At 37.9% G+C, this 136016-nt stretch overlaps 19 protein-coding genes, 3 non-coding genes and 6 pseudogenes across 34 annotated transcripts in view; 10 read left to right on the top strand and 18 right to left on the bottom strand.

Annotated features, from left to right (window-relative positions):
• The window catches only part of LOC103959596 (reticulon-like protein B12), a 1949-nt gene extending 8 nt beyond the window's left edge, over positions 1-1941 (top strand). The window contains exons 1-4 of the mRNA XM_009371944.3: positions 1-307; positions 627-807; positions 1129-1340; positions 1437-1941. The exon at positions 1-307 is cut by the window's left edge and continues 8 nt beyond it. Coding sequence (XP_009370219.1) covers positions 241-307; positions 627-807; positions 1129-1340; positions 1437-1606 — 630 coding nt within the window. The 5' untranslated portion in view covers positions 1-240 and the 3' untranslated portion in view covers positions 1607-1941. The remainder of the gene's footprint in view (positions 308-626; positions 808-1128; positions 1341-1436) is intronic.
• An 859-nt stretch (positions 1942-2800) lies between these two features.
• On the bottom strand, positions 2801-3999 carry LOC125472686 (annotated as a pseudogene).
• Positions 4000-4354: 355 nt separating this feature from the next.
• LOC103959599 (F-box/LRR-repeat protein At4g14103-like) lies at positions 4355-7653 on the bottom strand. Of its 3 annotated transcripts, none has more exons than XM_009371951.3 (4): positions 7502-7653; positions 6217-7269; positions 5669-5848; positions 4355-4885 (listed from the first exon to the last, which is right to left on the bottom strand). In XM_009371951.3, the coding sequence occupies exons 2-4, from the start codon at positions 7255-7257 to the stop codon at positions 4514-4516; spliced, it is 1593 nt and encodes a 530-aa protein (XP_009370226.2). In that variant the 5' UTR covers positions 7258-7269; positions 7502-7653; the 3' UTR covers positions 4355-4513. The 3 variants fall into 3 exon arrangements, with proteins under 3 accessions (XP_009370226.2, XP_048430357.1, XP_048430358.1); XM_048574400.1 differs by having other exon boundaries at positions 7463-7619; XM_048574401.1 differs by having other exon boundaries at positions 7419-7576.
• Positions 7654-10407: 2754 nt separating this feature from the next.
• On the bottom strand, positions 10408-14565 carry LOC103959598 (putative F-box protein At3g58860). Of its 3 annotated transcripts, XM_048572470.1 has the most exons (5): positions 13624-14565; positions 13433-13484; positions 12229-13349; positions 11858-12037; positions 10408-10979 (listed from the first exon to the last, which is right to left on the bottom strand). In XM_048572470.1, the coding sequence occupies exons 3-5, from the start codon at positions 13297-13299 to the stop codon at positions 10617-10619; spliced, it is 1614 nt and encodes a 537-aa protein (XP_048428427.1). In that variant the 5' UTR covers positions 13300-13349; positions 13433-13484; positions 13624-14565; the 3' UTR covers positions 10408-10616. The 3 variants fall into 3 exon arrangements, with proteins under 3 accessions (XP_048428427.1, XP_018505980.2, XP_048428431.1); XM_018650464.2 differs by lacking the exon at positions 13433-13484; XM_048572474.1 differs by lacking the exons at positions 13433-13484; positions 13624-14565 and having other exon boundaries at positions 12229-13426.
• A 974-nt stretch (positions 14566-15539) lies between these two features.
• Positions 15540-17573, bottom strand: LOC103959635. Its single transcript, XM_018650465.2, has 3 exons — positions 17281-17573; positions 16879-17058; positions 15540-16062 (listed from the first exon to the last, which is right to left on the bottom strand). The coding sequence occupies exons 1-3, from the start codon at positions 17533-17535 to the stop codon at positions 15811-15813; spliced, it is 687 nt and encodes a 228-aa protein (XP_018505981.2). The 5' UTR covers positions 17536-17573; the 3' UTR covers positions 15540-15810.
• Positions 17574-18466: 893 nt separating this feature from the next.
• On the bottom strand, positions 18467-20756 carry LOC125472677. 2 transcript variants are annotated; one of them, XM_048574392.1, is made up of 4 exons: positions 20620-20756; positions 20252-20530; positions 19812-19988; positions 18467-18892 (listed from the first exon to the last, which is right to left on the bottom strand). In XM_048574392.1, exons 2-4 carry the CDS (start codon positions 20510-20512, stop codon positions 18752-18754), a joined length of 579 nt encoding a protein of 192 aa, XP_048430349.1. In that variant the 5' UTR covers positions 20513-20530; positions 20620-20756; the 3' UTR covers positions 18467-18751. The 2 variants fall into 2 exon arrangements, with proteins under 2 accessions (XP_048430349.1, XP_048430343.1); XM_048574386.1 differs by having other exon boundaries at positions 20252-20756.
• A 73-nt stretch (positions 20757-20829) lies between these two features.
• On the bottom strand, positions 20830-24993 carry LOC103959597 (FBD-associated F-box protein At4g10400). Of its 3 annotated transcripts, none has more exons than XM_048574372.1 (5): positions 24669-24993; positions 23371-24482; positions 22928-23107; positions 22429-22494; positions 20830-21379 (listed from the first exon to the last, which is right to left on the bottom strand). In XM_048574372.1, exons 2-5 carry the CDS (start codon positions 24415-24417, stop codon positions 21035-21037), a joined length of 1638 nt encoding a protein of 545 aa, XP_048430329.1. In that variant the 5' UTR covers positions 24418-24482; positions 24669-24993; the 3' UTR covers positions 20830-21034. The 3 variants fall into 3 exon arrangements, with proteins under 3 accessions (XP_048430329.1, XP_009370222.2, XP_009370223.2); XM_009371947.3 differs by having other exon boundaries at positions 23371-24578; positions 24669-24992; XM_009371948.3 differs by having other exon boundaries at positions 23371-24575; positions 24669-24992.
• Positions 24994-26908: 1915 nt separating this feature from the next.
• LOC103959600 (E3 ubiquitin-protein ligase HAKAI homolog) lies at positions 26909-30118 on the bottom strand. 4 transcript variants are annotated; one of them, XM_048574351.1, is made up of 5 exons: positions 29962-30118; positions 29793-29886; positions 28744-29137; positions 28500-28558; positions 26909-28175 (listed from the first exon to the last, which is right to left on the bottom strand). In XM_048574351.1, the coding sequence occupies exons 3-5, from the start codon at positions 28993-28995 to the stop codon at positions 27068-27070; spliced, it is 1419 nt and encodes a 472-aa protein (XP_048430308.1). In that variant the 5' UTR covers positions 28996-29137; positions 29793-29886; positions 29962-30118; the 3' UTR covers positions 26909-27067. The 4 variants fall into 4 exon arrangements, with proteins under 4 accessions (XP_048430308.1, XP_009370228.3, XP_048430312.1 ...); XM_009371953.3 differs by having other exon boundaries at positions 28744-29107; XM_048574355.1 differs by having other exon boundaries at positions 29793-29847; positions 29962-30087.
• A 570-nt stretch (positions 30119-30688) lies between these two features.
• Positions 30689-34101, bottom strand: LOC103959601 (mitochondrial uncoupling protein 1). The gene is made up of 9 exons (XM_009371954.3): positions 33927-34101; positions 33249-33467; positions 33051-33132; positions 32632-32765; positions 32424-32522; positions 32237-32341; positions 31654-31728; positions 31175-31261; positions 30689-30952 (listed from the first exon to the last, which is right to left on the bottom strand). The coding sequence occupies exons 1-9, from the start codon at positions 34008-34010 to the stop codon at positions 30917-30919; spliced, it is 921 nt and encodes a 306-aa protein (XP_009370229.1). The 5' UTR covers positions 34011-34101; the 3' UTR covers positions 30689-30916.
• Positions 34102-44377: 10276 nt separating this feature from the next.
• On the bottom strand, positions 44378-44857 carry LOC103959636 (annotated as a pseudogene).
• A 922-nt stretch (positions 44858-45779) lies between these two features.
• Positions 45780-47921, bottom strand: LOC103959603 (probable sugar phosphate/phosphate translocator At3g11320). Its single transcript, XM_009371955.3, has 4 exons — positions 47456-47921; positions 46734-46837; positions 46416-46644; positions 45780-46169 (listed from the first exon to the last, which is right to left on the bottom strand). The coding sequence occupies exons 1-4, from the start codon at positions 47894-47896 to the stop codon at positions 46011-46013; spliced, it is 933 nt and encodes a 310-aa protein (XP_009370230.1). The 5' UTR covers positions 47897-47921; the 3' UTR covers positions 45780-46010.
• A 4915-nt stretch (positions 47922-52836) lies between these two features.
• LOC103959637 lies at positions 52837-56014 on the bottom strand (annotated as a pseudogene).
• A 1447-nt stretch (positions 56015-57461) lies between these two features.
• Positions 57462-58918, bottom strand: LOC103959608 (60S ribosomal protein L35a-1). The gene is made up of 5 exons (XM_009371961.3): positions 58764-58918; positions 58607-58642; positions 58271-58499; positions 58125-58167; positions 57462-57674 (listed from the first exon to the last, which is right to left on the bottom strand). Exons 1-4 carry the CDS (start codon positions 58793-58795, stop codon positions 58126-58128), a joined length of 339 nt encoding a protein of 112 aa, XP_009370236.1. The 5' UTR covers positions 58796-58918; the 3' UTR covers positions 57462-57674; position 58125.
• Positions 58919-60063: 1145 nt separating this feature from the next.
• Positions 60064-63567, top strand: LOC103959624 (protein SSUH2 homolog). Its single transcript, XM_048577291.1, has 8 exons — positions 60064-60288; positions 60382-60607; positions 60868-60937; positions 61180-61201; positions 61560-61889; positions 62114-62255; positions 62420-62545; positions 62904-63567. Exons 1-8 carry the CDS (start codon positions 60264-60266, stop codon positions 63286-63288), a joined length of 1326 nt encoding a protein of 441 aa, XP_048433248.1. The 5' UTR covers positions 60064-60263; the 3' UTR covers positions 63289-63567.
• A 7783-nt stretch (positions 63568-71350) lies between these two features.
• On the top strand, positions 71351-75055 carry LOC103959606 (O-fucosyltransferase 19-like). The gene is made up of 8 exons (XM_009371958.3): positions 71351-72407; positions 72676-72748; positions 72837-72907; positions 73036-73124; positions 73237-73369; positions 73461-73693; positions 73781-74257; positions 74367-75055. The coding sequence occupies exons 1-8, from the start codon at positions 71733-71735 to the stop codon at positions 74620-74622; spliced, it is 2007 nt and encodes a 668-aa protein (XP_009370233.1). The 5' UTR covers positions 71351-71732; the 3' UTR covers positions 74623-75055.
• Positions 75056-75432: 377 nt separating this feature from the next.
• On the bottom strand, positions 75433-77798 carry LOC103959638 (annotated as a pseudogene).
• A 64-nt stretch (positions 77799-77862) lies between these two features.
• Positions 77863-79037, top strand: LOC103959605 (protein transport protein yos1-like). Of its 2 annotated transcripts, XM_009371957.3 has the most exons (3): positions 77868-78005; positions 78337-78381; positions 78625-79037. In XM_009371957.3, exon 3 carries the CDS (start codon positions 78628-78630, stop codon positions 78859-78861), a length of 234 nt encoding a protein of 77 aa, XP_009370232.1. In that variant the 5' UTR covers positions 77868-78005; positions 78337-78381; positions 78625-78627; the 3' UTR covers positions 78862-79037. The 2 variants fall into 2 exon arrangements, with proteins under 2 accessions (XP_048430294.1, XP_009370232.1); XM_048574337.1 differs by lacking the exon at positions 78337-78381 and having other exon boundaries at positions 77863-78005.
• A 1104-nt stretch (positions 79038-80141) lies between these two features.
• On the bottom strand, positions 80142-81463 carry LOC103959627 (heme-binding-like protein At3g10130, chloroplastic). Of its 2 annotated transcripts, XR_007254579.1 has the most exons (2): positions 80536-81463; positions 80142-80242 (listed from the first exon to the last, which is right to left on the bottom strand). XR_007254579.1 is itself a non-coding variant. In XM_009371987.3 (1 exon), the coding sequence occupies exon 1, from the start codon at positions 81334-81336 to the stop codon at positions 80608-80610; it is 729 nt and encodes a 242-aa protein (XP_009370262.2). In that variant the 5' UTR covers positions 81337-81463; the 3' UTR covers positions 80525-80607. The 2 variants fall into 2 exon arrangements, 1 of the variants encoding a protein (XP_009370262.2); XM_009371987.3 differs by lacking the exon at positions 80142-80242 and having other exon boundaries at positions 80525-81463.
• Positions 81464-82853: 1390 nt separating this feature from the next.
• LOC125473947 lies at positions 82854-82942 on the top strand. The gene has a single exon (XR_007255686.1). It is a non-coding gene; the product is annotated as a small nucleolar RNA snoR26 (small nucleolar RNA).
• Positions 82943-82989: 47 nt separating this feature from the next.
• On the top strand, positions 82990-83086 carry LOC125473948. The gene has a single exon (XR_007255687.1). It is a non-coding gene; the product is annotated as a small nucleolar RNA snoR27 (small nucleolar RNA).
• Positions 83087-90248: 7162 nt separating this feature from the next.
• Positions 90249-92448, top strand: LOC103959609 (tubulin beta chain). Its single transcript, XM_009371962.3, has 3 exons — positions 90249-90683; positions 91176-91445; positions 91530-92448. The coding sequence occupies exons 1-3, from the start codon at positions 90290-90292 to the stop codon at positions 92207-92209; spliced, it is 1344 nt and encodes a 447-aa protein (XP_009370237.1). The 5' UTR covers positions 90249-90289; the 3' UTR covers positions 92210-92448.
• Positions 92449-93448: 1000 nt separating this feature from the next.
• Positions 93449-96348, bottom strand: LOC103959610 (L-type lectin-domain containing receptor kinase VIII.2-like). Its single transcript, XM_009371963.2, has 3 exons — positions 96293-96348; positions 96064-96181; positions 93449-94699 (listed from the first exon to the last, which is right to left on the bottom strand). The coding sequence occupies exons 1-3, from the start codon at positions 96346-96348 to the stop codon at positions 93689-93691; spliced, it is 1185 nt and encodes a 394-aa protein (XP_009370238.2). The 3' UTR covers positions 93449-93688.
• A 7-nt stretch (positions 96349-96355) lies between these two features.
• Positions 96356-102588, bottom strand: LOC103959619. Its single transcript, XM_009371975.3, has 6 exons — positions 102547-102588; positions 100500-100907; positions 100045-100220; positions 99188-99512; positions 98767-98904; positions 96356-96611 (listed from the first exon to the last, which is right to left on the bottom strand). The coding sequence occupies exons 1-5, from the start codon at positions 102586-102588 to the stop codon at positions 98797-98799; spliced, it is 1059 nt and encodes a 352-aa protein (XP_009370250.2). The 3' UTR covers positions 96356-96611; positions 98767-98796.
• Positions 102589-102651: 63 nt separating this feature from the next.
• Positions 102652-105261, top strand: LOC103959639 (annotated as a pseudogene).
• On the bottom strand, positions 105239-107502 carry LOC103959618 (fructose-1,6-bisphosphatase 1, chloroplastic-like). The gene is given in 5 exon segments (XM_009371974.3): positions 105239-105412; positions 105499-105651; positions 105653-106006; positions 106354-106578; positions 107047-107502. Coding segments are annotated over 5 exon segments (1245 nt in total). The 5' UTR covers positions 107488-107502; the 3' UTR covers positions 105239-105340.
• On the top strand, positions 106668-106740 carry TRNAE-CUC. Its single transcript has one exon. It is a non-coding gene; the product is annotated as a tRNA-Glu (tRNA).
• Positions 107503-117815: 10313 nt separating the features above from the next.
• LOC103959642 lies at positions 117816-119381 on the top strand. Its single transcript, XM_009371995.3, has 3 exons — positions 117816-118147; positions 118222-118548; positions 118692-119381. Exons 1-3 carry the CDS (start codon positions 118093-118095, stop codon positions 118850-118852), a joined length of 543 nt encoding a protein of 180 aa, XP_009370270.3. The 5' UTR covers positions 117816-118092; the 3' UTR covers positions 118853-119381.
• A 47-nt stretch (positions 119382-119428) lies between these two features.
• Positions 119429-122086, bottom strand: LOC103959615 (annotated as a pseudogene).
• Between the last annotated feature and the right edge of the window lie 13930 nt (positions 122087-136016).

Genomic DNA, 136016 nt, shown 5'->3' with positions numbered 1-136016 from the left:
GTAGAAAAAAGCAAGAAAAAGCCATGGGAAGACGCTTTTCAGCTGAAAGCCACGACTCTCTGTCTCTGACCACCACCGCACGCAACTTTTAACATCCGTCCGTATACACACACACACATATATAATATAATATATATACATGGAACCCATTATTTCTCTTTTACTAAGGACTCAAAGCCAACATCTTTATCTGTGTCTTGGAGATCCAAACAGGAATTCCAGGCTGTATTTTTTTGGAAAATGGGTTCATCCGATAGGTTGTTCAACAGGCACAGAACCCTTCACGAGATCCTTGGAGGAGGTCTTCGTAAGTCTGATTTGTTTATCATTCTACTTAAATTGTGATTAAAATTTTGATTAAAATTGTAATCCAGTATTTTGGAGCTCTCAAAGTTAAAAGTATAGACTTGATTAATGTAGTTCGATTTCACTTTGATATCCGGTGTTGTACTGTATGCAATTAAGATGCATTATGCATCGGGGTGCCGATTTTATCTCAAAAGGCCTCGGTGCAATTCAGGGAGAGATGAGAATGATCTCTCCCCGACACTGCATAGTTTGCATTTGATCCGCAATTCCTTACAAAGTTTTGATCTAGATGAGATCGGATCTTGTGGTTTTTATAGTTGCAGATGTGATTCTGTGGAGGCGGAAGAATGCGACTTTGGGGATACTATCAGTAACTCTATGTGTTTGGCTGGTGTTTGAGAAGTCTGGTTACACTCTGCTATCACTTGCATCAAGTGTTCTTCTCCTCCTCATGACAACTCTCTTTCTCTGGGCTAAATCCGCCGCCATTCTTAACCGGTACACGCAAAAATTTGTTGCTTCTTGATTTGAACCGAGCTTCTTTTCCTGAATTGTAACATTTATGTGGTTAAATCGGTTGATTATTCGTTCAGTTCATGTAAACTCATCGTTCTTCATCGAAAACAACTGAACCCTAAACAGGTTTCGTTGTAACTAAGAAAAACACGAAACATCCTGGTTTGTAGCATTTTTTTTTCCTCGAGATGTTTCGTGTTTTTCTGTTTTTATCCGAACACTGTCTTAGATTTCGGAATGGCTAGTGTATGTTTATGTGTCAACATTGCCACTCTCAATTCACGTTCCCTACTTTGTAAACAGACCAGCTCCTCCCCTGCCTGAATTGCATTTATCGGAAGAAATGGCAAACGAAATGGCATCTTTCATCCGCATTCGTTTAAACGCTTTGCTCTCGGGTTTCCAAAATATTTCCCTGGGAAAGGACTCAAGATTGTTCTTCAAAGTAGCTACATCCCTCTTGGTGATCTACTTTGTTGGCGGCTTGACTGATTTCCTTACTTTGAGCTACACCAGTAAGTTTAAAGCTTCATTTCCATTGGATTGAAGCCATCACCAGATTCAAATGTCGTAATTTCTGTCGGTTTATGTTTTTGTTTTCCGATGTGCAGGTCTTGTCATTGTTCTAACCATGCCGGCGCTCTACGAGAGGTGTGAGGATTATGTGGACAAATATGTCATGATGGGCTACAGGAAGTTGCTGCAGTTGTATATTAAGCTAGATTATGAGTATGCAAACAGATTTCAAAACGAGGATTTGGTGAAGAAGAAACTAGGTTGATTTCTCTTCTCTCCTTTCGGGTTAAGGTCACGAGAGTGCTAAGGCGAAGTGTCAAGTGCGATTGGTTTTTTTTTTTTTTTTCTTTTCGAAATTATATAATACCCCCCCTTATCTTTTCTTCCCCAAAGTTTTAATTTTTGTGCCTTGCAAGACAAGTTAGGTTTGAGTGAAGTTGTAAGGATATAGTATCTGAGAGAATTGCAGAAATGTCCAGTCAAAGAACCATGAGCTTTTGTAATCTTTTTTTTCTTTTTTTTTTTTTTTTTCTTTGAACGAACCATGAGCTTTTGTAATCTGATGCTGAGTTCTATACCAGGAGTTGAGTCTTACATGTATCCTGAGTTTCATTTCGACTCGTACAAAATATCTAGGACGTATATAAAAGGTCTCAGAACATATGAAAGATAATTCCTTTTAGATACTACAAAAACCTTTGTTTGTTCAAAAATCACGTCTTTGAATCTCAATCTCAGGTTGATATGTTGTTTGATGTCGGCAGTTTTTTGGAACATTTGGTTGGAGCGTAACAAAAGATTTTTTCAGGATTATTCTGGTGTGGGGGTAGCAGATCTATGGGGAAGAGTAAGATATTGGGCAGCCCTCTGGGCTTCAGTTTCGAATGATTTTAACAATTACTCTCTTTCTCACATACTGTAGGATATGTTAGCAGGCGTAAAGAGATTTTGGTTGAGGTTTTACTACTTGTAATTAGATCCTCTTGAGAGATTTTCTTGTTTTGTTCTTGGTGGATTTCTTATCCACTTCTGTGTAATTCCACTTTCTATTTTAATAAAATGTTATAGTTTCTTCTCAAAAAAAAAAAAAAATGTTGTCGATGAGCGAACGTTGAACAAGATCCGTGGCAGTGGAAACCTTCTTGCTTGTACTCACCATCCCCGCTACAACTTTTTCTTGATCATCCTTATCACGAAGAACAATGACCATTTTCTTCAAATTTTGAGCTTTCTCGAGGACGTATCTTGCAAACTCGATATCATTAGACCCATGGGCATTCTCTATGGTTACCTCCTCAAGCTGATGAATGAAAGCAAGGTTTTGTTGCAGTTTCCAGTATTCCATACCAAAGCCGGTTGACTGAAAATATACAAAAGGCAATTTGCTAGCAAATGATTGAAGAAATTAGCACAAGAAAACTGTGTCTGCTGAGTTTGTGTGCGAGAGAGGGAGGTCAATAGGCAATACAGACGTTCACGTATTGTTATGGGTTTGTATATGAACTGGCTAGGCATAGTGCTTATGTACAAAGTAGTAAGATAAGGCATTCCCCTAAGAAGCGAGACCATTCCATGGAACCTTCTTTGGACAGAGGCTGCAGGTTTTTCAAGAAAAAAGATCTTACTCAGAAGGAAGACAAGAACCTAGCTATATTTTCAAGTTTCTCACCAGATATACTAAGATGGACGGAATCACCATGACTGGAAACAGAGGAGGACTCCAAAGACGGACTTTCAATGGCGATACATTTCATAGCCTTAATATAATAAAGATGTAACTCTTTAATGCACTTGCAGCAACACGAGATCCATTGGAAAACCCTCTCGTTTTCTATGCAAACAGAACTCAACGACAAGTAACGAAGATTACTGGAAAAGGTTAGATAGAGACGGTGCTTCAAAAATCCCCCGATAGTCCACTGATAGAGAGCGCAAAGACTGAGAACGAAAGATGTAAGATGGAAATGAAGAGACAGTGTTTTTAAAATGAAGAGACAGTGTTTTTAAAATGAAGATGAAGCTCTTCAACATTACACCTTACTGCACTTTGAATCCACGTGTGTACTCGATAATCATCATCACAAAGCTTCTTCACTCTTTCTGTTGTAAAGAATTTCCAACTAACATGGAAGCGCTGCAACCTGTTATGACCACGATCAAGCAAGTATCTAGCAAAAGAACTCATCAGTCTCGCACGAAACTGGTTGGTTTTTGTTCGTGGCCTCCAGTCTGAACCAAAATCCACCACCCGAACTGATAGGTGAAATTGTCTGCATCTTTTGGACAGAGCACCCACTCGAGTGAGGTCTTTGAAATTGAGGAAGGAAAGAATATGATGAGCAACTTCATCCGGAAGAACACTAAGTCTGTCTATTCCACTTTCAGAACAAATTCCTTCACCTTGACAACTTGGAGGTGTCCGGAGCTTACGCCTGCGCGCCATGATAGCGACCGTTGAAGGCGGTGGTTGGAGTTGGAGTAGTCCTTCGTGATAAAATGCCATTCTTATTGATTTTTTTACTATCAACTTGGGCATTATATTCTTGATATGTGTTCAAGTAGTGATTTTTTTTTTTCAATTGAAAGGAATTGGTAGTCGTATGAAAAAAATGTTTGAGACGAGGAAGAATAGAGTATATAATAATATGTATTTGCTAATTCCATTAGCTTTGATTCTACCAGTTGCTATTGCTTTAGTGGAGAAAGCCATTTCCACCATGAATATTATAACAAGTCCATTGTGTAACCAAATGGAAAATCAATCGTTGAGTGATAGCATAGTGGTTTATATTGTGAAGTGATCAAAGAGCCAAAATTGCACGGCATTTCGTATAAAATCCCTCATAGATTTTTTTTTTTTTAAGTTTTTGAGATCGATTGATTTTTCTGTTTTTGGGTATATTTCAAGTTAAATTAATGCAAGTTGCCTTGCTAGACAGTTTGTGTGAAGCAGATTGCAAGGAGATGTTGCCAGAGAAAAATCCTGCCTATTAATGTAATGCAACATGAGAGCTGTAATCCAATCTTGAGTTTGATTTCAAAAACTGATTCTTAGTTGCATCTTGAGTTTAATTTCTACTCGTCCAAACTGTTAAGGACATACATATTGTTTTTTTATTTTAAAAATAAATAAACATTCTTCCTTTTCGATCCCAAACAAACCTCTTGTTTGCTAAAACATTGAACTCTGAGTCGCTATCGAAGATCTCAGAGTCACTATCCCAGATTTCAATATATCCGGTCCCCAGTATGAATCGCAGGATCCCCGACCACGAAATTTGTAAATCTGGTGTGGATCCTGCCGAATGAGAACCGAGGCAGTGGAAATCATCTTGCTCCTACTCACCATCCCAGCAACTTTCGATGGAGCGTCATCATCCCGATGAACAATGACCATTTTCTTCAAATTTTGAGCATGCTCGAGAATATATCTTGCAAACTCGATTTCATTAGATCCATAGGAATTCTCTATGCTTACCTCCTTAAGCTGATGAATGAAAGCTAGGTTTTGCCGTTCCCAGTATTCATTACCAAAGCGACTTGCCTGAAAACATAAAAACAAATGAATTTGTTGTGCCAAAAAGAAAAAGCAAATTATTTCAAAATTACCAAATAAAAACATAACCCCGTTACATCCGAATAAGGATGTACGGTAGCACACTGCCGAACCTCTATATTGATGATCAGTAGAAGTTACATTACACACTAAGTGCTGATTTGTCAAACATGTCGTCTGAAAATCACATAAATTAAACCTCAAACTCAAAAATTATATTCATATCTCATTTGAAGACCCACAAAACACAATTTGAGAATATATTTGATTTGTCTTAACTTATATCTTTACACTGTAGTGAAGTTAGTTAAGTTTCACTTAGGATTTTAGTTGGAGATAAGTGATGACTATGTTGAGTTTCTTGATATTGATAGCAGTTTCAGAGTTGTCTTCTTCAAACTAGCTTGTCTTCTGGCCAATAGCACTACGGTCTAACGATATTCTTCTCTAACTTGTAAGTGGGATGTCTCAAGTTTGACTTACTTGGACTACGAGTTCAATACCTAATTATTATGATTGCCTAATTGTGTGATTAACCCCAAATCCTCACTACATAAAAAAATAGGAACATACAAAGAAACTAGCTAACCCTTTTGCTGTAATTTGATCTAGGTTAAATTTAGAGTTTTCATTCTTGTAATAGCAGGATCTTCTTAAGAGATCGTTGGGTTTACATAAAGCTACCCTAATTATAAGAAAAAATTAGCACGAGAAAAATGTGTTTCGTGTGCATGCGAAGGAGATTAATAGGCAACATAGACTTTCACTTACTGTTCTCGGAATCAAGTTCTCACACCTAGTCTTTATGCACAAAATATTCAAATTAGGCATTCTCCGAAGAAGAGAGACCAATGCAGGTACAAGCTTGTTATTCAAACTCTCACAATGTATACTCAAGTTACAAATATTATCCAATATTAGTGTTGGTGTGGAGCCTTCCTTGTACAGAGCCTGCAAGTTTTTCCACAACAAAAATCTTACCTAGTGAGAAAGAACACAAAAATTATCACAATTTAGATTAATATAATCATTAATTTGTCAAAAAAATAATTTCAAATGCTTTGTAGGTTCCTTCATTGGACAGAAGATACACACACACACACACACACACATATATACATAGATGGAAGTAAAACAGATGTTGCAACATAAATAAGAACTCACATTTCCCCAGTAAGTCTCACATATATCACAACAAATATGCCATCACAATAAGAATGCAATCTCCATGATTGAAAAGCGAAAACTTACAAGTCACAAGATTATGTATAGTCTTTTTTTTATTTTACAAAAAGGTCAGAAGGATATGTGAACTTTACCTTAATGGTCTTCGCGTGTATAATAAGAACTTTTGCCGAGCATATACTGCAAAGAACCTCAACTAATTTGCCAAACTCATTTTTCTGAGGCTTTAAACAAATCTCAACTCTTTCCAAACTCTTTAATTTTCCCAGATCTTGGCTATTTCTTAAATTGCCGTCCCATTTCAGATTTTTAAGATTTGGAGCAAATATCTTCAATGATGTGCTGCTTTTTAAACTTGTTGGTACATAGCAACCACTCCATGCCATAACTATATTTTCAAGTTTCTCACCAGATATACCGAGATGGACGTCGCCATAATTGAAAAAAGAGAAGGATTCCAAAGACGAACTTTCAATGGAGATATTTTGTACGCCTTCGATAGAACTAAGAAGTAACTCCTTGAGGCATTTGCAGCAGCATGAGATCCATTTGAAAATACTCTCATCTACTATTTTAACATAACTCAATGATAAGTAACGCAGATTACTAGAAAAGTATAGAGACGGCGCTTCAACAACCGGTGACTTGATTATATCCATGGACACCGATAGAGAGCGCAAGGATTGAGAATGGAAGATGGAAGATGGCAACGAAAACGTACTGGTAACAGAGTGTACGAAAAAGAGATCAAGCTCTTCAACATTACACCTCACTGCAGTACGAATCCAGTTGAGTACCACTTGAGAAAGATCATCAGAAACTTTCTTCTCTTCTTCGCTTGTAGAGAATCTCAAGCCGATGCGGACTCGTTGCATCCTGTTATGTCCACGAAGATGCAAGAATCTATCAAAAGAAGTCACCAGCCTCGCTAGATCCACTTGTTTTACATCTTTCCACCAAACTGTACCAAAATCCACTACCGGAACTGAGAGATGAAATTGTCTGCATCTTTTGGACAGAGCACCCACTCGAGTGAGGTCTCTGAAATTAAGCAAGGAAAGAATATGATGAGCAACTTCGTCCGGAAGATCGCTAAATCTGTCTACTCCACTTTCAGAGGGAATTCCTTCAGCTTCACAACCTACAGATGCCGGGGGCGTATGATTGTGCCCCATGATAATCCTTTCCTGCAACCAACATATGCAACAATTTATCAAATACCTAATTAAGCTCCCACAGAGGCATTCTATCAAACACTTTCCCGGCACTACCGCTATCAACTAATTTCAGAAAGCCCGAAGCGAAATCAACATGCTTTTCGTAACGAAAAGCATACAATTAGAGAGAAATTCGAAATTGAAACCGAAGTTGAAATCGAACTTTTCAGAAAATCGGATGTTCTGCACACAAATCACTTACAGGTGGTATGGTAGTAGCTGAATCACTTCTTCTTCGGCTATGGAGTCGTCAATGAGCCGGGCCGTGGTTCTGTTTGCTTATGCCTATATATAAGCGTTGTTCCAAAATATTACACAATGTTTGGATGAATAAATTCAAGATTACAAAGAAGTTTAAAAACGACGGAAATTGAAATGACGAGATTTTATTTTCTAGAATTTGTAAATTTTATTGTTTGGTTAACCTAAAAGAACAATGAAATTGAATACGAAATTTGTTATTTTTAAACTCTCAATCATATAAATTAAGAAATGACACATATTTATATAGAATTTGAACTTGGGAATTGGAGGTCTCAAATTCCAAGTTTTTTTTGTCCCTCATCCAAACATAAATTCTAAATTTCTATATTTATGAATTCAAACAAGGAAATTGGTGCATATCAATTTATAAATTTTGACTTTTATCAAAATTCTAAGTTTATTTCCCTCATCCAAACATAATGTTAGTATATTCTGTATATTTAATTGTTTGGGTTTTTTCGTTAGTTTAGGATTTGAGTATAGCCCGTTGGTATTAGGATTTTGTATTTATTGACTATTAAAGATTTAATTATATATAAATAGCATGTTTTGTAATTCAATTTAGAATAAGTTCATCACATAGCCTTACAAGTTGTGTAGACTTTTTGGCGAATCTTTGTAGTATTGATTGTTTGTTTTCAAAATTATTTTTAGTTTTGTAATCAGTTTATTGTTAGTTCACTTGTTCGTTATGCGTAATTTGATTTTCAACTTAATGTTGATCCATATACATCATGTAAATTTTATTTGCTTGTTCGTTTGTTTCTTATGTGTACTCTGATTTTCAACTTTAATGTAATTAGACTCCGTGTGATTTTTACATGAATTCATTAGAAACCTTAGAAAAATATGCCTGATTTACCCAAATCCCTTTAAAATCCTTAAAATCCATTATAACCCTTCATTTTTAAAATAAAATCCTAATTGAACTTTAAAATCCGAAATGAATGCACTCTATTTTCTATCGAGTTTTATAAACTTTTTTAAAATCTTAATTGATTACATTTAGATTTGTAAATTCTTTCAAAATTATTTAAACTTCAATTATACTCCCTAAAAGAGTTTAAAAAAAGGCGATAAATAAGTCTAAAATTCTTTAAACTCCAATTATACTCCCTAAAAGACTCTACAAGAAGGATAAATAAGGTAAGAGTTTTGTAGAGAGGGGTAAAACCCTTTTTAAGATAGATGTATATTTACAAATCCAGGTGCATGCTATCAAGATTTTAAATAAATCTATGGAAGTTCATTGGAATTACCAACAAAGTCTTAAAATGTTGACTTAGATACAGCGAAATACAAGTAAATGAACAAAGTCTAAAGGTAGAGGCTCGGGATCTCAGATTGGAATTACCATTATATAGCCTTAAGGTTTTATTGACCCACTGGCTCAATTCATTCTACTGATGCAATTCGTTGAACCTCTTTACTGTCCCATTCACTCCTATAACTTTAATTGTTTGTTTGATAATTATTTTGTTCTTAATTTTTGGTTTTTATTACCAACAAGTACTACAACTTAGTGTCATTTCTCTTCACTTGTAACTGAAATTTCTCAAGTTCAACATATTATATTTGTTTTAAGTTTGATACCGAATTAGTGGTTGGCCAATTGTGTGGCACTTCCTAATTTCTTTTCCCTTTAAAATAGAATATATTTGTATATATCTAAACTACATATTAATGAAACTCTCTTTGTCAACCAAAAGAGGATGGAAAAACATATTTGTCTTCTATCACAACATAAAAGTTAAAGACAATAATGTAATTTCACAAAACATAATTTTGTTGTTCTTTGTTTAAGCCTCATCTATATGAGATTTTATTGTAACATCCCACATCGCCCAAGGGAGTGGATCCTCTAAGCCTTATATGGATATTCTCATCTCTACCTAGCATGAGGCCTTTTGGGAGCTCACTGGCTTCGGATTCCATCGGAACTCCGAAGTTAAGCGAGTTTGCGTGAGAGCAATCCCATGATCGGTGACTCACTGAGAAGTTCTCGTGTGAATTCCCAGAAATAAAACCGTGAGAGCGTGGTCAGGGCTCAAAGCGGACAACATCGTACTATGATAGACAATATGACAATTTGGTATTAGAGCCAATCCCTAGCCGGAAGTGTGAATTCCCAGAAATAAAACCGTGAGAGCGTGGTCAGGGCCCAAAGCGGACAATATCGTACTATGATAGACAATATGACAATTTGGTATTAGAGCCAATCCCTAGCCGAAAGTGTGCCGACGAGGACGTTGGGCCCCTAAGGGGGATGAATTGTAACATCCCACATTGCCCAGGGGAGTGGATCCTCTAAGCCTTATATGTATATTCCCATCTCTACCTAGCACGAGACCTTTTGGGGAGCTCACTGGCTTCGGATTCCATCGAAACTTCGAAGTTAAGCAAGTTCACGTGAGAGCAATCTCATGATAGGTGACCCACTACAAAGTTCTCGTGTGAGTTCCCAGGTTCAAAACCGTGAGGGTGTGGTCGGGGCCCAAAGCGGACAATATCGTACTATGGTAGAGTCGAGCCCGGGATGTGGTGGGAGCCCGGACCAGATGTGACATTTATCATCTCTAATCTAAAAATAAAAAAATTAAAAAAAAAACCTCGCTCTCTCTCCCCACTCTCACGGTCTCACACTTCTTCCTATCTCCTTCAATTTTAAAAAATAAAAGTAAAAAATTTCAAACACACTTTGTATGTGGGCATATACTAATAATACACACACACACACAATAGTTTTCATTTTTTTTTTTTTTTTTTTGTGAGATATAAAAAAATATGAGAGAAATGATGGAGAAGTGAATATGAGATGAATGATGAAAGAAGGAATAGGAGCTCTTGATTCCTTTTCGGATCCCAGATTATTAATTTTTGTGCCTTGCAAGACAATTAGGTTTGGGTTAAGCAAATTGCAAGGAAGATATTACACAAGAAATATTGCAGAAATGCCATGTCAAATAGGCTTAACTCAGTAAACAATGTTTTTTTTTTTTTTTTTTAAACATCAAACAATCTTCCCTTTAGATCCCAGAAATCCCTTTACTTGCTTAAGAATTTAACTCTGAATCTCTATCTGAGCTCTCCGAATCACTATCTGAGATATCAAAATCGCAATGTGAGATCCCAGGACCAATATAAGTGATAGTGTAGAAGTGCTTTGGGTTCTGCCGAATGAGAAGTGAAGCAGCGGATATCATCTTGCTCTTACTCATCATCCCAGACACTTTCGACGGAGCATTTTGATCACGATGAACAATGACCATTTTCTTCAAATTTTGAGCATGCTCGAGAATATACCTTGCAAACTCGATTTCATTAGACCCATAGGAGTTCTCTATGCTTACCTCCTTAAGCTGGTGAATGAAAGCAAGGTTTTGCAGCTTCCAGTACTCATTACCAAAGCGACTTGCCTAAAGACATAAAAACAAATTAATTCAAAACCACCAAATAAATACAAAGTAATTAAAAAACAAATGACTTTTGTGCGACTTTTCTTAACCCAAATATTCCATACTTCACCAACTTCATATGTTATTGACCCAACCCCACTAAATGGAAATGTAAAAAAATATAAATTACACCAACATATTACAAAACTAACACCATTATATGCCCGAAGGGTTTACGATTGCACATTGCTGAACATTTAGATGATGTTCGGTGACTGTTACATTACGCATACAGCTGGTTGTCAAACATGTTTCATGAAAAACAGATAAATTTGAAATCAAGCTCCAAAATTGTATTCAGATCTCATTTGAAGACCCACAAAACACAAAGTGATAGACTATGATTTGATTTGTTCTAACTTATTTTCCTTACAGTATAATGAATCTAGTGAGAGATTAATATAAGTATCATATAGGATTTTTAGTTCGAGATAAGTGATGACTATGTTGAGTTTCTGGATATAGCTGCGTCATAGTGGTAGTCTTATGGCAACTAGTACTATGGTTCTCTAGCTTGTAAGTGGAGTCTCTCAAAATCAACTTACTTGGAAAACGAGTTCGGCCACTAGTACTACGGTCAAGCAATACCCGCTGTTGACAATAAATCGCTACATAAAAAAATAGAACATAAAAAGAAACTAGCTAACCCTTTTGCTGTCATTTAATCTAGGTTAAATTATGAGTTTTCATTCTTTCAATAGGAAAGTTTTCTCAAGAAATTGTTTGGATTAAATAAAGTTGCCCTAAATTATAAGAAAATGATTCTACAAATTAGCACAAAAAAAATGTGTGTCGTGTGCGCGAAGGGAGATTAATAGGCAACATAGACTTTAACTTACTGTTCTAGGAGTCAATCTGTGACATCTAGTCTTTATGCAGAAAATGTTCAGATTAGGCATTCTCCTAAGAAGAGAGACCACAGCAGGAACAAGCTTGTTATTCAAGCTCTCACAATGTATGCTCAAGTTCCGAACGTTATCCAATATTAGTGTTCGCTTGGAACCTTCCTTGTACACAGCCTGCAAATGTTTCCACAAAAAATCTTAATTAGCGAGAAAGGGCACAAGAATTATCACAATCCAGATTATATATAATCACTAATTTGTCAAAAAATTAAAGTCAAAATGTTTTTCAGTTACTTCATATTGCGCATAAATAAGAACTTATACTGTTTTCAAGAAAAACATGCGGAGAATTGAGTGAACTTTACCTTAATGGTCTTGTCGTTTATAATAAGAACTTGTGCCGAGCATATACTGCAAAGAACCTCCAATACTTTGTCAAACTCATTTTTCAGAGGCTCCAATAAAATCTCAACTTCTTCCAAACTCTTTAAATTTCCCAGACTTTGGCAATTCCTCACTTCTCCTTTCCATTTCAAAGTTTTAAGATTTGGAGCAAAAATCTTCAATGATGTGTTGCTATTTGTGCTTTTTCTGCTCTCAAATACTTCGTAACCACCCCAGTACATATCTATATTTTCAAGTTTCTCACCAGATATATTGAGATGGCAGTCGTCATTGTCATCGTCATCGTCATCGTCATCATTGAAAAAAGAAAAGGATTCCAAAGACGAACTTTCAATGGAGATATTTTGTGTACCCTTGATAGAACTAAGACTTAATTCCTTGAGATATTTGCAGCAACATGAGATCCATTTGAAAATCCTCTCGTCTACTATTTTAACATCACTCAATGATAAGTAACGGAGATTACTAGAAAAGGATAGGGACGGTGCTTCAACGATCTCCAAAGTGCGTGTACCCGAGAACACCGATAGAGAGCGCAAAGATTGAGAATGGAAAATGAAAGATGGCAATGACAACATGCTAGTAACCCGGTATATGAAATAGAGATCAAGCTCTTCAACATTACACCTTACTGCATTATGAATCCACTTGAGTACTCGAGAATAGTCATCAGAAACTTTCTTCGCTGTTTCAGATTTATAGGAACTCAAGCCGATGCAGACTCGCTGCATCCTGTTATGACCACGATCAAGCAAGTATCTATCAAAAGAACTCATCAGCCCCGGTAAATCCACTTTTTTTACATCTGTCCACTGATTTGTACCAAAATCCACCACCGGAACTGATATGTGAAATTGTCTGCATCTTTTGGGCAGAGCACCCACTCGAGTGAGGTCTTTGAAATTGAGGAAGGAAAGAACATGATGAGCAACTTCCTCCGGAAGATTACTAAATCTGTCTATTCCACCTTCAGAGGAAGTCCCTTCAGCTTGACAAATTGTGGATGCCTGCAGGTTGCGCTTGCACCCCATCGCAGTGACTCCTCAAGGAGGTGGTCGGATCTACAAGAGATAATCCTTTCCTGCAACCAACATTTGCAACAACATATCAAAACCACACACCCAAGACAGTTTTGCAGCTAAACAGGGTGCCCTTGCCAAATACCTAATTAAATTCTCAATCTCACAGATGCATATTATCAAGCACTTTCCAGGCACTACCGCAATCACCAAGCGAAATCAACAAACAAACCCACCAGATTTTTCGAAAAGCAAAGTGTACAATTAGACAGAAATCCAAAATGAAATCAGAGTTTTCGAAAAACAAATCGCATATTCTGCAAAGGAATCGCTTACAGGTGGTAGTGGCTGAATCAATTCTTCTTGGGCAATCAGGTCTCGCAGGAAGAGTATATGGATGAGAGTAATACGTGAGATACAAGGCACTCCCTCCTGGACTTTAGGGTTAACAATCCTTCGTATTTTTATATACATTTTTACATGATTAGGTTTTTCTCCGGAGTCGTCAATCGGCCGAACCGGTTAACAATCATTCATCTTTTAAATAAAATCCTAGTTGAATTTTTAAAATCCGTAATAAATACACTCGAGTTTTTTATGGAGTTTTATAATTTTTTTTTAAATCCTAATTGAATACATTTAGATTTTTAAAATTCTTTTAAAATTCTTTAAACTCCAATTGTACTCCCTAAGCCAAAGAGTTTTGAAGAGAGGGGCAAAACCCTTTTTCAGAGAGAGCTGTATTCTATCCAAATTTTAAATAAAGCCATGGAAGTTCATCGATATTCAAACAAGATTTAAAGAATTTTATAAAATTCCACAAAAATCTGGATGTATTCAATTAGTATGTGATATCAAAAAAATTTAGAGGGTTAGACTTTAGGAAATCCGGTCTTTTCTCTTTTGTCCTAAACTTTTACCACCTCAGTTACACCTTCCTATGTGATATTTAAAAAAATTATATGTGATATTCAAAAAAATTATATGTGACATTTAAAAAAAAAAAAAAATAAGGGGTTAGACTTTAGGAAATAAGGTCTTTTCTCTTAAGATTTTGTCCTAAAGTTTTACCACCTCAGTTACACCTTCCTATGCGAACACACCAGCTCCTCCCTTGCCTAAATTGCAATTAACAGAACAATTCTGATGAGCAACTTCATCCGAAAGATCACTAAATCTGTCTATTCCACTTTCAGAACTTCCTTGAGCTTTACAACTTGCCGATGCCCGAAACTTACTGTTGCGAGTTACAACCCATGAAAGTGACCATTGAAGGCGTTGCGCGGAGATACTAGAGAGAATTGTTCTCAGCAACCGACTGTTACAACAACTTATCATAACTAGCTGACTACACACACACACACACACAAGAATGACATTGACAAATATTTCATAAAATTCTCATCAAACACTTACAGTGAGTGGTGGCTAAGTTGGGTTACTTCTTCGGCAAGCAATGGCTGAAGTTTTTGAAAGCTGTGACTCATTGGAGTAGATCTCTTCATACATATTACCATATATACACCCACACTAAATATAGCCACCCTCTAATAGCGGAGCATATTGAAAGCACAACATATACAATTGGAAGGATTCCGAGCATCTATATTTAGACTTTCTGCATCTATCCGTATTTCGGCAAGCTATTGTAAAAATCGTTACATTTAGTCTTTGTTAGGGAGAACTTTTTTTTTTTTTTAATTTTTTCTAAAAACTATAGTTAATTGTAGTTGACGCGTAAAGTTTTTAATCATTAGATTGATCTAATGGTTTAGATACAGCGAAATACATGTAAATGAACAAATTTAAATGTAGAGGCTCAGAATCTCAAATTGAAATTACCAACATATAGCATTAAGGTTTATTGACCCATTGACCAAATTCATCCTACTGGTTCAATTCGTCGATCTTGTTTTTTGGCCCATTAATTAAAATAACTTTACTTGTCTGTTTGATAATTAGTTTGTTCTTAATTTTTCGTTTCATTACGTACTAGTACTATAATTTAGTGGCATCCCTCTTCACTTGTAAGTAAGAATTCTCAACATCGACGTAATATTATATTTGTGTTGAGTTTAATAGCGAGTTAGTGGTTGGCCAATTGTGTGGCACAACCCAATTTTTTATATTTGAGATATATATAAAGAAGGAATGTGAGGAAAATGATGGATGAGAAGTATATGAGAGAAATGATGAAAGAAGGAACAAGAGCTCTTGATTTCTTTTAATCCCAAATTATAATTTGCGTGCCTTGCAAGACAATTTATTTGGGAGATGCAAATTGTAAAAAGATATTACAAAAGAAATATTGCAGAAATATCCTGTCAATGTAATGTACTATGACAAGAACATACATAATGTTTTTTTCTTTAAATATCAAACGTTCTTCCTTTTCTATCCCAAAAAACCCTTTGCTTGCTCAATAAGTTAATTGCCTATCTGAGATCTCCTAATCACAATATGAACTATCAAAATCGGTCTGTGAGATCACCGGACCATGATTAGAGATTGTGTAGGTGACGTCTAGGCCCGCCGAATGACAACAACAGCACTGGAAATCCTATTGCTCCTACTCACCATCCCAACAATTTTTGATGGAGCAGTTTGATCACGAAGAACAATAACCATTGTCCTCAAATTTCGAGCATGGTCAAGAATATACCTTGCAAACTCGAATTCATTAGACCCATAGGAATTCTCTATGCTTACCTCCTTAAGCTGGTTAATGAAATCAAGGTCTTGTAGTTTCCAGTATTCATTACCAAATCGACTTGCCTAAAAACATAAAAACAAATTAATTCAGAATTACCAAATAAATACATATACCTTGCCATTTTTTCACGATAATTTGTGTGTGCTGTTTACCCCAACTATTCCATAAATTCACCAACATTATCTGTTATTGACCCAACCCCCTCTAAAAGGAAATGTCAAAAAATGCAAGTCACACGCAATATTCCATAACTAATACCATTATACGCATTCAGTGCTGGTTTGTGAAACATGTTTAATGAAAAACAAATAAATTTGATATCAAGCTAGAAAATTATATTAATATCTCATTCGAAGAACCACAAAACTCAATTTGAGAGGCTGTTATTTGACTTGTTTTAACTTATTTTCTTACACTATAATGAATCTAGTGAGAGATTAATATAATCTTATTTTCTTATTTTCTTACACTATAATGACTATACTGAGTTTCTAGATATTTGATAGTAGTTTTATAGTTGTAGTCTTATGGCAACTAGCACTACGGTCTAGCAATTTCTTCTCTAACTTGTAAGTAAGATCTCTCAAATTTGACTTACTTGGAAGACAAGATCAACCTAGGTCTAGCAATACCCCACCCACTGACAATATATCACTACGTCAAAAATAATTATAAAGAAACTAGCTAACACTTTTACTGTCATTTAATCTAGTTTAAATTCGAGTTTTCATTCTTTTAATAGGATGGAATTCTTAAGAAATTTTTTGCTGTAATAAAGCCGCCCTAATTTAAAAGCAAATGATTCTACAAATTAGCACAAGAATAATGTGTCGTGTGCGTGAGACGGAGATGAATAAGCAACATAGACTTTCACTTACTTTTTCGGGAGCCAACTTCTCACAGCTAGTCTTTATGCACAAAACATTCAGATTAGGCATTCTCCTAAGAAGAGAGACCACTGCAGGAACAAGCTTGTTATTCAAACTCTCACAATGTATACTCAAGTTCCGAATTTTATCCCATATTCGTGTTGGCTTGGAGCCTTCCTGGTAGAGAGCCTGCAAGTTTTTCCATAAATTCAAATGCTTTTTAAGTTCCTTCATCGGACAGAACTTGCGTGTAAATAAGAACTCACATTTCCCAGTAAGTCTCACAAATATCACAAGTATGCCATCATAATAAGAATGCAATCTCCATGATAGAAAAGTGAAAACTCTCCAGTCATGAGATTATTTATACTGCTTTTACGAAAAACGTCTGGAGAATAGAATGAAGTTTACCGTAACGGTCTTCTCGTTCATAATAATAACTTCTAAAATTGCACCAAAATCCATTTCCGGAGCTGATAGATGAATTTGCCTGCATCTTTTGGACAGAGCACCCACTCGAGTGAAGTCTTTGAAATTGAGGAAGGAAAGAATATGATGGGCAACTTCCTCCGGAAGATCACTAAATCTGTCTATTCCACTTTCAGAGGAAGTTCCTTCAGCTTGACAACTTGTAGATGCCCGGAGCTTACGCTTGCGCCCGGCCATCGCAGTGACTCCTCAAGGCCGGATCTACTAGAGATAATCCTTTCCTGCAACCAACTAAACGGGATGTCCTTGCCAAATTCCTAATTAAAACATTTTCCGGGCACTACTACAATCAACTAAATTTCAGGAAACCCTAGAAATCAACAAGCCCAGATTTTTCAAAAATCAAAAGTGTAAAATAAGACAGAAATCCTACATTGAAATAAAAGTTAATGGAAAAATCGTATATTCTGCAAACGAATCACTTACAGGTGTTAGTGGCTGAATCAATTCTTCTTCGACGATGAAGTCTCGCAGGAAGACTAAATAGATGAGAGTAGTACGTGAGATACAAGGCACTCCCCCTCTAGTTTAGGGTTAGCCACCTCTCATGGGCTGGGCTTTTACAACCATGGCGGGCCAAGACAAAATGAGCACGAGGCAAAAATATTCAAATTTTGGTTTTGAAAAGTTATCAATTTGAAAAAAAAGAAGAAGAAATTTCATACAAAAACATTAGGTTTTAGCTTTTAAGATGGTTATTACTTTTGTATACATTGGTACGTAATTAGATTTGTTTTTATGAACTTTCAGCTTACGTTTTGACAACAAATATTAACGTTTTTAACCGTCTACCGACCATATCAGAAATTTATCTTCGATCATATAAAGCTTAGGGCACATTATTAAGCATGCATTTTGTTAGTTGCGCCTTCCTATGTGAACACACCATCTCTTCCCATGCCTGAATTGCAGTTATCAGAAGAAATGGTTCATGAAATTGCATTTTTGTTCGAAATCAAGTAAATTCTTTGATGTTGGTTTTCCCGAGATATTTGTGTGCGAGAACCCAAGATTGTTCTTCAAAGTAGCTGCATACCTCTTGGTGATCTAATCTGTTGATCGTTGGTGGCACGATGGATTAAGAACATCACCAGATTCAAATGCTGTATGAGAGAAATATCAAGGAAATATTACTAGAGAAATATCCTGTCAATTAATGTCATGCAACATGTGATGAGAGTTGCAATCTAATCTTGGTTCGATTTCAAATGCTACGTGAATCTCTATCTGAGACATCAAAATAGCTATGTGGGATCCCCGGACCAGAGAGTGTAGATGTAGTCTAGGTCCTGCCGAATGTGAACTGAAGCATTGGAAATCATCTTGCTCCTACTCATCATCCCAGCAACTTTTGATGGAGCATTTTCATCACGATGAACAATGATCATTTTCTTCAAATTTTGAGCACGCCAAGAATATACCTTTCAAACTCGATTTCATTACACCCATAGGAATTCTCTATGCTTACCTCCTTGAGTTGGTGAATGAAAGCAAGGTTTTGCAGTTTCCAGTATTCATTACCAAAGTGACTTGCCTGAAGACATAAAACAATTTAATTCAAAATCACCAAATAAATGCAAAATAATTAAAAACAAATGAACTTTTGTGCGACTCTGTTTAACCTAACTATTCCTTAAATTCATCAACTTTATATGTTATTGACCCAACCCCCTCTAAAAGGAAATGTAAAAATATGTAAGTTACACGCAATATATTCCAAAACTACCACCATTATACACCCAAAGGATTTACGGTAGCACACTGCCAAACCTTTATAATGATTTTCGCTAGATGTTAGGTTATGCATGTATTGCTAGTTTGTCAAACATGTTTTATGAAAAACAAATAAATTTGAAATCAAGCTCGAAAATTATATTCATATCTCATTTGAAGACCCACAAAACACAATTTGAGAGGCTATTATTTGATTTGTTTGAACTCATGTACTTACAACATAATGAATCTAGTGAGAGATTAATATAAGTTTCATATAGGATTTTTAGTTCGAGATAAGTCATGACTATGTTGAGTTTCTTGATATTTGAAAGCAATTTCATAGTTGTAATCTTATGTCAAATAACACTACAGTCTAGCAATATTCTTCTCTAACTTGTAAGTGGGGTTTCTCAAAACTGACTTACTTGGAAAACAAGTTCAATACCTAATTATTATGGCCGCTAGTACAATGGTCTAGGAATAGCCCACCCACTAACAATAAATCGCTACATAAAAAATAGAACATAAAAGGAAACTAGCTTAACCCTTTTGCCGTCATTTAATCTAGGTTAAATTTTGAGTTTTCATTCTTTTAATAGTGGGGTTTCTTAAGATATTGTTGGGTGTAAATAAAGCCAACCTAATTTATACGAAAAAGATTCTACAAATTAGCACAAGAAAAATGTGATTCGTGTGCGTGAGAGGGAGATTAATATGCAACATAGACTTTCACTTACCGTTCTGTAAGTCAACTTCCAACAGCGAGTCTTTATGCACAAAATATTCAGATTAGGCATTCTCCTAAGAAGAGAGACCAGTGCAAGAACAAACTTTTTATTCAAGCTCTCACATATACTCAAGTTCCGAATATTATCCAATATTAGTGTTGGCGTGGAGCCTTCCTTGTACAGAGCCTGCAAGTTTTTCCCAAAAAAAAAAAAAAAAAAATCTTAATTAGAGAGAGAGAGAGAGAGAGCACAAGAATTATCACAATCTAGAATAATATAATCACTAATTTGTCAAAAATTTACATTTCCTCAGTAAGTCTCACAAATATCACAAGAAGTATGCCATCACAATTAGAATGCAATCTCCATAATTGAAAAGTGAAAACTCAAGCCATTAGATTATTTATACCATTTTATGAAAAACGTCGGGAGAATAGAGTGAACTTTACCTTAATGGTCTTTCCGTTTATAATAAGAACTTTTGCCAAGCATATACCGCAAAGAACCTCCAATACTTTGTCAAACTCATTTTTGGGAGGCTCTAATAAAATCTCAACTTCTTCCAAACTATCTAAACGTCCCAGACTTTGGCTATTCCTCAATTTGCCTCTCCATTTCAAAGTTTTAAGATTTGGAGCAAAAATCTTCACTGATGTGTTGCTATTCGTGCTTTCTCTGCTCGCAAATACATTGTAACCACCCCAGTACATATGTATCGTTTCAAGTTTCTGAACCGATATAGTAAGATGGATGTCACCACGATTGAAAATATAAAAGGTAACTAAAGACGAACTTTCAATGGAGATATTTTGTATACCGTCTATAGAAATAAGACTAATTCCTGAAGGCATTTGCAGCAACATGAGATCCATTTGGAAATGCTCTCGTCTACTATTTTAACAGAACTCAATGATAAGTAACGGAGATTACTAGAAAAGGATAGACACGGCGCTTCAACAACCTCCGAAATGAATGTATTCAAGGACACCGAAAGAGAGCGCAAAGATTGAGAATGGAAGATGAAGGATGGCAACGACAACGTACTGGTACTAACACTCTGTGAGAAATAGAGATCAAGCTCTTCAACATTACACCTTGAATTTGATTTCTACTCATGCAAACTGTTAAAAGACGTACGAAATGTTTGTTTATTTACCCAAAAAAAAAAAAAAAAAAATCAATCCTTCTTCCTTCTAGATCCCGAGAATCTCTCTTATTTGCTATGTCACTGTCTAAGATCTCATAGTCACTATCCCAGATTTCAATATATCAGGTCCCGAATACGAAATGTAAGATCCCGGACCACAAATTCTGTAAATCCTGTGTGGATCCTGCTGGATGAAAATGGAAGCACTGGAAATCATCTTGCTCCTACTCACCATCCCAGCAACTTTTGATGGAGCATCATCGTCACGATGAACAATGACCATTTTCTTCAAATTTTGAGCACGCTCGAGAATATATCTTGCAAACTCGATTTCATTAGATCCATAGGAATTCTCTATGATTACCTCCTTAAGCTGATGAATGAAAGCAAGGTTTTGCAGTTTCCAGTATTCATTACCAAAGTGACTTGCCTGAAAACATAAAAGCAAATTAATTTGTTGTGCAAAAAAAAAAAAAAAAAAAAAAGAAGCAAATTATTCAAAATTACCAAATAGAAACACAACTTTCTAAATTCATCTTTTGACGACAATTTTTGGGTGCCTCTGTTTAACCCAACTATTCCATAAACTCGCCAAACTCAATATGTTGATCTAAACCCCTTCCAAAAAGGAACGTAAATATATTCCAAAACTAACCCCATTACACCCGAAGAAGGATGTACAGTACCACACTGCCAAACCTCTAGATCGATGAAGTACATGGTACATTCCACATTAAGTGCTGATTTGTCAAACATGTCTTATGAAAATCAAATAAATTTAACCTCAAACTCAAAAATTATATTCGTATCTTGTTTGAAGACCCACAAAATACAGTTTGAGAGTATGTTTAATTTGTCTTAACTTATTTATTTACACTATAATGAAGCTAGGGCAGAGATTATACAAGTTTCACTTAGGACTTAGGGATTTTTAGTTGGAGATAAGTGATGACTATGTTGAGTTTCTGAATATTGATAGCAGTTTCAGAGTTGTCTTTTTCAAACTAGCTTGTCTTATGGCCAATAGCACTACGGTCTAGCGATATTCTTCTCTAACTTGTAAGTGGGATGTCTCAAGTTTGACTTACTTGGATTGCGAGTTCAATACGTAATTATTATGATTTCCCAATTGTGTGACTTACCCCAAATCCTCACTGCATAAAAAGTAGAACATTAAAAGAAACTAGCTAACCCCTTTGCTGCTATGTACTCTAAGGTTACATTTTGACTTTTAATTCTTTTAATAGGAGGGTTTTCTTAAGAAATTGTTGGGTTTAAACTTTAAATAAAGTTTCCCTAAATTATAAGAAAATGATTCTACAAATTAGCACAAGAAAAATGTGTGTCGTGTGCGCAAGAGGGCGATTAATAGGCAACATAGACTTTCACTTACTGTTTACTGTTCCGGGAGCCAAATTCTCACAGAACATACATTGCAAACTCAATTTCATTAGACCCATAGGAATTCTCTATGCTTACCTCCTTAAGCTGATGAATGAAAACAAGGTTTTGCAATTTCCAGCATTCATTACTGGAGAGACTTGCCTAAAGACATGAAAAAAAATTAATTCAAAATCACCAAATAAACACAAAGTAATTCAAAAACAAATTAACTTTTCTGTGACTCTGACTAACCCAACTATTCCACAAATTCACCAAGTTTACATGTTATTGACCCAACCCATTCTAAAAGGAAATGTAAAAACATGTAAGTTGCACTAATATATTACAAAACTAACTATTATGCATAGTGAAAATATATCGCTACATAAAAAAATTAAAAGAAACTAGCTAACCCTTTTGCTGTCATTTAATCTGGGTTAAATTTTGAGTTTTCATTGTTTAATAGGAGGGTTTTCTTAAGAAATACATAAGGTCGCCCTAATTTATTAGCAAATGATTCTAAAAATTAGAACAAGAAAAATATGTGCCGTATGCGTGAGAGGGAGATCAATAGGCAACACAGGCTTTTACTTACTTTTTCAGGAGTCAAATTCTCACAGCTAGTCTTTATGCACAAAATATTCAGATTAGGCATTCTCCTAAGAAGAGAGACCATTGCAGGAACAAGCCTGTTATTCAAGTTCTCACAATGTATGCTCAAGTTTAAAATATTATCCAATATTAGTGTTGTCGTGGAACCTTCCTTGTACAGAGCCTGCAAGTTTTCAAGAAAAAAATCTTAATTACATAGAAAGAACACAAGAATTATCACAATCTTGATTAATATGATCATTAATTTGTCAAAAAATTAAAGTCTAATGCTGTTTAAGTTACTTCATCTCACAAATATCGCATCAATAACATCACAATAAGAATGCAATCTCCATGATTGAAAAGTGAAAACACTCTCAAGAGTCAATTCACAAAATTATTTATAGTGTTTTTACAAAAAAGGTCCAGAGAATAAGTGAACTTTACCTTAACGGTCTCCTCGTTTATGGTCATAACTTTTGCCGAACATATACTGCAAAGAACCTCCAATACTTTGTCAAACTCATTTTTCAGAGGCGCTAAGAAAATCTCAACTTCTTCCAAACTCTTTAAATTTCCCAGACTTTGGCTATTCCTCAATTCGCCTTTCCATTTCAAAGTTTTAAGATTTGGAGCAAAAATCTTCAATGATGTGTTGCTAATTGTGCTTTTTCTGCTCGTAGATGCATCGTAACCACCCCAGTCCATATCTATATATTCAAGTTTCTGACCCGATATAACAAGATGTATGTCACCACACTCGAAAACATATAAGTTAACCAAAGACGAACTTTCAATGGAGATATTTGGTATACCGTTGATAGAAATAAGACGTAATTCCTTAAGGCACTTGCAGCAGCATGAGATCCATTTGAAAACCCTGTCGTCTACTATTTTCACAGAACTCAATGATAAGTAATGGAGATTACTAGAAAAGGATAGAGACGGCGCTTCAACAATCTCCAAAATGCTTACACCTGAGGACACCGATAAAGAGCGCAAAGATTGAGAATGGAAGATGAAAGATGGCCACGAGAACGTACTACTAACACGGTGTGAGAAATAGAGATCAAGCTCTTCAACATTACACCTTACTGCATCACGAATCCACTTGAGTACTCGAGAATGGTCATCAGAAACTTTCTTCGTTGTTTCACTTTTACAGACACTCAAGCTGATGCAGACTCGCTGCATCCTGTTCTGACCACGATCGAGCAAGTACCGATCAAAAGAAGTCATCATCCTCGCTAAATCCACTTTTTTTATGCCTGTCCGCTCATCTGTACCAAAATTCACCACCGGAACCGAGAGACGAAATTGTCTGCATTGTTTGGATACAGCACCCACTCGAGTGAGGTCTTTGAAATTGAGGAAGGAAAGAATCCGATGAACAACTTCCTCCGGAAGATCACTAAATCTGTCCATTCCACTTTCAGAACAAGTTCCTTCAGATTCACAACTTGTGGGTGCCTGGAGCTTACGCTTGCGCGCCATCGTAGCGACTCCTCAAGGCGGTGGTCCGATCCAATAGAGAAAAATCGGATGCCCTTCCCAAACACCTAATCAAATTCTCACAGAGGCATATCATCAAACACTTTCCAGGCGCTAGGACAATCAACTAATTTCAGAAAACCCCGAGCGAAATCAACATGCTTCTGGCAACGAAAAGTGTAGAATTAGACAGAAATTCGAAGTTGAAATCCAAGCTTTCAGAAAATCGGATGTTCTGCAAACAGATCACTTACAGGTGGTATGGTAGCGGCTGAATCAATTCTTCTTCGGCAAAGGAGTCGTCAATGAGCCGGGCAGTGGTTCTCTTCGCTTACGCCTAGATATAGATTAGATTTAAGAAGTTGAACAAAAATAGAAGTTTGGTGTGTTATATAGTTTCTTTTTCTTTTTCTTTTTTTAAATTAATTGTTTGTGTTTTCTTGTTAGTTTAGAATTTGGACCTAGTCGGTTAAAATTAGGATTCCGTACTTGTTGCTTATTAGAGATTTCTATAATAGCATGTTTTGTAATTCAGTCTAGAATTAGTTGGTGGCGTAGTCTTACGAGTTATGTAGATTTTTTGGCGAATCTTGTACTATTGTTTCTTCGTTTTTAATAATATTTGTAGTTTTGTATTTGTTTATTTTATTTGCTTGGTCGTCATTATGCGTACTATGGTTTTGAACTTAATGTAGTTACATAGACTCTATGTGAATTTTATTCGTCGTTTGTTTGTTTGCTTGTTATGTGTACTCTGATTTTCAACTTAATATAGTTCCATAGACTCCATGTGAATTTTAGTTGAGTTCACTTGAAATCTTAGAAACGATGTCTAATTTCTCAAAATCCCTTTATTATTCCTTAAAATCCATTAAAATCCTTCATATTTTAAAACAAATTACACATAGAGTTTTATGAACTATTTTAAAATGAGGAATTAATATACTCGGATTTTTATAGAGTTTTATAAACCTTTTTAAAATAAAATCTTGAATGAATATATCTAGATTTGTAAATTCTTTTAAAATCTTTTAAACTCCTTATTGAATATACCCTCTAAAAGAGTCTACAAAAAGAGAGAGGGATAGATCATGAATGAGAGGGTGAATATACGCTTTTAATGTAGAACTATAAATAATATCGTTTGTTTCATAAAAATAAACAAAAAATAAAAAAAAACTTAAATTGGACAAAAAGATCCAAAGAAAGGGAGTCGTAGGAGTGTGAGAAAGAGATGACAGGAGATAAAGAGAAGGATGAGAGAGAATGAAGAGAGCGAACCATTGAAGACAGAGGAGGAGAAAAAAAAAAAAAAAATGAGATAGATAAGATTGGGAGCAAGTGAGAGGGGAGGAGAGAGAGAAAAAAAAGAAGAAATGAGTTTAAATTTAAAAACTCTAAAAACTCACTTTTGGTATTTTTAGATAATAGACTATTTTCTTAAGTTAGTCTTGAATTCAGTTCTTGAAAATAATTCTACCAACAAGTTTTTGAAAATAGTTCTACCAGCAAGTTTTCTTAACTTTGGTGTTTTTAGATAATAGGTGATTATGAGGAAAACATAATACATCTTGATTTTGTTGGAATTTTTTTTTAAAAACAGAAATCCAAATTGAAATCAGAGTTTTCGGAAAAACTGCATATTCAGCAAACGAATCACTTACAGGGGGTATTACTTGAGATACAAGGCACTCCCTCCTAATAATACATTTATACATAATTACGTTTTCTCCGTAGCTTGGAGTCACCAAACATGCCCTTAATTGTTCTGCACGCTTTTTTTTTTTTTTTTTTTTTTTTTTTTTTAAATACATCGATATTTTTACACTAGGAGAAGGAGGAGTTTGGTTAAGCAACACAATGGGCAACCTAATTTGGTATCGAATTCGTCATTCACGAGATTCGAACCTTCTAAGCGAAGAGGAATACCACCAGACCTCTCCCCTCTCCCTTCTGCACGTTACAATATTAGTTTTTAGCTTTTGAAATGGTTTATACATTTGTACATATTTAGATTTGTTTTTATGAAATGTTTTGCCAACATGTCTTGTTCGCAAGAAGCTTCGACAAGGCCAAAACTCACAGCATGTCTTGTTAGTTGCACATTCCTATGTGAACACACCATTTCCTCCCATGCCTAAATTGCAGTTACCAGAAGAAAGGGTAACACGAGGTTGTTACGTTGTCTTCGAATCATGTCGAATGAAAACTGTAACAGTGGAAAACATCTTGCTTGTACTCACCATCCCTGCTGCAGCTTTTCAGTGCTCATCGTCATCATTTCGGCAACTGGGATTCATTTGACAAATGATGGTTTCTCAGTTGCCGAAATGATGGCTTTCGCCAATTCCCTACATATAGCTGCCTCACTCTTTCATTTTCTCTAAGTCATTTATCTTATGGCCATTGCGAAAAGCCATCTTCATTAATTTCGACTGGTGCAAACTATTGAAAAAAAAAAAAAAAAACAAAATGTAAAGACCTGAGCCAGGGAAAAACAACACTCAGAGAGAACCTTGGACCAATAATGCCACCAAGAAACGAGTTCCAGGGAGGGAAAAAAGAGGAAAATTACAAATATTAATCTGTTCTAGACTTGGCCATCAACAGCCATCATGGGGTGGTCATGTTTCCGGATCTAGCCCTGTCCATCTCATCCTGTATCGCCTTGATAAAACTTACGTTTGAGTTGTGACATGTGAGGTGGGGGTGGAGGTGGCGGAGGAAGTGACATTGGCTGTGCTGCTAAAACACCCTTGCCGTCCCTGGGATCCATGATATTACCACCCTGCACTTGTTCCATTGCGGTGTTGCTCATTTGCGGAGAATTGAAGGGCATACCTCCAGGATTCCGTCCATATTCTCCTTGATAAAATGCAGCTTGTCCTTGAGGCTCTGCAGAGTTAGAGAAACTATCTGCATTTCCTTGACCCCCTGCTGCAGCTTCAAAAGGAGCACCAGCTTGTCCTGCATTCCAAGAGTGTGGATAACTAGCCGGAAAGTTCATTTTACCTACCGAACCAGGGGGGAAACCCAGTAATGACCCCTGTTCTGGTCCAACATCTGGGGCGGAATCCTGTCGTGCCATCTCCTCATAGGGAGCACCATAAACTTGCTGGGATCCATCAACTAGAAAGGGAAGGCCAAATGGAAGAGGCATCCGCACTTGATTGGAATTAACAGGAATTGCATAATTAGGGGGTGGAATGGAATGCATGGATGGATATTCAGAAAAGGGCGTCTCAGATAAAATTCCTTGCTGCTTATCGGAAAATTGGCCAGATTCCTGCATTGGGGCACCCATTGAATCATAGCTTTGTTGATGGAAGAGACTGAGGGGAGCAGGCCTGTCAAAGCCTGGGGGGCGACTGGGGTCTGGAGGGTTATTCTGGACTTGCCCAAAATCTGGGGCTGGGTTGGGCTGCATGACTGGCCTTGGAAGTGATTGTTCTCTAGTTTGTTGAAGCCGAGCTTTGTCCTCACGATCATAGAGCTGAGAATTTGAACCAGGAGAAACTAATGGCCTTGGTGGAGCTCGAGCTGTGGATTCAGATACTGTACATTGTTTGGAATTCTGAGATTCTGATTCATTTCCATCCATTTTGCCTGCATTTGGCTGAAGAAGGTAAGCATGGTTCTCATGGATATGAGATTCAAATTCACCCCTCTTCAGAAAAGATTTCAGACAGTGAGGGGCTGCACAAATGAAGATCCCCTCCATCATTTTGATTGTCTGAATCTTCTGGATGCGTTCGTCGCAACTGTGTAACATAAATCATGAAGTTAAATGTTCAAATGACTCATCAACTAATTCCAATACTTGGTGGTAATCAATGATTTATTGATGCAAATTTAGCCCTATAGTGCAATATCCCTCAATTTAAGTCCTTTAGGTGAGCACTCTTCTAAATAATAGAAGTCCACATGCAAAAGTCAAAATGCTCGTTGGGTGTTATGCCGAAATTCTACAACACTACAAGCCCAAGAAAATCCTTCCGCTCCTTCATTGGGCGAAAGAAAAGGAACAATTTTGTAGATAACAGATTGATGCACTAGTCCGAGCATGTAAAGTTAAGAAAGCTTACAGATAGCATATTGAGTAACTCCTAGCACAATCCAGACAAAAAGCATGCTCACAAGGGCTCTGCAAGAACACAGGCTAGTTAATATATATGAAGTTTATATCATGCAATTCAACACTTGACTTCTGGTATAAATTTCCAGAGTTTCCAAGGGCAAAATATATGAAGCTAAAATAACACCAAGACATGAAATTTAAAAGTAAAAGCAACTAACACATGTGGAAAAACAGGTTTACTCGGTCAATACCAGGCGTCCATAGATAGCAATTGGAAAATCACAGCTAACACAAAAGTGGACGCGTTCTCCAAGCTGGCGACGGGACTTGCGGCCTACATTCTTGACAAGAGTAGTGGTGGTTACTGCACCAATGCCCTTTGCCACAGGAAGATCAGCAAGTACAAGGTGGTCAGGGCATGCAACGGTCACAGTCTCTGCTGGCAAGTGTTTTGCCCCTGCAGCACCCTCTGTTGGTGTAAGACTCTTAAGCCGGATCAGCATCTTTCACCCTACTGTTACCCTCTTCCTTGGATGTATAAAGTTTGCGACTTACTATAGCACGCTAAAATTTCCAACTTCAGACTCCAATTACGAGACCAAGTATCTTCTCCTCCTGTAGATGAATTGAAAATAACAAGTCCTCCTGATGGGGTTATTCAAATGAGTGTATTACGCACTTACATATGGATGAAAAATGATGTATAACTAAGGATGCATTTGTCTGGAGTTGAAAAATAAAACTAGATTGACAAAAATTTGGTTTGATATTAGTGTTTTTGTTTCTCACTTCTATGACTCAAATTAAGGAAATTCTGGAAGATTGATAACAAATAGACACGAGAAGGCGCAAAGACTATAGTTTTATCCACAAATCTAGACAAGCGATACACGAATCTAAAGGTAAGCAGCCACAAGGTATTTCTAAGTTCCAAGAACCAAACACAGAAACCACACAGGCAGACTGTCACCCAAAAAAACGAAGGTTAACCCGAAAAAATTCTCGACTCCGATAAACTAACCTAAAAGGTTCAGGTGCCACAAAAATAATAACACCAACATGTTGAATGTTCACATGTTCTCTTCAGACTCTGTATCAAGCAGGAAATAAACTAAGCAGGTGAACCTAAAACTTGTAATTTACAGCATAAAATCTCTGTTTGGTTCCATGGAATCCAACCGAATGCAACTATTTGGGGTCATAGCTAACGAAGTTGGCATTGCAATCCAAATGTGCCCAATTAATACACAAATCTGAACCAAATTTCTTTGGACTGATCGTGGGGAGCAAATACACTAACCGGCAAGTCGTCCATTACGACGTCGTCGGCGATCGCAACCATCGAGCAGCCAAGTCTGAAAAGGGTAAATGATATTTAGTTACCGCCGCAAGCCCTAATAAAATCCGATAGAAATTGATTAGATGTCAAGATGTGTGGAAAATTAAGGAAAAGGGAAATTAAGGAGTACCTGAGCTAAATTGGGAGAAAATTGGCGGAAGAAGAAGAAGGAATTCTGAAATTTTGTTAAATGGCGCGTGGATTTCGGCCGAGATTTGGAACACGAAGAAGAAGGGAACTGGTTTACTGGGTTTTGGGTTGGTAACAGTTAATGGGCTGACCGACTTGAGGGCCGGTGTGGGCTTGTGGACTATTTGGAAAGAACAAAAAAAACAAAGTTCGTTGTTGGAGGACGTCTCACGTGGTTAGCTTGACTGAATTTGAGATCTCAGATGCAAAAGTAAATACTCTTATCTGAACTACAAAATTTTTAACGTAACAACAAACTATTGTTATGATATCGTGAATGCATTGTTGAATCATGAGAGAATTTAAAAATTAAATAAAACGTGGGACTGGAGTAGCTATGTCTTTCCAATCAAGTGATGAGAGAGACGTACTCATGATTAAACCTTGTTTGATTCCGATTTTAAACAGAAGCACACATATGGTAATCGATAATTAGAATCAAAACAAGGAATCAGATTTGAACACAAAGTATTCTTGTGTTTAATAAGAATCAAAACAAGGAGACGGATTCGAACACAAAGTATTCTTGTGTTTACAAAATATGGAGAATCAAAACAGAAATGGTTCCCAAACGGAATAAGAAATTCAATCTGTTATTTTGGAGGAATTGAAAAATAACATTAAGTATATTAAAACCAAAAGTCATGAGTACGACAAGAGAGATAAGATGGTCCAGAAAACAAATTATCATTATTTGTAAAACTTCATAGTTTCGAATGCATGTTTTCCTTGGGAGGAAGAGGAACCTTCTCCTCAGTTAGCAAAAAAAATGCCACTAAAAATGTTTAATCTAGGCCTTATTATTCTCTAAAACAACTATCAGTTGCTGCAGATGCTACAACCCCTAAAAAACCCCACATTGTCCTTGATCCTCGCGACCTCGATCCTCGTTAAGCTCACGATGACTCTATATTTCTCACAACCTTCTTAACCTGCCACGAGAATTAAAAGATGAGAAACTAATTCAGGATAGTTACTGAAGGACAATCAAGAAATCTAAAGATTAACTGGCTACAGGACTGTTTTCCAAATACATAGCTACGTTATCTATGCTGAAGCCCCCACAGCTATTGACACGGGAGTGGCAAGTGCATGCAAAGACCAAAAACACGAAATGGTGAAGAACAGGAAAGTGGAGGAGTTGCAAAATGTACCTGCTCAAGGGTTAGAAACATGATGACATTCCACGATCCTAGCCGTCCAAAATTTGGGATGAAGCCCTTGTAAAAGGCCAAGGGTCCCTGTAAAACATTGAACGCGGTTAATAACCAGTATCTTTTGATGAGTCTCTTCAATTAACTAAAGTTGGAAGTTAGTGTTGGGTTGTAGCAGTTAGCACCCTATTCAGTCTGCACGTAGATTACACAATGCAAATACACTAATGCTTAAATGCCTTTAGATACTTCACATCGCAACTACAGAAACCAACTGCATAATTTGTTTCAATCGGTTACTAGATTTCTGACTAGCTTTAGATTCTACATCTCACGATTCTCACCCACAAGCTAATTTGGATTACCTCTGAATGCAAATACACTTATACTTGATTTGCATAACTTCTTAACTTATTAAAGCAATTTTAAAGTGTAAATTAAGAATAGGCTAGAAGGTATTGGAAGAAATTAATTTGTACATCATTCTTCAGAGTTTTGAGGAAGCAATCCATCGTGTTTTTGTAAGCAGAATCTCCCATCATTCTTGACTTAACCTGAGAAAAGATGAACAATAAAAAATAAATTAAATATGAGGTTGTATGATGCAATGAGAATAAAAATGCAGCTCAATCAGTACATGAAAATAGGTAAACCATTTAGACAAAAAGAAAAGAGCGACCACTTATTGAGTCCATACGTGGCTAAAAAAGGACATAAATCAACAAGTCAATAATAAATGTGCTTGCATAACAGATACAAGACTAATTTACATCTTTAATTGATCAGAGCTTGAAAAAGAGTTTCATATCATATAAAAGTACAGGATGAGAACATGAAAAGAAATGGTAAGAACTAACTGTTTGCATTCTCCATAAGAACTAATAAATATGATGGATGCCTTCCGGCTAATACATATGTGCCACATGCTCTTATCCTGAGTTAATAAGTCATCAATTCACTTGCTGCCAGAACATGTAAGCAAACATAGTATGCACTAGATACCAGATATACTTAACTAGAGACCAATCAGATAGATTTCACATTTGAATGTAGATAAATTACCACATCAACTGGTGAGCCAATACAGACAGCAAAGAAACCAGCCCCCAGACCAGAAAGAAGGTGAGTGACAACATTATCTGAGAACCCTGGAAGTTTTAGAAGTGTCTGCATTGAAATGTATACACATTAAGATAAGTGTAAAGAGTGCTGCTCCAAAAGAACAAAATAAGACTGTTAGTGATCTTACCTCCTTCACTTGATCATAACTGGCTAGTTCGGCAGCATTAATAATAGAATTACGTGCAATGTTGGGTCCGATCCCAGTCCAGAGTGCCCCAACTCCCTCCTAATTTTGCAGATGTGACCCAAGTTTAAAAAGTCAGAAAGAAAAAATTATATATATATGAATGCCATCCCCTCCTTTTTATCTTAAATTTCCAGGATAGTTGTTCAACCTGTCTCACAATGGTGGAATACGCATTCAGTGATCCCGAATAACGCCTTGGTGCACCAGGTGGTAATTTTCCTTCAGCTTGAAGTCTAACTTTCACAAGATCAGTTGGATTTGCCACTGTGATTGCTAGAGCACCTATTTTTTTTATCAAAAAAGCAAGTTTGAAAAGTCAAATGTAAATCCAAAATTAACAAGGACCCACTTACATATCAAAAAAGCCAACATACAGGTCTTACTGCCTATCTTTCCATCTTAGAAAGAAAAAAGATTAAACCAACTATGGACTTCCAGCCAAACTATAATATGACACCACTAGGATACTACAGACAGTAATGCAGATACAGCGCACAAGACTACTTTTATTCCACAAAACCAGCAGAAACAAAAGGTAAATCGAAAAGCAACCACAACCATGCTTACCAGTTGTTAAGGCAGCAAGTATTTTCTTTGTTAAAGGAACATCACCAACAAAGTCACTGCCTCCGCAATAGAAGGACTTGATCTGTAAAGCATACAATTTATATGTATTAGACATCAGAAAGCACAGATATCACATACACTAAAAAGAAAATTTCACAATAAGTTTGCGTTTTCTGAAAAATAAGAATCGGGACGTACAGGATCATACAACCCAATTCTTAAACCTCCATATAGGCATTGACGATGCAATCCAGGTATAATTCCTTTCCAGAGTGCCGTCAGACCTTCTTCCCTGGCTATGGTAGCAACTGTGCCCAGCATACCCCTGTATTTAGGTAAGGCCACTCCATCACCTGCAACAGCTTTCTTCTGGAGTTGAAGCCTGACTTTAGCCGTGTCCAACGGAATAGTACAAATCTGCACCAAGTTAATCAAAAGAACGTCAAACTTAACAGAAACAAACAGTTGGAAGACATCATAATCAATTGTCTCCTCATACTCAATTGTGTGTATAAACAGGAAGGTCTGATCACAACAAACTAATTAAGATTCAAGTGCGGCACCGGGTCACCTAATTACACGAAAAACTAACCTAAAAATGTAAATTATCAACACATTATACAGCAAAACCAAAACAGCTACATATTTTTTCAAAATTTTAAGCGCAATTTCTGGGAACAACCAAAAACCCAGATAGCAGAATCATGAACTCAACATATCCGATACGCCAATATAAAATTCATCACAATTTAGGACATGAGTTTCATCTCTCATTTGACTATTGATATAAAAAAAACAGTCCACGGGAATCCGTATCGATTCAATTTCGCATAGAAAATAACGTGATCACTGATCAGAGTTCATTTGATTGATTACCTCAGCAAAACAGGCGGAGAAGGCGCTGCTTGCAAAAGTTCCGGCGAAAGAAATGTCGGATTTGGACTTGCTATCGGCCACCATGGCTGAGATGATTGAAACAAAAACGACGGCCGACAGAATCAGATGCGAGTAGGGTTTTAATAGAGGAATGGGAACCCAAATTGCCCAATTGGGTTTCGCTGGAATGCGATTCCCGGGAAAAGCGAATCCCCAATCGGAGGTTTTGCAATTGGGTTTTTGCCTCTACGAGTCACGAAGCGCTCTTCTGCTTCTCCATGTCATTGCTCACTGCTTTTATTAACGCTTTCGCCGCTTTTCCCACCTTTTCGCTTTTGGAATCTCTGCGGGTGCTTATTCGGGAATTTACTGCACTCGCGGTATTTTCACGAATTGGGTTTTGCCACGTGTTGTGATATGGGCATAAGGGTCATTTTGTAGTCGCAAGTTTGGAAGTTGGTGATGTGGGCTGCTTCTATTGGTGTAGAATTTGGTGGAGTAATTGAAGGCCTTACGGTTGTTATGGAAAGGAAACTTTCATGTAACTAGTGACATCATATGCGCAAATATATTAGATAGTTAGGATAATTTTTAACACGTGGAAAATATTCAATTGACCGGTGACGTTATTAGAAGGAAAATGTTATTAAAATACTTACTTTCACATTTCACACATTTTTATTAATTTTTTGTTATTGACCTTTTTAAATTTATTTGATCTGACGACTAAAAATTAAATGATATGTGTGATAATTAAAAATGGGCATGTGAATAACATTACCTTACTAAAATTATGCATTGGTCTTAAGAGAGAACCTCTTGCTAATTTTTTTTTTAACAAACGATATTATCTACATTAAGGGTGGGAGGAGTGGGCTAAGTAGCAATAATGTGATTTAAATTCGTCTTTATCTAATAAATAAATATTTGATAATGATAGGGAGACCAAAATTATAAATCAAATTTTGTAAACCAAATGATGTGAACGTTGATGATTGACTTATTACTTAAGTGTTAATTAACGTGTTTATTTTCTATTAGTAACACATCATTTGATTTAAAATTTTGGTCTTCCTAACATTATTCAATATTTATTTATTAGCCTGAGTTTTGGGGGTGATTAATTAAGGCAAATACAGAGAAGTTTTATGGTTGGCTATCTGAATCAGTGAACCAGATAAGGATTTTGAAGGGTATTTTTCTAATCATGGTGGACTAATTAAAACATGATCAATTAAAGTAATAGTAATGAGATTGACACATATGGTTGTTGAGTAAACAATTCTTGTGGCATGGCCTGGTTATGATTTGCTGGTGTTTAAATACAAATATTATTTTAGTGTTTAAATGCAACATTAAGGATGGTTAATGACAATTATTTTGAAATTGTTAAATAAAAAAAAATCATCTTTTTAGACTAGTTTTTATAAATCACATAATACAATGACTGATACTTGAAATCCAAGTAGTGGTTTCTCAAACATGACTCCTGCCGAATTGATAACTTTAAGAAAAAGTGAATTGAAAGGCATAAGATAAGAATATAAATGGAGTCCAAATGGACCACTTCTGTGAGGGGCAGTGGCCAATTGGACCAATTTGAATAGGTCAGGTCAGGTGGGTTGATGAAAGTTTTCGGGTACACTCGGAGAAGACAAAAAAGTGATGTTAAATGTTAATGTAGGGCGTGTAGATGGAGTATGGAGAACAATTCGTATAAAACGAGTTTATCATTACGTGCCCTTTTTTATTTAATAATATCTTGTTGTGTGAAGAAAAATTTACACAGTAATGTATTACAAGATAGGAGCCACTACATAATGACAACTCATTTTATGTAAATCTTTCTGGTGTAGGTGAGGATATTCTACGGTGCACACTATGATATTTTACCCGTTAGATCATTGTTTAAAAATACAAAAATTAAGATCCAACCATTGTAACGGTTAAGATATCTGGAGCATTTCATTTTCCGCGTTACTTTAAAATCTTTTGTGTAGGTGATTATTAGGGTTGGATGCAAGTAAGGAATCAATATTTTTTTTTTGTCAAACGATAGATTTGTTAGGTTAAATGTTAGATTAGGAAGTCGACATGATTCTAACTCATGTGTGATGAAATGACAACACTCCTCTCCACCACTGTGGTAGAGAGTCACTTGCAAGGACTCAATTAATATGTTAAAAGGGTTTGGGCATAATTGGTATTACATTTTAGAAGATTTATATCCTAATAAGCGCTTTTATTAGAAATATTATTATTAGAAGCACAATAAAGTTTGTTAAAATTGAAAGGTGCTTTTTCATAAAGTACTTGTATCAGTCAAAAGCATTCTAAGTTTGTTTATTCTAAACGCAATCAAAAGCGTTTCTTAGCTATTGAAAGCAATTTTGGCTTTTCAAATGAAATATCAAACATGACCTTAAGGCACTTAGGAAAAAGGAGAGAGCTAAACTCGTTGTCTACGAGCATTTGGGTCTGTCCACCAATGAGGTAAGTGGACCATATATTGGATCAACAAATGATAAGACTCACAAACGGGTGCATAAACGATTGTCACTTAGCATAACTATGAAATAAAATAGATGAACAATTAAATATTTCAAAAGGTGAAATTTTGGCTTCTTAAGATTGAGGAGGGAGTTCCTCTCAAGATATTTTGTTATTGATCTAGATAGTTTCGTGCTTGTGATTAGAATCGTTCAATTATAAATTAATTTGTAAAGATAATCTATGGAAAAAAAATCATAAAATAAGATTGTTTAGTCAATCAACTGTAGCAAATAAATAGACAGTTTGTAATGCTTTTATTGTACCGAACTATTTATTCTTATCTAGTTCATGACTAAACGATCTCATCTCATTTTTTATTAATTTTTTGTAAAGATGATCTTCTAAAGTGATTTACAATATGAACGGTTTCGATCATAAACAAGAGGTTCCATAAACCAACAACAAGACATATTAAAGGGAGTAGGATTCTCTTCCTTCTAAATCTCTCTCCCCTCCAGTCTCTTCTTATTTGAACGATTATGTTTAAGTCATGTTAACATCTTGTGTTGACTTCTTTATAGAAATAGAAAGACAAAAAAGAAAATTTGAGAGGATGAGAAGTAGGGGAAGAGAATTTAAAGAGAAGAAAATGTTACTCTGTATTAAAAAAAAAAACTCCTCCTCATTTATCGGGTGAGAAGCTAAGTTAAATTCCAATCCAAAATAGGTAGTTGCATGATGAAAATGATGAGTATTTATCAAATATAGCCAAAAATTAACCCTTAATTTCAAAAATGTCACTTTTTATAAAATCTTTAAAATATATCTAAAATTTCACCTAAATAAACACAAATACCCTCAAATTTAACAATCAAATAAATTAAAGGTTTTTTTTTAGCCAAAATGATTCGTGACATTGATATAACTCCTTAATTTGGTTCTTAACAATTAATGCTAATCAATAGTAGTGTTCTTGAATTTGTCTATCGTGAATCATTTTAGTCTTTCTTTGAATTTGTCCATCGTGATCATTTTAGTTTTTTTGTGAAAAATCTGTCAATTGCTCTATTAGTGTGATGATGTGGAGCCACGTGAGTCTCACAAATACAATCATATAATGACATGTGGATTAACTTTAAAAACTATTTTTATATTTGAAACTAAAAATGATATTAGTAAGAAAAAAGGCGTTGAAGGCATGATTGAAATTCTTCTGCTCCCACTTACAGTAACCGTGGCGGCGCTCAATGTTGGTGATGATGGGGTCGAAGTGGAAAGGGTTGTGGTGGTGGAGTGTAGAAGTGAAGGTGAAGTTGGACCGGAGCTTGGGGCGACAGTAGCTAAAAAGCTTTTAATTTATTTAATTGTTAAATTTGAGGACATTTGTGTCTATTTAAGTGAAATTTTGAAAATATTTGATTTTTTTTATTTTATAAAAAATGACATTTTTGAAATTAAAAGTTAATTTTTGGTTATATTTGATAAATACTCGAAATTGATTCTCTCCGGATCCAATTTGTGGGGATTCTAGGGATCCTTACATCCTAGTCGTTCATCGTATATCGTGCAATAAATTTTCGTCAAACATTATTTGTGCTTAATTTTAAATAAAAAAAAATCAAATAATTTCTAACCTCATTATATACGATGAATGACTAAAATGTAATGATTCATACGAACTCCACAAAATGGATCCGAATGAAATCCAATTCCTTTGCATGCATCACAGCGTAACTGTTTGTTTGTGTTAAATCTTTTCATTCATCGGTGGAATCGTGCCAACATGAAATGAATGGACGTTTGCTTTTGTCATGTGTATGGGTTTGCAAATTCGACAACAAACTCCTTTCACTGCCTTCCTTGCTTTCTCCTGTCTGTTGTTTGCCTCTTCGTAGCCTCTCTTGTCTTCTCTTGGGCCTCTGTGCCCCACTTTCCTTGTTCTCCCCTTAAAAAAACTTTCGCGTTCCGGTCTGCTATTCCCAAAATTCCAACGCCCACCCCTGCGCGTTGTGGATTATTATTATTAAATTTTTTTTGAAAATATAAAAGTAAAAGGGTTTTACATTTATGAAAGAAAAAAATTTTACAAGTGCTTATAAAAGGTTAAGTTATTTTTTATATTGTTAATTAGTTTATAGTGAATCCTCAAGTTTCTTATGTCTGAAGCCCAAAAGGCTACATGTGCTCCACGTTATCCAAATTGTGTTGTCTACGTATTTAGCTTGAAAATTTGCTACATGTGAGGATGTGTGAAAATGTGAAACTAAAAAGAGCCCAACATCGATGAAAGAATAAACCATACAAGGGCTTATATGAAGTTGGACTCCTATCTATCTTGCAATTGGTTTTATGATAAAACTGGATTTCAAAAGCCCAGTTTGGCAAGCTGCTAACAATCCTTTCCTGGACAAATATAGCGCTTAAACGGCTCCATATTTCATGCGTTTATTACTGTCAAACGAGGATCCTCTTCGAATTCTCTTTGTGGGAATCTGGTTGATCAATCAATGGTGTTCGTTCATCGAACATTGTGCGGTCAGTTTTCATTAAGTATTGTTTACATTTAATTTTAAATAAAAAATTTAAAAGAATTTCTTACCTAAAAATGTACTATAAACGGACACGATTGATTAATCATTCAGATTCCTACAAAAAGAATTCGATTAGGATCCTAATCCATTATTGTCATCACATTCACATGATAATAATCAAAGTTTGTTTCGTATATAACTCATTTACTCACTAGGCGCCAAGCCTCTCAACTTTCCGTATCCTTTTTGCTGTGGTTTTATGTTACTCCCTCGAGATCACATCTAACCCATTAGAGAGTTTTGAATCTGCACTACACGCGTTCCACCTAATTTTCGAGTTGTAGCCCAACCTCATATAAGTTATTACTAAGTTTTAAAAATCGTTAGATGTTAGTCGGGCAGTGGGCAGGGGTCTAGTACCTAGGCAGATTTATATAAATTTATTATATATCTTATAAATAAGTGTCTATTTACACCTAAAATATATATATATACTTGTATAGATAATAAAAGAATGATAAAATGCAAAAATAGAAGTAGAAGAATACATAAATTATATACATCTAAAAAGTTCAATATTTAAAAAACAGTAAGCATATAATCATAATAAGGAGGATTTAGATGATAAATTAAATTCTTCTTATTCATGAATCATGATCCTTGCATTGGATTGGACATAGACAAAACTATTTAACCTTGTTGTATCTAGTTTATTTATTTTCTTTGTATGTATCTCCTCAAAAGTGCTCCAATTCGTTTTACTATTGGATGAACTTGTAAATCCATCATTTGCAAATTAGGTACACCATTTCCATAATGTACCGTTTGGTACATGGGACGGGACGGAACGCAGTGGGACAAGGTGTTATGTCCCACGTTTGGTGCACCAAAAATCGTGGAACGCACTGTCCTACGGAACGAGTTTTGGCTGATTTTTCATTTCACCTCATCCTCTGGAACGACTGGTTCCACATTCGTGGAACACAAAATTATAACATTTTAAGACAAAAATGCCCTTTATCTTTTTCAATATTTACACCATCAACAAACCCTAAAATTCTATCTTCTCTTCTCTGCCGTTGCCTTTTCCCCTAGTCTACCTCCTCATCCTCTCCTGTAGCAGCTACATCTCCAGGTTCTGTCTTGATCTTCTCTCGTAGCCGCTGCATCTCCATGTTCGATCTCAATTTTCTTCCGTACCCGCTGCATCTCCATGTTCGATCTTGATCTCTATAGATCTTTAATTTTGCTTGTTTAATTGGGTTTTGCTTTTTCGTTTTCTTGATTTTTCCATGGAAAATTTCAATTTTCTGGGATAATAGGATGATTATGAGAAAATAAGTTAGTTTTCTTGGTTTTTTTGGTTTAACTTGTGCTTGGGAATTGTATTTGATTAGTGGGATGTTTGTGTTTTGGTTGTAAATCTACACAGAGTAAATGACCAGAGTAATGGTATGTTTGTGGTTTGGTTTCTCTGGTTTAACTTCTGCCTTTCCTGAGGTGGCAATGAAAAGGTTTGAGTTTAGCTTTGATTCTGCTTTCTTGTCTTAAGTTAAGCCACCTTTATCCAAACAAGTTTGAAAGCTAGCTTTTTTTCATCTCTATATTAACTATTCTCCCATCTCTACACCCTTCAGCAATCTAGTGCCAGTCTTAAGATTAATCACAACCCTTCATAGGGCTCCCCTTTTATTAAGAATTTGTGCAGGGGCGACTTGGTGGTTAGGCAAGCTAGTTACTCATTCCATGGCATGATGGTTAAGCAGGTACAGCCATGCATGCCTTTATTCTGTAAATTGGTGTAACAAATGCTAGCCCTTTTTCAAATAGTGTTTATGCTTTATTTGGTTTGGGAGATTTGGGGACTTGGTTTCAAGGATTTTTATTAAATTTTGATTCGATGAACTTTAAATGTGTAAGTAGTTATGTTCAAATGGGAATAGAGAAAATAAGTTAGTTTTCTTGGTTTCACTAGTTTAACTTGTGCTTGGGAATTGTATTTGATAAGTGGTACGTTTGTGTTGGATTTGATCCAGCTTTTATTGTACGAGTTTATTGAAGTTGATTATAGGATGAAGTGTTATAAGAATAAATAAAATACAGATTGTTTTTCAGTTTCGAAACATTTGCAGATCGCTAGATTCCATAAAAATATAAACATGATCCTAAATTTGGAATTCTTAGATCAGTTTTTGTGTTTTATTTTGCGTCTGGTTTAACACATGAGCTTTTATGTGATGATTTTAACAAGTTGTTTACCTTGTTTGCTTACCAATCTGCTGGGATTCCAAAGAAACTTGCACCAACCATTGGAATTTATGTTGATCATCGTAGGAAGAATCGTTCTCTCGAGGGTCTTCAAGCTACAGGCTAGTGATTCTCCTGCAAAGGAAATTGCCAATGCCACCAAACTCCAAGGCCCCTACCCGTCCCAAGCATAAATATTGTACCAAACAATAGACGGAACAAGGGTACGTTAGTCATTTAATCTTTTGGTTCCATTCCATCTTGCGCTTACCAAACACAAAACGGAACAACCGTCCTGTTCCATCCTGCGTGTACCAAACATAACACGGAACCTCAATTCCGTAATGCCTCGTCTCATCCCATCATGTCCCATCTGTGTACCAAACGGTGCCTAAGTATACCACCATGAAACCAAAAAAGAAAAAAGTACACAATTAATAAAAATATATATAACAAAAACCGCATAAGTGCCGCCTAGCTCCAGACCAATTTTTCTAAACGATTTGCCCAAAATCGGAACGGGCCTTCACTACTTAGGCCGATTTTTAGAACATTGGTTATTAGAAGGGTTATTTGCCTAATTCCGACGAAGATTTCATTGTTCTTACCATTGTAATCGGGAGCAAAACCATATTTAGGCATACATCTTTTGTTTCCATTGATTGTATGATCACTTAATCGCTGTATAATATTAATCGACATCAAGCCAACTATACCTCTTCTTGGCTTTACAGTACAAAGTAACTCCAAGAACGGTGAGTGCATAGCCGACCATCCCCATGGACGACACTGGATTTTTAAACACCAAAATTGAAACCACCACAGCAACTGCCCTTTTGCATTCCCCAGCACCTGTTTTTTTTTTTTAAATAAATATAAATACCAATTATATAGTTAAACTTTGAAAATTAAAACCCTAAATTGTCATAAGTAGGAGAAATTCTTCTGTATGGACTGTCGTATACAGTAACACACACACAAGGGGTGTGACCTTCCTCAGGGCCGTCTCTGAGATTTTGGAGGCCCTGTACGAAATTTATGAAAGGGCCCCTTCTTAAGATAATTTTAAAAAAAGGTAGGACAATGAATTGATGCTAGAAAATAATCACTTAAAATTTTCATTAATAATAAGTAAAAAGAGCTACAAATATAACATTCACTAAATAATCAAAAGCAGTTCAATCTTAAACAATCAAACAAGGAAAAAAAAAACTTCTAAATTTCTAACTTCAAAGTTTCACTTGAATATATAACATTATTATATAATAAAATTGAAAAAAGAATACCATTTTTAAGGTGTTAGAAAGGAAAACAATACGCTTATAAGGAGTATACAATGAAATTTTAAAGTGTTAACAAAAACAATTTTTAAATATAGAACATTATTACATATAAATATTAGATTAGATGACAAAAATTTTGGGAGCCCCTTCAAATTCGGAGCCTTGTGTGCGACTGCACCTTTTACTCCCCCTCAGTGCTCCATCTGACCTACCTATACCACAGTCCGTACAGAAGAATTTTCCGAGAATTAGATAACTGAAATATGTGTTTTTTTCTGGGGCTTTTAGATCCAGGTCCAAAAACGTAGAGTGTTTTTAGGAGTGAGTCCAGTTATCTAATTATATGTTTTTATTTCTTTTATACTCATTTTATATTTTCTAAAAATATTAAAAATCAATTAAAATCTTCTAATATTATGCATTTTCCAACTCCAAAAGAATATATTTAATATCTTGTAACAAAACTAAAATAAATTTATCTACAAAACATTCTACCCTAACTCAAGTAACAAATATATGAATGTATATAATATACCTACACGTGAGATATGAAACCTAATTAAAGGGTAGAAAAAACATAACATACCTACAAGTAAGACACATTAATCTGTGACAGGTTGATTATAAAAAAAGAATCTGTCATATAGGTAGATAAATATAATTAACCTGTAATATAGGTCAATTACAAAAATTAAAAATAAAATCTATAAATGGGGTTTAAAGTAGGAGGAAGAACGAGAAATAACAAAAAGATAAATAAAAAGAAATAAGCAAAGAGATAATTGGGAAGAAATTTGATTTTTATAATAAATCTTATCATTGAATTGAACAGATAATTATTGATAATTAAATAATTAAATATAACAAATTGGACTTATTTTAATAAACTAGACTATTCCTACTATTAGCTCAAAAAATTGGACTTATATCAAGTTTCCCCTTTTTTTTTCACCTAAAGGGTCAAAGCGCTTGTATGCTTGGTGACCAAGAAATTGGTCAAGTTCACAAAATATGCGAGAGAAGAATCGAAGATGAGGTACCAAATGAGTCGGATATCTTTCCGAGCAAGTTGCGTTGTGGTTTCGATCACGTTTTTCTCCATCAACAGGGTTGCAGGAAGTAACAGTATCGCTGCTATCGGTGCCAGGTACAACAGCAGGGTCATCGAGTCGAGTTTTTCCCAATCAATTGTAAATCGGTTAAACGCATCAGAGAAAATTCTTTATATGAGTTCTTTGTGGGCCCAAGCCCAACAGGAGACGGCTTATAGAATTAGGGTTTTACATATATAAACGTACAGAGCAAGCAAAGCCACAACCATCTCTCGCATATTTCCATTCCAATTTTTTGTTTATTTAAAGTATTGAATTTGAATTAAATTTTTATGTTCTTATTACATTGAAAATTCGTCAGGGTTTTGGTATTTTTTTTTCTTCAGGAGTAAAATGTCGTTCGACTTCCCTGAACTATTATCCTAGTTGAAATTGACCTCATGAATTATTTTTTTGATAAATTAACCCCTTAAACTATTTGAAATTAGTCAATTAACCTCTCACCGCCAGATTAGATGGAATTTCATCCACTGTACCATCAAATACTAGTATGTTACCATCATGTGATTCACTTTTGAGTGTAAAGTCGTGTTAGTGTTGATAGATACAAAGCATAATAAGAAAATCAATTAATCTCTCTTGCTGAAATAAGAAAATCAACACGATGGATACAAAGCATAACATGTATAACAAAATGATCGAAGGCGTTGAATTGAAGGTTGTCGATTTTATTAATCTTAAGCCGTATATATGCATGGGCATTTGAAACTCTCGTATCAATATTTGTGTCGGTCATGTTTGTCGTGTTCATTTTCCAAAATTAGCAAAAAGGACTTGTAATTTATTTAACCAATAATTCTCATATAAATTTGGATTACCCCACTAGCAATGATGACACCTGCAACAACAGGAATGAGGGCGGTGTAAGTAAGCAAAGCCTCCCTCTTCTTGATGATCGAAAATGCGAAAACGGCGGTAAAGAAGGTGTTGGTGGCGCCGATGGGTTCATTAAACGACAAAGGGAGGTACTTCAACGACACATTCCCGCAAACGACGCAGAAGCAGAAAACGACACTGAGCCCGGAGATCTTGGCGAGCTGAACCTTGGACGTCACCCTCTGCAGTGGGACCACCTCCATCAGAACTATGACGGCGTAGCTGAGCACAGTGCACGCCGCCATGTGGCAGAGGGTGAGGAAAATTGGAAACTAAAAGCCGTAATTCGTAAGCAAGTACTTGTTGAGAAGAAGGACGCCGATGTTGGAGCCGTACCATGCAGCGACCATCCCCGTCCATGGGATGGTTGATGGTTGTTTTTCTGTCATCGGACGGTTGATGTTGCGACGTGTTAATCATGTAGATTGATGCTTTTTATGTTTTTTCAGGTGAGTGTTAGCTTGAACTGTTGAAATATGGTGGGAGACTGAATACGCACCGTTTTTTACAACATTTTGGCTTGTACTTTGTGGGGAGGAACTTGCACTCTTTAAGCAAGCAGAGAGGATGTTAAACCTAATCACATTGTAATTAACTTCTAATTATTATTAAGAATTTCAGACGTGGATTACTGGCCTCGGATATTTCTTAAAGACAACGTTAAGCTGGAAACTTTGGTTTGGTTTTCCGATTAGGACTTGTTTTTCATTTGGTGTTTAGTGTTAGGGCAAATGGATGGTACTTGATTAGTGAGCGTGCACCAATTTGCTGTATTTGGCTACAATGCCAGTAATTTGAAATTGTTTTTTCCAGCCAAAAGTGAGAGAATGAAGTATACAAAAACACAACAAGCTATCGACATAATTACTAGATTCATCCCTTTACTGCATACCAAACTAAGGGTAAGGCTGCTACAGTAGATGCTCCCCACCGATCCCTACGAGGAGCCTTGTTGGCTTGGGGTTGGTTGTAGTCAGAAACTGTAAAATGGTAATGTCTCCATTGAATAGTACAGAATTATAAATATCTAAGAGCGCACTTCACACTACCTTTGTGTATTGTTGCACTCTGCATGTGGAATGCATAATGTAGTGGTACACAAATAAAATTTGTGAGGGTGCAAATCGCACTAGATAATCCAACACAAGGCTTATTTGAGGAATTCCAACGGTGAAGATTCATTATTCTTACCATTGTAATTAGAAAAGAATTATTCACACATACATCTTTTGCTTCCCTCAGAAAATTGCACTTTGCTATACCCAACTCGACTCCTAGAAAAAAAAAAAAAATGCAAACTCTGTCCCAAAATCAGTGAAAATCAATGGTTTTTCACACCACCTGTATATTGCTGCTGATGAACTACAACCGAGCTATTTTGTTTTTCTTGGAAAATGTCCATTGTAATTACAACGGTACTTCTGTTTTAAACGTTGAAAGAAATTATATGTTTCTAAATTCGAATCACCCCACACGCATTGGGGGTAGACAAAAATAAAATAAAAATGGGCAAAAATGGGGGCATTGGCCCAAACATTTGCCCTAGAGATGGATTGAAGTATACCTCTTCTTGGCTTCACTGTACAAAATAACTCCAAGGACAGTGAGTGCATAACCCACCATCCCTATGAATGACACTGGATTTTTAAATATCAAAATTGAAACCACCACAGCAACTGCCCCTTTTGCATTCCCTAGCACCTGTTTTTAAAAACGACCAATTATAAAGTTATAAACTTAAAACCCTAGGTGTCAAAATGAGGAGAATATCTTACATGCAACTGAGATATTAAAATGTCAGTATCCTAAATCAATAATGTGTTACCAAGTGAGCAAGTTAAGGCACACAACATCATGTGATAATGGAACACCGTCACTTTGACAATTCTATTTGCGTGTAAGTTTTTCTCGTCTTGTGCAGAAGGAGAGGTACTAAGAAATTATTACCTGAAGGGTCAAAGCACTTGTATGCTTGGTGACCAAGAAATTGGTCAAGTTGACGAAATACGCCAATGAAGAATTGAAGAAGAGGTACCAAATAAGTTTGATATCTTTTCGAGCAAGTTCGATTGTGATTCCGACCACATTCTCCTCCATCAACAGGGTTGCAGGAAGCAAGAACACCACCGCTATTGGCGCCATGTACAACAGCAGGTTCATAGAGTTCAGTTTTTCACTGGAAAAAACAAATAGTTTGAATCTTCAAGTCTTCTTATATACCATACAAATTTGACAGAGAAAAAAATGAATGGAAGAAATAGTTACCCGTCAGAGGAAAGCAAAATTTCTTGAAGCACCGATTTGAATGCCCTTGCAGCTGTAGCTGTAATACACATAACAAACCCGAAAAGATGGAAGCTTGGTTCTCCCTGCAACCAATAACAGTTTGTGTGAAACAGATGATAACTCTTCAAACAAAATTTAATTGTGGTAGCCTGGTAGGAATTATAATATTTCCTATAGAAACCACTTAGGCTCATAAACGCTTCTACTACATTAGAAACGCGTAAAAAAATGTAACGAAAATTAAAACATTCCTGAAAGCATGTGCTTATTTTAGAAATACTCTCGCATATGTTTTTCCAATTCATAAGCATTTTTAACTTTTCTCTAGTTAAATGGGAACACTAGTTTTCTCGGTGATCTAAAATCACTTTTAATATTATTCTAAAATCAGTTCCAAACATTGCCCTAAGAATAGAACAAAAATAGTCTCCTAACTACACAAAAGAAGAAAAAAAGGGGCGCATTCTTAATTTTTCATCATATGTAATGATATGATATTTTATAGGTAACATAATATTACGTTGTCACACTGTCAAATAGTCTAACATGTTATATTGTTGAATTATAAGATTTGTATCCGCTTGTCATATTAACAGATGAACAACCTAACATATTTGTTAGAAAGTCTAACAAAACGACATTTTTCATCAAATTATCAGAAAAGAACATAGATGAAAAAAGGAGGAAAAAAATTAGATTACCCCACTAGCAACGATGACACCTGCAACAACAGGAATGAGTGCGGCATAAGTGAGCGACGCCTCCCTTTTCTTGATGATCAAAAACGAGAAAACGGCAGTGAAAAAGGGGGTGGTGGCGCCGACGGCCTGATTAAACGACACGGGAAGGTACTTGAGCGACACGTTACCGCAAACGACGGAGAAGCAGAAAACGACACTGAGCCCGGAGATCTTGGCGAACTGAACCTTTGACTTCACGCTCTGCAGTGGGGTCACCTTCATCACAGCTATGGCGACGTAGCTGAGCACCGAACAAGCCGTCATGTGGGAGAGCGTCAGAAAAATCGGAAACCGGAAGCCGTAGTTCGTGAGCAGGTACTTGTTCAGAAGCAGGACACCGATGTTGGAGCCGTACCAGGCGGCGACCATCCCGACCGTCGTCCATTGGATCGCCGCCGACATCGGTTTTTGCGTGCTACGTTTTTCGTAATCGAATCGGATCGAATTGAACACAATTGAAGAACGCGAAGGGATGTAATGCGAGTGCTTTGGGACTCGTACGTTGTCGTAACGGTAAACGGGTCATGCCGGTTTCATGGTTTGTCGGGGCCCACAGTTGGTGGGACCGTTTGCTGTTGGTGTTTTTTCTGTTTCTTTCAATCGGACGGTCGGTGTTAATCACATTGTAATTAACTCGCGATTGTGATTAAAGATGTCGACTGGCCGCCTCGGATATTCCGTAAAGAAAACGTTGAGCCGGCTACTTTTGATTTGGTTTTCGATTCGGAATTGTGTCGTTTGGTGGTTACTGTTAGGCAAAGCGTCGTTAGTTAGTTTATCTTCACCAATTTGCTCCAAACTTTGTTCTGTATTTGGCTAAAATGCATATAACAAAGAAGGGAAATTTGAAACTGTAAAATTGTAATTTCTCCGTTGACTAAGACATTAGATATCGCGGAGTAGTATTCCCGCTGCCACAATGTACTGCTAAACTCTGTGTAGAGTATAACAATACAAGGAAGCCTTGTGGGAACGTCAATGGCATTGGCGCTCCCCTTATACATAATCTAAAGTGGTGAAAGTGTGCCTTCCGGCAGCATGTCCACCAGCCTGTGGTAATACAAAGGAAGTTTTAACGAAAAGCCCACGGTACTGTTCACTTTAACGAAAAACCACATTTTTACACTAAAAAGTCAATCCTAGTACTATTCACTTTATCCTTTATTTTGTCCTTATCATTAAAACTCAAAGTTTTCAAGCCATTTTTATTAGTTTTCCTTAATACAAAAGCACTAGAAGAACATGTGAAATGGCAAATGGACCAAATAAACTCTTTGAGGCACCAAAATGGCTAATCCTATAGACATCGAAAGATGCACTTTTTGGGTCGTCCATTTAATAGTTGCATAGCTCCGAGGGCTAAGTTTTTTAGGCCGTGATGACTTAAACTTCAAGCAAAAATCATCGTCATCATAGGTCGGAACCCATGTCTTTATGTTCTTCGGCAGAATCTCAGCCAATGCAAATGTGACTTCTATCAGGAGGTCATTCCTTGGGCAAGCAGACCAAAAGGTGACTGGAACCGTGTTGCCCCTATTGAAGGTGGAATTTAAAGGTACTTCAGTTTTGATCGAACCTTGTAAGAATTGAATTTTACGGATTAATTTTCATTGTATTGCATAACTGAAATATATATACAAGATACAATTCTTGTTCTATAAGGAAACAATAAACAATAAAGGACACACACATATATTCTTCCTAATAAAGGATTCCTAATATTTACAACATAGTTACATACCCTTTAATTACTACTCACGGCAACACTCCCCCTCAAGTTGGAGCATAGATATCACACATGCCCAACTTGACAACTGAATCACCAAAAGATCTACTACACACGGCATGAGTGAGGATATCCGCAAGCTGCTCTTCCGAGTTCACAAACGGTATTGACACAATCTTCTTCTCAAGCTTTTCCTTAATAAAATGACGATCAACCTCCACATGCTTTGTTTTGTCATGTTGTACCGAGTTCTCTGCAATCTCCCGTGCGGATTTATTATCACAATACAAGCTTATGGCCTCTTTTGCTTTGAAACCTAGACCCCTAAGTAACTTACATAACCAAAGAACTTCACATACTCCATGTGCCATACCTCTGAATTCGGCCTCAGCTGAAGACCTTGACACCACATTTTGCTTCTTGCTCCTCTAAGTAACTAGATTTCCACCAACAAACGTAAAGTATCCAAAAGTAGAGCACCTATCAGTCACATCACCTACCCAATCAGTATCAGTAAATCCTTCAATCCTCAGATGACCGAAATTTTTATATCAAATTCCTTTTCTCGGAGCTGACTTCAGATAAGCTAAAATCCGTATAATAGCTGCCATATGATCCACACTCGGTGAGTGCATAAACTGACTCACTACACTCACCGCATAGGCTATATCTGGATGGGTATAGGCTAAATAAATTAGTCTTTCTACCAGCCTCTGAGATGCCTTTATCTACTGGTTCTTGATTCGGATAAATTCCCAAGTAATGTTTCTCCACAATGGGAGTATCCATGGGTTTACACCCAAGCATACATGTTTCCTTCAATAAATCCAGAACAAATTTTCGTTGAGACAAGAAAATACCTTTGGATGAACGAGTAATTTCAACTCCAAGAAAAAACTTTAAGTCACCTAAACTCTTCATCTCAAACTCGGCATAAAGATTCTTCTTCAGTTTGACAATCTCATCTGAATCATCACCTGTTATTATCATATCATCTACATAAATAATCAAGGCTGTTACTTTACCATTTCTTCGCTTCACAAATAAAGTATGAACAGAATGACTTTGATAATATCCATTCTTTCTCATGGCCTGGGTGAACCTCCCAAACCATGCACGAGGTGATTGCTTAAGCTCATAAAGTGACTTTCGCAATCGGCACACTCTCGATTTTTCTCCATTATTATACCCTGGAGGGAAATCCATATACACTTGTTCCTCTAGATGTCCATGAAGAAACACATTTTTTACATCAAACTGTTTCAGTGGCCAATTCAAATTTGCCGCTAATGAGATAAGGACTCTACCGTATTCATCTTAGCCATGAGAGAGAAAGTTTCCTAATAATCAACTCCGTATGTTTGAGTATACCCTTTCGCCACCAACCTTGCTTTATACTTGTTGAGTGATCCTTCAGCCTTGTATTTAACTGTAAAAACCAATCGGCACCCAACTGGCTTTTTTCCTTTCAGCAACTTAACTACTTCCCATGTATTATTTTTCTGCAATGCCCTCATCTCTTCATCCATTGCTTTGGTCCATTCTCGACTCTTCAAAGCTTCTTCTACTCGAGTTGGTACTTGAACTTAATCCACATTATTCACCCAAGCTTGACGTTCGGATGAAAGGTTTTTATAGGACACATAATTGGCTATAGGATACTTCACTTTTCCCTTCGGAGAGAACCTGTCAGGAGGTACACCACGATTTTGCATTGGTGGCAATTTATATGTACTTATAACATTATTAGTTACATGAGTATCACTAGTGCTTACCTCAGGGATATCCAAAAATGATGTATTGGACAGCGGCACTATTGAGCTAGAGAGAAGAGAAGAAGCTTCAGCAACAGCTGGCTGACCATCAGTGCACTCCTCTTCGGCAACACCAACACACGAACTGGCAGCATCTTCTTCGGTGAGAAACTGCTGACCACTTGTAGTAGGTTCGGTGAAAAACTGCTGACCACTCACAACAGGCTCGGTGGGAGGAGACTGAGCATCAACTGCATCACTCGGCACGGCACCGTGTACTCCCCCTGAAACCGTTACCTCTTGTACATCCAACCATTCAAAAACACCATCAAGATCACAACTTGAATTCTCCCCCTTATGATCGAAGAGTGGTGATACGGGAGCATAAAAATATTCTGACTCAGAGAAAGTCACATCCATGGTTATATACATGTGGCGAGTTGCAGGGTGGTAACACTTGTAACCTTTCTGGTGGGATGCAAAACCCATAAGGACACACTGAAGAGCACAAAGATCCAATTTACTACGATGAATCTTGTGAAAATGAACATAAGCAACGCATCCAAACACTCAAGGAGTGAGAGTATTGGTAGAAACAACCGGAACATGTTTCGTCAACACTTGGAGTGGAGTACGAAATTCTTCAACTCGGGATGGCATACGATTTATAACATACACAGCATAGGTGATGGTGTCTGGCCAAAAACTCTTGGGCACTAACCTACCAATAAGCAATGCACGAGCAGTTTCCAAAATATGACGGTTTTTTCTCCCAACTACCCCATTTTGTTGTGGGGTATACGACCACGTTGTCTCATGAAGAATAACTTGATCACGGAAAAAAGTAGATAGCTCAAAGTTAACATATTCTCCTTCATTATCAGTACGAAGAACCTTAATAACAGAGGAGTATTGTGTAGCCACCATCTGAGAGAAAGACCGAATAATCATACTAACATCACTTTTATGTTTCAACAGATAAACCCATGTCATACGAGTGCAATCATCAACAAACGTAATAAACCATTTAATTCCTAAGCCTAAGTAGTACTAATAGGAGAAGGCCCCCACACATCAGAGTGTACTAGCGCAAATGGAGAAGATGTTCTATTCATACTTGGAGGGAATGAAGCACGACGACTTTTGGCTAAAATATATACTTCACATTTCAATTATGAGTCTTCAATACCATTGAACAAATCAGGTAATATATGTTTCAAATAACCAAACGATGCATGCCCCAAATGACGATGCAATAACAATACCTTCTGTAGATTACTATTATGTGACGCATGAACCAAATTAGCTCTTCTAGGAACCACGTCATCCACATAATATAGACCCTCTCTCTTAGTGCCACGCCCAATGATCTTTTTTTTTCTGAATATCTTGAAGCAAGCAAAATGAAGGATACATTAATACAACACAATCCAATTGTTCAGTGACTTAAGGTACAAACAATAAGTGATGGGACAATGATGGAACCAATAAACAATTATGTAAGGGAAGAGAGGGTGTAAGAGACACTATTCCCGCTCCAACAACAACAGCAGTAGAACCATTGGCAGTTGCCACATACTTTCTATGAAGACGTGTCATAGATTGAAATACGGTTTTATCATACGTCATATGATCTGTTGCACCGGAATCCAAAATCCAACCTATATTCACCATTGTAATAACTCACAAGACACTAATACACAGCAATCACAACACCACACCAATTACAGAACCACACGCTACAAGGAAAAAACAAGCAGTAGCACTTCAAAGACAAAAAAAAAATTTGGACTGCACGTTGCAATTCAAGCAGCAGCCAATCCTCTTTTTTTTTTTTTCCCTTTTTTTTTTATTATCAACACTAGCAGCAAATCCTTTTGTCCCTTTTATTTCTCTTTTGATCAACATAGCACGAATATAGTGCTAAATAGCACAATTAACAGCGCTGCAATAAGCAGTAGAGCACGGCACGATGATACCAGCAATTACCCTTCTCGGCACAGCACATTACACACACGTACACAGCCCGCAATCAAGTTTGCTGCAGGGATGCAGCGACACCAACTGAAGACCTGATATGAGTTTTGTTCCCCTTTGACAGTAATGATACAGCACACACGGGCAGCAATCTTGGCTTGCTGTAGGATGCGGCAAAGACCACAGACTTGCCGAATATGTTTGTATTTTTTTTCTTGGTTTCACATTAGCAGCGGTACGGTGGAGCCTTAGGGTTATGGTTGGCTCTGATGCCAAATTGAATTTTACGGCTTAATTTTCATTGTATTGCCCAACTGAAATATATATACAAGATACAATCCTTATTCTATAAGGAAACAATAAACAATAAAGGACACACACATATATCCTTCCTAATAAAGGATTCCTAATATTTACAACATATTTACAAACCCTTTAATTACTACTCACGGCAACAGTAAGTCTGCACTTCGTACTCTTCGAAGGTGGTAACATATTGTGAAGATTTGTTAGCTCTGCAATGACTATATGGGCATTGATGTCAAACTCTATCCTACCTCCAGAGGTAAGGATCCCTTTGACGGCATCATGGAGAATATTGACGCGATGGGTGTAAACACGATACAATAGGTAAGGTTTTAGCTCAAGGTACACAGGGAATGACGAGCTGTCCAATTCGTAAAATTTTTAATAGGTAGTATTGAGGGCTGCAGAAGTGGTAGTTAGATACAGAAAATTGAACTTCAGATATTACTCCCTAGAAATTATTCAAATTGTAATGCCTTCTACCATAATTTATTCGCCGCTAACAGCGTCACAAATCTGGCATGTATCCAGTAGAAAGGTTACATACTTACTGCCCAATCATATGGTTCCTTCATCTCCCCAGTATCGAGCAGAATAGGCTTCGGACGCTGGTGATTGACCTGCTCCTGATCCGGTGCTTTCAGCACGTTCCTTACCAATCTCCAGAATGCATTACCCTACAAAAGCACAAAAGAAAACAATCATTGCAAAGTTGAGTTGTTTAACTCATCAAGATTTACGTAAAGAAGGCATAAACTTGCTCCAGAAAATTCTTACCAGGTCCTCACCCTGCTTGAAACTGAAAGCTCCAGCTCCATTAGTGGTTCCTGCAGCAAAGACAATACCCAGGGCAGTGGGGCATGTTTTTACAACTACCTCAGGCCCTCAAACTTTCTGAACTGAGACCTCAAGGCTGGAAAAATCTATGCATGCATGTCGGGATGAACCTTCCCTTTGAGCTTCTCAGTTGTCTCTAGCTTTTATGAATTGCCCTTCGCCAATTATGCAAGTACTCTCAAATTCATCGGAACTGCCAAATAAAAAAAATAGTTCAAAACCGCGTAGGTAGGATATATCAGCATGGTCCCTGGCCCCGGCCATAGCACAATTCATTTTTACCTCTCCATATGATGGGTGCATTTTTACCTATGGAGATTGTAGAAACATGTACCCTGGTCCCCGGCCAAAGCACAATTGATTTTTTCTGTTGCAGGTACTATAATTGAAATCACACGGTAGTTCCGTGTCTGTGCAGAATGCATCAATTCGGGCTTACACCAAGAACATTCAGGCTTACATCGCCACAATTCGATTCACAGAATGCAGACAAAAATTCAGGCCTTTCCGCCTTCCTCAAGGCATTCCTTGCCAGTCTTGCAGAATTCGAAAGCCATGTCACAGCTGGTCCTTGAGAAGATTGAAAGGGGGCAGTGATTGTCATCAACTCGCTGCCTTATATGCATACTATTTGTTATTAGAAAGCTGAACAGTCTACACTAAATCATGGACACAAAAATAGCTCACTTACCATTCGCATCATCGTTAAGAACTAGGCTTGAGACTCTTCTGGGGATTCTGCCAGTATCTGATCAATTGGCAAATAGGTCATCAAAACTTTTAACACCTTTCTGTTCAAACCAGTCGTCCATGAATCGTGCTGCAGCTCCTTTGTTATTGAGTTTGTACGACTCATGAAAGTTCCTTGAGACTCTTCAGCACGATTGTTGAGATAACCGCTTGGACTGCAGTTAACACCAGCATCTACCATGACAAAAGATTTAAAATAGCATCAACTAGGGAAGTTAATCAGTATTCGAAATTCTGCTTGTGGGAAGATCAAGAGTAAAAGTGGGATTACTCTCGGGTTTATTGATTTGTTGCCTACAAATCACAAAATGGTAAGCAACAGTACATAAAATGAGTGAAATTCCTTACCTTTGTTCACCAAAAACGAGCCGGGAAGAAGATTTTCTTCAGCTTGAATTATGGTTTTCTCAAAGCCATCAACAAGAACATAAAATGATTGTCTTACAGACCCAAGAGATGTCACAATATACACAACATACTGAAGGTAGCCCCCAGGCACTGAGTGGCAATCCCGCTAATTGCCACATTCTTCTGTGTAAAGGTCTCCAAACCTTGAATGGAACAAAATGAAATAAATAAATAAGTAAAAGAGAGGCAACGTACACACCAATAGAACCAGCTACAAACTTTTATTCGAAAATAGAACTTGAGCATCATAGAGCAGGCTTTTGTTTGTAAACCACACTTTAGTGTCATTTATGGACTTCTTAGGGCCCATTTTTATGTTCATAAGCGTTTATGCTAGAAGTGTTTTTATTAGAGATACGTCAAAATTTTTAGAAGAAATTCATGAAAGTACTTTCTAAAAGAGAACTTGGTCTACTAAAAACGCTTCTATGGCCGTAAAGCATTTAGCTTTATTCTAAACGTATTCAAAAGCATTTTTTGTGCATTTAACTCTTCTAAAAAGTCCCAAACAAGCTCATTTCCTAGTAGGACAACTCTAACCTTTAAACGAATATGAAAAACCTCTAGAAGAAGGGTTCTGTTTGTGTACCTTGCTTTCAATCTCTCAAGCTTTTTAATCGTGACAGCTTGGGAACCCATGCATGCATCAAGATTCACAAACACCACGCGATTCCCCTGACGTTGTTCCGCCACGATAAACTCACGAGCTCGGAGCCAGAACTGAATTCCAGATGCAATCCGCTCGTCATTTGTGTAATCCCATCACGTTAATAATCGCTTATTTTTTACGGTTAGACGTCGTCGTGGTCGATTTTCTGAAAATGAGTGAATGAAAAGGTTGAAAAGATTTGTGCTGGATTTGTTTGTGGTAGAGGACATGATTGCAAAGACGCGATGAATCTGAGAGATTAATGTGAATGCGTAACGTTGGTGGAGGAAGTGATGAACCGAGCCACTGAGCCTACCAACCATTCCCCACAACCTTGAGAGTTAAGACCCCGTCTAAATTACACTTGTTTTCTTCTGTAGGAGCCTCCTCAGTTTACAACATTGATTCGAGACAACATGGGTTGTTCTATCTAAACTCTTTCTTGTTCTAACCTCGAAAACATCGTTGGTTCAAACATAAACATCCTTTTCGAACAATCATCGATCAAACATTTGTTTGTTAGGATGATCTCTGTGCTCATCATCCCTACAAAGGCTTTAGGCAGTGAGATCAACCAAGACATGAGATACTCAACTGAATCAAAACTCATGGCTTCTCTAAACACACCATCCGAGACAGAACCGAAGAGTAATATTATGTTTTAGGGTAGTACTATATCCACCCACGCATTTTTACTTCTTATACACCTCAATTTCGGTCATCGAATTGAATGAATTCATAAAAACCAATGCCAAAAGATTAACGAGTGTGTGAGGCAAAATTAAGTGTGGATAGCACTACACTAAATCATAATGTTACTCTACAGTTCTGTCTCTGTGAAAAGTGACATCTGAAAACAGAAAATACCACTGTTCTAAAAATCTCTGCCTAGCACCGCCTAACTACTAGGCAGCTAACCATCGCCCCGATTAATGCTTAGACGTTTGAAAATTAAGAAAATGGAGCCTAGACCTGCTAAGGCGCCCGCCTAGCCCACCCCACCCAAACCCTCCTAGGTTGCTACTCACTTAAACAAAAAATAGATAGCTCTCAATTTGCATTTTTAATTTTAACAAATTTTAATAAATTGTAAGACACTTGTTGAATACTAAAATGAACATGTATTTGCTTGTATCCCCATGTTTTCATTATATTCCAATGCTTCACAATATATATAGCATTCTATTTTGTAGTTTATGATGAAATTATATATATTTTAAGTATAAACAAACATCTATTAAAACAATATTTAATGCATTTACTTAAATCCGCTTAGGCGCCCGCTTAGACCCCACCTAGCCGCTAGTCCTCAGCCCGCCGCTCGACTAGCGCCTGACATCTTTTAGAACCTTGGAAAATACTAGGAGGAATGCAAATATCACAGTGCCGGCATCAGAATGGAATGAAATAACTGAATCTAAACTCACAATTTCTCCAAACCACAGTAGTCAAGACACAGCCAAGGAGTCGCATTAAACAAAGAGAGCTCCACACATAATACTTTCAACAATATAACCTTCGTAGATCCTAAAGTCTTTTTGTTTTCTACTAAAAGCGATGTGAATAACTTGGAAATAATTCACATGGAACGCAAATAAACATAGAGTTTAACAAGAGGCATATTCAAAACTAGTAACAAGCATCTTAGTAAATGTCTTACATTCACGAGAACAAGAAGATTTTGAAAGTCTGAACACGATTCTAGATAGAGTTAAACCAAAACTTCAAATGCTCCACCTCCAATGCATTCCATCATCTACATTAGCCACGTACCTGCAAAATAGACGAATAGACGAAACAACTATCACTACACAAAACATATATGCGGAAAAAAAAAAACCTATAAACAACAGCAATGCCTGGTGGTTTGACAGTCGGCTGAGGTTCAAACACGCCGGAATGCATTAATTTTTGCATAGTTTTATCATGATAACAAGTAATAATCCAAAATACTTTTTAAATTGCGATCATTCTATTAAAGATCAGATGAACAGGATTTTCGACCAGTAAACCAAGTGAGGACTATATTCCTACCATCCATAACTATATTAATGGGTGATTGTTACCTCAAGTTCTTCTAAGCGCGAATACCAACTCGAGTAAGGATAATAAGTGCAATAATAATTGAAATCACAACGCTGCTAAAATTCTCATTGCATTTTTATAAACACCAATTAAACTTCTCAACCAGAAAAATAACACATAAATATTAAATATTAGTACCTCAAATGTTGCTGGGGTACATGAAAACCCTGACTCTAGCTCCCTGTTTAATTAGACAAAACAACGTAATCAATAAATTAAACTCTAATCAAATCGAGCTTAAGCAACAATATCAAATGAAAACATCAACAAATTGAAAACTTTACCATGGATTTCGGGGGAAGATTCGACGTAAACTTGGCGCGAACGACGCCGCTGTTCCCATGAGGCCTGGAGACCTTTCCCCAAATGCAACGGTAGTGGCTGCCGTTCGTCTTCACCTTGGCCTTGTAGATGTACGCCAGCCGCTTCCCGGCGTACCACGCCACATCCTCCTTGGTGTTCACATTCTCGATCTGAATCAGCGACGTGCTCGGGTACTGATTCGACTTGGACCTGAAGAAAAAAAAAATCCAAAACCAAAAAACCCATGTCAACAAAACCCATTGCCAAACACTCCCTTAGCTCCAAAACCCATATCAGAAAACCTCCATTTTTAGTACCTCTTGTATCCCAGGACGGTACCTCGGACATACAGTCTGCGAAAAAAATAATATTAAAAAATCAGAAAAAAATGATGGAAATTTTAATATTATAAAGTTATAAAATGGTTGGAGAAATTAACAAGGAATTGGTTTCAAAGATGGGGTTTTTGGGGACCTGATGCGCTCTCCTTGACGTCCCTTCACCATTTTCGAATGGAGCTCTGTGTGTCTCTGGTGGCTGCTGCTGTGTTGAGAAGACGGAAACCCTAGCAGAAAGGCGAGGAGGATGAGTGAGAGGCTTATATACGGCAGGAGGAGTTGTATGGTGTGAGTGCGTGGACTGTTTGATTAGTAAGCTTGGCTACTGTTATACTTGGGCCTATTGGGCATAGGCCGAAGACAAACCCACTACTGGTGTATCTATTTTGTTTCTACACTGAAAAATTTAGTTTGACTTGTTTTATTGCTCATTTGGATGTGCTTTTAAAATAACTGAAAGTGTTTTTAGAAAAAATTGATTTTTGGGTTCCAAAAGCACTTTAAGTGCTTTCTACAAGAAATACCAATTATATGCTTCTTTCATGAAGCACTTTACGTGCTTTTCCAGGATTTACTAACATTTTTACTAAGGATTGTTTCAAAAACTTTCAGTCATTTTAAAAACACATCCAAACAAGCTTTTAATTTTTGGGATTTTGTTGCTTGAGAAAACACTTCTAATCATATGCACTCTGCTTTGACAAATAATTCACAAAATTTATTATAATTTCAAGTGATTTCAACGAAAATATTTGGAGTGTTTCCAGAAGTAGCATTTAACAAGTGTATTCTATAAGTCATTTTTATGAATAAAACACGCTTTTAAAGTAATCCTGTCAAACAGAGCCAAAATGTTTTTTTTAGCTGTACAAAAATAATCCCAAACATGGAATTGAAAGTGTGTATAGTCTAAATAATTTGAATGCATTTCCAACAATGGTTGACATAAAAAGTTAACTTTTTTGTTGTTTTTAATAGCACTTGATATGTAAATGGTGGATTGCTCTAGTGGTTCAAAAAAAATTCTCATCAACCCATTATGTTTCAAGTTCTCTCTACCCTCATCTTAGTGTAGATTAATGTAGAATATCAATTGTACTAAAAAAAAAACACTTAATTCTAACCCAAATTTGTGGCATACTAAAAATCAAGCACCAGTACTGATTTGGTATTGATGTGCTTTGAAGAAAAAAAAAGTTGATTCTGCTGTGTTGTGAGAATAAGCTCATTTTTGCTACTTCAAGTTTTCAGTTTTTTTTTTCACCTAAAACAGTGAAAATAAACTGTTTTTAAATGTTTAACAAACACATTTTTAAACTAAACATTTTTTTTATACTTATTTTTTATAATCAAACCAGTACTAACTCACTCTCATCCAAATTTGTTAGAAACTTAAGTATGTAATCAAGATCGTAATTTTACATATAGCCCTCCTCACCCGAGTTTGAAAGCTGCCCCACCCCTTTCCCTCCTCGCCTACGAGTCCAAGACAAACCGATCTATCTAAAAAAATTTGGTTTGACATTGACTCGATTCAATTGCTGCCTTACTGGCGAAGCCAATGCCATATTATAATTAGCACACCGATCTCCACTTCTCTCTTCCTCTCCACTCTCTCACGCACACCCACACTGCAATGGAGGAGCCTCTGCTTTCATCAGGTACATTTCAACTCATCAAATGATTGACTGATTGTGTTGCGTTTGGTTTTCGTTTTTGTTAATGGGTTTTGTTTTTTTGGTCATTTGGTGAAGAGAGAAACGGTGAATTGGGAGAGAAGGGGAGTGAGAAATGGAGCTCGTACCAGTACGTGGGAAGAGCTGGGTCGGTGATTCCGACGGCGGCGTTGGCCGGGACTGAAGTCAGCGTGGAGGAGATACGGTCGGCGGCTACTTATTCCGACCACTACCCGCCTTCTCTTCGTGCTGCTTTGGTTAGTCCGCAGGAGCCTGATCCTTCTGGTGTGCAAATTTGTGTTTTGTGATGTTTTCGATATGGGTTTTGCGTCATTTGTGACATTTAGGTGAGCTTAGTTGAAAAAATTAAAACTTTTGAGTTTTATCTTCTGTTTGGCTGCTGAGAAATTGGGGGTAGAGACCAATGTTTAAATTTTATGATTTTTAGCTTCTCAATTGTTTCGAGATTTCGGATTTCCTCTAGAACTATACTGCTGAGTTCATTACATAAAGTGTTGGGTTGACTACTTTTTCCTTTTTGTTTTATTGTCTTGTTGGTAAAAGGAGGATTACAAAGTTGGGCTTACTTTCTAGTTATGAATCTCTGCTGTTTGCCATTGCTCTGTCATCAGATGTATTTGAACTGATCTTGTTTTTAAATTGGCCGGTTGAATGGGCCACACATTTACCACTTCCTGCTTACTTATTGTTCATATTGGTTCAATTATCTTTTTGAAACTAATGAACAAAATGCCCGTTTATGATATTGAAGTTCAGACCATGAGCCAAGTAGATTGCAGGTGAAAATGTGATGGATACTAGATTACATATTTTCATTGTATCAAAGTAAATACAAAAATATGATTTGGGTTCAAGGGGACTCTTCTTAAAGATATAGGTACTAGATTCTTGTCATTGTATAAAGGGAAATTCAAAAACATGTTGAGGATCACAGGAGCTTTTCAAGTAATATGTGCCAGGTTCAGACATTGTCATTCTATAACCTTTTTTGTACGTGGATTGCTCCTTGTCATTTTGTCAAACAGGTTTACTTTAACTAGTCTTGCCCTAACCTCTTCTCTCTTGCTCTCTTAGAAGATTTTCGCATATTTTTTTTTCCTACATACATGCATAAAAATCTATATTTAGCATTTTACCCTCTGCATATAGTCTGCGGTAATCTGTTATGGTATTTTCCTCAAGTTCAACATTGTTGTGTCAAAAATATTCTGTTAAACTGAATGTTTACGTATAAGCAATACCAGATGAAGTGGAGATACGAGAGTTGCTTATTGATCATGTTGGCCATAGATGCTGTTGGGGAAGTCATCCTGCACGGACCTGGAAGATCGAAAAAGTAGAAGATTGCAACCTTTATGTGGGAACACTAGATACTTTCATTGAAGAAAGGGAAACCATAAGAGAAACACAGCCATATCTTGGTGGCAGTATTGATGGAAAAGATAAGGGACCAGAACTTGGAATCTGGGCATTGGATTTAAAGTCTCAGTTTCCTGTTATATTCATACCCCATCATGAATCACGGGCAATAATTCCGCATTCTGAGTCCATTGAAAAATGTTCAGGCAAGACTTTTGGAATTGCGGAGTTTGAACTTTGGACTTAATAATTGTTTCACCTTGTATTTGTATAATTCTCTGAGATTATTTTGTAAGTACCTTCTTATTTTTTGATATATTTCTTGTGTGGTAATTTATGAGTTTCTTCTTGACAGAAAATCATTCCCATACCTTTAATGATAGAATCTATTGTTATTGAAGTCTGACAAAATGTTCAAAAGGAATTGCAGGTTGTGGAGGAAGAGGAGATATTGTGTGTCCTAAATGCAATGCAAATCAAGAACCTGGATTCTACAAAGAAAATCAGATGGCTCAGTGTTCTGCTTGTTATGGAAGGGGTTTAATTGCTCATAAAGATGGATCTGATTCAATGTGAGATGCTTATGTTTTCCCCGTCTAGTTATAAATAAAATCGTGCTCTAATCTGGTTTCAAGCTATAATATGAGGACTATCCAATATCACCTTCTTATGCATCATTCACAGATTTAGATTTTTACTGTATCTCACTTATATATATATGTATGTGTCTATGCAGATGTGGGAGTTGCAATGGTAAGGGAAAGATCCCCTGTGCAAGTTGTGGATCTCGTGGTTTAATAAGATGTTTGACATGCCAAGGGAGTGGTTCTCTTTTGACACACAAAGTTGCTGTTGTTAAATGGTATGTATGTTAGTTTGGCGATAATATTTCCATATGACATGGCATAAAAGCCAGATTACCACTTTTCATTTTTCAAGTTACCATCATTTCTCTTACCATTTTGAGAAATTTCTCATACGTGTCTTTTGAAATGGTTTGTGGTTGGGAGATGATGTAAATTGTACAAGTTACAGACAGGAGCGTGCACATGTGCACTCGAACATGCATTCGTCTGAATGCTGGTTGCGTGGACAAAAAAGCATCCACACTCTCACATTTGTACTGCACCTTTCAAGTTTTATTTTTCTCCATCTTCTGCTTATGTAAATCATCCTGTATGAAAATGTATTATGAAGTAAAACTCTTAATTCTGTTTCAGGAAGACACTTTCAACCAGAAAGGTGAGCGCGGCAAGCGGAGCAGCATCTGTGCCAGATGATGTTTTCCACAGAGCGAAAGGAGTCCAGTTGTGCAACACTCAGGCATACCCGTGCAGTTCAGCCTTCTTTGCCGACTCTTTCTTTCTTAACCAGTTCTCCTCCGAAGTCATTGCAGACAGAGCTCCTGTACCTCTCACTGCAAGGGTGATTAGTGAGAGGCATACCATCTCTGTTGTGCCGGTGACACGCGTCACCATGGCTCATCGCAGTCGGTTGTTCAGCTTCTATATCATCGGGTTTAGCAGGGAGGTGTACTTAAAGGACTACTATCCACCCAGGTTTTGCTGGGGGTTGTGCCCTTGCTTGGAGTGGTTGAAGTTGTAAAGTGGAAGATTGTCATCTTCAAGAGTGAAACGGTTATAATATTTTGTGCACACGAGTATATAGTGGCGGCCGGTAGCCTTTGGTCAAAGAAAGGCCTTAGATTCGATTCACACAATTGCAACGACGATATATTGTTGTAAAGGGTATGAAACTAAGTTTTGCTCCATTGTGATTTGTTGTGGACGAGTTATCGCTCCATTGTAAAAGTATGTTTACAAATAGATTTATATCATTTGTTATATAAGAAAATAAAATGAATAATATTATTGTGGTTTATAATGTTGATGAGGTTTTGTCAAGTTCTTGAATGCTTTTGGAAACGAAAGTTGGCCAAACTCTTTTTGTGAAATTTTGTGCCAATTTCAATTCCAACGTGTGTGGTGCGGAAGTAGGAGTTCGGAGCGCTTGAACAACTATACATTTTTGTGATAATTAAATAGACAAATAGTTTTGAATTTAATTGAATTTTTGCAAAGATGACATGAGAATCGGAACTTACAAAATAAACGGTTTAGATCATTAAAGTTCGATATAAATTGAATCCAACAACTAATCTTTATTTTTGAAAAAAATAAAAAACTCTCCCCTTGAAAGCTTGCCTAAACATCTAACGCAAACATAACCTATCAGACAGGCGGCGGAAAATCATGAGTTTGGAGTGCAGAGCATGGAAGACTTGGTGACAATGTAGCACTTGAAAGTCCAAGTGTCCAAGTGTCCAATTCTCCCACCACCGACCATGCTTAGGATTTTAGGGCTAGTGGATAGAGGGGTCATTCGCATGGTCCAAATATCCATGCCCTTCCCTCCCGACTTATAATTCAGAGGTTCCCACTTCCGTACGAATTAGGGTTCTCTTTAAATTTTTTTTGTGAAAATTTTTTGAATGCTTGAATGCTTTTGGAAACGAAAGTTGAATGCTTGAATGCTTGAAGTAGGAGTTCGGAGTGCTTGAACTATACATTTTTGTGATAATTAAATAGGCAAATAATTTTGAATTTAATTGAATTTTTGTAAAGATGACATGAGAATTGGAACTTACAAAATAAACGGTTCAGATCATTAAAGTTCGATATAAATTAAATCCAACAACTAATCTTTATTTTTGAAAAAAATAAAAATCTCTCCCCTTGAAAGCTTGCCTAAACATCTAACGCAAACATAACCTGACAGGCGGCGGAAAATCATGAGTTTGGAGTGTGGAGCATGGAAGACTTGGTGACAATGTAGCACTTGAAAATCATGATTTTAGGGCTAGTGGATAGAGGGTCATTCGCATGGTCCAAATATCCATGCCCTTCCCTCCCGACTTATAATTCAGAGGTTCCCACTTCCGTACGAATTAGGGTTCTTTTTAAATTTTTTTTGTGAAAATTCTTTAATTACATCTGTTTATTATAAATTATGTGATCATTTTTTATTAGGTATTATTTATATTTAATTTTAAATTAAAAAATTTATAGCAAAACAATATATGATAAATAAATGTATTGAAGAATTCAAAATTTATACAAATGAAATCCGGAGAGAGGATCCTTATTCCTTCCGCACCACCGCACACCTCAAGTCGGCTAATTGGCCAAACAAGACGAACAAGAATTATTATTTTATTAGTGGAAACTGGAAATGCGGACCCACCAAAAACTGTATTTGTTAGGCGTGGCGTGTGGACCCCCCTCACTACCATCTGGTGTTCGATTCTGTTATGATTGGAAATTGGATTACACCACTTTTCAAGCTCATATCTTTGCTTGCTTCTTAAGTCCTTAACCCAAATTTAAGTTAGTCAAAATAAATACTTTGGGTTTCTTGACTTTGAAAAATACAAGCTAAAAAAACACATGCATATAAAAATTATGCTCCATGAATGTCACTGCAGCGGTGTTTTAAACGATTCACACACTATTATATGAAAAAGTTGAAACGCATAATGCATAATTAACTTGAGTTACCATCACAGTGACATCCTCATTGTATCTATAGTTTGGTTTAATAAATAAAATAGTAACGTAAGGTATCCTATATTACATGTTACAAGAAGTCTCATGCAACGTGAATGTCAGCGACATTGTGACGGTATTCAAAACTAATAACGCGATGTCGTATAAAACAGGTGAAAAAATATTAGTGTGTAACTAGCTTGAGAAACCAACGCAGTAAAATCATCATTATAAGCAAGTTTCTATCGTGTAGTTAGGTTTAATAAATCTATTTTGACTTGCATTTTGTTGATCATTATAAGCAAGTTTCTATCGTGTGGTTAGGTTTAATAAATCTATTTTGACTTGCATTTTGTTGGCCACCATAAGTGTGAGGTCACGAAGATAAAACATATGGTATAGAACCCATGTCAAAAGTCATAATGATTAGTCCTTATGGTTAGCTTTCACTAAATTTCTTCACCAACAAAATTCCACTTGGAATCTCTCTTTCAATTGACACCCCTAACTCCTAAGACTTCCACCCATATTTTATACGACAATTTCATCGACAACTTTTGCCACTTAGCATAGAAAAATAAAAAATGAATTATGAAATTTTATATTTTCCCCCACAAATTAAAATTTTTTCCTAAAAAGAGATTAGTTGGTAGTTTCGCTAATGCACTCCACTTTTACGTGGTCTGGGAAGACTGAGACATTTCAGCCTTCGCCTAGCAACTTTTATGCGATTTACCAGCGCCAAAAATCGAACACGTATGGAATATGAACTTGAAATTCAATTTTAACCACTGAATCACCTCGTGATGGTTATAGTATTCTGTTTGATTTTACGATAATTATTCTGTATTTATTTTCTTATTATTTTAGTTTTAGATGAGAGCAAAATAGAAAAATGATTAAATTCATCCAAAAATACAGATCGTGCTTAGCTTTACACTCGTTTATGCAAAAAGCAAAATAATTCTTTCCGCGTTGAAGTTTCATTCGTCGGTCCCTCCGCTCGCAGTCTCACGTCTGCTCTGATTGGTGCCGCATTCCCCCACAAAACCGCGCCGGCATCGGCCGAAGTTTTTACTCATCATTTCGGTAAAGAAATGAACCGCTGCGATTGAATCCCAGACTATCAAAACCAACGGCTAGAAATCCAGCAGCAGTCACTCTCCTGCTACAACGGTCAGATTTTAGACGTGCCGACCCTATACGGTACGGTAAAAGACGAAGAGTGTGGCGTTTGTATGCGAGCTGGGGGATCATGAGTAGTGCCACGTGTCGCGTTGAACGAAGGCGGGAATGTCAGGAGTCAGAGAGTCTACACCATCCCGTGTTCGATGACAAACTGACAGCTAGGAAACGAGGATCGAGGAACGTTCCAGAAAGTGAACGGCTGAAAGTCTTGTGTGTTGCAAATTTGCAATGTCCAAACTACCCTTCGTGGTAAATGGATGAACACCTAACCCACCGAGTACATGGATAGCATTCACCATTTTGTTAATGGAAGCTTCTGATTAATTATGTTTGATTTGATAATTCGGGGAAGCCACACTTGCACCATATAAACCAAAGTTAGCCGTTATCTAATTTCGATTTGTTTTAATCAATGTCTCGTATCACAAACCAAACAATCAATTACACAGTTTGATTTTATTAGTATAAGTGTGACTTCTACGTAGATTAGAAATAAATCCCATATTCCAATTTGGCGGATCATCTTACAGTCAAACAAATGGTAGCAGTAAATTAACATGATTTCAAAACCTGGTGGTGGTATGGGAGAAAATTGAAACAACATTAGGGTTTTCAAAATTCCGTAATCCGTAGAGTACTGGTTAGTACTTGTGAATTTTAAATGTTATTTTAATGTTATCTACAGAAATATGTAGCTCGCAAAAAAAAACATAGGTTGAAGATTGTTCTTTTTTAAATTACGAAACAACGTTACAAATAAGATTTTTTGCAGATTTATTATCATACATATCAAATTACAATCTAGAAAATATAGCAAGTAGAAACTTAGCATCATTTGGAGAGATTTTTCACGGTGCATAGAATATGGACAAATCAACCATATATCATTATACAAGTGGAGAGACACTTGAAAAAAAAAAAAAAAACATTTCCTCTACTTGTATAATAACGTATAACGTATCATCTCATGTTCCGACACATTGAAAAATCTTGAAAACATAAAGAAGGCAAAATGATTTGGTGCGGAATATGGTGTTGGATAAGCACGATGCTAAATTGAAAGATAACTAAAGGAAACATCCATACTAACCAAAAATAATGTCACTTGCAGATAGCATGCCGCCCAAAAGAAAAATAAATTAAAATCGCCCATATTATAAATATTTCAAGTGTAAACGCTATCATGCATCTTGCTAGCTTTCCACTATAACTGAAAACATTGTTGTAACGTATATGTGAATAAGATCAGTCGCCTTTTGAAAAAAACAATGTTAACGTTGTCGTAAGATATACCAGAGAAGCAACTGATCAAATCTTGCTTGCTAGACAGCATAATTATTAAAACTAGAAAGAAGTGAGGTTTCTTAGATCGAAAGGCACAAAAAGGCATGCAATTTTGGTCACACTACTACATCACATGGGCTAAAACGCAAACGAAAGGGATGGTCATATTTAAGCTACATTGCTAGCTTTCCACTCTAACTAAAAACATTGTCGTAATGCATATGTGAATGAGGTCAATCGTCTTACAAGAAAAACAACATTAACGTTGTTGTAAGAATTATACTAAAGAAGCAACTGATCAAATCTTGCTTGCTAGACAACATAATCATTTAAACTAGTAAAAAGTGAGGTTTCTTATATCAAAAGGCACAACAAAGCATGCATTTTGGTCACACTACTACCTCACATGGGAAATACACAAACGTAGGGGATGGTCATATGTAAGCTACATGATGAGAGTGGTGTGAATGATTGAGTAAACACTCAAATTGGGATCCTGTTCATGATCTATCACAGTTGTGGGCAGGTTTCATGCCCAACTTCATGTGTATGGTAACTAAAGGGATCAATTAGGGTACCCCACAAAGATAGGGATATGTCCATGTAGGGGAGAGTGTGAGACAAATAGGTACAGCATTTGATGATCTCAAACGTAATAAGAAAAAGGGTAAATCTTAGTTTACCACCATCAAGTTTCGTGGTTTTCAACGGTTAGTACATAAGTTTTTTTCGTCCCAGAGTCATACCTAAAGTGTTAATTTTTGAATAGTCTCATACATCCGTTAGTCTGGCTGTTAAGTCTTCTGTTAACTGATGATATGGTGCCCATGTGAACAATGATTGGGTGCCATGTGTCATTAAATGGTCCATGTGGAAATTAAAAATTCAAAAAAAAAATTCTCGCCCAAATTTAAAGTATTAAAATAATTAATTAAATAAAAGTATTTAAAAAAAAAAACTCATAACCCCCTTCATCTTCCCCACCCAACACCCTTCATCCCCTCCACCCCCTCCACGGCTCCACCCCTCCATCCCCTCCACCCCTCACCCACCGACACCCTTCCCGTTCCCTAATACCCACCCCTACCACCAAGCATTTTCTCCTTCCCCAAAAACCCAACCCCTTCCCTTCCCCCAAATTCCCTCCCTCCCTTCTCTCCTCTGTGTCAAACAACAAATCGCAGGGGTGGGTATCAAGGAACGGGAAGGGAAGGGGCTGGGTTTTTGGGGAAGGAGAAAAGGCTTGGTGGTAAGGGTGGGTATTAGGGAATGGGAAGGGTGTCGGGTGGGGAAGGTTTTGGGTAAATTTTATTTTATTTTAAATACTTTTATTTAATTAATTATTTTAATATTTTAAATTTGGACGAGAAATTTTTTTTTGAATTTTTAATTTTCACATGGACCCCTTAATGACACGTGGCGCCCAATTATTATCCACATGGGAGCTACGTCATCAGTTAACAGGAGACTTAACAGCCAGATTAACGGATGTATGAGATTGTCCCAAAATTAACACTTTAGGTATGACTTTATGACGAAAAAAACTTTATATACTAAATGTTGAAAACCACACAACCTGAGAGTAGTAAACTGAGATTTACCCTACGAAAAATTAGGATACTCTATAACTTTTTTAGGCATGGATATGTTTTCAGTTAGCAACATCCGTGGCTACTCAAAACTGTTTATTATCAACTTTTAAGTTCTCAACTTTACCTCCCTCCTTCCGCGCTCGAAAAGGAGGCTATAACCGTTTATATAAGAGATGATGAGTAGTGCGTGTGTACGTGTATTGTGGAGTTGGTTTTAACAAGATTGCAAAAGTGATTAATTTTCCTTAATCCAATTCCCTAAACAACTCACTGCGTAAGAAATTTCTTGATATAGTAAATCTCGATAAAGTAATACTCTATAAGAGAATAAACTCTTTAAAGTAAAAAGAAAAAAAATCATGATCCTAACTTGAGACCAGTTATGTATAAGAATAAACTCTACATTTTAATAAGTTTTTAAAGTTGATGTCACGTCTTTGAATTTGTGGGTACGTAATACTTCGTCAACATGGAGACCTTCTTGTTGAAGCCAAAAGGTGTCTAACTTCTCAAGCATGCCGTGCAGGAAATAAAACACTTGGTGCCTAAGTGAATGATGAAAGCTATAAAATTAGTTTGGTCCCAATTTTATAACTTTATAGAAGTTTTACGGTAATATGTTTTGAGGTGCTTTCTGTTTTAATTTGGCTAATTAGTAATATTCATCCAAATACAAATAACAGACATTATTTCACAATATTATCAATCCAACAACAAAATGGAAAGTGATGATGTCAATTCATATCGTTCCAAAGGAAAACTAATGAAAAAAACTTGAAAACTTTGAGATTTAACGAAAATGACAAAACAAAGGGTAAAGTGAATAGTACTAGGATTGAATTTTTAATGTAAAAATGTGGTTTTTTATTAAAGTGAACAGTACTGTGAACTTTTCTTAAACCTATTACCAAAGCACAAAAGATGCTTCACCTTCAAGTACTCACGATAGCAATTATGTCAAATACTGGTAAATTCTAATCCGATCTCTAAAATATGAACCCAGTAACGGCTAACTCAAAACCAAATTATGTCTGGTTTTAATTGTGTCGAAAATTGCCAACCTTAAATCCTCTAAAACTGCACCCACCTCACCTAACAAAAAGGGAGAAAATTTAGGTCAGGGTAATCCACTTTTTACTTGGGGTGTTGTGTTGTCTTTGTAACCGTTGTCATTTTCACTTTTACATAACACTAGTTTGAATGAGAAAATTAAAAATTACTAAGGAATTCTATAATGACGAAAATAAGAATGACAAAATTGGACTTTTTAGAATTTGTGAATTTTCTTGTTTTGCTTAGCGAAGAGAACAAATGAATTTAAATATGAAATTTAATGTGCGTATAGAGTCATTGATATATAAATGACAGGTAATAGTTAGGAAATGTACTAGTAGTGGACCAGTGGTGGTGGCAACGGTGTTGATGACGGTGGATGGTGGTGGCGGTGACAATGGCCGAGGAGACAATGATATGTGGTGACGGCGGTAGTTGTGATGGTCACAAGAATGGTGGGTGGTGGCGATGTAGGTGGTGGTGACATGTGTTAGTGGTGGCCACTCATGATTGAGTTTTTTTTGTATTTTTTATTTTAAACTCTCATTCATAGAGATTTATAAATAACAATTATTACATAGATTTAAAGTTGAGATTTTTTTTTTGAACATAAAGTCGAGAATTGAATGTTCCAAACTTGAATTTCTTTTTTACGCAAAAATTCAAAATTCTTATGTTTATAAATCAAAATAAGAAAAATGATGCATATCAATCCAAGAAACAAAAAGTGAATAAAATTTTTCTCTATTTTTTTTTTTTTCCTGTGGATATTAAGAAAACAGGTGGATTGATTAAGCACATTTGGGCGAAGACACCCGCCCTTTTAAAAGTTTTAACCATTTTGCTTTAACACAGTTTTTGTATTATACCAACAGAAAACAGAATGCCACCGAAAAACAAACTCGTAGGCGTAGTCAGTCCTTTTGCGGATTCACCAGGGGCAAATTCGTCATTTTAGCGCTTCCTTTAACCTTCCGCAATGATAAAAACCGGTCTCTCCAAAATTCAGAACATCCCGCTGATCCGCCATTGGAGAGAGAAAAAAAGAAAAAACAGAGCAGTGGGGAACGCGAATCCCACTATACAAAAACCACATCGAAAAATTCATAGGATTTATAATAAAAACATAACACCCCCTTGTTGTTGCCGAGGATTTCGGACCGCCCTTTTTCTCTGGAAGCCCATTGAGGAACAGAATCGAGCCAAATCGAACCCGATATCTCTCTCTGTTTCTCTTTTCCCTCACTTTCTTTCGTTTTCCCGGAAAATTAAATGGTACCCGGGATTTTGATTCGGGTTTGATTTTTCGAGGAAATTAAAAAGATTGAATCGGATCGTGTGTTGTAGCGGGTGCATATTTGTTTAATAACGTTAGTGCCGGTCGGCCATGTCCTCCGGTGGGACGAACTGCTCAAGCAACATTAGTTCAAAACAACCGGCTCTCCTCGCGCTACCCACGACCACCAGACGACGCGTCGCTGACGGCGTCATGGACGCCGGCGAGCGGCTCCCGACGAGCACTCTCCCTCCCGACAGCAACATTGTCTTCGCCGACGACGACGATGTGGAAAACGACAGCCTCCTCGACGGCACTATATGCGGGCCCCACCACGCCCTCCACCACAACCACAACCATTATTCGCACCACCCCGTGATGAAGTACCTCGTTCTCCGTCGGCGGCTATTCTTCTGCGTTCCCGACAAGTGGCTGCTCCCGATCGAGGACGGATTTCTATGGACAGTCGCGATGTTGCAGTCGCTGAGATCGGGGCGGAACGTGGTCCGCAATATTTTCGGGGCTCTGCTTTTGATGGCGGTTATCTCCGCGTTCGTGAAGTTGTCGTTTTTTAGTAGCCACGTCGAGGTGGTCGGGGAGGTGGCACAGAGGACGGAGGGCCGACTTTTGATTCTGAATACGGTGAAGGACGATTGGTCGGGGGCGCAGCGGGCCGTCGCCGAGAACCAGGAGTCCAATTCCATGCCTAAACGTGTTTTGGAGAGGGAGAGGTTGTCGGAAACCGAATCCTCCACCATGTTCAAGCGACTTCTCGAGCGGTTGCCGGTAAGTCAATCAATCAATTCCCCCAGAATTTTTAATTTTTAATTCTTCAATTATTAACATTCTGGATTTTTAATTTTTCACTACTTGTTTGGTTTCCGAGAAAATGGAGGAAAGTGATGAGACGATGGCTAGTCTTTCTGTTTCTATTAACGTTTTACGTTAACCAATTTACTCTTGTCCCTTTCTGTTTAGGTAAAACGTTGTATTTATGAATTCAATGCTGGGACTAATCTGTAATTAATGATCATTAATCTGCTTTCTTTTCCAGACCCCAGAGATTTGGAGGAAACCCAACAGCGACAATCTTGATAAATGCATAGCTCGACCCAAGAACCGAATAAGTACGTCTACATTTGTTTCCCCATCCAAATTTGTCAATTTCGGCGATTTAATGCCTGAATTTCTTAACATTTTTATCATTTCCATCAGGGAAAGGATCGAAAACAAATGGTTATCTGCTTGTTCATGCCAATGGCGGATTGAATCAGATGAGAACAGGGGTAAGTACAAATCGTGCGCTCGAATCTCCTTTCCCGTAATTTAGAGCAGTTTACAATATCGCCTTGTCAAAAAAGTAAATTTTAGACACGTTTTGGAAGCTGACATGGCAACCCAATTGATGGTGCAGATATGTGATATGGTAGCTGTTGCAAAGATAATGAATGCTACCCTGGTTCTTCCACTGATGGACCATCAATCTTTTTGGACGGATCCAAGGTAGGATTTTCTTTGCAAATGATGAGGTTGTCGGATTGTATTTAGGAGTGGCTAACTGGCTGATTAATTTTGTTTTATTATGTTTAATTGAACTCTGTCATGTATTTTGCAGTGATTTTAAAGACATTTTTGACTGGAGACACTTCATGAAAGTATTGAAAGATGATATTGATATTATCGAGTATTTGCCAACCAAATATGCAGCTGTGAAGCCTGTTCTGAAGGCTCCCGTCTCCTGGTCGAAGGTGTGATCCGTGTTAATAAATTTTCAGATGCGTAGGGACTTTCGAATTGGTTCTGTTCTTCGAATTGTATCTAAAGATGATTCGTGTGCAGGCGAGCTATTACAGAAGCGAGATGATCCCCTTGCTGAAAAAGCACAAGGTTATAAAGTTTACGCACACTGATTCTCGGCTTGCTAACAACGGGCTAGCATCCTCCATCCAAAAGCTTAGGTGCCGTGCGAATTATGAGGCTCTCCAGTACGCAAAAGAGATTGAGGATCTTGGGAGAGTTTTGGTTGACAGACTGAGGAACAACAGTAATCCGTATATTGCTCTTCATTTGAGGTACTTCTGTTGTTTTGGTTGATTATTTGGGTGTTGTGTTGTTTCGGAAGTAGTGGAACTAAGTAAAGAAACTCTTCTTGATTGCAGATATGAAAAAGACATGCTCGCTTTCACTGGCTGCAGCCACAACCTCACTGCTGAGGAATCTGAGGAGCTTCGGGTTATGAGGTACAGCGTCAAACATTGGAAGGAGAAGGAGATCGATAGTGTAGAACGAAGGCTCCAAGGCGGATGCCCATTTTCCCCACGAGAGGCAGCCTTGTTCCTAAAAGCCATGGGATACCCTTCCACAACAACAATCTACATTGTTGCTGGCGAGATATATGGTAGCAACAGCATGGCTGCTTTTCGCGCTGAGTATCCGAATGTCTTCTCTCATAACACTCTTGCAACAGAAGAAGAGCTAGAGCCCTTCAAGCCTTACCAAAATCGGCTTGCAGCCTTGGATTATATTGTAGCAATGGAGAGTGATGCCTTTGTTTATACGTATGATGGAAATATGGCCAAGGCGGTGCAGGGACATAGGAGATTTGAAGGGTTCCAGAAGACTATCAACCCTGACAGGTTCGCTTTCATACCAGGCATTTAGAATTTGGCTCCTCAAATTCCCAACCTTTTGGTTGGAAGATATATCATGAACTAGTTTTCTGACATGTTATGATTTTCATTTCAGACAAAATTTTGTTCAACTCGTCGATCTGTTGGATAAGGGAGCAATATCATGGGAACTTCTTTCGTCCGCGGTTAAAAATCTGCATTCTGACAGGCTTGGAGCACCATATGCTAGACAGATCGGTGAGTCACCAAGGTTGGAGGAGAACTTTTATGCAAATCCCTTTCCCGGTTGCATCTGTAACAAGACGCAAGAGCAAATGTCTAGGGTGAAGTTTGATGAGAGACGAAGTGCAACTGTTTCGTCGCAAAGATGATGCAGTCGGACGGAGAATGCATGTGGCTAGCTCATGCTGTAGAAAATACTACACAATACCACTGCTCAAAATGGCAGCCCGACTTGGTGGGCTTTTGAAAGAAGTGCTTTTTCTGCGCGGTCTCAGAGAGTGTGCTTGCTGTACAGGGTCGAAAAGTTGTGATTCGCAATGCAAGTTTTGGTTTATGATGAAATCAGACTGAGAAGGCAATTTGAGATTGCAGAGAAGGTGGAGCTCGAGTACAGTTTTAGGATAAATTTCGGGTAGTTTGATTAGCCAGAGACCTCTTGCCGTTGTCAGAAAGGAGCTGCTATAGTAATTCATTGATTCAATTATTTTTTTCTTTGATTTGGTCTGAAAAAAAAAAGAGCTCCGCGATGAATTTGAATGTAATTTTTCTTGCACAACCTCCAATAGAAAGAAGTTTCATACATTTCAAGCGGATTTTTCACTTGTTGTCATGCAGGCGATTTATTGAAACTAACTAGGGCCTTTCTCCAAAAAATCAAGCTCATAGTCAGGCACGGGATGATCCGCAGGTGGAACTACTTGCTTTCTTTGTGATTATTGTTTGGGGTCCTTCAATTAGGAGGGAAACCTCGATAGAGTTACTCTAGTAGCGCATCTCTCACATTGGATGAGACCAAGAAGGAGCCACACGTGACTAAAATACAAGAGTTTCATGCTTTTGTGAGAGCTGTCCCATAATTGACGTGATCCGGACACCCGTACACAAGTTTTTCTCCTTGATTAGATGGGGGCTCCTTTTGCTTGGGTGCGCTATACGGTACAAGGATTATGAGGAAAATATTTGCTCCAAAAGCAATTCCCATTTCTAAAGCCCATGTGTATTTGGTTTCTGCTACAATTGCAAGAGTAATGTGAATTCAAATGCTAGACTAGTGTACGCTGGATACAATCTTTCTTCTTACATATTCTGTCAATGAACAATTTTGTACACTACTACCACATCGAAGGCACATAAACCTGCTCCTTCAGATTTTGAGTAGCGCTTTCTGTCGGAAAACCTCGAACAGCACCAATCGTCCACTGCGATATAATTCCTGCTGCAACTGCAAATCGAAGTTCCCTTTCCAAAACATTTTGGTCTTCATACATCTCGGGGTGAGTTGTCAGCTTTCGCATGATAGCAGCTACAACTGCATCTCCAGAACCGGTTCTATCACAAGTGAATGGGGTTATGAGCACATCTTCCGTTCCAATCACAACACCGTGAAACGAAGGAGAATAGTAATGAATTCGAAGAGTTCCATCCGTCACAAACAGGAACTTAAGTCCTTTATGCCATAACGGAGATATTTCCTCAGGAGTGTAATGGTAATAATCTCTCCGCTTCTTGGTTTGCTCAAATTGCTCAGCATAATACTGGGGCCTGTAGTTCCTCTTCCTCACGTAGTAGTCTTCATCAAGAAGGAATTCCAATTCCTGCCTCGAAACCTCGATTATATCAGCTTCGTTCCAGGCTCTGTCAATGTACTTCCTCGTTTCATCGCGTGATTTCCACAGAGGCAACGACAAATTCACATCGAAAAACACAAGACCTCCAAACTTTTTGGAATAAGACATTGCTTTGAATAAGGTCGGTCGCATTGAGGGAGACGTCAAAACTTCTGAAGTGAAATGGAATACTCTAGCCTGCATTAAGGCATCAAAGCGTATTATACTAATGATCTCACCCCTTTCAACAACATAAGAATTCATACCAAACAACAATACGAAAGTGCAGAAATCACTTCCCTGTGATGAAATGATGTGCTCAAACGAACAATTGATGCACTCTCAATTAATTGCATGCTAAAGCTTTAGCCCTTTCAGATCAAAGGCACTTCTAACATCATTTTGTAGAGAAATTCAAAAGCACTTTTGGAGAAGCACTTCCTAGGTGCTTCTTGAGGATGCATTTCTTAAATGCTTTTCCAAGAAGCACTTCCTACTTCCAAAGTTCTTTCCAAGAAGCAATTCCTACTTCCAAAGTTCTTTTCCAAGCACTTCCTAGGTGCTTAATCAAAACACACTTCCTAGGCGCTATTCCAAGAACCACTCCCTACTTCCCAAGTGCTTATTCAAGAAGCACTTCCTGGGTGCTTATCCAGAAAGCATTTTGAAATGTTTCTTCGACTGTTAATGAAATTCCGACGTGTTTCTATTAATAGAAGAAGCGCCTTATAAGCTAAGAGTGGCCCTTAAACAAACACAATGTAAACACTATATACAATACCTCTTTGACCACGGCGAGGTTGAGCTCGGAGCAAAGCAACGAGTCCTCGGCGGACTCCTTCACCGTCTCCGCCCACATCCTCTCATCGTCGAACTTAATTTTCATGTAAGTCATCGCCGTCTTCGCCGTCGAATCGAACTTCACCGCGCGCGTCTGAACCCTCTCCTTGTTCATCATCAGCACCAGCTCATCCCCAAAATCGTCCATCCCGACCTTCCCCATAAACGCCGCCCTCCCGCCGAGCCGCACGTGCGAGATGGCCACGTTGGAGGGCGACCCGCCTGGCGCCCTCACGAACTCCGGCGGGTCCCATTGGAGCATCTTCCACTGCGAGTAGATGTCCGGGTGCATTGGGTTGTCGGAGACCCGGACCGTCGGGACGAACTCCTTCTGCGCAGCCCCGAAGCAGCAGACCAGAGGAGGGTCGTCGTACGGGAAATCGACGCCGTCGTCGTAATCTTCGAGGTCCGATTCTGGGCATTCGGTTTGGACTGCGGATACAGGTTCGGGTTCGACAGCGCGACCTCGGACTTCTTCGAACGCTTGGTTTTTTTGGGTACTTCTGAAGCAGATGAAGTGGGACACTTTTTCCTGCCGCGGCGAGTGGGTTTGATGGGTTCAATGCTGCCATTGTCTTCGCCGTTAATGGAAACTCTGGGTGGGTTTAGATTGCGCGATTTCGGGGGCTGAAGTAGCAAAATCTGTGGATTGAAAGCTTTCAACTTTAAAGATTCTTAAGCTACCCCTTTTGAAATTACGCTTCTGGGGTTTACTACCAGTGGGGGAGAGAGGTGAAATGATGCCATGGTTTGAGCTGAGTGTTAGGGTTTATCCATGTCCGTCAGCAAAACCTCGCTCAGTCTCTCTGTACATTTTATCGGGTCGTCGTTATATATTGGACTCCAACATCCGGGTCGGGTCAGAATTAAGTGGGAATGTCTTAAAGTGATACGTGGATTACGTACGACCGTCGGATGAAAAGTTAACAAGGATTCTGACCTGGCTTCGATTAGTGCTTCAAGTGCTTTTGATTTGATTTGCGATGACTTTCGGCCTTTCCTGTTGTTTCGGCTCGGTGTTGTTGAAATCAAGGCGAAGGCTTTCGACCGTGAAACGACTTGTTGTCTGGAACAAGTAATCGCCGGTAAGATTTCCTGTCGTTCTGTTCTTCCTAGAATCGATTCGATTATGTTAAGATACGAAAGAACATGTCTTTTTTCAGTTCTGATCTGTTTCCTTTTTGAATTTGGTTTTTTTTTTGGGTTCAATATCGCCATTTGAAACGATATCGATAAATTTCTTTATTTATTCATGATTTGCACAGTTTCGGCTTGTGCTTGAATATTCATTATGCCCTTTTGAAATCTTTTACTGAATTTTGTGTGCGCATAAGAAATTGAAGGTTTGAAAGCACTTCTGTTGCTTTTACTTTATGCGTTGTCGGAATTGGTTTGATTATTTGAAAACGCTTGCAGGGCACAGTTGGGACTGCTTTCTTTCTCCTCATAAGCACTTTTGCTGTAAGTGCTTTTATCTTGAACAGCACGGGTGCTACTATAGAAAGAGATATTATGCCCCATAAGCTCTTCTAAGTTTTTCTGCTAAATGTGTTCAGAAAACGCTTTTTTAACACTTCCAACTAGTGTCCCAATCAACCCTTAACAATTTTAAAAGCACCTCCAGCTCCAAACATGCCTTTCATGTTAATTAGTTAGTGAATCAGTGATGTTTAGCAACTGAGGTTGTCAACCTGTGTTGTGCAGAAAATGGGATTGTGGACTGTATTCCAAGGCTTCATGCTGCTCGCAAACGCATTCGCCATACTGAACGAAGATCGGTTTTTGGGTCCGAGAGGGTGGACCTTGCTGCAATTGCAAGGAGGGAGGAGAACTACGCTTAAGGGGCAGATCATAGGATTTATACATGCATGCCAATTCTTCAGATTTCCTCTCATAATTTTGAACCTAGTTACTATTGTAGTGAAGCTCATCTCCGGGTGAAATGCTTTGTGTGAATTATGTGTCTGTAATTTGTTACGAATTTTCGCCAAGTTACATCCTGTTTTGTTCTTGGGTTTGAGTCCCAACTACAAATTCAGTATGTGGGTGTGTTGTTGATCCATGGCTTTATTGTTCTACATTACACACAGTTATTTAACTGAATATCGTTCACAAAAGATGGGATTCAGAGCAGGCTACTGACATAACCAGTAGAGTTGGAGAACTCTCATGTCACAGGATGATCACGTTATGGTGGGCGTCCAATACCAGCTAGGCCTGCCAATTTCTTACAAGAACCGTGAACCAAAAGGGAAAAGCCATGATGATCAGGAAAAGGTCGTGTTGGTCACTTCTATGGCCCTGTTTGCCAACATTTCAGATAGTTGGTGGATTGGGTCCTCGAACGATATGAAAATAACGGATTTTGGGTCAGCCAACGAGTTGAGTCGTTATCGAATAACCTGTTCTGAACCTGTTAACATGTCAAGTCGTTATCTGGTTATCTATTAAGAACCCGATAAAATATCATTTGTCAAATTTTGACATTAAGCATGACAACAACACATGGATGTGTCTTAGCTTCTCTCCACATGTCCTCGTACCATTAGCATGGGACGCCATTGTGGCGGTGTATCTATGTCATACAAGTTGTTTTTGAGGTATAGACTCTGGTGATATGTAAGTTTCTGTCGCGGAATTGATGGTGGTGTAGCCTACAAAGAGTGCAAATGTTTGTGGTGTTAGGATTTCAGCGTAAGGCCCCCAAACATTGAAGTTAGTACGTCGTCCACTGAAACCAAAGTAGTAGACTTGGGTTCTCATTGCAGACATTTGATTGCCTATATGCGGAGGTATCTGTATTCATCGCAGAGGATCTTATTTGGTTCCTTAGCTTTTTGGATCGGAATATCGGAATTTTCTGCTAATTATAGTTTGACGTAGATTTATGGAGTTTTATTTCTGAGTTGGACGTGTCAAATTATAATTTGTATAAAGGAGTCAATATTATGGAGAATCACTCTTTTCATTCCATTTGATGAATCCATTTTGGGGTACGAACAACTCTTATCATTCCTACGGTCGATTTCGGGCTCAAGTGCAAAAGTTGTCATATAAAGTACAACATTAGTTTTTGCAAAGAAGCTTGTCGATGTCATGATGATATTGTCGCTAAGTTACGTAATGTTACTGATTCATGTGTTATAATATGAGTGAATGACATGACTGTTATGTTATGAATAAATTCATGTGTTATAATATAAGTGAATTGATATAAAACGTGACTATTTGAGCTTGAAAACTTCTTTTTTTATTGTCTTGAAGCAAAAATTCCCTCACGGAGGGTGAGTTAGAAGGAAAAGAAAACACTAATGCAAACAAAATTAAGGTGTAATCATGTGTATCCTTCATTGTTAACAAAACACTAATGCTATTTGTATGTAAATTATGAAGATAGATTCTGATTACGAATGTGTACTAACTATTGGGAATCCCAACACAAGGAGAATCATACTACGAATCCATTATTTTCTTACTTTCTCCTTTCCGATTCATGACTTTTCATTCCTTATACAATTGACTTTTCATTCCTTATACAATTGGTCCTCGCAGATTACGAATTAGTAAACATGAGTGACATCCCAAAGCAGCATTAAAAATAGTCTACTGTACAAAATACATGTTTTATTTATACTTGTTTAAAAAACAGAGCATCTTACAAACAAACAAGAAACAGAATCTGAAAAATCACTCAATTGGGATCATAACCTCGTTAGTCCTGAACGGAGGCAAAGTCCATGGCGGATTATACCTCGCCAGAATATAATCCCCTATAATCTTATAACCATCTTTCTCCAAGCTCTCCTTCAACTTCTCTACCTTCTCCGCCACCACCTCCTCCGTCGCCACCCCCGCAAATCCCACCACCCCATACTTCCTCTCCCCCTCCTCCCTAATCACCACCCTCTCATCCACCGGCTTCGGCGCATCCTCCGCCTTCCCATACTTCGCCGGCAGCAAAAACTCCATCGTCACCATCCTCTTCCCCTTCTCCTCCCTCGTCACCACCGGAGCCGTCATGGCGATCTTTTCGCTTTCCGGGTTTTGGGTTTTGGTTATGACCGGAGCCGTCATGGCGATTTTCTCGGGTTTGGTGTTCTGAGGATTTCCCAATGCGCCGATGTAGTTGGCGAGGACAGTAAATCCGCCATCTTTGTCGCCCTTGAGGTCGGAAGGATCGTAGGTGAACTGGGCTACTACAGACGGCGCGTATTGCCGGATTTCGTAGAGAGCGGTGGAGTGGAGGACTTTGTATTTTGGGGTTTCCACGCTTATCTTCCCAAAAACCATGCCCATATTTTTTTGAGGAATTGGAGTCGGTGGTCTCTGGGTTTCTTTACTCGGATCTGATCCTTGGAAGTGGCCTATAAAAATGGTGAATTTGGGAGTTGTGGGTTTTGCTCTGCTTTGTTGCATATATCTCTTATCTTTTGCTTGGGGAGGAGGATTTTCTTTTCCTTTTTCCAATTTTTTTGATAAATATTGCTTGGGGTTGGGGAGAAGGTTGGAAATGTACACTCTGCAGTCTTGAACGAGTGCCTGGTTTTACTGATGAACATGTGGATACATTCTGTCCACTTTTTTTTTGTGTGTCAAATCTGTCCACTACTTAAACGGAACATGGTCTATGGTTGCTTGAGAAAATTATAAAGAATGATAAATTTGAAATAGGTCTAATTTTATAGATTATTTTTTGAAATAGGTTTAATTTTTAGTGACTTTTGATTTTTGAAATATGTCCAATTTTTAGTTACTTTGGACCCATTTCAAAAAACCTCATTATAGAAACATCTCTCAATTTTTTGTTTCGAGTACAACAATATATTTTACACTAGGAGAAGGAGAGAGTTTGGCTAACCCACACAATGAACAATCTAATTTGGTATCAAATTCATCATCCACAAAATTTGAACCTAAGATCTCTCACTTGCAAGTGAAGAGAAATATTACCAGACCGTAGTACTGAAGAACAAAAACATCCCTCGATTTTAGTTCTATTAGAAAGATGGTCCCTACTAATTGGTTTCTTAACTCATTAACACGTACAATTATAGTCATTTTCGTTAATTCTGTCAAAATGAATCATGTTGGAAGTATCATTGTTAAAATTAAAAAAAAAAAAAATGTACCATTGCCACATGGAATAAATTTGAGGATAATTACTCCAATTAGGTTAAAATTGATGGATTATTTCTCCTATTGTGTTAAAATACCATTGCTACAATTTTACTCATTTGGTTTTTCAAAATTGCCTGTTCATTTAGCCTTACGTGCATATCACATTGACTCATTTTGATGAAAATGCTAACAGAGTTGACAAAAAGGACCACAGTTGCATGTTTTGCTGAGATAAATGATCGATGGTCACGAACTTTTAGTTCAGTCACTATTACAACAATTAAGTTAAGGTTAAGAGCAAATTGCAAGGTAGAAATGTTTGAGATTTGCTTTGAAATATGTTATTTACACATCCGTTTTAATTTACGACACACTTTTGGTTTTGGTTATTGATCTTCTTAAATTCATTCAATCCGACGGATGGTTGTGGAGAACATGCTATTGTTAGAGGTGGGCTAGGCCCAGGATAGGACAACTGCCCTGGCCCAGGGACGATTGCTAGGGTTAAGTCCAATCACACCCCTATAAATGTTATCCCAAATCCCTCTCTCTTTCTCTCTCTCTCTCTCTCTCTCGTCTTCTCAAAACCGCCAACGATCCTTCCTTTTATTTTATTTTATTTTTTTTTTCCTTCATCTTCTTCAATCGAAGCTTGATTAAATTTTGTGTTTCTATTTAATCTTTTCCGATAATTATTTTTAACATTTTCATGTCAATTATTTAGCAAAATTTTATTTGTTTTGGGTACACAATTTCTCCTCCTTTTTTTTTCTTTCCCTTTTTAATTCTTTGATAATATTGAAATATATTGGAAAGGAGCATCGGTGATGATTTCTTAGAAACGTTATCCTTGCACTATGATTGCCTGTGAAGAAAGTATGGGGAATTTTAATCTGAGATGCTTTTTCTTTTCAATTTGTTTTTATTTTAATTATATATTTTTGTGCTGTTTGTGGATCAATGATGTTACTAAAATCTGCGTTATCTTTCTGCAACTTCTCTCGACCTCGAGGGATTTGAAGATAATTTCAAGTTACTGAGATCTTATTTTCACCCTTTTACTCCTCTGATCTGATAGTACGAATATCTTTGGCTTAATTTGCAGGCAAACCCCATCCCAGCCGACCCAAAAACCTAATTAAATCAAGGGAAAAGAAGGAGATTCAAATCTGTATGAATATTTTACTCAAATTTAGAGATTGGTTCATCCTTCATTTGTCTTGCAATTTTTCTGAAGCATGTGCTGAATTTTTTTGAATCAAAATGAATTGGGCATTTACTATTCTTATAGCATGAATTGGGCATCTACTATTTTTACTCCGATTTCAGAAAATTTTAATAAATAGCTTCAAATCAAATTTCAATTTCTCTGCAATTCAATTCATCCCTTACGAATTAGCAAAGAGTTTGGGGGAGAAGTGGGTTTTCTTCGGTTTTCTAAATTTATTTTTGTTTGTAGCTTATGTCGTTTCCCTTCCTCCATTGGGCATATTTACCCACGGTCATAAGCTGTTTATATTGAAGTGAACTTGTGTGTTGAAGGGTTATTATCATAGTTTTAAGAAATTTTGGTTAACAAAGAGTCTTGTTAACGCTTAAAATTGAAAGATCATCAAAGAACAGTATGGTCCACTCGTAATGGGTTTGAGATTATGAAATCCGAACATATTTACTTATTTAATTATCAAGATAAAATTTTATTTTTTATTATATATTAAAAGTATTCGTTAATTTCTTTGAATTCAATTAGATGTCTTAAACATTTCTAATTTGGTTAAAATTTTGCAAGGATGATCTATGAGGTGCAATTTAAAAAATAGATGGTTCGGATCATTAAAGTTTGATATGGAGTGAATTTTATAATTAGTTCCCATTTTTATAAAAAAAAAAAAAAAAATAGAATTCCTATTCTTAAAGACTTTATATATATAATATGGATTACCACTCCCTAACAAAGTGGTGTAATTTCACTCTCCAGGTCTGATCACTTACTAGGGGCACTCAAGCTGTTTACATAGGCCTTAAACCATCTCTAATCCAAGGAGGGTCAGAGGGCTTTCTTCAAGAAATTATTATTTTAAGAAATAGTGTAAAATTATATTTCTTATCATCTCCAGTTGAGGATCAAAAGGTCATAGGGCTCATTTTAGACCTGTCATAAAAAATCGTCTTCAACCGAGTATCAAAGGGCTATAGTATGGAATGTGAAGAATTGAAATAAAATAATATGAAATGGTGAAAAATGTGTGAGAAATGGTGTAGGAAAAACTTAGAATTTTTTCTAAAAAAAAAAAAAGAAAAGAAAAAAGTAGGCCAGGATAAAAATAAAAAAAAAATCCTAAACCCTGGTGTGGGCTAGTCAAATGGAAAAGAACCAAAAAAAAAAAAAAAAAAAAAAAAAAAAAGAAGAAAAGACAAAGTGGGATAGCCAACGGCTGGTTGAAGATGGCATGTCGGTTGACCCTTTAGCCTTTTTTTGTCCATTGGAGCCCACAAGCCCTTTGCCTGGCACTCTGTTGGAGATGGTTTTTGAGCTATTTTCGACTCTTTGACCCTCTGAACCCTTCGGTTGGAGACAGTCTTGGTGAACTCTTAAAGTCTTGAGCTCTTAATGTTACCATCGTCCCTTCATTAAACGGATTTAAGAAATTCAATGGCCCACGTTTGAAAAGAACTGAGTGTGCTTGAGCGTGGGTCCTAACCGACACCTTTTGGTTGCTCATTCTTCCCACTCGAGCGTAAAGGTCACACGTCTGACCCAAAAAAAATTACAACGTGGCTGACGTCAGATCGCCTAAAGCCATTTTCACCCGATTGCTTGGGCCCACCCTATAGGTATGGCAATTGGCTTGAGCTGGAGCAAATTTTGGAGGGGTTAGCGGATTCAATCACCCAATAGGTGGGACAATTTGTAGGGGTGGAGTTGCCCTAATTGTTGACATTGTTTGTGAGAGAGTCTAAATAACACCCTCTTCATGAAAAGAAAATAAACTTCGTTTAAAAAAAAACTGGGCAAAAGAAGAAAATTTTAAGCCCTAAATGGGCTACCATAAAAGAGGGAGAAAGTGGACTAATTTTGATTGGTCCAGATGAGATAATAGCCCAAATACCTAATTGGGTCCAAGGAAATAGGAATTATGGTGATTGGTTTCTTATTTTGGTATGTTTACACTCTATACGTTCATAACTTCCTTTTTATGACTCCGATTCGGCCCTAACTCGCTTCAACGCGCTCGTGACGTCTAGTATAATCTAATTACGATAGCGAGGAAATTAATTTAGAATTGCATATGTACATCCACGTCGCTAAGCCAACAAGGGCAATATATTATAATTAATTTAGAATTGCAATAAAAATGAGAGAGTGAAGAGAAAGAAGGGACGGGAGAGTGGAGGAGATGAGGAATGAAATAAAGTGAAGAGATAAAGGTATAATAGTTATTTTATAACTAGCTTAAACTCATGTGAAATGTTTCATTGACCTATGCATAATTATTATAAATAATTCATTGATTATGTCCAAAAATAAAATTGGCCATTGATATATGGCTAATAGTGAAGATTTTGTTGACCTTTGGCCAAATATCCTTTACTAATATTTGTTTTTATTAACCTACAATTTTTTTTAGGGTTTTTATCACAAATGGTCCTTGAAATTGACCCACACCATCAATATGGTCCCTGAAAATGAAAATCAATCAATGTAGTCCTTGAAAATAGGTGTCGCAAATCAATATGATCATTCTACCACAATTCTGTAAACAAAATTGTTATGTGCTGATGTGGGTTTAATAATTAATTAAAAAAATTGTCTAAATACCTTGTTGCACAATGATTTTTTTCTTCTTATAGTAGGGCCTACTCTGAAGAGAGATATTTTCCATAAATTCTCAAAGGCTCAAGGCTTAACCAAGGTCTAAAAAGAGGTGTGGAAATTGTTTTCAACCAATAATAGACGCACCTCGGTTATAACCTCATTATCTCAAGGTAGATCTCGTTGTTCTTTGCATCACCAGACCACCAGGGAAGCGCCGAACAAGCTCTCCAAGATTAAGGTTGTGAGAACGTTGATCACCTAAATGTTAATGGTGATGTCCCAGTAGTCGTTGCCAATGGGCCAAGCCGTCACCAAAGGTGATCTCGATCTAGGTTCAATTCGGTGAAAGGTGTCGAAGTGTGTAAAGATGTGTGTATTAAGATTTTGTTTAGAGAATAAAGAGCGAATGAGGTAGAGAAATTTGGATTGTGATTGGAGGTGATTACAGGACTGTGTTTTTGGGTTTTGACAATTTTTTTATTAACTATTAAATTATTAAGCCTGTTTGTAATTTTTTTTTTTAAATTTAATTAGACTTGTGTGACCCATTTATGTGTCACATCAGCACATAACATAATTTTTGACAGAATTGTGACAGAAGGACTACATTGAATTGAGACACTTACTTGCTGGACTACATTGATCGATTTTCAATTTTAGGGACCATTTTGATGTCACGAGTCAATTTCAGGGACCGTTTTGATGTCGTGAGTCAATTTCAATGACCATTTGTGAGAAAAGAGAACTTATGGGGTCTATTTATGTGCCATATCAGCACTTAACAAAAATTTTAACAGAATTGTGACGGAAAGAACACATTGATTTGCAACACCTATTTTCAGGGACTACATTAATTGATTTTCAATTTCAGGGACCATTTGTAATAAAACCACCTTTTTTATTTGACTCTCTCTCTCTTCCCGCTATCTCTCTACCTTTCCTTTCCTTTTTTTTATTTGCTTTCTCTTCTTCGCAGTCCAGAATTGCTCTAAGAAAAAAATCAACTTGGCCATCTAATCCACTTCTCAACACCTGCATATCTCCTTGCTCATCCTCACTGACAAAATTGCAAACGCCCCATCCTCAAACCGCCTTTTGTGAAAAACCCAAATCAAATAATAATCTCAAATTGAATGAAACTTGAAATTTACTAGCCTTTGGTGGAGGATTCTGTGGAGTACTCATTTGGTAATTGGGTATCTGAAACTGGTGCCAAAATAAAAAATATCTAACACCATTTCCCTCTTCCTATTTAGCCTTTACAGACGCAACCCCGTGAGCTACCCTACACTCAAATTGATTCCTCAGAGATGAATTGAAGGATGGAGAGAGGGGGATCAGATGACGTGCGGAGTTTGTGGGTCATTTGATTTAAAACGGAACTCGTGGGTCCTCCGATTGAGGTTTGAATTTGAGGTGGTTCATGATTATGGGTTTGGAGCAAGGAGAAAAGGGAGAGAGTGGCGGTGGTCTGGTGGTATGAGTAGACAAAGCAAAACGAAAGCCTTGCTAGTACTGTGGTTATTGGAGGGTCTCACTAAGACCTTTTAGTGAGGGGGCTAGTCCACACGAGTGCCCTTTAATCCTACTTAAACTTAGTCCAGCCACTTAACAAACATAAGACTACATTAATAAGTCTAGTTCAGTCCAGTGAAACTTAACGAGACCAAACAAACGCAACCTAAAACTCAAATTGTCTCACATTATCTCGTGATGTCAAAGTCTGTCAACAAGTGCGTTAAAAGGTTGATGTGGCATGAATTGGTACCCAATTCTTGTTAAAATGTATTTCATGTGAGAAAAAAAATGTTTGTTCATAAAATTAAATTATTTGAAGGTATTTGCGTTTGTTGCACCGAACTATCTCGGACTGAACTAGCTTTAGAGACTAAGCTGGACTGACTTAGTGAAGTGTTTGGTACAATGTCGGACTAAAAAGGAGAGAAATAAAAATTAAAAAAAAATTCTTTTTGTTTTTTTCTCATTCTTTTTCTTTCTATTTCCTGGAACTCTTTGTTGGTTTTCTTTTTCTTATTATTTTTGTTTGCTAGGACTCTCTATCTGTTTCTCCGTTTGTTTTTCCTTTTCGTTTTTTTTCTTTTCTTTTCATTCTAGAACTTTGTATTCCCTCCTCCTCTGTTTCTCCATCTGTATTACCCCTATGTTAGTCAAAGTGCACAAATTGACAATCACAAAATGGAGACATGCCTCACTTTCAAATCTCAATTCCTAATTTTTTTTTCCCCAAATTTCCAATTCCCACGAAAAACCCCAATGACTGCTCCTCCCAATTCCGTCGACGGCAATGGCGAGTTTTCCTGTTCAACAACCTCTCTCTCTTTCCTTTGTTTTCCTACATAAATCCATTCGGCCAAATCCTTCTCTCACCCAATTCTGTCGGTGACCATGGCGAATTTTCCCGTCTGGGTGGTTCTGATTCTAAGATTTTAGGGGGTTCTGGGTGGTTCTGCACTCCCTTGCAATGCAAGCTTGCGGTGGTCGGTTGAGGGGTTCTGGCAAGACAAGAGGCAATGACATAGTCCTAGCTAATACCAAGGTTTCAATCAGGACTAGCTAACGACGCTTAGTGAAGTTCAGAGTCGAGCGAGTCCGACCTAGCGTCATTTAAGTTAGTCCTTTGCTATGCCAAACACAAGACTACACAGACTGTTAGTCCAGTTCTGTCCAGTGAATGCTAATGATGTCAAACAAATGCCCCCTAATTCTTAATTATTACACAATTTGGCATTGAATCTAAACTTGTAACATAAATAGGTAAAGAACTTTCCTTCAACGAAATATTATTTGACGTTACCTAGTTTCTTAATTAATAATGCACAACTATGTGAGAAAAAATTCAAATGCATGTCAATGTATGATTGACTTTGATATAAAACTTTCTTGCAACACTTTGATATAGCAAGTCTAGCCCAATAATACATAATTATATGAGAATATTAAAATGCGTACTATTTGATGTTGCGGAGGCTCAGGTAAGCTTCAGGTGAGTTAGCATGTGATTGGTCTTGTTGCATTGCATATTGCTATGCATTTAGAGCTTATTATGTTGCACCTCGGTGCTAGTGCTCCAGCCAGAGGCCAAGGCACAGCTTTCATGTGATTATTCACCTCCCACACCGCACGCTCACCTTGGATCCAAGTTTTGGTGCTAGCTTGTCGTACAAACCACAATAGGTGGTTCTGACTCATAGGTGACCCGCAATCTATCGCACAGCTTTCACGTGATCGTAGCACTTGAGCGTACTTATTTACACCCAACCTGTCATACAGGTCACATTAGGTGACTCCGACTCGTGTGCAGACATATGTTGATGAGCTATAGGTCCAGTCGTACAGGTCATGTTAGGTGACTCCAGCTGGCATGCTAACTTATATCGACGTTTCACATGGCTTACATATTTTAGTGCTGAACGTTATGACATGGCATAATTCTGTTTTCACTGCTCTTAAACATAGTTTTTATATATGTGTGTATTACTATTTCCTGGAAATTATACGGGTTTCACGGAGAGGGGTTATTATGTTCATAAAAGTAAATGTGTTTTTCTAAAGCTTTGTTTTTACCCACTCACTTTTCTATTTTGCGCCCCTCCAGGTTATAGGTAGTTGCTCGTCTTTGGTGGCTCATGAGGACTACACGGCGGTTCTGACGTTTCCATAAATAAAAGTGGGGATCTTCTCCCTGTTTGTATAATTAGTACTTAGTTCGATAGCATTTTTGTTTTACTTATGCTCTGATATGCGTGTATCTTATATTTGATCACTTTCACACACTTAAAATAATATCTCTAGTTAAATAAGTTTAGTTTTGGTTTTTAATTATTCACATTTCTTTTATTAGTATCACTTCTGTTGCACACTTGGCTACGTCACTATCATATGACGACCAATATATCTCGACAAACCAAACTAGCTTAGTGCCAGAAATTAGTTCAGTTCGAGATAGTCCGGTACAACAAACGCATCCTTAAAGGACAAATTAAGATTGAATTTGAGTTTCAAGAAGTGGTCGTAAATCCTTTTAAAATTGTATGAGTATTCCAAATTATATTTTATATTTTATTTTAATTCTTAAGGAAACTCTGTTCCCAAATTATAAAAACGGAGCCAAAATTTACTGACACCCAGCTAGTTTTTGAAATTTGAATTTCAAATTTCAAACCGAGGTCCTCCAAATAAAATCTGAACCGTCCATTTCCAATCCCCACAACTCATATCCAACCCATTCAAACAAAAACTCCCGCTTCTCCATTCAAATCCAACCGTTGCGACCCAAAAAGCCTACCTTTCTTATAAAATCCTCTCTCTCCGTCCCCACCCTTCTGTCTCAATCCATCTCTCTCTGCGATTTTCTCACTGAAAGACCCACAAACCCCAACCCTTTCTGATTTTTCACCCCCCTTTCAACCAAAAATGCGTGAGATCCTTCACATCCAGGGAGGCCAGTGCGGCAACCAGATTGGCGCCAAGTTCTGGGAGGTGGTCTGCGCCGAGCACGGCATCGACGGCACCGGAAGGTACGAGGGAGACTCGGAGCTCCAGCTTGAAAGGATCAATGTCTACTACAACGAAGCCAGTTGCGGGAGGTACGTGCCGAGGGCTGTGCTCATGGACCTCGAGCCTGGGACCATGGACAGCGTCCGATCTGGACCCTACGGTCAGATTTTCCGGCCTGACAACTTCGTTTTCGGCCAGTCTGGTGCCGGAAACAACTGGGCCAAGGGTCACTATACCGAAGGCGCTGAGTTGATCGATTCGGTTCTTGATGTGGTTCGCAAGGAGGCCGAGAATTGTGATTGCCTACAAGGTATTTGATTAATTCCTTCTTTTATTTATTTATTTAGTTTTGTTTTACGTGTTCATGTAGAATTATGATTACCTGCAAGGTGTTTGATGATTTTCCTGTTGCCCTGATATTATTTCTTTTGTTCTATAAGATGTGTCCATGTATAATTGTGATTGCCTGCAAGGCGTTTGATAAATTTCCTGTGTGATCTGTTACCATTTCGTTGGTATTGTTTTATGTGTCTATAGAGAATTGTGATTGCCTGCAAGGCGTTTGATAATTTCCTGAGCGACTTGATATCATTGAGTTTGTCTTGATTTTATGTGTCCATGGAGTGTTGTGATTGCCTTGAAAGTGTTTGATAAATTTCCTCAATGACTTATTCTTTCATTTGTGTTATTTTTTAACGCCTGCAAATGTATTTGATAAATTTTGTCTGGGGCTTCTTTTTATTTTTCATTTGTTTTGTTTATAGGTCCATTGAATTTAGGTTGGTTTTGTTTTGGATTGCAGGGTTTCAGGTGTGTCATTCTCTGGGAGGAGGTACTGGGTCTGGCATGGGTACTCTCTTGATTTCAAAGATCAGAGAGGAATACCCAGACCGGATGATGCTCACTTTCTCGGTTTTCCCCTCTCCAAAGGTCTCAGACACAGTTGTTGAGCCTTACAACGCAACCTTGTCTGTGCACCAGCTTGTTGAAAACGCAGACGAGTGTATGGTTCTTGATAATGAAGCTCTGTATGACATTTGCTTCCGCACACTCAAGCTCAGCACCCCCAGCTGTAAGTTTTCCTCAGTTGATTGTACTTCATACTTTGATTTTATTTGTTTTCGGATACAGTATACTGATTGTAATGTTTATGCAGTTGGAGATTTGAACCATTTGATTTCTGCAACTATGTCTGGTGTCACATGCTGTTTGAGGTTCCCTGGTCAGTTGAACTCTGACCTCCGAAAGCTTGCTGTCAATCTCATCCCCTTCCCTCGTCTCCACTTCTTCATGGTGGGTTTTGCTCCTTTGACCTCACGCGGTTCACAGCAGTACAGAGCTCTCACTGTGCCTGAGCTCACACAGCAAATGTGGGATGCGAAGAACATGATGTGTGCAGCTGACCCTCGCCATGGTCGGTATTTGACTGCCTCAGCCATGTTCAGGGGTAAAATGAGCACAAAGGAAGTTGATGAACAGATGATCAATGTCCAGAACAAGAACTCTTCTTACTTTGTGGAATGGATTCCCAACAATGTCAAGTCTACTGTATGTGATATCCCACCCACCGGCTTGAAAATGGCGTCCACCTTCATTGGAAACTCAACCTCAATTCAGGAGATGTTCCGCCGTGTGAGCGAGCAGTTCACTGCTATGTTCAGGAGGAAGGCTTTCTTGCATTGGTACACTGGTGAAGGCATGGATGAGATGGAGTTCACAGAAGCTGAAAGCAACATGAATGATCTGGTTTCAGAGTATCAGCAGTACCAGGATGCCACAGCCGAGGAGGATGAGTACTATGAGGACGAAGAGGAGGAAGCTCAGGAGGAGATGTAAGGTGGTTTGAAATGCCGCAACTCCCAGTTGCTGGAGTATGACAAAGTGATAGGCTGTTCGTTGTAGTTGTAGGTTTTAATATCGTGAAAAACAAAACTTGTTATCTCAGTTTAATTTCTTTTTGTTATATGTACTTGAGTAAGCTGAGATTTTCTATATGGTGGTATTACCCTTTTTAAGTAGAAGCGTAATTTCTTGTATGAATCTAAGAAATTTACTGCGTCTTGTTATTCCGTCAAGAGGATCAGTTGTCGAATCTTTGGAGTCAATGCCATCTTTCGAAAAATCAATGTTATGTATAGATCACCGGGGAGGTTTTGTTGAACTATGTTGTATACAACTCTATCTTGTCACGTGAGGAGAGAGAAAAGATTCCGCATTTCTTGTTCATGTGATATGTATGATTTACGGGTTTAAGACCTAAACCGAGGATTAAGTATGCCATTGCTTAGAAATCAAACCTTTAATTTGGATCTCATCTGGTGACATAACCTTTATTAACTTGCAGTTGCTGGCCCTCATCTACCAGTTACCACAAAGGAGAGCAGGGGAATTATTTCCGGTAAAAATGGTTCATCGTTTAGGAAGAACAATTTTTAAACCAAGTTTGCAATCCAGATGATGTGTCATCAATAGAATATAAACACGTTAATCAACACTTAATGATAATCCAATAATCAATAACCACATTATTTGGTTTACAAAATTTGATTTAAAAATTTGGTATTCCTAACATTACCCAAAGTAAAATACTTGACACGAAGAAGGCGGTATCTCTAACTAGAAAGACCTGCAATTGAGACATGGACGAGAATAATACTTGCATCCCTCTTAAGGATATGAACATATTCCACAATTTACGTATTTTCGTTATAAAAATTTCATAATTAAAACTGTTCAATTTCTTATCTTCAATTAAAGATCATTTTTACAAAAATCCTTCAAATTGAAAATCATTTATGCACCCAAATGTGTGGAACAAATCGACAATGTGTGTGCCACCTTACATATTACACGAACCGTTGATTTATCTGATACATTAGATAACAAAACAATATTTGAATAATTTTTTTGTGGGATGATCTACAAATGAAGATCAAAAAATTGAACGGCTCCTATTTTGAAGATTACAGGGCAAAAATACGTCATTCGTAAATGGTAGAGTATGTGCATTCCCCTCATGGAGGGATGCAAGTACCCACAAAAAATAACAACTAAACAATAAAGGGGGAACAGCGATGCTAAATGTAGAGGGTCGGCATTCAAAGAGAAAGGTAGCAGCCATCGAAGGAGCCTTCAAAGGTGCAATCCCAGTGCTCCAGCATTGGACAAAATACGTAACAAAACTTACTAAATTTTGACAATTGACTGCAACATTTAACTACAACTAGTACAAGTAAAGGACAACCTGAAAATACTAGGTAAGAAAACAAGATTGATTTACAACACAACAAACAACAGCCTTCAACATTCAAGCATCTACTGCTTTCCATCTTCCATGGTTTTATTATCTGCAACTGCTCTCATTTTCTCGTACTCAAACTCTTTCTGCTTCTCAGCATACTCCTCCGGCACCACCGGACGCCTGTTACCAAAGACGGTCCACAGATACAGTCCGACAAATGACGCCAATGCTCCACAAGCAACACCGAAAACCATTGCACCGAAAGCCTTTTTTGTACAATCCCTTTTCTTTTCCTCCGCCTTCGAGTTCTTCGCAGCGGCCTTAGGATCTACCGGCTGCGAGTGCGTCCAGTGAGGCACATGCCTTTGCTCAAAGCTCCAAGAGTATACAGAACATGTCTGAGACGAATTCCTACTCATTGCACTCAATCCCACAAGCACTTCCTTATCTCCCCACATTTTCGACAAATCAATCGGATACCACAGCAGAGGATCAACCGGCTTCGAACCACCGAATTTACTCAGCCTAACTTCAAATTGATTCGAACCCACTTCGTAATCGATCCAAGCCTGCGTTTTATTCCCATTACTTGGATCCAAATTCTTAGCAGAAACATTGCTTACTTTAACAGAAACAGTACTACCCACATCAATTCCAACATGAACATTTCCATCACTCAATGCATCAAATTTGACAGCAGCAATTTTGAATTTACTTTTAACATTTCCCAGAGAAAGCCCAAAAGAGCCGTTACCAAATAGGCTAAAATTAAAATCCTTTGGAACCACTACAAACGCCAATCCATCCCCACCGCCGTTGGAAATAGAAAACGAGAAGTTCGTCGAAAAAGACACGGATTTCCGAGGCTTACCTTCAAACAGCTCGATGGGTCTCTTGTAAATAGCTCGGCCGGCGCTCGAGCTCACCGAACTGGTGAGCTGAACTGCGTATCCGCCATTGACGACCTCTGCATCTCCGTACAGAGCAATATCTGACCCGAAGTTTGAAACTTCACCGAAATGGGTGACCGAAAAGGAGGAGTTACAGGCGGCAGGAGGTGGTTCTGAGGAAGAAAACGAGGAAAGCTACGGCGACAAAGTGGGTGGAGATGGAAGATGCGGCCATGGAGGAAGCGGGTTGGAGCTGAATCTGGTTGGGGATTGAGCAGTGGGGTTTTTAGGGCTCGGGGAAGATGCCCATTTGCAATTAAAGGTGAATTTCTTTGGTTTTTTCAGGGTTTGGAAGTGGAAGAAAGCAGAGGAGGTGGGTAAAGAATATGGAGGCGGTTGGGTTGGAGGTTGTGAAAATTTATTACGTTTACTCTTTTCTGCAAACTCTCTGACGCACTTTCTCTGAGTGGTTGCTGACTGACGGAATATAATAAAGTTTTTTTTGCACTTGTGTGCTTGTACTTTTCTTCAATTTGCACTTCCACCTCTTTTTTTGTGTGTATTTTCAGAATTAGCCATGATTTTTATACTTCTATTGATGGTGATAAACTTTATAAAATTACTTTATCTTTTTAAGATTCTTGAGCATACGGAAATGAAATGGAAGTGTTTTTTCTTTTTGCTTGATTATCCGACAATATAAGCATCTTATAACATTATAAGGTAAATTTAGACTACTAATTAGGTTGAGTTTACACAAAAACAACAGCAAATAAGTACTCGTTTATCTCCATAAAGATGGCAAAACAACATTAGTGAATCATGAGGTACAATGACTTCAATTATACAAAAGTTCAACCATAAACTAATTCAGTTCGTTAAGAACATTCATCCTACACTCAAGTTTTAGAGTTCGATTACTCTATCCCTCAACATCGTTTGTATATAAAAGAAATAAAACTCTTCACCCCACTCTATAAAAGAAATAGCAAGGTATATTTAGTTTTCTAGATGAAGCCGGTGAAAGACCTTCAATACAAGCGAAATTCTTATGTGTTACTGATTGTATACAACTGGTAGGAGCTCAGCTTTGCTACCAATAGAAAGATGTTAGTATTTTAAAAGGAAGGGACAGCTGTATTACAATTTTTAATATTTCTCTCCCACTACTTCCTCTCTCTTTTCAGTTTTGTCCATTTGGCTTTTGGATAGGGGACCATCCATAAACCGCAGCAAGTGTTTGATAAAACTCAAACCTGCGTGAGAGAGAGAGAGATAGGGTGGTGTGCATGGTGCTTACTTTAGCAAGCTCTTTTCGGTAAAAAACTATTGTGCGCGTGCTTTTGTGTCGTCTACTGTTCTTGGACTAAACAAAAACAGGATGGAGTTTCCTTCACTCACTTATTTAATTATATAATCTTTAATCTAATCTTAATCTTAATCTAATCTAATCTAATCTGCATGTTATCTCACTGCCTCACCGTAAAAGTGGAACAAATTGTTTGTTTAACAACGAACCTTCTTTGTTTTGTTTCTTCTTTAATTACTTTTCTTTCTACCGTAAAAGCATACGTGTAAGTCATCGGTTGGGTGCAATCACCACGTGGACATGGACCATTGTCTTCGCCTCTAAGTTTTACAGCTCGAAAATCGAAATATTCTTCGATGCTAAAGTAGCTCCGTCACAAATTCGCAAGTTCAAATACGAGTGAGCGAAACGCTTGATATGCTTTGTTTAAATTATAATGCCAATAGTTATAATCCGTGATATTAGTTAGTCAATACTACCGTGAGGAATTGCCAGTTACCAAATTACCGTCATCCTGACGTCCCAGTCCATACATTGTTGTATGTTAGAAAGAGTCGTTAGAACGTCTTATCTATATCGTGTATTCATAACAAATTTAGAACCACATGTAACAAGTATGAATACAAGCATTAAAGTATGAACACAGTTCACAGATTTCACTTTTATGAGTATTGAGATTCAACTTCTTTGGTCCCCCTTCCATTGTCCCTTTCTCAACACGTAACAAACCTCAAAACCCCCACCATAAACTAAGCAGTCTCCATGAATCCATCATCTGTATGCTTGGCCAAAATCAGTCTGCTATTTCCAAACACATGGAAGGTGCCGGGTTTTGACAAATGCAAGCAAGAACATTACAAAACTCGAGTAAACGCAACATAATTTCTTGATCCAAACTAAGAATTGGATAAACAACTTAAGGAAAACATTCAGAAAAACAATATAAACGTAACGAATGTGCACATTGGACGTGTATAATCATAAAACGCTCAAGTGCAAAAGATAACATGACTTTTTCTGTCCAGTAAGACACCACTTTCATGTATGTTCTGGCGGATTCAATTGCTTTGTGCTTTAAAGTTTTTCACAGATAGAATATGCAAGGGAGCACCATCTGGGGCAGGCAGATTCAATTGCTTTCTTGCCCATTAAATAATTAGCAGCTCATTAAGATAATGACTAAGGAGGACCCCAAGATGATAATATACTTAGTTTTCTAAAGGAGAATGATAGTAAACAATAATTAAGCATGAAAGTAGAGTTAGTGGACCGACTCCGCAATATCTACACAGATTTGCTCATGAACTGAAGATTCTAATGCTATGAGGCTCCCTCGCTCTCTTTCGTTGTACTATTGAGGATGGCAGTGCTTCCTTATCATGACATTTGACACCCCTTGGCCCCTTATTCATTAGATGGAGCCCTAACAAATTGGACCAGTTAGCCTTCCCCACGAAGCCGTGGTAGTAGCATAGTCCAAGGTGGTCTTTGGGATTGGCATGGATCTAAGGCTAATAGTACAGATGTTTTAGGTGGCTAACTGCCACATCTGGCACCTATACTTTGAACATCTAAATGTGGAGTTAGCATCGCTGCACTAAACTACCGCGTGGGCAGAATGACTTCCATTCTATGGTTGGCTATTACCTACTAATAGTCCTGTTCTCCCGGACCTTATGGTCCAAGGAAATTGTGGACATATACGGTTCGATCTTAATCCAAGGGTGGGAAGAATAAATGTTCATTTAACGTTTTGTTGTTTTACTTTGTCCTCCACCGTTGGATTAAATCGAGTGGTAGGTGACCGCATTTTCCTTGGAGTGTAGGGTCTAGAAGAACGGGACAGTACTTACTAAAGGCTGTTTGCTACCTTAAAGAGGGTCATTATATTTTCTCCTTCAGCTATGCTAATAGTGCACGCTTTCTGTCTTGCTGCGGTAGAGATCAAGGCTAACGCTAATTGTGTTTTCTGTCTGGCAGCACTAGACTCATACTCACGCTTCTTTTGATTGTCCATTTAGCAAGGGAATCTGGAGGCAGGCTTTGAGCAATTGCAGAGTTCCCTAGTTGAGTACCAATCATTGTGTCTGGGCTGGTTTTGTTTGGAGGGGTATATCCCTTACTGTTACCCTACAGAAGATGACTTATGCAGTTACAATCTACTGCATATGGAGAGTGAGGAAGAACAAAGTGTTCAAGAATGAAAGAGATTTTCATCTGTTGTTCTAAGGCCTATCATCACTACCAATTACCATGTGTTTATATTGCAACTTACATTTACTCCTTTCGTAGAATTGGTGAGCAACCCTTCATAATCTACTCACGCCATCATCTCTGTGCACACGAAGACACATTTTCCTATCACAAATTTTTCAAAGGCCTTGACTGAACTTTCACGAGTATGGTTAAGTCTGAACCCTAATTCCATGTGACCAGAAAGAACCTAAACACCAAAAGTACCAAAACACAACCAAAAGCAGACTGCTCTGATATGCAATACGCCAATCAAAATTTCACCATAATTTCAAAAAGGAAGTTGGCAGCAAATGGGAAAAACATCTAGAGGGAGGCCAAAATGTGACCTATGTAGACCTAAGGACAGACATTACCAATATGAGTACAGTAGTTTTGGCCACAAATAAGGCAGCCAATCCAAATTAGCTATTTACGATTTAATATGGTTGGTAGAGGACCTTCATATAATCTCCCTTGTTTATGTGATTTATGATTTTATATCCATGTCTTGGTGCATCGGATCATCAGAAACTTACAATGAGGACCTAACCACATAAACGATAATGGTATGGAATTTTGGAAACTTGTGATTAGTATGCATTATATCTTCATTTCATGGCAGATCAAACAGAAAACCAAACTATACTTTGAAGGCGCTAGATATTTTCATATAGATGAAAGTAAGATATAAGAAGGGGAAAAAGATTGAAAAGCTTACCATTTAAAAATGATTGATGACTGAACATATTTACATGGTCTCTGAAACAACTTTTTTTTCAACGGTCTCTACAACAATTTCACTGATATCTAAATCGACTAAGCTTTCTTTCCCAAATAACGTAAATCCCAAGGTTGCCTGCAAGATGACACACATTTTTCTTCCTTTTGTTAAGTTTCCAAAAGAGAAATTCTTTCATTTATCGTGTTGACATTGTTGTAAATAACCCATAAGAAGACACTAATAGTTCTATCATAAATATCCCAAACAAAAAGAAGACATTGATATTGTTGTAAATAACCCATAAGAAGACACTAATAGTTCTATCATATATATCCCAAACAAAAAGAAGACATGCATGCTTAACCTCCACCCATTTTCACTTAATTAAACTGAATATTTCATGCCAGAAAAAACAAACCTTTTTTGTTCTTTTATTCAGCTTCTTCAGGCTGCCTACATATTCTGCAAAAGTCCCAGATACAACTTGTACAGAAGAACCTGGGATGAGCTTCTCACTCTTTCCTTTAGACGAACCAGTTATGAGAGGATCAAGTGTTTTTCTAGGTCGCCTTTTTGGTTTAGAAATAGAATCTCCAGCAGATTCGTCAGCATCATTGAGGGCTGCTTCTTGCTGCTCTTGCTCAAAAGCTTGTTCAGCTTTCTGTTGTTCTTCCTTAGCCTGCCTGAAGATAGCTTCCATGTCAAACTCAGAAACTGACCGGGGTCTGGTAATCTGTCTTTTCCTGTGCACATGCGAATAACATTGTATAAAATTTCACTGGAAAACGCACAAGGTAGTAGTCTAGAAGGATATATCATTTAGATGGCCTCCATATTAGAAATTAACAGTGATAATAATGCCTGCCAGGGAATCCCGAAAATGCCAGTAAACCAGAAAACTTAACCCACAATCTACCTTGTGTGTCTTAGCTAACACATATGCGCACAAGTAGCTTCATATTAGGTAATTGTGCAGGCATAACATGACTTCATAACTTTATACATAATATCTGACGTTTTGACCAAATGAAGCATTCTTTCAGAACTTCTTTTCTAAAAGAATACCAGGATCTTCTTTTTGTCGTACAATCCCGCCAATTTAACCAGGCAAGCTCAATCAGTTCTAAACAGGATTTAATTCTGAAAATAACAAATTGACATTTCTATCTAAAAAGTTTCTTCATATATCCTTAATCAACCATGCTCTTTTCATACTACGATAACAATAACATTACGCAACACACAGCAAACCTACTATGGAAGAAATTTACTCACGTATTTCCGACCTTGGAACCGACAAAGCCTGCAACTCCATCACACTCTCTTATGAAGTCATGTATCTCTTTGTCCAATACACACCTTATAAACACACACCCTGGGAATAGTGGTCTCGGTTTAACCAAGTTACCATTTTTCAATTTCTTCCTGTCTTGTATAGCTGGCGCATATATCTGAAAAGCAAACAGTCAGATACTTACATGTTTAATTTTGGTCTAGACATTAAATTGAATAAGAAATACTTCAGGGCACCAATTCAATATGTTCAGCTGGAATCAAGCAGACATCATTATCCCATTACATCAAATTTGCCACATACCCAGAAGCCAAAACATTGACTTGAACTAGTAAATACCTTCAAATCAACGAAATCAAACATACAATAGTATCACATTTCTTCAATTTTGCAAAAAACCCAGAAACCAAAACATTGAATTGAAGTAATCTAGTACCTTAAAATCAATCTGAGGATAGTTCCTGGCAAGCAATCGAGCGATGAGCTGAGCGGTCTCCTGGCCCTTGACTCGAGAGACCTTGATGATCCACCATTGTGGACCCTCGTGAGCGAGGTTATTAAGGTTGAGCTCTTCCTTCCAATTGGCGAACTTCTTCGTGGGCTTCTCCAAAAGCTTCTCCTCCACCTCCTCTTTCCAGCTGGTGCCAGTTTTGCTCTCTCTCCTCTCGTTCCTGAGCTGCCTTCTCTCTCTGGCTGTAAGGTGTTGGGTGCCGGCGGTGGCGGGTTCAAGAGTGGCGGAGATGGAAGGTGGGAAGTGGGTGTGTTTGGTAATGGGAAGCAAGGGGGAGTGAGAAGAGGGAGGTGGGAGATAGAGAGTGGTGGCAAGGACTCCATGGGAGAAGTCCTAGTGTCATCCTGACGGTTGAGCGTGTTGCAGAGAGGAAAAGGAGGGAGTTCTGGATTCTCCGTCCCTTTGGATTTATGACTGAATTTCTAGATGGCCCAGAATTTAGTTTCGGGCCGTTTTTATGTTTTGTTTGGTTGTCGGCGGTTAATCTAAAAAGCCCAATGAACCGAAGCAGGCTTGGAAGGTCTCTATTCTTAAGTCCTTGACATTAACTAGATTTATTTTTTTCGTTACTACGGTCTAATAAAATTTCTTTGCACTTATAAATAAGAGCTTTTAGGCTCGGTTCTCATCAAATGTAAATTTGAATTACATTATTTTTATAGTTTAGGGAGACTTTTAAGGGTGGAGTTGCTCTTAATGTAGATAATATTGTTTATTCAAAAAAAAAAAAAAAGAGTTGTAGGTTTTGATCGAGAGAGAGAGAGAGAAAGAAAAATGAACATCACTTATTGATAAGTTAACTAATATCACGATTAAAGAAGCACTAATACTATGTTTAGATGAAGAAATTTAAGATTATCAAGGAATTTCAAAATGATGGAAATTGAAATGACAAAATTTTATTTTCTAGAATTTATGAATTTTCTTGTTTGGTTAATCTACAAGAATAATGGAATTGAATGTGAAATTTGTTATTTTTAAACTCGCAATCATAGAAATTAAGAAATGACACTCATTTACATGAAATTTAAACTTGGAAATTGAAGGTCCCAAATTCCAAGTTTTTTTTCCATGCGGAAATTCTAAATTTCTATGGTTATGAATCCAAACAAGGGAATTGATGTATGTCAACTTATAAATTCCAACTTTTACCTAAATTCCAAGTTTAATTCCCTCATCCAAACATAGTGTAAGTGTCCTAATTAACTAGAGTGTAACAAACAATAATTCCTGATCATTACTAATGCTTATGTGTTACATTGGCTAGCAAATAGTGAACACTTCATTTATGTTGGTTATAAATTACGTACGAATTTGGGTTGGACTCCTCCAGTTGCTATACAAGGTTCTTTATTTTCTAACTAGCATGAAATGTGTATAATATAAGTGACATTGAGCTCGATTTTAATTATTTAAAGCAAGATGTATAAGTAGGTCATTTAAACTAAAGAAAACACATTGATGTTTTTTTATCCAAAAAAATAAAAATAAATTATAGCACGTGATTAAAGTGGATATACTTTCTGATATTTTGTGAATCTGAGGCAGAAGTTAATTCTTTAAAATTACTGTACTCATAAATTTCTATTTATGCGTTAAAGATCATTTTAACAGTAAAGTTTTATTTCCATTAAAAAAAAACTTTTGCATTAGGTCTAGTTACACTATTTTTGTCCCAAATTCCTATTTTGATCAAATATTGGCTAAGTGAATTGCTATTGCTTATTATAATTAGGGTTAGGAATTAGATACTTGCACAAATTGCAGTTGCCGAATTGAATTGATTTTTTATTTTTATACAAATTGCAGTTCCCGGCTGGGGAAGAGATCTGAAAACAAATATTTTTCACCAAGTTTACCTGATCAAGTGATTCGAACCTTTGAAATTTCATCAAACGATTAAAAATTATTATAACATTTAAAGAATCAAAACAGATATGCAGTTAAATGAAATTTTAAAAATCCGGATCACTTGACCTGAGATTCGAAGAGGCCTGTTTCTAGGGTCCCCCATTTCTCCCAGTTTCGTCCCAAAATTTCAAAAACTCCCGCGGTTTCTATTCTTCCATCTCCCTCCTCTCGTTTCTCTAAAACTCCCTCCTTTTTAACCCTCTCCCATTTTCTCTTCCTCAGATCTCAAGTTCTCAACCTCTCCTTCCTCCTCACTTCCATCCAATTCCTAATTTTCCACAGCATCTCCCAATCTTCAGAAATGGGGAAGCAATCCAAAGGCAAGAAATCAGAGAATTTGGGGAAGGGAAAAGTCACCCCGGTCCAAATCGCCTTCATCGTCGACCGCTACCTCTGCGACAACAACTATTCAGAAACCCGTTCCGTTTTCAGAACCGAGGCTTCGTCTCTCATCGCCAAATCTCCGATTCGAGAGGTACCCAATTTGTTTTTCTCGAAGATTTGTTCGAAATCGGTCACAAAGTTTTTGTCTTTGTTTGATTTGGGATTTGGGTTTTTCTGAATTTGGCAGGCGCCGAAGAGCTTGCTGAGCTTGGCGGAGATTTTGGACGAGTACATACGGTTGAAGGAGCAGAAGGTGATTTTGGATCAGGAGAAGGTCCGAGTGGAGCAGGAGAAGACCCGGGTCCAAACCCTGTTGAAGGGGATGCAAAGCGTGATGAATACATACAATGCCAGTGGAAGCCCCGCCATCTCTACAGCTCCGGCTGTGGCTCCGAAACCGATGCTCCTGGCTTCTCCATCTCACCCGTCTAATGGGTCCGCTGCAGGTACAATTAAGAATATAGTGAAAGCTGCATGTAGTTTTTGAGAGTTTTGATGCTTCAACTTTTAGGATTTCTGTTTTGTATGCCTTAAATTATTTGAATCCCTTTGAGGGTGTGATAAATTAACAGAAACCCAAAAGAATAATCGCTCTATAAGCTATGAACTCAACATGGTTTTTTTTCCTGCGCCTTTCGATTAGGTCTTCTAATGCACCAAACACCAGTTGCTCCTGTGACCACACCTTCCAACCCCAACACGAGGCCTGGAAATTTCTGCTCTCCAATAACAATCCACCCACCTACAACAAAGAGAAAGAGTTCAAAGGTTCCTGTGGATGCTTCAAATGCTGCTAAAAGATATCGCTGCAAATTACCTGCTGGCAAGAGCAATATGCACAGCAGAGGTATATAACTGTGCATGTTCTTCAAAGTTGTGCTGCTCTTAATCTGTTTATGTCGTTACTGGGTGTTCATTCTTCTTGAACTTTAAAATGAGCAGGTGGAGGAGCAGTTTCTGGATCAGATAATGGGCTTGATAATCAAGAATCTGTCCAGCAGTCTTTGGATGTTCAATCATCACCTCACAATTTGGTTCCCAATGGCTCCACTGTGGAGAAATGCTTGTTCAACCAGGCATCATTGTCTGTCCCAACCAATAACTCTGGTCCTCGGACACCTCAGCGAGCAAATTCAATTCAAAGCGACAACTCTACGCCACCTTTTGAGATTTCTTCCAGTGCTACCTGCAGTTATAACAATTATCCTCCAGACGTAAACCCAACTTGCACCATATTTTCTTCAAAGAGAGTGATTCTGAGCCCGAACAAAGCTTGCTACACTGTGGAAACAAACCATTGCATTTCTTCACCTGCCAAGACAAGTAAGAGGGAGTCCCCATGTAAAGGGGAGGCTTAATTTTGATTGTTCTGATGTGCCAATGAGCTTTGAGAAACCAACTGGCGATGAGACTTCATCACCTGAATCTGAAAAGGAAGTTGATCTTTTCGACATTGATTTGACGAACTTTGATGCCATTGGGGCGGATTTCTCCTTCACTGAACTGTTAGGTGAATTTGATCTTCATTGTGAAGAACTTGGTCTACCAAACTTTGATGCTTCCACTGCGACGGTTTCAGGGTATTCTCTGCCTTCCATACTTTTACATCACAACTGTTTCTCCATTATTTTCTTCACTACTGTCATTTCACTTCAATTTTCTTACGTTCTCTTCTACAAAACTCATATAGGTCATCTTATGAATCTGCGGATGGTAACGTGGGGGTCAATCAATTTATGTCAGAATTTACATCAACTGTGACAGAAGTACTATCAGAGAAGGACATGAACGCGCAAGGTGATTTGAAACAACTTCTATTGCTATAAAGTTTCCATCCTGTTCACCCATCTTGAATATCTAATGAGTGATTCACGGTTGTTGCAGGATCTGATCCTCTGACTGCGATGAAGTCTGTGACGAAATGTATTAGGATTATAAGCCCTGGTAATTTCACCATCCTTTTCTTATGTTTGCCTCTCGTTTTCATTCAAAAGTCTAGAATTACTAATTCGCACGCTTCCGCAATTTGCAGTGAAAAATCGTGGAAGCTCTGAGGCTTAGGAGAATTGTACAGCGATGACCTGACTGTTTTTGGGAACGACTTCCTCGGAAAGATTTCTAATTATGTTAGCCATTCAAAACCATTTTAGAAGCTTTACTAGAGTTGCTATAGCATTAGACAACTCAAGTTCCTTGGAAATACATGTAATTTTGTAGTAAATATGCCCTGGTTGTAGTCCTGGGCTTAATTAGGCTAATGGCTTGTCCTTAGTTTTGTTTCATGTAAGTCTCTCTCCTCGAGTACGAAGGATTGTTCATATTTTACAAGGGCTGCTTTTGACTTTCAAAATTTCAGCAAAAACAAAATATAAAGTCCCAAGTCTTTAATTCATTGTTCTTCTTGTGAAAAAGTTCGCATACAACTTTATCTTCACAAAACAAAATTAAATCTCTTTGTTGTCACATTCTGATCATGCTAAGTACTTCTCCAATTTCTCCACCTCCTCCACGCTTCCGATGTAAAGCGGAACACGTTGATGGATCTGCAGAAACAAAAGTAGAAATTCTAGTTAATCAATTTACATAGTGAACTGCAGAAACTCACAACTATTAAATGAATTGTACTCACCTCAGTTGGTTGAATGTCAAGTACTCTGGAACTGCCATCCGACCCTTTCCCGCCGGCTTGTTCCACTATAAAGCTCATTGGTGCGCACTCATACAACAGCCTCAGCTTCCCATTCTTGCTCTTCTTGTCTCTAGGGTAACCATAAATGCCGCCAGTAGAGCAGCGTCCGGTGGAAGTCACCAACCAAGCTGCCAATGTACCTTGCAGAGTAGGGCTTGCCACTAGGACCTGGGTCCTTAAGATCATCAATGTACTTCTTCAACTTGTCATCCCACATCTGATAGTTCCCTTCATTGAACGAGTAGATTTTTCCGGCTTTTGGAATCTGAATGTTTTCTTGAGTCAAGACGAATTCTCCGTACATGGGGTCCAAGGAAAATGCAAATACACCAGTCCCAATTGTGAGCACAAAGATCACAGAGCTTGAGTACATGCAGTAGCCAGCAGCAAGTAGGTTGCTTCCTGGCTGGCACACGTTCACTACACATTTCTGTTCCGCACTGTCAAGCTGAAATGCAACATATAAATCATTCCAATCATTCAACTGTGACAATTCGGAAGAACCCTATTCGGATTACTTACGTTTGCCCTCAGAGAAGAACTTACGTTCAATGGAGATGCCATGATGATATCTCAAGCTAATCATGCACCACTGTTTTAGAGTTGAAACACGTGATACATTGACAGTGCATGATTGACTTGAAATACAGCTACAGTGACATTCCCGTTGTATGTAGGTTTATCTCTAATTATCAACTAATGTGACATATGACATGACATTTGACATTTCCTTATCTGATATCAACCAACGAAGTTTAATGAACAAATGAAACAACGTCGCATTAGTGGACTTACGGTTGAGTCCTCTTCAATGTCTGTAAAGCACTCATCATTTGGGCTGTATATTCCAAAGATGGATCCAGTGGAGACAGCAGCATCAATGTTGGATGATCCATCAAGTGGGTCAAACACCACAATGTAGTTGCCGGAATAACTCTCTTCCACCGCCACCGGCACATCCTCTTCCTCTGATGCTATAATCCCTGTCCTTCCGCTTGATCTCAGGCAGTTCGAGAAAACCTGTTTGTAGTTTGTACTAAATAATCAAACCCTCTATTTATAAAGGTTGGCGCCATGATAATACTTTGTGAGCAACACAAAATCGCCAATCCGTTGTAGTCTAGTTGGTCAGGATATTCGGCTCTCACCCGAAAGACCCGGGTTCAAGTCCCGGCAACGGAATTCTTTTTTGTAATTTTATCTTAATTTTTATTTTCCTAATACTCTGTCTAATTTATCCCAAAATTTTCCCAACATTATTTAATACCAAAAGGTCCAAACCATCAACAAATTGACTAATTGAGCATGTTCTTTGCGAAGAAATCTTTCTTTTTAACAAATGCTGTTTCTAAATCAATCTAATGTGTGCGAGGGATTCAAACAAAACGGGAGAGAATTTGAACGCGGGTGTTAGTACGGACATATGGTCCTGATAAACTGACCAAACTCACATCTTCGGTTCAGGTAAGAATTCGAAGCAGCACAAACCTCATTGGAGACAACATCAAGTTTCTTCTGGTCCTCTCCTTGGATATTAACCGCACCCTGAATTCCAGTCAAGTTGGAAATGCTTGCCCTCTGCACCAAAGAAGCAATCTGCTTGCACGCCAACGAAATGCTCGACAGCACAATGGTCAGCTCGGCGTCAATCACCCCGGCCTGCTCTTGCTTCAGCAGCCAGCCCGTCAGCGTCTGAATCTTGTATCCGCTCTTCTTCTTTGGCTCCACGGTCTCCGTCTCCGCTGCCACCGCCATGCACCTAACTCCGTCGGCCGCATGCCTCCTCTTGCTGTAACTGAAGTTGTTAGGGCATGAGACGACTGTTTTGGACCCCAACAGACATTGTTGGAGAGGAGAGAGGTTAGAGAGAGAGCGGGAGCTTGAGCATAGGAGTTGAGACGACGGTGAAGTTAACGTTGCCGCAACCATGATTTGGTGTTTGTGATTTTTGCTCTGTTTTTTTGAGTGTTTGATTTTCTGGTTTTTGATGTTTGGTTTTTTTTTTTTTGGGTTTCTTGGATTGTATGTGTGGGATTTGTGAGGTTGGCAACAATTTCTGTTATTTTTCTTGTTTTTCTTTGGGTCCCACTTATCTTGCTTCTGTATCTGTTCGTTTTTGTGATCATGGTTTCTTGGGCAGTAAACTAGGACGAGGGAGATTACAAATAACAAGTGGGAATGCAATTTGGGTTGTCGGGTTGGGTTTGATGTTGGGTTTAGGTCGTTAATAAACTCTATAAGGCCTTGTCTCTAAGGATATTGGGCTTTAAAACCTAGGCCCAGGAATGTCAAAGCCCGAAACTTATCATAATATCGTAATATATTCTCCTGGTGATCAAAGAATGCATGATTACTCATTCTTAAATCCAGTATCAAAAGTAGAAAATAATTAAACTGTGCTTTTGATATTTTAATCTTAATCTTTGATATCAAATATAGATTTCTTATTCACCAAATGATCAAGAGATATAGCTAAAGAAAGACAGGAAAAAAAAAAAAAGGCGAAAGAGATTTGTTATCTGTTATTGGCACGATTTGGCTGGAACTTGAAACCTCCAAAAGATCCTTAAATTTCTGAAAATTTAGTTTGAACTTTACACAACTTGATGTCTAAAAGCAAAACTACTACTTGACCATTTATTTGCTTAATGGTTTGTCTAGGTTAGCTAACCAAAACAAATAAATAGTAGCAGTGGGAAAAAAAAGAGGAGAGTTTTAACGAAACACTCCTGGCACTATTCACTTTAACGAAAAATCATATTTTTACTCTAAAAAGTCGCTCCTATTACTATTCACTTACAACATTTTTTTCTCCTTTTGATTAAAACTCAAAGTTTTCAAACCTTTTTCGTTAGTTTTCCTTAAAAAAAAACAATTTCTTATTTCTCATTTACATTAACCAAATTGATTAATTAAGGTCGTTTTGAGAATCATATCAAACTCTAATCTTGCAGATTTTTAGTCGTATCACAAAGCTAATAAGTTATAATAAATAACTGTTAAATTATATCATTAACTAGGCTTCAACAATAAAACAAGTCAATAAGCAATAACAAAAGCAAAACTAAAACAAATAAGAATAACCAAAATGCTGTGGCAAATTTATGTGACAAGGGAAGAGATGGGTGCGCAAGAGAGAGTGGAGAAAGTGTAAGATCCCATATCAACCAACGGAGAGGGGGTGATGTGCCTTATATGTACATGCTCCCTTCCCTATAGCACGAGTCCTTTTGGGAACTCACTGGCTTCGGATTCCGTCGAAACTCCGAAGTTAAGTGAGTTTGGGCAAGAACGGTCCTAGGATGGATGACCCACTGGGAAGTTCTCATCTGAGTTCCTAGAAACAAATTTGTAGGGAATGGTAAGCCCAAAGCGGACAATATCGTGCTACGGCGAAGTCGGTCTGGGATGTGACATAATGGTATTAGAGCTACTCCTGTTTGGTGCGGATGTGCTGGCGAGGACACCGGGTTCCGCTTAAGTGGGGTGGACTGTAAGATCCTACATCGACCAACAGAGAGGGCGTGATGTGCTTTATATGTACATGTTATAGCACGAGGCCTTTTGAGAACTCATTGGCTTTGGATTCCATTGGAACTCTGAAGTTAAGCAAGTTTGGGCGAGAGCAATCCAAGGTGGGTAACCCATTGGGACGTTGCTCGTGAGTTCCCAAAAACAAAACCGTGAGGGAATGGTAAGCCCAGAACTGGATAATATCATGCTACAGTGGAGTCGAGGTGGGATGTGACAATTTGGTATTAGAGCCACTCTGCCGTTCGGTGCAGATGTGCCTACAAAGCCACTCTGCCGTTCGTTGCGGATGTGCCTGCAAGGACACCAGGTTCCCCTTAAGTGGGATGGATTATAAGATCTCACATCGACCAACAGAGAGGGAGTGATGTGCCTTATATATACATGCTCCCCTCCCTATAGCACAAGGCATTTTGGGAACTCACTGGTTTCGGATTCAATCGGAACTCCGAAGTTAAGCGAGTTTGGGCGAGAGTGGTCCTAGGATAGGTGACCCACTGGGAAGTTCTCGTTTGAGTTCCCAGAAACAAATCCGTGAGGACATGGTAAGCCTAGAGCGGACCATATCGTGCTACGGCGGAGTCGATCTAGGATATGACAGGAAGTGTAGGGATTTTTGTATGTGTATGAGATGTGGTATTTTCCCTACACAATTACTTTATTTATAGTAATAGAGAGGGGAGGAATCTTGTTCTTCAAGTAAGTACAACACTAGTAGGAAAAAATAACTAGTAACCAAATCTATCTAGGATTTATACAATCACACTTTAATATAATATCTATAACACAAAATACAAATAAGAGAAAAAAAAGGAAAAATTAGAATCCCCGACAGTTTTTTTTTTTTAATTTTTTTTAATTTTTTTATATCATTTAGATTAAACATATGTGCCATTTTAAAATTTGATTAAAGTGCTTTGACCAATAGTCACCTCTATTTTTTAAAATTAAAATAATTTTTGAATTTATCTTTTTATCTGTATGATGCACTTTTCCTTATTTAGTGGAGATATTAGTAATTAAACTATATTTTCTCTTTTTCTAACTATGTTTTGTCGATCACATTTTTTTTTTGTTATGCAAACATGTAATATTATTTCTTTTTCCAAATGGTTTTTTCTTTTTCAAATAGTTAGTGATCAACATAAAAGCTCCATGCAATTTTTTCAATTTTTTTTTTTGTGAAATTATATATCTTTTGCTGTTTTTTTTTAAGTATAGTTGTTGATGAATTATTATTAAGTATAATACATTACATATATTGTGATATCCCACATCACCCAGGGGATTGATCCTTAAATGTATATTCCTTCCCTACCTAGCACGAGGCCTTTTGGGAGCTCACTGGCTTCGGGTTCCGTGGGAACTCCGAAGTTAAGCGAGTAGCGCGCGAGAGCATTCCCAGGATGGGTGACCCATCGGGAAGTTCTCGTATGAGTTCCTAGAAACAAAACCGTGAGGGCGTGATCGGGGCCCAAAGCGGACAATATAGTGTTACGGTGGTGGAATGGGCCCGGGAAGTGGTCCCCCCAGGGCCGGGATGTGACAATTGGTATCAGAGCCTAACCCTGGCCGTGGTGTGCCGACGAGGACGTTGGGCCCCTAAGGGGGATGGATTGTGATATCCCACATCACCCAGGGGATTGATCCTTAAATGTATATTCCTTCCCTACCTAGCACGAGGCTTTTTGGGAGCTCACTGGCTTCGGGTTCCGTGGGAACTCCGAAGTTAAGCGAGTAGCGCGCGAGAGCATTCCCAGGATGGGTGACCCATCGGGAAGTTTTCGCGTGAGTTCCCAGAAACAAAACCGTGAGGGCATGATCGGGGCCCAAAGCGGACAATATCGTGCTACGGTGGTGGAATGGGCCCGGGAAGTGGTCCCCCCCGGGCCGGGATGTGACATATATATTATCTGCAGGTACGTTTGAATTTACAAAAATCATTAATTGATACGTTTATTTGCAATTATGGTACGTTTGATTTGATAAATATTATTAACATTGGTACGTTATTTTTATTTTGTACACATTGTGTATTGGTATGTAAATATTATTCTTAATCCTATTTTCTTTTAACATACTAAAAGAAAAACTTACTTCGGTATGTTTGATTTTGGGGAATTTAAAAATATTCTAAAGTATTTTGGAAAGAAAATATCTTAAATAGTAGATAATTATTGCTAAATTGTAGCATTATTGTGAAAATAATTTTGAATCTAACCAACTTTTTTATTTTTACAATTATCGAGTGTAATCAAAAGGCTAGATTATAGGAAATTTGATACAATATAATGTGCATATATCACCAAAATTGTGACAAAAAAAGTTTAATCAAATCACTAAAATGCATGAATGTTTGATCTAGAAAATTCAAAATTAAGGCGTCTATATCAAAAGATCAAAAAAAAAAAAAAAGTCAGAAAATAGAACCAATGACAAATCTGCTCCAAACAGAAAAATTGATAGAGAACCGTAGACGTATAGTTTCAGCAACCTGAAAGGTTGCAAACGCGGCTCATGAATACAGAGGACGCCTTATAGTTCAACGTTGTCTATCTCTATATATAGCTAGTCGTTACCTTTTGTTGTTTGCAGTTCATAACCGCCACCTCCTCATAAATCCACACCTCACCCTTCCACTAATCTCACAAACAAATCTTTCTTTTGAGTTCTTTTTTGTCCAACAAAATCCAACATTAGATCATAAAACCCTAATCGCAAATCCACCGTACATGGCGGTTCCACCAGGTTCTTGGTTCTCTTCCTCTCGTTCCTCCTCTCCATCAATGCAGTTCTAGTTTAGTTGGTCATGACAGTGTGTATTCTGCTTAGTTTTCTATGCAAGATTGATCTTTAACTTGTTAAATAAACACGGTTTTAAGTTAAACATGATTTGATATATACTTTTTTCAGGTGAGTTTATATGTGAGAATTTGCCAAACGATGTTTGTGCATTTTAGGTGTCGTCGGCCGGAAAAAGGTGCTTGTTAGAGACCATGTCCAAGAAAGATGGAAGCATACAGTACCGGTGCAGGACATCAGAAGTTGTGGTAGGAGGGAGTGGCTGAGTACATAGAGACAGATCAGTGTGTGCAGGCTTGTGGGATTGATAGGAAGTCTGTTGGGATTTCATCTGATACCCTCCTTGAGCCTCAGTTCATGGCTAAGCTTTGCTCCGCTCCTTGTTACCAACAGTGCCCCAACATTGCTGACCTTTACTTCAATTTGGCTGGCGGAGAGGGTAAGAATATTTTCATAAATCCTTGATTAATTTCATCTTTTTTTTTTTCGATTAATTTTATTTAGTGGTTCCAAGTGAGTAAGAATGATTGTTTTGTCACACCTAGCTAAAACAATATTCCCACATTTATTTTTAGGACGAATATTAAAACAAAGTAGAGTACAATAGTTCGAAAATTCTCTAATAATACTGGTGTAAAAGATGCACCCGTGTGTTAAATAGTTCGGTTATATTTTCACGGTCTTAACTTAGATATTTAAAAATGGGTACTAGTGAATTAGAAAAACCGAGAAGAATTTTGGCCATACATGAAAAGGTTGCCAAGGAATTTGAAGCACTTTGGTATGGTTTGGTTTTCTTTTTCTGTCATGTTGATGGTGTGAATGCAAATTTCCGCCTTCTTGATTTTGAACAAAATTGCACTTACAAAACAATTAACACTTTAGGTTAAGGCCAAGAGCCTCACGCGCCCACGATGAATGGGGGGGGGTGCTTTGGCCGAAGAACCTCTGATGCCAAAGTTAGAATTTAGAGAGAACAAGTGATTGGAGAGTTTTTGGAGTTTTACAAGAGTGTGGACTTAGCTTTTTAGAGAAAATAAGGTCATATATATAGGAATGGAGGTGGCCGGCCCTTAGAGGTTTTTTGTGTGAAAATGGGTGATTTAATTGGTGATTAATGGATAAATTAGGAATTAATCCATTAATTAGCCAATTAATCTCCATTTATATGGAATAATTTGTAGGTTATGAAGTAATTACCTAAGATGAGGATGGATGAGATAATTTGGAATTTGTTACCTATTTTGGACACTCTTGGCTTGATTAAAGAATGAGTGTCCATTGCTCATGCGTAGGACAACTGGTGTGTCTCAGGGGTAACTTTGTTATTTTCACCAAAAATCCACATGTCGCCTTGTGATTATTTTTGGCTCCACAAATGCCCCCACACCTGTTGGGTTGCTCGTAGGAAAGGGCAGCAGGTGTAGAGATCTTCTTGCTCTAGGAAACTTAGGATTGCTTCATGTTTTGATGTAGATTCCCTCTTTAATATGAAATTAGATCATTGTAGGAAAGGAAAATAAATTTCTCTCAAAGCCTATTTAAGTCCACCTTAAATCAACTTTGTAGAGTGATTTATTCTACCCTACAAGAGAGAGAGAGAGATAGAGAGAGAGAGAGAGAGAGAGAGAGAGAGAGCTTAGAGGATATTTGTTCCCCCTCCTCTAGCAATCTTCTACATCTTGCCTGTGCAAAGGACCGTCTTTCGTTGCTTTCTTTGTCTTCTTCGTGCCGCACCAATGTAATAAAAACTTAATTTCTTCTTGTATTCTTCTTGGGTGGTGCTGCCATGGGGCAGTTGTCTGGGTGGTGCTGCACGTCGGCTGGCAGGGGCTAGGAGTTGGCTTGGCATAGGCCAAGGGGGTGATGTGGCAGAGGCCATTGCTTGAGCAACTTGGCTTGATTGAAGCTAAGAATTGGTTCGGCATGGGTCGAAGAGGTGGCGTGGAATAGGCAATTATTTGGGCTGCCACGTCTGGGCTGCCTGCTGAAAATGAGGAAACCGCTTGATTTTGATTTTTCAACATATGTTGCTTAGTTGATCTTCAAGCATTCGATTTTTTGAGCTATGTGGCCTTCTCACACTGGAGAGCTTACCCAGATGGGTGTCAGGGATTTAGTTTACCCTCTCGCACTGGAGAGCAATTAGTTTACCCTCTTGCACTGGAGAGCAATTAGTTTATCCTCTCGCACTGGAGAGCATACCCTTTTGGGGTGTTAGGAATTGAGGTACCCTCTCGTACTGGAGAGCAATTGGTTTATCCTTTTGCACTGGAGAACAGATCCTTTTGGGGTGTCGGGGAATTGGTTTACCCTCTCGCACTGGAGAGCAATTAGTTTATCCTTTCGCACTTGAGAGCAGACCCATATGGGTGTTGGGGAATTGGTTTACCTTTTCGCACTGGAAAACAATTAGTTTACCCTTTTACACTGGAGAGCATGGAAATCATTGTTGTGAGTGCACCTGAGGAAACATGGATTACTAGGACAACCGAAATAATCCTTAGCCTGCCCCCGGTTCTTGGTAATTGGGCTGGTGTGTCCTTCTGGTACTCGTCTGCGCCCGGCGCACCATTAGGCTGAGTTGCTGCGTTTGTCAGAGCAGAGGTTGTCTTTATATCAGACAATCTATGTGGGGTAGTCCTCTCTGCTCGATCTTGTCATTGAAAGATGACTCGCTCATGTTGGTCATGTCTTATCGGAGTCCCTTGTCAATAGCTTCGTTGCGCAGGAAATTACGCAATTGCTTGGTCAAGAGCCTTTCTACTTCTTCCTGAATTTGCCTTTGTTGGGAGTGGCAGAGCTCTCAGCTGCCCCAGTCTTGACCTGCTGGTCTAGGCTGCTCTTCTACGTGCTCGGCTCATCTCTGCCGCGGCAGCAGTGCATATAGTGGATTCCTAGCAGGCGAAGGATTTCGCAGGCTGCTGGTTGAACTTGAGCTGGATTGAGTGACTGCTTCTTTCCTACCGTCATGCTGCCTACTCCGATGTGATATAGATGATGATCCTTGCGGGCCTAGCCATGAATGAGCACTTTGTTTGGAAGACTGCTCATGTTAATTATCGGAGTGTGGCCCTAACCGTGAGTGTATGCTCGTTCGTGGGCCTAGTCGAGAATGCACGCTTTTCCAGGCTCTACGACGGGAGTATACGCTATCTCAGAGGCCTAATCGAGAGTGTACTCTGCCGAAACGCTAGGTTCGTGGCAGGTCGAGTGGCTGCTTATCGAGACACTGCTGGAGAAGTTCTTCGTCTGCCCTTGTCCTTCTTCGGGACACCTCGTTTGGAACACGTTGCATCTTCGTGCGTTACAAGAGCTGGTTCACCAAGGTTGTCTGCTGTGCTAAGGCACTCTTCAACTCTATGAGTTGTCGAGACAAGTGTTGTTCGCCATTGGATTAGAAGAGCTTGGAAGGAATGTTTCTCCTTGAGCAGTGGAAGTGTGGTAGACTCTGAACGCGAGATTTGAGCTAGGATATGTCAAATCCGCAGAAAAATATGGTGAAAATGCTCTCGGTTTGATCATCGGTCTGGAAATTTGGAGCCGGGATGGTTGAACTAGTCTTGGACCGATTTAGGCTGCTTAGAAGACCATGGGAGCAGATTGGGCTGTGGGAGCAGGCTGGGCCACATGAGCAAGTTGCTTGGTGAGTGCAGGTTGGACCACCGGCGCAGGCTGGGCCACGAGAGCAAACTGCTCAGTGGGAGTAGGCTGCTTGATGGGAGCAGGTTGGGCCACGAGAGTGGGCTGCTCGGCGTGTGATGCACGTGGGTGCGAGGCTAGGGCTTGGAGTAACGTGGGTCATGGCCTTGGTGCCATGAGCCTTGGATGGCACGGCTTGGACTTGCTTTGGTGGCACGGCTTGGGCCGTGGTAGTGGTGCCATGGACCTCGCCGCGGGTGGCCACCGCGGTGGTTCCTATGGTGGAACCTTGTGGTCGTGGTGCCGCTCCCCCGAGGATCACATTTAGTGTGGATTGCTGTGGTCCCATTTCTTTTATATTGGCATTTTCACTCATGGAGTTTTCTAAATTTCTAGCCATTGTATTTCTCTTTTTCGTTTTATCAAAGAATCTTTGCAAATAAAAAATTCTAATAATAAGAACGTACGAAAAATAAAGTGGACTAGAAAATAGAGAAAAAACCTTTTTTATGCGAGAGTCTTCTTCGAGTGTGAATTTCAACTCTCAATGAAAGCACCAATTTGTGGATGCAAATTTCCACCTTCTTGATATTGGACAAAATTGCACCTCCAAAACAATTAACACCTTAGGTTAAGGCCAAGAGCGTCACGTGCTCATGATGAATTGGGGGGGGGCTTTGGCCAAAGAACCTCTGATGCCAAAGTTATAATTTAGAGAGAAAAAGTGTTTGGAGAGTTTTTGGAGTTTTACAAGAGTGTGGGCTTAGCTTTTAGAGAAAATAGGGTCATATATACAGGGAATAGAGGTGGCCGGCCCTTAGAGGTTTTTTGTGTGAAAATGGGTGATTTAATTGGTGATTAATGGATAAATTAGGAATTAATCCATTAATTAGCCAATTAATCTCCATTTATATGGAATAATTTGTAGGTTATGAAGTAATTACCTAAGATGAGGATGGATGAGATAATTTGGAATTTGTTACCTATTTTGGACACTCTTGGTTTGATTAAAGAATGATTGTCCACTGCTTGTGCGTAGGACAACCGATGTGTCTTAGGGGTAACTTTGTCATTTTTACCAAAAATCCACGTGTCGCCTTGTGATTATTTTTGGCTCCACAGATGGCATTATGATACCTTCCTTGTGATGGATTTTCTTCTAATTCAATCAAATTTCCCCCCTTTCACTATCGTACAATTTAATAACTTTGATGATGCATGAAGGCCTCTGATTGAACCAAATATTCTTACATACAACTGGTATATAAAACATTCTTATATTGTATCATATGTTAATTACGCAATCAATTTTTACAACAATAGTATAGTAGGCATATCATTGTACGTAAGTAAAAACTTATATATGTTAATCACAATGTAACATAAAACTAATATATGGAACTTAATTATATGTTTTGACAAATGCAGGAGTATTCTTGCCCGATCTCTGTGACAAGCAACGTTCCAACCCTCACCGTGCCATGATCGCGCTTATGAGCTCCGGCGAGGCCGCCCCCAGTCCCTACGGCTCTCAAGTACCATCAAGGTTGAGTGTAGCATATCCCCCTTCTGAGGAAGAATCACTTCCTCCTTCCGAGGCGTTTGAACCTGGAGCTGCTCCTAGTCCTATGTAATCATGCTGTGTAGTTTCTGCATGTAGTTTCTTTTGAATTATATATTAACGTAAATGAAGTGAGGAATAATTAAGTAAGTGGGAAAAGGAGAGGTGGAATTTGAGTTCATTTTGTTTGTGGGTGGGTTTTGGTGAGATATACAACGTTATATTAAACGTAATTGTACTACTTTACAAAGATCATGTAACGGTACTGAGGGTTTCATATTGGTTTAAGCAAAATGTGCCAGGAACAAATTGTTTTGGAACTTTCTATTTATGGAAATCAAACTTAGAGAGAAGAAATATAACACCCCATTTTAGACTTGAAACAGAGGCACTGAACTATATCTAGATTTTAGCCAAAATAATAATAATAATAAAAAAAAAAATCTTATGAGTACCTGAAGACATAATAAGCCCAATCCTCTTGAACCTCTTGGAATTGGGATACGTTTTCTGGTTAGTTTGGCGCGAATTAGATATGTCTCTCAATAAAATTTTTAGTGGATCGATAGCGTTAATAAATTATGCAATATACTGTTAGGGAAAAGGAAATTAGTGGGGGTCCAACCCGCACCAAAATGTGTATGTATAATTATTTAATACTTTCACGTCTTACTATTAATTATATTGTACTTATAAAGTGAAAAAAAATCAATGTGCATTTAGGGTAACAGGTGAACGACCTGAACATAGTTAAGTACACACAATTTCTTGCTTCAGGAACTTTACAGGAAGAAGCAAGATATTGCAATATCAATACTTAGAGTCCTAAATATAGAGACGCCTTAAAATTGTATGGAGCTATACTTAAACAATTAAGAACCTTTTAATCGGTTTCCTCCCTATATATAGTTCATATCAATCTCCTTTTATCTCTCGTAAACCAGATCTCTTTTTCTTAGTCAATTACTTCAGGCTGTTCAACCACGGATTTGTCAACCATGTTTATTCCTTTGCTCCTCTTCCACTCTTTCCTATTCATCCATGCAGCTCTAGGTACACAAATATCATTACTTTAATCGCTAAACTTGGTTAGCTTGAAATCAATCTCGTTTGGTTTTAATTTTCAGGTGAGATTGTATGTGAGCATTTGCCAAACGAGATTTGCGCATTTTCAGTGTCATCGTCGGGGAAACGATGCTTGTTGGAGACGATGGCTAAGAAAGGCGGAAAGGTTGAACACGAATGCAGGACATCGGGAGTGGTGGTAGAGAAGATGGCTGAATACATAGAGACGGATGAGTGCATCAAGGCATGCGGTGTTGATAGGAAGGCAATTGGAATTTCCTCTGATACCCTCCTTGACCCTCGAGTTCTCAATAAGCTTTGTTCAACAGCTTGTTACCACAAGTGCCCTAACATTATTGAACTTTACTTCAACATGGCTGTTGGAGAAGGTATGTAATTAAGATCTCGCAAATCTACGTGCATATGATTGATGATTTTTCTTAATCTTAGCATTTAGTGGTTATCTAACATCGTATCGAAGTATTCTAACTTGATGTAAAACTACTAACATGCTTGTGTTTTAAAAATGTAGGAGTATTCTTGCCTTATCTTTGTGAAAAACAACGGTCCAACCCTCACCGCGCTATGGAAGAACTGTCGAGTTATGGCGATGCCCCTTCATATGCCTCTAGTCCTTTTTCGCAAGAATCGTCAAGAAAACTTCATCCTGCATTTGCCCCTGGTCCCTTATAGCCATGCATGTTGCTTCTCCTTTGGAATGTTAGTGGCAACAAATTTTGGAGGAGATTTGCCACATTAGTTGAAGCGTAATCCCTAATACTAGACCGCCAAACTTCTGTTTCAAATATGTACATTTATGACATTGTTATTGTTTAGGAGTAGATGAGGTCAGAAAAAGGTGCACATTGAACCAATAATGTTATTTGGATCACTCTTATTCATTACCTCTATTAGAAGGTGAGTACAGACGTCCCACATATATGGAATTTGATCTTGCAATGTGATCAAGGCTATCATAGCAAGATGCCAACTCATTTCGAAGTCAACTTGGACAACATGGACACAACTTAATCACATGCAAGAGAAATTGTCAATGTGTGTAAAATTCAAATTACAATAGTCAATTAGGACAACATTGAATTGTAAGTAGTCACGCTCATGTTTATTAGTATTTGTTATATATAAGGTAAAGTGAAGATTCATTAAAATAAGATTACTATACTAGCCATAAAAAATTTTTTTTTGTTAGAAGAAAACGAGATCAGAAATAATGTAACTAAGGAAACAAAGGATTGCGGGGTCATTTCGTGAATAAATTAAGGCACTACAAATATTAGTAATTAAATAATTTATTGTGATTTAGTCAAACAATGATGACCAACTTATAATATTACATACATTTGAGACTGCTTTTATTACAAATTTATTCATTTGGTAATATTGACAACGAAAATATAATTTAAGATACGAAATGAAATAATAACTTGAAGTCTCTTCTGAACAACTTCTAACATATGGGCAGATCAAGTGGTGGGGGAGGCAAAGTAGATTCTGGCGTCGGTCCATTTTCAACTTCAAAAGCCATTCCTAGCCCCCACGGCAGATGAACGTCCAAATGACAGTGCATGTTCCAAATACCTGAAACAATAATTTAAAACAAATAATCAGAAATTAATTTATGATATAATTAAAATACAAATTAGAAACTTAATTAAGGAGATGATTACGAAAACTAACCAGGATTATTTGCTTGAAACCTGATCACAGCCCATCCTCCTACTGGCACACCAATTGTGTTACGTATTTGCGGATTATCGAAGTTAAACTTTTTGGAGTCATTAATCGGGTTGTAATTTCCAAACCCTTGTGCCAACACATGAAAATTGAAGCCGTGGAGATGCATCGGGTGGTTCTCGATGGCCAAAAATGCCGTGTTTTGAAGCACCATCTCTACTGTCGAATTGAACTTCAGTGTCTTGACCTTGGTTGATTTTGGCGCGTATATCAGGGATAAGTCGAGGCTGATGTTCGTGTCCTGTGTAATCAAACTTGACCGGAGGATCGTCAGGAAAGTCTCTAGTGTAAACCCCGCTTACAGTTGTGAAATTGCGCTTCTAGCATGGACGTATTGCTTGGGAGCACAAATGACTCATTGTTCATGCTCGCGGACATTTGTTATTGAATAGACCTTGACACGTGGCATTTTCGGGACATAACGCCAAATTGACGCCGATTGTCACGAACATATGCTCGTCCACCTCGAGTGGGACTGGGACCCACTGGGGCCCACCAGCGAGGCTTGTGAGATTAGTGAGGAACTTGTGGGCCAACGGCGTGTCGTGAGGGTTGGGCATTAGGGGCATAATGGGGGTTGATGTGGAGTTCTTGTAGACGATGATGCCTCTGGTGATCGAGTTATCAAAGTCAATGGTATCACTAGCGCTAGCGTACGGAGTGGCGGCCATGTAATAAGATCCGATAGGTTGATTGAATGTAACGAGAACGTCGGTAGTTTGACCGGGTGCCGTAACCACCACATCGGTGACGTAAGGAGTGGTGTAGGTGGCGTCGATGGCGACAACTGTCATGTTGTGATTGGCTATCTTGAAGAAGAGCTGGTTATTGAGTGCAGCGTTGATTAGGCGTAGCAGGTAGGTCTTTCCTCTCACCACACTGAACTGATATGTTTCTGGTAATTTGATGTCAAATGGTTAATTCATCATGCAAAAATAATATATACAATAAATCAATAAATTTACTTGTATGCATGCATGCACGGTTACATACGATTTTGAGAGCAGTCGTAGAGATCGCCAGGAAGTCCATTGATAGTGTAAGCATTTGAAATGTTAGGACCAATTCCTTTAGATAGGCCTTCTTCCTCAATGTCGACCACATTGCCATTGTACCACTCTCCTGGAATTCCATCCAATAGTTAATTATAATATATAATTAGTCACAAAAGTTTCTCTTTAAGTACGTATCATGATTAACATTAACTAAGTTGAATGGTATAGTTTAATCGTTAATTACCTAATATGATGGGAACTTCTTTGGCGGGCTTGGGGAAGGGGAAGGATCGATTGGCTTTTGGGTGGATTATGAGTGCTCCATGGACGGTTGCCCGGAGCCACGAAATGTGGGCATGCCACCAAAGGGTGCCTTCTTGTCCGGTGATATTAAATTTGTAAGTATAGCTTTGTCCGGGGCGTATAGGGCATTGAGTTACATACGCAGGTCCATCCGCCCACTGCACTTAGAAGCTGAAAGATTCCATGCCTGCATTAAGAAAGAAACTATACAACGTGAACAAATCATAACTCAATATTCCCTTGGGGGTTGTTAAATGATTTTGAATAATTGGTACTTACCAGTGAATGCTAATGTTATAGGGCGACTGGTTTAAAACGTGAACAATAAGTGTGTCCCCATCTCGTGCATATATGGTTGGTCCTGGATAACTTCCATTTACTACGGTAATCGATTGATTCCGACACAATCGGCTAATAGTTAGGTTGTTCACCTGAAAACAATGGAAAAAAAAATGACTACTATTATTAAAGGAAACATTCAAATAATTGGTGAGGAAATATGCATGATGAAATAAAGATCCCAAAGGGCCCGTTTGAATTTGTTTCTTAAACCATTTCTATGACCCAAAAATATTTACTTTTTTTTTTTCTTTTCATCAAATTGAATCAGAAGTAATTTTGGACATCAGAATGCGGTTTTAGTCATCTTAGAGACATGCATGAGCATACCCAAAATTGAGGCAAGACTTACGTTAAAAGAATGCTCAACAATTGCACCAGAGGCTATTGAGGAAGCCAATAGCGCTAGAGCACAAGCTAGCACAAAGGCTAAGCGTGCCATATGGGGAACAAAAGAGCTAGCTTAAAGGGGAAATGAGAAGTTTGAGAATCTAATATTTTATGAAGATATTGTATTACTCTTGTGATATCTCAGAGGTCGATATTTGTGATGTTTATATAGGCACTGGAAAACAAGTTGCTAACGCATTATTTCCACAATTGCGTATAAATTTGCATTTTTTTATAAGGACTTTGAAATGCTGAACATATACAGACATATAAGATGACTTTGGTAGTATATATCCAGTAAACATTTTGATTAAATTAGTGACTCGTCAGGGCATAAAGATATGAACACAAGTCAGAAACTTGGTTCTCAAGCAAACAAACCATGTTGAATAACATCATTTTGACCGTGGCCAAACTACATTACAGGCTGACGAACTAAAAGAAAATGGAACACCCCCGGTGTACTCGAAGAACACGTTTGGTTTGGATACTGCTCGGTAAAAAACGAGCTCGGAAGAACGTTGACATTAGAGTGGAAAAGGTCGTGTGCCATTTGTGTAAATTTATTTTTCTTTTTTTATTTAATTTAGGAGGAATTCTGAGCACTTAAGAAATTAAAAGAATTACATTTAGCTACGTCCCGGGTACTCTATACACAAATTATTTCTTATTCTTACACTACTTTGTCGCTCTTTATCTTCAATACTTATTCTTTGTATTCTACTTTATCTCAGTCTATCAAATGGATCGAATGATAGGTTAGTTTGGCTGAAGTGGCTAGGGATTCAATTGTTAATTAGTTAAGCTTATTCCACAATTGGAATATCCTGAAACCCCAAAAGATCACGTTGGCATGAAATAGCTATTTTTTTCAAGATTGTCATTAACCCATAATGGAATGTAGAGTGTAAAATGAGATATTGTGTAGAATACAAGAGGAATAATTAAAAATAAGATAAAATTTCAAGTGCATGTGTAATTTTTTTGTCACCAAAATATATCAAAATCCACAAATTAAACGAACTCACCCTTAAACTTTACGAAAATTAAAATCTACCTATCCTATATTTTATTAAAAGTAATTTTTTCACACTTATTTGCAAATTGCAAAATATTTAATGGCCGGCAAAGAAAATGAAACATGATAGTGTACGTAGTGTACGTTTATTTATGCATTCACACCTTATTGGAAAAAAAAATGCATTCACACCATTGCATTTTTGCTGTAAGCGACCCATGCATAGTTGACTGAATCTATTAGGCCACCAACGCATATTGGGATTTGGTCTTGTTATCTTTTTCTGAGTGATGGTACGCTTAAGCGTGTGAAAGGTTTTATTTTTGTTTTTAAAATTAAAAGAGATCTTATATAAAGAGAGCGAACGTGTGGGAGTGGGGAGAGAGGGAGAGAATTTTAATTTTTAAAAATTAGAGATGTTAAAATTATTTGTAGGCTATGCTTAAATAAAAAAAGTAAAATTTTGTTTTGTGAAATTACGTTGCTGCCTTTAACTGTTTTGTTATGATGGAAAATTAAAAAGAGAATTCTATTAGTATATAGTTTAGATAATAATTTAGTCAATTTTTTTCTTTTTATAACGTGGGAGGTGGGATACTATATTGTTTAGTTAATTACATATACATGATGAGTTTTGTTTTTTATAAACCAATATGATATGGGATATATATTTGGAGCACTAACAGAGAAAGTAATGAATGAATGTGGAAATATTTAATTATTTTACAGATACGCTGATATAACAATGAATTGATATTTGTTTCAATAAGTTGATAAGATCTTATGATCATTTCGCCGCCGTTGCTTCGAATCCCACCCATCGCAGCTGACCATTCCATGAAACCCTAAACCACAACACGTACATTACCATTTTTGACCGACTAAAAAATCCCAGAAATAAAACAAAATTTCTGGGCAAGGGGTTGTATTCTGTGGTGGCAGACATAAACCGTCAGCCTTATTTTAATCCTCATGTCATATTCAAATTTGTTATTAGTGTCTTAATTAACCTCATAACGGACCTAACCTGAACAACTGTCTCTAAATTAACTCATAACACCAAACCGTCAAAGCCGGTTACCTAACCTGAACAACTGTCTCTAAATTAACTCATAACACCAAACCGTCAAAGCCACCGCCTTTGACAATGCAGGGACATTAAAAAATTATGAGAGAGAACTACTTTGATTTGGTCAACTAGAGTTAAGGCTAATAAAGAAATTCCTGTATGGAATCAACGATTTCGTTTGTCGTTGTTCAACGAAAATTTTGGTATCAAAAGCAAAAGTATTTAATATATCCAATCCCTGTTGTCGCCTTCCCATTTATATATATCAACTTTACGTGGTCGATGATTGGTGAGAAACTAAAATTATATATATCCAGACAATAAACATACTAGAAGACCTCTAAAAATTCACACGTAAAAGATCTTTGATGAAAGTCTTATATAGCAGTTGGGGAAAGTTAATCTTCTAAACTTCCAACAATTTTATTATTTAAGAGAGAATAAATAAAATCTGCATGTTCAACGTGATTATCATTCTAAATTTTTTTCACTTAATTTTTTTTTTTTCTTCTTGACGACTATGAGAACGAAGATTAAGAAGTTGGCTCGGTGGAAAGTGGCAACCAAGATCTTGTTTTTCTATGTATGTTTTGCGCGGAAGCTCTGTGCATTTTACTATCAAATATTATATGTGAAGGTATAGGCTGCCCGTGGCGTTGGCCCGGCCTCCCGCACATTTTGAGGAGGCTACGTATTGTTAACTGTTTGAGATTCTTGCAGAAAAATTGAATGAACATTAGGTAATTCGAAGAACAGCAGTGAAAGCTAGAGAGAAAGACAGTGAGAAGAAAGTTTGAAATTCTTATTAACCGACTTAGTTATTACATACAAGCATATATATAGCTTGCTATTACTTAGCTTATCAAGTCAGCTTCCACAATCAATACAATCAATACAAGTGGACTAATACACAGTTGACACATGTCCTAGTTTGTTATTACAGTTATTACTCCCCCTCAATCTTAACTGAGGTATCAACGTAAAGATTGTAGCAAAGTTGAACAAACACAGGATTATGAAGACCCTTGGTGAAGATATCAGCTACTTGCTTCTTAGTAGGAATGTATTGCACCCAAGAGATCTCCCTTTTGAACATTCTCTCTAACAAAATGAAAATTTGTATCAAGATGTTTAATCCAAGAATGGAACATTGGATTTGTACTAAGTGCAAGCGTGGAGAGATTATCACAATGCAAAATTGGAGGAGAAGGAAGATAAACATGTAAAAGCCAACATATATCAACAACATAGTGAGCGAGGAATTTATACTCTGCCCTAGTAGAACTACGAGACACAGATGACTGCTTTTTGGATTACCATGAAACTGAATTTTAGCCTAAAAATACAACATAACCTGGTGTTAATGTCCGCATCCTAATTAGAGTTTGAATAAGCTGACAAAAGAGAAGAAGAACCTGATTTTTAAGTCAAACCACAATGTAAGGTCTTTTTGATGTATCGCAAAATTCTCTTGACAAAAAAGAAATGTGCATCAGTAGGCTGACTCATATATTGACATACTACACCAACTGAATATGAAATATACGGCCTAGTAAAAGTGAGGCATTGAAGAGCCCCCACTAAGCTTCTGTATAAAGTTGCATTTGGAAGTGGAGTTATTCCTTCTGTAACAAGTAACTGAGAATGTGGTTTGGCTGGAGTTGGTCCAGGTTTGGAGGTATCCATACCTATTTTCTTTAACAAATCTGTTGCATACTTTGTTTGGTTAATAAACATATCACCATTCTCCTTATATTGAATATGAAAGCCCAAAAAAATAAGTCAATTTGCCCATATCCTTTAATTCAAACAATTTGCCAAGAGTAGTGATGACAATTTGAACCTGAGATGCATCTGAGTGAGTGATGATTATATCATCAACATATAACAATAGAATCATAACATGTGTATGATCATACTTGACAAACAAACTAGCATCAAATTGAGAAACGATGAAACCAAGACCAAGTAAAACACCAGTGAACTTTGAATGCCATGCTTGAGGAGCTTATTTTAGTCCATACAAGAACTTAACCAATCTACAAGCATGTGTTGGATATTGGGAATCGACAAAGCCTTGAAGCTGATGCATATAAACATCTTCTTGCAAATCACCATGCAATAAGGCATTCTTAATGGCTAACTATCTTAGAGGCCATTTACAAGAGGTAGCAAGTGTAATACCTTGAAAATTTTAAAATATATGAATATGTGGAGTAAATCGAGAATAAATAGATTTATGGTTATGAAAATTGAGTAGAGAAATTTTAGAATTTTGTTTCTGGGATTTATTATAATTTACGTCGAAAAATTATCGATAAGTGGAAAAGATGAAAATGCCCTTAGTTGACTAAATGTAATTTTATGAGGATATTTTATCCTTATATATTTTATCGTATTTCTTTATATAATTGGATAGAGCTCGACTCTACAAAAGCATGGGAGAAAACCGTTTATGAATCAGAGCTATAACAAAGGAGTTATTAACATTTAAAGTCAAGGACATTTTTGTAAATGTAACCCAATCTAGAAGGCTCTAACAATTTTGGAGCAGTGGGAAAATGCCACGTGTGTGGCTGGATGCTGAGTTGAGGAGAGAAAAGAGAGAGATGGATGGAGGAAGAGAAAAGAAAAGGAGAAGAAAGGAGAGGGATTAGGCAATCAGAGGAGGAGAGAGGAAAGAAAGGAACTAATAGGAGAAGAAGAAAAGAGGGAAATGAGGGAGGAGAGAAGGAGGAGAACCCGGACCTCCTTCGACCCGCCGACCTGACCCATCCTTATCTTCCGATTCCAATCACCGTTGACGATAGGACTGGTGCCAAAATGATCCTTACTTTGAACCCAGTTGTTCTCTGATGCGAGTTTTATACGCGCACAAATTAAACCCTCTTTTTGACAATTGTAGTATAAGTATAAGTAGGGATCGTTCTGGACCGGGGATTAGGAGGGATTGTTAATCACTTGGATTTTTGACTCAAAAACGTAAAAACAATATAAAACACTAAACTAGACTCAAAGAATGTGAAACTAAACGTTAAAACATTAAGACAAACCAAAAGACTCAAAATTCTTTAAAAACACAAACTAAATTGATTTCTAACTAATTTGACAATAAAGTAAAGGGGGGATTGTGTTTGGACGATATTAAATTAAATGGACAAATTGTAATTAAAGGCAAAACGTAAATATGAATGAGATGAAAATATGGATGATGGAATAGCCAAGGGGTTCATCTCCACACATGTTATACTTGCATACAAAATTGATTCTCAGTTGGTCTTTCGATAAATTATGAAACTCGACACTCCAAGTTAATTAGGTCCGCTTAAATTAACCTTCAAATTTCCCTAGAATCATTGAATTGGATGAATATGCATCGCAAACAAATTATTCCTAACAAGTTCTCTATATGAACAGCATGATAAAGATACAAGTTAGAATCATTACGTTCTTTGGAAATTATAAGCATCGACAAGGCATTTGTAACTATGAAAAGCATGATACTCTTGCCAGGAATTCAATTAACGCGATTGTTTATAAGCAACCTCCACTACTTGTGAATATAAGTTCATAACTATTAGGTGAAATTCACTTATATTCTAGCGTCATATTCATGCATGAAAATTAAGCGTGCACTCTCAATCAACATACATAAATAAGTTATCGATCAAGCAGTTAAACAAATTGAATCCACAACTTATGAAATTCCAACCAAATATAATCAATTCATATTGCAAGTATAACCATGGTTTCGAATCACCCCCTAGCTAACTAGGGGGATTTAGCCTCTCATGTTCACAAAAAGAGAATTACAAATGAATTTAAACATAAAGCACAAAGGATTGATTACACCTAGAACGCCCAACGAATCCACGTGAATTGGTGCGCGTCGAAGCTCCTCTTTCCTCTTCTTCTTCTGCGGCAGATTGGTTAAATGGTGTTGGTGGATGATTTGCGGGTTTAGGGATGGATTTATGGAGGTTGGGTGGTTTGTAATGGTGTGGAGTGATGGAGGATGGTGTGGAATGGTGTGAAAGGTTGGAGGAATGGCTGCGGCAATGGGTGGAATTGTGAAAATAAACTTAGAGTGTGAATGATGGATGCTACGGTTCCCCCTTGAATATGTGTGAAGGGTGGCTTAAAATAGGAATGCACGGATTGAGAAGTCAATGGAATAAAATGGCTGATTTGTTATAGGTTAGTGGAATGCACGGATGAAATGGATGTTTGTTTAAGGGATGGTGGAAGGGAAAAGGTAATGCACGGGTTTTGGGGGGATATGAATGGGATAATGGGAAGTGGACGGTTTGAATTGGATAATGGGAAGTTAGTGCTCGGTTTTGGGTGGAATGGTGGGATATGGTGGCTTAATAATTTATGAATGAAAGATGGTAATGGCATGGAATTAGGGTTAGTGGAATGAATAATCAATGGCATGAATAATGAATGGGAAAATGGGATATGCGGCTGAATATAAAACAAATGAATGAATGGGATAATTAGGTTGTAATAAAAAATGGGATATGGTAGCTTAATGGGAATGCACGGATGAAATGGATTATTGGCTTATGGTGGCTGAAGTTGTTTGATTAGTTTATTAGCCCTAATGGCAATGCACGGTTTAGGGTTAAATAATGGGAAATGAATGGATTAATGGGAAATGGATGTATTAATGGGAAATGGATGTAAATGGGATAATGTTAGAACACGGCTTATGGTATGGTGGGATTAATGAGCCAATATGGCTGAATAATGTATTCGGCTTAATGGAAAATGCACGACCTAAAGTATATGGTTTATTAGGGTTTTAATAATGGGAAAGAATGAATGCCACGGCTAAAGGCCAAAGAATGAGATAATGGGCTGATTATATATTAGGGTTCATGGATGATGGATAGGAATGGTGGGATGCACGGCTTAGGAGGAAGATTGTGTGATGCATTGTTTTGGACGTCTATTCCTCGTGCTCTATTTGCATACACCACATTCCAGCTCAGTTTTGCTCCAAAAACTCCAAATTGCATCATTTCATGTAATATGTCCTTTAAACCTGAAAACACATGAAAGTAGCTTAAAAGACTACTTTAACAAAGAAAACATAACAAAAATGCATAAGAACTAGCTAACTAAGGCGCATAAATATGCTCCTATCAAATTCCCCCACACTTAGCTTTTGCTAGTCCTCGAGCAAAACAAACAAAAGAAAGAAAACAAAACGAAACAAACTAACCAAAACCAAAAACTAAACCTTCCAACGTTCGCCTCAGGGATTTCCAATGAAACATGACATGTCAAAATTCATTACTCACATGGCTTTTAGCCTTCCTTTCCCTCAAGCACATACTTAATCATAGTCACCATTCACTAGTTCGCATTTAATCAATTAAAACATATTTTGAATGTAGTAACATGCCTTAGAGAATTCCCTCAATTCCTCACTCGTTATGCACTCAATTTTCACTCAAATTTTCTGACTACACACCCTACACTAGTTATATGTGAGAAGATTGATGTAAACATGAAAGACTAGTACTCACATACGTTATACAAAGAAAGCAATTTCGGGAGTAATTAAACGTGTATGGATATGATCTCATGAATGGGATGCTACTACTTAGATGCGAGAACCAGTGACACCATATGCTCATACCAAATTCAAACTCCACATTTGAAATGCACAACACTCAAGATAGAAGTCAAGGGTTGTAACGGGGCTTGGGGTATTGGCTCACAAGGAAAGGTAGGGATACACAAAATTTTTTTTTAAGCAATAGTAAGTAAAGTAATGAAATTAAGACCTAGAATTCCCTTAGAATGCAGAAATCAACTTTTAAACAAATAGGGAAGATTCAAACAACTCTTAGGGCCTAATTCATTGTTTTGGGCCCTTACTTCAACAACCAATACTTTGGAACTCTTTTTCACTTCTTTTTTTTTTTTTCATTCTTTTTTTTTCTTTTTTTTTTTTTTTATTTTTATTTTTTTAACCGTGCTTATGGCACAAAAACTCACATCCATAATCCTTCCCCCACACTTATTTTCTGCAACACATTAATCAAAAGGAATTCATTGCTTACTATGCTTCAAGAACAAGGGTAAAGATGGTCCTAATCTAGGCTAGGAGAGGATAATGTGGGTTAACAAAGAAAGTAGGCTACACAAGGCTCAACGGGGTTAAATCCTATAAAACAAATGAAAAGGGAAATATGGCAATTTGGCTATGGTGTTCACTACACAACTTCATCTTGAATACGTGTTATGCAAATCAATGACATGCTTTGAATGAAATGGGCATGAGTTCTAGCATTTGGAACTAAGTGATGAAACGCCTTCTAAGTAGCAACCAAGCAAAGAATAATGAGATCATGCAACGACTTTAGAAAACAAAGAATGCACAGATTTTAACTCTCCAAATAAACGTTTAAACTCAAGTCTCACAGGGATGTAGTGTTAGTTTGAGCTCATTCCTTCAAGCATGTTACAAAAACTACTTTTTATCATTTGTGATTACATGTGAATTCGTAAACTATAACTACAACCAAGCATAAACCAAAGAGTATATCAAACGTCCATCCATGTTTGTAACTTTCTTTAACCATCATGCAATTAAAAACCAAATCCTCATCATTGTGTTGGAAGGTGACCTACGACACAAACACACAAAAACAACTCTTTTTGGGTTTTTCAAAACAATTTTTTCAAATTTTTATGGGATTTTCGAATTTTTAAGTCAAAACACATTAAAACAGTTTAAAAACATTTTAAAACAGCAAGGATCAATACTTGAAGTTATGGGTGATAAAATCCAACAAATTTGCATCAACATACTTAGTTACCCCCCCACACTTAAATCAAACATTGTCCTCAATGTTTTAAGCTTAAAACACACCAAACAAAAGAAAACATATAAAACAGCAACTAAACATACTAAACATGGCAGAATGTATCTAACAAAGAGAAGAGTTTTAGAGACGCAAATCTGGAATTGGAGTGCTTTCTCGGTCTTCCTTTGTTGAATGGGTGGGTTGATCTTGGTGATTCCACAGGCTTACTCTTGAACTGGGCTGGAGGCTTCCCTTGGTCTCCCCGAAGGTCTTGAGCTTCCTTTGTGCTACTCTTGAACTGGGCTGGAGGATTCTTTGTGGTCTCCTCCACTCGTTGATTTTCCTTTGTGCTACTCTTGAACTGAGCAGCATAATTCTTTTGGTCTTCCCCGAAGGTCTTGAGCTTCCTCCTTTTATCTGTTTCTTTGTTCAATCTCTCCAATTCGTATTGAAGAGGGTTAGAGGATAGCTCCGCATATGCAGTTGCAGCTTGTCTCCACATGCTTCAATGTATCATTTTCACTTGCCTTACTTGCTCCCCTTTGCAGAAGTGGTCCCTTCTCTGGAAATGTATCAACCGTTGAAGATGACTACTCGAGAGCAACGCTAGGTAAGCAATCAGGGAAGGGATTCCAGGCATTTGGTTCCAGATCGGAAGACTGACTCCAAGTGCCGGCTGATTGCTTCTTTTACTTTGCCATGCGAGTAAGAACAAGGACAAAGAAAAGGACAGGGAAAGAGCATGATATGAGATACTTTTGCTTTTGACCTTGATGATATGAGATACCTTTGCTTTTGAAGAAGCGGTGAATGAATCAGCACATGCTTCCATCTACCGTTTCCTCCTGGGTCATCTGTACTCCAGGCATCTGGTATCATCTTTGGGGAAGAAGAAAAAATTGAGTATTTTGAAAGGCTTTGCTGGGAGTGCGCCCTCAGAGGTGAGAAAGAGTTGGGCATTTTCTTCAGTTCTGCTTTGCCAAAAAATGAAGGTCGACATATATAGGGAATTCAATAGCAAGTGGTGGTACTGTTCTTTTACCGTTGTCGACAAACGTTTTGATCCCGCAAATCCGGCTTTTTGAAATAGTGACGACTCTTCGATCTTTGAATTTGCCTCTTCGATTTCTGAGCAGTCGCCCCTTCGATTTCTGAACGATGCCCTTCGCTTTTTGAACGACACGTAGTAGCGCGGATGCGGCTCTGTCTGAGATCTTTTGACAAGTGGCACGCGTTTTCTGCAAAGCCGGGAGTTTTCGACAAATATGCACACGCTTTCTGGAAAGCCGGGAGCTTTCGGCTTTGTCTCCCACATTTGTCGGCTAAAGTGTGCAGCTGATTTCTCGCCTTCCACGCGTCTTCTGAAAAGCTGGGATTGCGTCTGACGAGCTGGTGATCTTTACGCCGGAAATTCCGGTTTTGAAGAGTGGTGTCTCTTCATTCTGAATTGGTGAACGCCTCTCCTTTAATAGAGGTGATTGATCACCTCTAGCATGCACACTTGAAAATTGCCCAGAAATCGTCTCCGGCCCGTTTGAAAATCTACTCCGTCCACCCCTTCTCTTTTAACTTAGTGAACAATGGCTAGCTCATCCAACCCATCGAACCTTTGCTTAGATTTGAGTCTAAGCAGTGATCCGGTCGCGTCTCGTCAGGGTAAGGTATGGTGCCCGTCTTTCTTATCTTCCCATGGCCCTCTTACAGATGAGGACTCTGTGATGACGGATCCCACAACGGCTACGATAGTGGCTCGGAACCTCCTCACTCCCAAAGACAGTCAGCTGCTTTCTGGACGGTCCGATGAGTTGGCCGTTCAAGAGTCCTTGGCTCTTAGCGTTCAGTGCGCTGGCTCTGTGTCCAACATGGGCCAACGCCTTCTTGCTCGTTCCCGACAGGTTGAATCCTTGATGGCGGAGGTGGAGAGTCTTAAGCAGGAGATCAAACAGCTTAAGTACGAGAACCGAAGTTTGCACGTGCTTGCCAACAATTATTCGTCAGGCATGAAGAGGAAGCTTGATGAGCTTGATGACCGTCAAAAGCTTGCGGCTTTCTTCCAGAGGCACCTCTTTCCTGGGTCATCCAGCGTTCCACCAAGGTTTGAGGCCTTGAATGATCTATCTTTGGTACCTCCCGCTCCTATGCCTTCCGCTCCGATGCCTCTTGCTCCAATGCCTTCTGCTCCGAGACCTCCTGTTCCGATGCCTCCTGCTCCGAGAGTGTTGCCACGTAGTGAGGCCTCACGTACACAACCTTTGTAAAGGCTCCATCTCTCTGCCATGTTTTTTTTTTTTTTTTTTTTTTTTTTTTTTTCATCACTCGGAAATCAATAAACAAGCTTTATTCACTGTATTGGGTTGCCTCCCAAGTAGCGCTTTCTTTTACGTCTTGCAGCCGGACGAAGAACCCAATCACTCCATGATATGTTCACGAATCGGATGAGAACTCCGAGTCATGAACTAGTACCTAAAACAAGAAACAAAACAAATTTAAGAATCTAGAAAAATAAAAACAAACGAAAATAAAACAATCCAAGGGATTAGCAAAGTTGCTAATCCCCGGCAACGGCGCCAAAATTTGATGCGAGTTTTATACGCGCACAAATTAAACCCTCTTTTTGACAATTGTAGTATAAGTATAAGTAGGGATCGTTCTGGACCGGGGATTAGGAGGGATTGTTAATCACTTGGATTTTTGACTCAAAAACGTAAAAACAATATAAAACACTAAACTAGACTCAAAGAATGTGAAACTAAACGTTAAAACATTAAGACAAACCAAAAGACTCAAAATTCTTTAAAAACACAAACTAAATTGATTTCTAACTAATTTGACAATAAAGTAAAGGGGGGATTGTGTTTGGACGATATTAAATTAAATGGACAAATTGTAATTAAAGGCAAAACGTAAATATGAATGAGATGAAAATATGGATGATGGAATAGCCAAGGGGTTCATCTCCACACATGTTATACTTGCATACAAAATTGATTCTCAGTTGGTCTTTCGATAAATTATGAAACTCGACACTCCAAGTTAATTAGGTCCGCTTAAATTAACCTTCAAATTTCCCTAGAATCATTGAATTGGATGAATATGCATCGCAAACAAATTATTCCTAACAAGTTCTCTATATGAACAGCATGATAAAGATACAAGTTAGAATCATTACGTTCTTTGGAAATTATAAGCATCGACAAGGCATTTGTAACTATGAAAAGCATGATACTCTTGCCAGGAATTCAATTAACGCGATTGTTTATAAGCAACCTCCACTACTTGTGAATATAAGTTTATAACTATTAGGTGAAATTCACTTATATTCTAGCGTCATATTCATGCATGAAAATTAAGCGTGCACTCTCAATCAACATACATAAATAAGTTATCGATCAAGCAGTTAAACAAATTGAATCCACAACTTATGAAATTCCAACCAAATATAATCAATTCATATTGCAAGTATAACCATGGTTTCGAATCACCCCCTAGCTAACTAGGGGGATTTAGCCTCTCATGTTCACAAAAAGAGAATTACAAATGAATTTAAACATAAGGCACAAAGGATTGATTACACCTAGAACGCCCAACGAATCCACGTGAATTGGTGCGCGTCGAAGCTCCTCTTTCCTCTTCTTCTTCTGCGGCAGATTGGTTAAATGGTGTTGGTGGATGATTTGCGGGTTTAGGGATGGATTTATGGAGGTTGGGTGGTTTGTAATGGTGTGGAGTGATGGAGGATGGTGTGGAATGGTGTGAAAGGTTGGAGGAATGGCTGCGGCAATGGGTGGAATTGTGAAAATAAACTTAGAGTGTGAATGATGGATGCTACGGTTCCCCCTTGAATATGTGTGAAGGGTGGCTTAAAATAGGAATGCACGGATTGAGAAGTCAATGGAATAAAATGGCTGATTTGTTATAGGTTAGTGGAATGCACGGATGAAATGGATGTTTGTTTAAGGGATGGTGGAAGGGAAAAGGTAATGCACGGGTTTTGGGGGGATATGAATGGGATAATGGGAAGTGGACGGTTTGAATTGGATAATGGGAAGTTAGTGCTCGGTTTTGGGTGGAATGGTGGGATATGGTGGCTTAATAATTTATGAATGAAAGATGGTAATGGCATGGAATTAGGGTTAGTGGAATGAATAATCAATGGCATGAATAATGAATGGGAAAATGGGATATGCGGCTGAATATAAAACAAATGAATGAATGGGATAATTAGGTTGTAATAAAAAATGGGATATGGTAGCTTAATGGGAATGCACGGATGAAATGGATTATTGGCTTATGGTGGCTGAAGTTGTTTGATTAGTTTATTAGCCCTAATGGCAATGCACGGTTTAGGGTTAAATAATGGGAAATGAATGGATTAATGGGAAATGGATGTATTAATGGGAAATGGATGTAAATGGGATAATGTTAGAACACGGCTTATGGTATGGTGGGATTAATGAGCCAATATGGCTGAATAATGTATTCGGCTTAATGGAAAATGCACGACCTAAAGTATATGGTTTATTAGGGTTTTAATAATGGGAAAGAATGAATGCCACGGCTAAAGGCCAAAGAATGAGATAATGGGCTGATTATATATTAGGGTTCATGGATGATGGATAGGAATGGTGGGATGCACGGCTTAGGAGGAAGATTGTGTGATGCATTGTTTTGGATGTCCATTCCTCGTGCTCTATTTGCATACACCACATTCCAGCTCAGTTTTGCTCCAAAAACTCCAAATTGCATCATTTCATGTAATATGTCCTTTAAACCTGAAAACACATGAAAGTAGCTTAAAAGACTACTTTAACAAAGAAAACATAACAAAAATGCATAAGAACTAGCTAACTAAGGCGCATAAATATGCTCCTATCATTCTCTCTCCCATTTCCACCTGAAAAACTGATGAAATTGGATTGAATTGGGGAAAACTGCAGCGGTGGGTGCGGAGGTTCTTGCCATCAATCCTTCAATTCTGAAACAATTTCCTTCGATCACCACCACTAAGGAACAAGGTCCAAACAAGTTTGGGGGTAGCGGAGTTGTTTTGGAGTCGAATTAAGAACACCCAAATCAAGGGTTTCTGGCGATCGAGGGCGATTTTAGGTGTTTCTTGGTTGAAATGGATTTCAGCCCAGATATGAAAGTTGTTCATCTTGTTGAA

The sequence above is a fragment of a genome, unplaced genomic scaffold (assembly GCF_019419815.1).
Source record: "Pyrus x bretschneideri cultivar Hongxiangsu unplaced genomic scaffold, Pyrus_bretschneideri_v1 Contig11, whole genome shotgun sequence".
NCBI lineage: Eukaryota > Viridiplantae > Streptophyta > Magnoliopsida > Rosales > Rosaceae > Pyrus > Pyrus x bretschneideri.
Note: the sequence above shows the minus strand (reverse complement) of the source record. Positions and strands in the feature narration are given on the sequence as shown.

Bases quoted from the DNA above. Each gene is read 5' to 3' on its own strand.
- LOC103959605 (XM_048574337.1), top strand. From the start codon at position 78,628: ATGGGATTGTGGACTGTATTCCAAGGCTTCATGCTGCTCGCAAACGCA.
- LOC103959635 (XM_018650465.2), bottom strand. From the start codon at position 17,535: ATGGCCGGGCGCAAGCGTAAGCTCCGGGCATCTACAAGTTGTCAAGCT. The intron at 17,059-17,280 runs GTAAACTTCATT...AAAAACTTGCAG, and splicing joins TGAACGAGAAGACCGTTACG to GCTCTCTACCAGGAAGGCTC. The intron at 16,063-16,878 runs GTAAGTGAAAGT...TTATGTTTTTAG, and splicing joins AGAAGTTGGCTCCCGAAAAA to GCAAGTCGATTTGGTAATGA.
- LOC103959600 (XM_048574351.1), bottom strand. From the start codon at position 28,995: ATGCTGATCCGGCTTAAGAGTCTTACACCAACAGAGGGTGCTGCAGGG. The intron at 28,559-28,743 runs GTATTGACCGAG...GTGTTCTTGCAG, and splicing joins TTGCTATCTATGGACGCCTG to AGCCCTTGTGAGCATGCTTT. The intron at 28,176-28,499 runs GTAAGCTTTCTT...TATGTTACACAG, and splicing joins AGTTACTCAATATGCTATCT to TTGCGACGAACGCATCCAGA.
- LOC103959598 (XM_048572470.1), bottom strand. From the start codon at position 13,299: ATGGGGTGCAAGCGCAACCTGCAGGCATCCACAATTTGTCAAGCTGAA. The intron at 12,038-12,228 runs GTAAAGTTCACT...AAACATTTGCAG, and splicing joins TAAACGACAAGACCATTAAG to GCTGTGTACAAGGAAGGTTC. The intron at 10,980-11,857 runs GTAAGTTAAAGT...TTATGTCTTTAG, and splicing joins ACAGATTGACTCCTAGAACA to GCAAGTCGCTTTGGTAATGA.
- LOC103959627 (XM_009371987.3), bottom strand. From the start codon at position 81,336: ATGCAACAAAGCAGAGCAAAACCCACAACTCCCAAATTCACCATTTTT.
- LOC103959624 (XM_048577291.1), top strand. From the start codon at position 60,264: ATGGAGGAGCCTCTGCTTTCATCAG. The intron at 61,202-61,559 runs GTACTAGATTCT...TTTACGTATAAG, and splicing joins GACTCTTCTTAAAGATATAG to CAATACCAGATGAAGTGGAG. The intron at 61,890-62,113 runs GCAAGACTTTTG...AAGGAATTGCAG, and splicing joins GTCCATTGAAAAATGTTCAG to GTTGTGGAGGAAGAGGAGAT.
- LOC103959642 (XM_009371995.3), top strand. From the start codon at position 118,093: ATGTTTATTCCTTTGCTCCTCTTCCACTCTTTCCTATTCATCCATGCA. The intron at 118,148-118,221 runs GTACACAAATAT...TTTAATTTTCAG, and splicing joins ATTCATCCATGCAGCTCTAG to GTGAGATTGTATGTGAGCAT. The intron at 118,549-118,691 runs GTATGTAATTAA...TTAAAAATGTAG, and splicing joins CAACATGGCTGTTGGAGAAG to GAGTATTCTTGCCTTATCTT.
- LOC125472677 (XM_048574386.1), bottom strand. From the start codon at position 20,674: ATGGATCTCATGTTGCTGCAAATGCCTTCAGGAATTAGTCTTATTTCT. The intron at 19,989-20,251 runs GTAAAGTTCACT...AAAAACTTGCAG, and splicing joins TAAACGGAAAGACCATTAAG to GCTCTGTACAAGGAAGGCTC. The intron at 18,893-19,811 runs GTAAGTGAAAGT...TTATGTCTTCAG, and splicing joins GGAAGTTGACTTACAGAACG to GCAAGTCACTTTGGTAATGA.
- LOC103959597 (XM_048574372.1), bottom strand. From the start codon at position 24,417: ATGGCGCGCAAGCGTAAGCTCCAGGCACCCACAAGTTGTGAATCTGAA. The intron at 23,108-23,370 runs GTAAAGTTCACT...GAAAACTTGCAG, and splicing joins TAAACGAGGAGACCGTTAAG to GCTCTGTACAAGGAAGGTTC. The intron at 22,495-22,927 runs GTAAGTAAAAGC...TCATGTCTTTAG, and splicing joins AGAATTTGACTCCTGAAAAA to GCAAGTCTCTCCAGTAATGA.
- LOC103959601 (XM_009371954.3), bottom strand. From the start codon at position 34,010: ATGGTGGCCGATAGCAAGTCCAAATCCGACATTTCTTTCGCCGGAACT. The intron at 32,523-32,631 runs GTTGAACAACTA...CTGCAAAATTAG, and splicing joins ATTCCACCATTGTGAGACAG to GAGGGAGTTGGGGCACTCTG. The intron at 30,953-31,174 runs GTACATTTTGCA...TTCTCGTGGCAG, and splicing joins TGTTTCTAACCCTTGAGCAG to GTTAAGAAGGTTGTGAGAAA.
- LOC103959606 (XM_009371958.3), top strand. From the start codon at position 71,733: ATGTCCTCCGGTGGGACGAACTGCTCAAGCAACATTAGTTCAAAACAA. The intron at 72,408-72,675 runs GTAAGTCAATCA...TTTCTTTTCCAG, and splicing joins GACTTCTCGAGCGGTTGCCG to ACCCCAGAGATTTGGAGGAA. The intron at 72,908-73,035 runs GTAAGTACAAAT...TTGATGGTGCAG, and splicing joins TGAATCAGATGAGAACAGGG to ATATGTGATATGGTAGCTGT.
- LOC103959609 (XM_009371962.3), top strand. From the start codon at position 90,290: ATGCGTGAGATCCTTCACATCCAGGGAGGCCAGTGCGGCAACCAGATT. The intron at 90,684-91,175 runs GTATTTGATTAA...TTTGGATTGCAG, and splicing joins GAATTGTGATTGCCTACAAG to GGTTTCAGGTGTGTCATTCT. The intron at 91,446-91,529 runs GTAAGTTTTCCT...ATGTTTATGCAG, and splicing joins CAAGCTCAGCACCCCCAGCT to TTGGAGATTTGAACCATTTG.
- LOC103959608 (XM_009371961.3), bottom strand. From the start codon at position 58,795: ATGGTGAAGGGACGTCAAGGAGAGCGCATCAG. The intron at 58,643-58,763 runs GTCCCCAAAAAC...TTTTTTTCGCAG, and splicing joins CGTCAAGGAGAGCGCATCAG to ACTGTATGTCCGAGGTACCG. The intron at 58,168-58,270 runs GTAAAGTTTTCA...CTAATTAAACAG, and splicing joins ATCTTCCCCCGAAATCCATG to GGAGCTAGAGTCAGGGTTTT.
- LOC103959603 (XM_009371955.3), bottom strand. From the start codon at position 47,896: ATGTCGGCGGCGATCCAATGGACGACGGTCGGGATGGTCGCCGCCTGG. The intron at 46,838-47,455 runs GTAATCTAATTT...TATTGGTTGCAG, and splicing joins GTGTCATCGTTGCTAGTGGG to GGAGAACCAAGCTTCCATCT. The intron at 46,645-46,733 runs GTAACTATTTCT...TGTTTTTTCCAG, and splicing joins ATTTTGCTTTCCTCTGACGG to TGAAAAACTGAACTCTATGA.
- LOC103959610 (XM_009371963.2), bottom strand. From the start codon at position 96,348: ATGTATGGACTGGGACGTCAGGATGACGGTAATTTGGTAACTGGCAAT. The intron at 96,182-96,292 runs GTAGTATTGACT...TTTGTGACGGAG, and splicing joins GTAACTGGCAATTCCTCACG to CTACTTTAGCATCGAAGAAT. The intron at 94,700-96,063 runs GTAGAAAGAAAA...TTGTCGCCGTAG, and splicing joins CTTACACGTATGCTTTTACG to CTTTCCTCGTTTTCTTCCTC.
- LOC103959599 (XM_009371951.3), bottom strand. From the start codon at position 7,257: ATGGGGCACAATCATACGCCCCCGGCATCTGTAGGTTGTGAAGCTGAA. The intron at 5,849-6,216 runs GTAAAGTTCACA...AAAAACTTGCAG, and splicing joins TACACGCGAAGACCATTAAG to GCTCTGTACAAGGAAGGCTC. The intron at 4,886-5,668 runs GTAAGTGAAAGT...TTATGTTTTCAG, and splicing joins AGAACTTGATTCCGAGAACA to GCAAGTCGCTTTGGTAATGA.
- LOC103959619 (XM_009371975.3), bottom strand. From the start codon at position 102,588: ATGGGGGACCCTAGAAACAGGCCTCTTCGAATCTCAGGTCAA. The intron at 100,908-102,546 runs GTGATCCGGATT...GGATGACACTAG, and splicing joins CTCTTCGAATCTCAGGTCAA to GACTTCTCCCATGGAGTCCT. The intron at 100,221-100,499 runs GTACTAGATTAC...TTTGCTTTTCAG, and splicing joins ATCCTCAGATTGATTTTAAG to ATATATGCGCCAGCTATACA.